Source organism: Bombina bombina, chromosome 8, assembly GCF_027579735.1.
Source record: "Bombina bombina isolate aBomBom1 chromosome 8, aBomBom1.pri, whole genome shotgun sequence".
NCBI lineage: Eukaryota > Metazoa > Chordata > Amphibia > Anura > Bombinatoridae > Bombina > Bombina bombina.
Window position 1 is genome coordinate 247,879,870 of NC_069506.1, and position 141,382 is coordinate 248,021,251.

At 37.9% G+C, this 141,382-nt stretch overlaps 2 protein-coding genes across 2 annotated transcripts in view; both read left to right on the plus strand.

Moving 5' to 3' along the window:
• The first annotated feature begins 1,448 nt into the window (after window positions 1-1,448).
• On the plus strand, window positions 1,449-110,531 carry LOC128638160 (myelin-associated glycoprotein). The gene is made up of 8 exons (XM_053690023.1): window positions 1,449-1,515; window positions 32,754-33,134; window positions 69,977-70,270; window positions 73,058-73,318; window positions 78,598-78,691; window positions 83,498-83,567; window positions 87,836-87,925; window positions 109,992-110,531. The coding sequence occupies exons 1-8, from the start codon at window positions 1,473-1,475 to the stop codon at window positions 110,040-110,042; spliced, it is 1,284 nt and encodes a 427-aa protein (XP_053545998.1). The 5' UTR covers window positions 1,449-1,472; the 3' UTR covers window positions 110,043-110,531.
• Window positions 110,532-120,857: 10,326 nt separating this feature from the next.
• Window positions 120,858-141,382, plus strand: part of LOC128638977 (uncharacterized) — a 44,655-nt gene continuing 24,130 nt past the window's right edge. Inside the window, exons 1-2 of the mRNA XM_053691119.1 lie at window positions 120,858-120,884; window positions 120,969-121,103. Of these exons, the coding sequence (XP_053547094.1) occupies window positions 120,858-120,884; window positions 120,969-121,103 (162 nt within the window). The remainder of the gene's footprint in view (window positions 120,885-120,968; window positions 121,104-141,382) is intronic.

The window sequence follows — 141,382 nt, forward strand, 5'->3', positions numbered from 1 at the left end:
ATTTTTATAGGTTGTCATTTTAATGGTTTTGCCACATATTTTCTGTATCCATGGCCAAAAAAGTATGTACAGTTGGCACTTGTTCATCCACCCTTTGTGTAACTAGTTTATGACTGCGGCATACATTGCAAATGCAGCTATCAGGTTCTGTGGGTCTAGTGTTACAGGCAGTGACAGATATGGGTAGAAGGGGACCTTCAATTAAGCACATTACAGCAAATTAAAATATCCTTTTCTAAATGGTATGGGAGGGCAGGTAAAATATTGGGGGTATTTGCCCCTTCTTGCCCACCTTTCGGGCTCCCATAGGATAAAAAAAAGTATAAATATTCTAAGGTATATTTGGCTTAGTAGCAATTTTTGAAACATAAGATTGACATCCATCTCACTGTTCATTTTTTACTTATTTAAATATCCTCTTCATTTTTTTTTAGCAGCATTAAGCCTTGAAAGTCATCAAAATCATCAGCAATACTGATTTTTGGTTTGTTTATTTATTTATTTATATGACATAGACAAATACCCTAAATTAGTTAAAATGCCTGAATGACACAAGTCTGTTAAAGGTATAGGAAAGTCAAAATTAAACTTGCATGATTATGATAGAGCATGTCATTTTAAAACACTTTTAAATTGATTTCTATTTTAAAATGTGCTTTGTTCTCGTGTTATCCATTGTTAAAAAAAGAATACGCAAATATCCTACACTAGTGTGAGCTGCTGCTAATTGGTTCCTGCACACATTTGTCTTTTGTGATTGGCTGACTAGATGTGTTCATCTTGCCGACAGTAGTGCTATGCTGTTTCTTCAGCAAAGGATAAGAAGAGCACAAAGCAAATTTGAAAATGGAAGTAAATTGGAAAGTTGTTTAAAACTGTATGTTCTATACAAATCATGAAAGAAAATGTTCGGGTTTCCTGTCCCCTTTAAGTTAGACACATGCAAAAATAAATTGTGGTGGGGGAAATCTGGAGCGCAAGTTGAAAGAGACAAATATAGTGTAAAATCACAACACACTATTAATTAGAAGGTACAGTACATAAAACTACTCACAAACATAGGTGAAATTCAGACACATCAAATATCAAGCTTGTGATATCTGCTCAGTTAGTAACCTATATGGGATGCTTAACGTTCTCCGACAAAAGCTGCAGTATCGTGCTCACCAACAAAAAAGCACCGCAGGAACTCAAACCTCACAGTATGTGACTGCTAAGGTAACCCACTCTAAGCGTGTTTCCTGTCCGCAACTGGTCACTTTCCCCAGAGTCATGCAAAAATACTATGTGGTCTGCAAGAGGAATTTAAATTGCATTATACATGAACAATGTTTTCTTTCAAAGGCTGTGGTTTTATTGCTACATAATATTTCCCTTTCTGTAGGTCTGATGTAAGCAGATTCCCCCGCATATATTCTATTTACAGTCTGTATCTAACAAACATTTTTATTTTGACTAGGAACAAACATAACATGGATATTCTTGGACATCTTCTACTTGTTGCACTTTTCCAAGGTAATTTCCTTAGGCCAGTAGTCAGAGTATTGTGTATAATATCTAATTAAGGAGAGGCATTGTGAATCCAGGTAACCAGGCAACCACAATCAACCAATCATAAAAACTTTAGGATTATTTTTAATGCATAGCTTCATCAGATAATATTATCTGGCTTCTAAAAATGCTCTGTTATACGCTACATTCATTTTTTTTTAATTAAAGACTAACAGACCATATTTTTAAGATTAACTTGGGTGGGCGTAGGTTAATAACTATAGTTACTGAATATTTCACCAGTGCTCCAGTTCAGATATTCTGAACATCTAGCAATAGCATGTTAGATGGCTCCTGAAATTGATATCAGTTTATCAACTAATGTTTTCAAAGTTTGTGGTAATTGTTTCAGTGATCTTTATTTCTCATTCAAATGATTAATTTAGGGCCAGATTATTAATGGAACTCAAAATATCACTTTCACTAAAGTGATATTTGCACTCCACTTTATAATATCAGTTCACCCAGTATATATATATATAGCGAATAGAAAACAGCACTCTCTGGACTTAACAGCAAATAAGATACTTTATTCGGTAACGTTTCGGGGAATGCTCCCCTTCATCAGACCATTCTGATGAAGGGGAGCATTCCCTGAAACGTTACCGAATAAAGTATCTTATTTGCTGTTAAGTCCAGAGAGTGCTGTTTTCTATTCGCTATACCTTAACCTACTCTAGCACCCTGGCATCTGGCGTATTGTTTGTGTGCGTGCACCTGTATCTTGCTGTATATATATATATATATATATATATATATATATATATATATATATAAGCTTATATACATATACAGTATATTTACGTATTAAACTGCTTTATGCAGTTGTTTTTTATTTTAAAAAATGCTACATTTTTTTTTATAAAAAACTAAAATTCACTTTATTTTGGGGCTAGTTGAGGGACTTTTAGAAAATGAACAAGAGATCTGAGCGTAATTGCTACTGCGATCTCGGTCGATAGCAATAACCAACCACTAAATGTGTCTGTTTACGGGCGCTTGATAAATTAGCACTCCACTTGTAATCTAGCCCTCAGGTAGTAGGAAATTGATGCATTATATGTTTTTATGTATCCATTTTTTTTACATGTAATCTACTGAAAAATTATATTTTATTTAATGATACTTTTGTTGCAATAGGGCTATTATTTCAAATACAAACTATTATTCTTAAAAGGGACATGAAACCAATTTTTTCTTTCTTTCATGATTTAGATAGAACGTGATTTTAAATAACTTTCCAATGTATTTCTATTATCTAATTTGTTTTGCTCTCCTTTTATATTTCAATGAAAAGAATACCTAGATAGGCACAGAAAATGCTGATTGGCGGCTGCACATATATGCCTTTTGAGCTTACTTCCAGTAGTACATTGCTGCTCCATCAACAAATAATGCCACGCGAATCTAGCAAATTAGATAACAGAAGTAATTTTAATGATATATTTGAATCATAAATTAATTTATTTGGGTTTCATATCCCTTTAACAAATATTGACCATTTTTTTAACCCTTTTGTGACCAGACCACTTTTCAATTTGTTGACCGTCTGGGACCAAGGCTATTTTTGCAATTCTGCAGTGTTTGTGTTTAGCTGTAATTTTCCTCTTACTCATTTACTGTACCCACACATATTATATACCGTTTTTTCTCGCCATTAAATGGACTTTCTAAAGATACCATTATTTTCCTCATATCTTATAATTTACTAAAACATTTTTTATAAAATAAGAGGAAAAAATGGAAAAAAAAACACTTTTTCTAACTTTGACCCCCAAAATCTGTTACACATCTACAACCACCAAACAAAAACCATGCTAAATAGTTTCTAAATTTTGTCCTGGGTTTAGAAATACCCAATGTTTACATGCTCTTTGCTTTTTTGCAAGTTATAGGGCACTTTGCTATTTCCAAACCACTTTTTTTCAAAATTAGCACTAGTTACATAGGAACACTGATATCTTTCAGGAATCCCTGAATATCCCTTCACATGTATATATTTTTTTTTAGAAAACATCCCAAAATATTGATCTAGGGCACCACACGTGTATTATGCTTAGCAGTGAAGGGGTTAATTAGGGAGCATGTAGGCAGCTTGTAGAGTTAATTTTAGCTTTAGTGTAGTGTAGTAGACAACCCAAAGTATTGATCTAGGCCCATTTTGGTATATTTCATGCCACCATTTCACCGCCAAATGCGATCAAATAAAAAAAAAAATCATTCACTTTTTCACAAACTTTAGGCTTCTCACTGAAATTATTTACAAACAGCTTGTACAATTATGGCACAAATGGTTGTAAATGCTTCTTTGGGATCCCCTTTGATCAGAAATAGCAGACATATATGGCTTTGGCGTTGCTTTTTGGTAATTAGAAGGCCGCTAAATGCCGCTGCGCATCACACGTGTATTATGCCCAGCAGTGAAGGGGCTAATTAGGTAGCTTGTAGGGAGCTTGCAGGGTTAATTTTAGCTTTAGTGTAGAGAGAAATTTTAAACAATTTTCCAATTTACTTTTTTCACCAATTTTGCTTTGTTCTCTTTGTATTCTTAGTTGAAAGCTAAATCTAGGAGGTTCATATGCTAATTTCTAAGCCCTTGAAGGCCGCCTCTTCTCTCAGGTCATTTTTACAGTTTTTCACCACTAGAGGGTGTTCGTTCATGTGTGTCATATAGATAATACTCTGGTCACGCACGTAGAGCTCCTAGGAGCCAGTACTGATTGGCTAAAATGCATGTCTCTCAAAAAAACAAAAATAAAGGGGCAGTTTGCAGAAGTTTAGATACAAGATAATCGCAGAGGTAAAATGTGTATAAATATAACAGTGTTGGTTATGCAAAACTAGGTAATGGGTAGTAGAGGGATTACCTATCTTTTAAAACAATAAACATTCTGCTGTAGACTGTCCCTTTAAATAAAGATAGCAAGAGAACAAAGAAAATTTGACAATATGAGTAAATTAGAATGTTGCTTATAATTGTATGCTCTATCTGAATCATTAAAGAAAAATGTAATGTCCCTTTATCCTTGAAAATAATTTACACTTTTTTTTCCCAAGCAGATTATACAGCATAAAATATTTGGGATTTTTGGAAACTTCCTCTGTCTAATTTTTTTGAATGATAAATACAAAAAATTAAGAAGAAAATACAAATAGTGTCAGTAGAACATTTATCTGCAGATGCATTAACTGAGAGGAACCCCTCCCCCCATATTTATTAATCATATTTATTAGTACAAAATGCTCACATGTAGCAGAAAAAAGTCACTCTTAAAGTGACATAATATTTGTATGTATGCATTGTATGTATCAGCACTACAATGTCCTGCTTTGGTAAAGATCTGCATACAAAATAAAAGTTTTATAAAGAATTTTATCAGCAACACTTTTAAGGATCAGTGAAATAGAATTTTGCAGCGCCATACAAGTAAATGACAATCATAATAAATACAAATGTGCAATTCCAGAGCAGTCCAGGGATACACAAGTTTAAAAGAATCTCTTGAGTGATGTACGAATTTAAAGGGGCAATACTTTTAAAAATTAAGCTTTGATAATTCAGATAATCATGCAATTTTAAACAACTTTACAATTTACTTATATTATAAAATTTGATAAGTTATCTTGGTATCATTTGTTGAAAAGTAAACCTAGGTAGGTTCAAAAACAGCAAGGCACTATTGGGAACTAGCTGAATACTTTGAGTGAGCCAATAGCAAGAAGCATATTTGCAGCCACCAATCATCAGTTAACTACCAGTAGCGAATTGCTGCTCCTGAGTAAGGACATTTAAAAAAATTAAACCAATTTTAACACATTTGTTCATTCATTTCAAAATTGTAATGTTTGTACATCATTTGTTTAACGTATTAGTATTTGAAATATTATCTTTAATTTTGCAATATTTGAATTATAAAAATTTGAATCAATATATATTTCTAATGCTATTTTTAAATTTAATATTCAAATTATGCAATATTCGAATTAGAACATTTTGTATCAATATATTTGTTCCTATTATGTATCAATTTACTAAATTCCCTCCCACGAACTAGTGACCTTCTGAATAGTATTTGCTCAATCAAATGTTACATTTTAAATTTTGAATGTGGATATTCAATCTAATTATGAACATTCAAAAATGAAAGTGACGTTCTAAAATCAGAAATAACATTTTTTTAACAAATTTTAAGGGATTTTCGCCCTTATCGACATTCATTTGTCCAAATGACTAATTATTCTACCAAAAGAATTGTACTTGCACCACATTTGCCCATGCCTTTTCCTGAGCCTCCCTGGGTAATGATGCTTTTCAATAAAAGATACAGAGAAAAGGAAGAACTTTTGATAATAGAAGTATATTGTACATTAATTTTGAGTGTGCTCTCCTTTTTAAGCAATCACTGTGTTATATGTTGAATGTCAGTTGATCTTCAAAACACTTAAGTATGTATTATGCCAGCAGCCACATTGGATCAAGAGGGGCTTCTTTTCTGTGAGTTTGAGTCATCCTATCCCACCTTGGTTAGCTTGCAACAGAAGATATGCACTTGTGCAGATTTCCTGTACAAATATGGTGACACCGTTGACAACCTCACCTCTAGTCATGATGCCCTTTTATTTTTAATTAATGTTGGGATATAGATCTACTGGTAGTGATCTGATATATATATGTTTAATAAAGTGTTTTGTTTTTAACCATACTTCTATATAACCATAGTGTCTAATTCAGCACTTGGCTTAAATGCCACAAATCCTCCAATCTCCCTAAACACCCACATATGATTTAGATAGAGCAGGTACTAGTAAACAATTTTCTAATTTACTCACATTATCATTTTTTCTTCCTTCTCTTGGTATCTTTATTTAAAAAAAAAAATGGAATGTAAGATAACGAGCCGGCCCATCTTTGGTTCGGCACCTGGGTAGCGCTTGCTGATTGGTGGATAAATGCAGACATCAATCAGCAAGCACTATCCAGGGTGCTGCACCAAAAATGGGCCTGGTTCTTAAGCTTATATTCCTGCATTTTCAAATAAAGATACCAATAGAACAAAGAAAAAATGATAATAGTAGTAAATGAGAAAGTTGCTGAAAATTGCATGCTCTATCTGAATCATGAAATAAAAAAATTGGGTTTGGTATCCCTTTAAAAGCATTATTGCATCATGAGTATTTTTTGTGGTTACGAGTGTGCATGGCCTATGTAAAGTATGTATGTTTATCAGGGTCACACAATTTGAAATAATGTTCCATGGAAACACTTTTGCAAAAGTTATTTCAATGTAACTGGTGCATTTTCTAATTTCTCTTTTGTGTATGCTTAAACCTATTATTGCAAAACACAGTACCCTCTTCTCAGGAAAGCCACACTTTTTATTTTGAAATAGCTCTATTGTAGTGCATTTTTCATATACTGTATATCCTAAAAACATGCTTCCTTTATTGTTAAATTGCAAGTAATGAGCGAGATTACATATACGATGTAGGTTTCAGCAGAAGTACTGAAACCCCCGTCGCCTATAAGTATACCTCGCACATCGGGTGAATCACATAAAACGCACCAGGAGATGACATAAAGTCGGATAAACTGATGAGGTTCAGAAATGTTTGTAAATACACATTTCTGGAGTCGCCAGTTACTTATGGCAGTATATGAACTCCCGGCACCTAAGTTTTAAACAAAATCCCACGTAAAAATCTAACCTGTCTACAGATTGGAATACGTAGAAGAGGGTCAGGAATCTCTGAACACTTTGTTTGATAATATAACAACCCAAACCAATGTTCATGATACTCAAATTTAAAGTTTACAAGATAAAATAGAAGATCTTGATAACAGGGGCCATCGTAATAACTTGAGGATCAGAGGCATCCCAGAAACCATGTCCTCAGCAGATCTTCATGACTACATCCAAGATTTATTCAAGTTCATCCAAAAAGACACACAAGTAGAAGCAATGGAGCTAGACAGAGCTCACAGGGCTCTTCGCCCACCACCTGCGCAGAATGCTCCTCCTAGAGACGTGATTCTGAGATTCCTCAGATTTACTGATAAAGAAATAATATGGAAAGCTGCAAGATCATCCTAATCCATCCATTTTCGGGACCATGACATCCAAATTTACTTAGATTTGAGCCCCACAACTATCCAAAAATGGAAGGACATCAGATTTATTACGAGAACTCTCCAAGGGAAGAGTTCCCCTTCTGTCTCCAGGTATCACATGAAGGCCGAACTTTTACATATAGATCTGAGCAGGATCTCAAGCTGCTCTCAGATGCGCTACAAGTGACCTTTAAGCTACCACATCCTGCGGATGTTTCAACTAATGATGACCACTCTCTGTCTACAAGACCCCTTCAAAGAGACCTTGATGCTGGCTGGTCTAAAGTATTCCCTAAAAAGAAAAAGAGTAATCCGTCTGCTTCAGCAGAAAAGAGAGACACTGCAAGTGGAACATGAACTATCTAGTGGCCTAATACTCAGGCTCCGGTGGTACTTTTGGTCTCTGGTGACCCTTGCCAAATGATGGTATGTCTAAATTTTTGCTATTGATTTTCTTTTCTAAGTCAAGTTACCCACAACAGGTTAGCTGATGGACATATTAGCAAAAGTTACTTTGGTTAAGTTTCATGCTCATTTCTAAAGTTTAAAAAACAATAGTTCCTAAAAACTGTTTACTTATTGTTGGTGTTGGTGTTCTCCACACATTCTCCCTTATGTTTGTATCTTTCCCCGGCACTGTTACTTTGCAAATGTTAATGTTTAGTGTTGCATACATGTGGCATACTTTGTCGTATTTCTATACAATATGTGTACACTTCCTAGAAATCTTTGCAGACGCTTTCTTCCACACTCCTTCATACTTAATAGCTAACAATACACGCCTAATACTCTTCATCTCCTTCAGACCTATTCCCATAAGCACGGATACACATTTAACCTCCCGTGAGAACCTTTATCACTCTTGACTACCCCTAATAAGGATTCTCTAAACCTTCTCACGGTAAACACCCAGGGCTTGATTAACCCTCACAAAAGAAACATTGTATTGCAGGATTAAAAAAAAAAAAAAAAGCAGACATTATTTTTATCCAAGAGACCCACTTCCTAAAAGGGTGTGAACCTTTGGATGTAAGTTTGGCCAGTCTTATTATGCCTCTAACACTAATAAAACTAATGGCGTGGGAATTTTACTTAAAAATAACACCCCATTTCAATTGGTTAAAAAACTCACAGACAAAGAAGGATGGTACATCATACTGACCGGCAGACTATATAACTCAATGGTAACTTTAGTGAATTTATACGCCCCCAACTCAAAGCAAGATTCTTTCTTTAAATCACTAACTAACTCACTACTAGAGAATATAAAAGGCTCTCTGATTATAGGCGGAAACTTTAATCTCACACTTAATCCCCTCCTTGATAATTCAAACAAATTGTCCTCAGTCTCACATATAATTATTTCCACGGTAAAACACTGCTTAAAAGAACTAACAGTACACAACATCTGGAGAGTACATAATCCAGAAGGCCTGGACTACACATTTTATTCCCACCCGCACCGCAAATTCTCTCGTCTTGACTATATCATGACAGACGTCAATAGCCTAGCCAAAGTAGAAAGCATAGACATTATCCCTAATTCATGGTCAGATCACTCTATGATACAATGCTCCTTTAAATGGCCACATAAACCCCTGCCTACCTACACATGGAGACTAGATGACTCTTTATTGGCAGACCCATTAAATCTCCAACGCCTAGAAAAAACACTAGGTGAATATTTCTCCTTTAACTCATCATCCGTAAATGACCCTAAAATTTTATGGGAAGCCCACAAATCGGTCATAAGAGGGGACTTGATCAGCATCAAAGCTCATAAGATTCGCCAGACGAACAGACTACTCAATGACTCACTGATAAATCTCCCCAAATTAGAGGACCTACTCAAAGAGCAACCAGACAACACTCAAATAGCACAACAAATCGCAGACTGCAAGGCACAAATAAACCACTTATTAGATAAAGAATGCAAAAAGTACGCCCTTAAACTGAAACAAAAATACTATGAGGGCAATAACAAGAGTGGCTCTATGTTAGCTAGAAAACTAAAAAGAAGGTTACACAAAGGATATATTATGACTCTGAAAAACAAACATGGTAAAGAACTACACACATCAGAAAAAATAGCTGAAGAATTTAGATCATATTATTCTCAATTATATAACCTCTCCAACACATCTCACAGCAAACAGCAAACCTCTTACGATAATAAAGCAGCCCTGATAAACAAATATTTATCAAATATATCCCTACCGTCAATCTCCAATGACCAACAAAAGTCCCTTAGTGACCCGATCTCACAAGAAGAACTCCTAGATGTAATCAAAAACCTTCCCAACAACAAAGCTCCAGGCCCCGATGGCTTTTCAGGCCATTATTATAAAGTGTTTAAGGAAATTCTCTCCCTTATATGTTACCCATGTTTAATTCGATAAACGAAGATAACCCTTTTTCAAGATCCTCACTAGAAGCACAAATTGTGGTCCTTCCAAAACCTGGCAAACACCCAGATATAGCACCAAATTACCGTCCAATATCTTTGCTCAATGTGGATTTGAAAATATACACAAAATTATTGGCCAACAGGCTTAATAAAATCTTACCACATATTATCGATAATGACCAAGTAGGGTTCATCCCGTCTAGAGAGGCCAAAGATAACACAGTCAGAGCAATACAAATTATCCATTACGCCAGTCTAACACAAACCCCCCTCGCGGTGGTGTTGGCGGACGCGGAAAAAGCTTTTGACCGTGTCTGCTGGCACTTCCTTCGAGAGATCTTACATAAATATAACTTGGGTGAAACATTCATTTAAAAAATAATGGCCCTATACACTTCCCTTTCTGCTAAAGTGAGAATAAATGGAATAACTTCAAACTCGTTCCCGATATCAAATGGGACCAGACAGGGATGCCCCCTATCCCCACTACTATTGGCTTGCGTAGTGGAGGCCCTTGTGTCAGCTGTGTGCTCAAATGCAAACATAAAGGGACTACAAATACAGGACACCAATCATAAAATCTTGTTATATGCAGACGATATTCTTTTCTGTCTAACAGACCCTGTTCACTCTATACCCCCCCTAATGGCAGAGCTAGAAGCTTTTTAAAAAGTCTCTAATTACTTAATAAACACGTTGAAATCAGAACTTCTGTTAGTGCACTGTAACAGCTCTATATCTACCCAGATTACCAACCTAAGCCCCCTCCGTATTCAACCTTCATCCCTGAAATATCTGGGGATACACCTTACCCCAAACACACAAGACCTGTTCCAAGCCAATTATATACCCCTCCAAAACTCATTAATAACAGATATGTCTTCATGGAGATCCAAAAACATTTCGTGGCTAGGAAGAATCAATTCAGTTAAGATGAATATTCTCCCCAGAGCTTTATACCTATTTCAGACTCTTCCAATTCCCATCCCTCCCAAATATCTGCCTAACCTGCAAAATAAGATCTTAGACTTTGTATGGGATAAACGCAAGGCCAGGATCAACAAACATCTCATGAGCAAACCCATCAAATCGGGGGGATTGGGAGTCCCAAACTTAGAAAACTATAGGAAGGCTACTTTTCTCCAGCGTATAATCGACTGGTTCACAAATTACGACCATAAAAAATTTGGTAAAAATGGAACATAACATTACACAATCTCAACACCTAGGATCCCTCTGTTGGCAAAGCAAAGCAGGCCTACTTTAACTGACTAACAATAACTTTATAATACAAGAAACCTTTAATGTCTGGGACAAAACTCTAGCCAAAAATCCTCTCCTCTCATCCAGATTTTCCCCTTTAACACCCCTCACAGACAATACTGACTTCCCCCCTGGACAAAACTGGAGGAAATCACAACACAGAACACAGCACAGGGCAATTTTGTCTTATCAAATAGGTAACAAGCATGCCTTCTTCACCCTAGATAACTTAATCGAAAATGGTCTTCATGTATTCACAAATTGGCTTTTCCTGCATCAATGCCACTCTTTCATCATTAAACACCCAGTCAGGAAAAACATCATACGTCCACCAACCCCATTCGAATCCCTATGCAGGTCCCCCAGCCCAATGAAATGCACCCTCTCATTATCATACACCCTTTTGCAGGCTCCCCCTCCAGGTTATGTTCCCCTCTACATTGACAGGTGGGCGGAGGAATTCAACGCAGAAATTTCTCATTTTGATATGATGCGCATGTTTAATAATGTAACTAAAGTATCTTCGTCAAGCAATCTCATAGAGACCAATTTAAAAATTATCCAGAGATGGTACTTAACACCTAGCAGAATAAATAAACTCTTCGCCTCCGCCAGCAATAAGTGCTGGAGATGCGAAACCTCAATAAGCTCTATGGGACACATATGGTGGTCCTGCCCCCCCTATTCGAGCGAGCTGGGACTCCATCATAGAAGCTGCATCTAGAATGCTGCAAATTAAATTGCCACCCGATCCTTTAGTATGGTTACTGAACAACATACCACACAAGTTTTCCGCTCTTCAAAAAAAAATTATCTTATAGCCCAAAGATGGAAAAATAAAGAGGTAGCAAGTTTATCTTTATGGTATGAGAAATTCAAACAGATACTAGACTTAGAGGAATATGCCTATATAATACACAGGCAAGAGCCCCTATACTTAGACCTAAAAGCCTCCTGGGAGTCCTTTATAAAAGGAGAGTTCCAAGATACACCTAACACATCTTAATATTCTACACACGGAGTGTTGAAAGTAGTGTTACACTATCCTTTAGTTCATTTGTTTTATTCGATGTATGCCACATTGACATTGTGCACTATTTGTTTTTCCCCTTCTCATGTTTTCTATATTTTATAAACATGTGCCTTCCCTCGTTATTTAAAAATTGTTTTTGCGTCAGCAATGTTTTGTATATACAGATTGTCAAATGTATTTAATTTTCTTTTTTCACTGTGAACCGAATTCACTCTGTATAATTTTGTATTTTCTTTATTTTGCCAATAAAGCTGATTTAAAAAAAAAATCTAACCCGACTAAAAAAAAATAAACTGACACATCAAAACCCCCCACATCACAATCTTACTAATAAAGGTATTACCACCTAAACCGCCACCCTCCACATCGCAACTACTAATAAAAGTTATTAACCCCTATTCCGCCATCCCCCTACAATGCAAAATATTATATAAACCTATTAACCTCTAAACTGCCATTCCCCAGCAACACAATCTACCTATTTACACTATTAACCCCTAATCCGACAACCCCCTCATTGCAAACTACCTAATTAACGGCCAGATTACGAGTTTTGCGTTATGAACGGCTTGGTAATAACTTGCAAATTATTTCCACTGCTCACCTTTAATAGCGCTGCTATTACAGGCTTGCAAAAAACTGGCGTTAGCAGGCAATATGGCAGCATTGAGCTCCATATTGCACGCAAATACCAGCGCTGCTTTGAGCTGCTTTTACGTGCTCGTGCACAATTTCCCCATAGACATCAATGGGGAGAGCCGGCTAAAAAAAAGCCTAACACCTGCAATAAAGGAGCGTAAAGCTCCGTAACGCAGCCCCATTGATTCCTATGGGGAAATAAAATTTATGTTTACACCTATTACCCTAAGTCTAAACACCCCTAATCTGCCGCCCCAACATCGCTGACACATATAATTCACTTATTAACCCCTAATCTGCCGCCCCTGACATCGGCGCCACCTAACTACACTTATTAACCCCTAAACCTCTGGCCTCCCACATCACAAAAACTAAATAAATACATTAACCCCTAAACCTAAGTCTAACCGTAACCCTAACACCCCTAACTTTAATATAATTAAAATAAATCTAAATAAAAATTACTATCATTAACTAAATAATTCCTATTTAAAACTAAATACTTATATTGTAGCTAGCTTAGGGTTTATTTTATAACTAATAGTTACATTGTAGCTAGCTTAGGTTTTATTTATGCTAAGTTTGTATTTATTTTAAATAGGTAGACTAGTTAGTAAATAGTTATTATTTATTTACTAACTATCTAGTTAAAATAAATACAAATTTACCTGTAAAATAAAACCTAACCTGTCTTACACTAACACCTAACATTACACTAAAATTAAATAAATTACATTAATTAAATACAATTAACTAAATTACAAAATAAATAAACATTATATTACACAAAATAAAAGAAAAATTATCAAATATTTAAACTAATTACACATAATCTAATAGCTCTATCAAAATAAAAAAACAAAAAAAACAAAAAAAAAACCTAGCCTAAACTAAACTGCCAATAGACCTTAAAAGGGCCTTTTGCGGGGCATTGCCCCAAAGAAATCTGCTCTTTTACCTGTAAAAAAAAATACAAACAACCCCCCAACAGTAAAACCCACCACCCACACAGCCAAACCCCCCAAATAAAATCCTATCTAAAAAAACCTAAGCTCCCCATTACCCTGAAAAGGGCATTTGGATGGGCATTGCCCTTAAAAGGGCATTTAGCTCTTTTTCGTTGCCCAAACCCCTAATCTAAAAATAAAACCCACCCAATAAACCCTTAATAAAACCTAACACTAACCCCCGAAGATCCACTTACAGTTTTTGAATACAGGACATCCATCCTCATCAAGCCGGGAGAAGTCTTCATCCAAGCGGGCAGAAGTCCTCAACGAAGCTGGGAGAAGTCTTCATCCAAGTGTCAAGAAGTGGTCCTCCAGGTGGGCAGAAGTCTTTATCCAGATGGCATCTTCTATCTTCATCCTTCCGAAGCGGAGTGGCTCCATCTTCAAGACATCCGGCGCAGAGCATCCTCTTCTTTTGAATCCTCTTGAAGAATGAAGGTTCCTTTAAATGACCCAGAGATAGTAATCAACTGCTGTGACACCGAAATGTCCAACCTTAGGGGGCGCTATATATGAGATAATGTATGAGTTGATTTAATTTAGACTAAACTATATATGTGATAAGTGTGAGATAAGAGTTAACAAAATAGCTCCTATAAGTGTAAATCACGTGGAAAACAGCCAAACAGCTATATACATATCAAAAACAGGTGTACAATTATAATCACCAGTAATGGGACACATCTTAGCTGTGTCTTTGTGAGAACTTTATAACCCAAGTTTGAGCTGAGCAAGATTGTCTTGATTTATTCATCCATGGTAGTGGAACGTCTGGACACAATGATCCAAAAATGCAACCAAAACGGATGAACTCCTGAGGATATGAGCAGCTCCTCTAATAGATAATAAACAAAGGATAAAGATCTGTGAATAAAATCACAAAAAAAGAGGGCACTTCCTAGTGCAACACTGACGTAATAATGAATAAAGCAAATCTAAATCTGAAATAATACTCACAAAGGGAGCAGCACCCAATGTGCTAAATGGCGCAGGCTGGGGATTCACAGTGACCCAGCTACACTGATCCTGCAATAGGATGAAGAGGTCCAAAATATACAGGTGGTGTGGTAGATAATTGACAAAGGACAGAGATCTGTGGATATAATCACAAAGAAGAAAGGGTGCCTCCTAGTGCAACACTGATATATTGATAAATGAAGCAAATCTTGAACTGCAATGATACTCACAAAAGGAGCAGCACCCAATGTGCTGAATGACACAGGCTGGGGATTCGCAGTGACCCAGCTACACTGATCCTGCAATAGGATGTAGATATCCAGTCTATCCAGGTAGTGTGATAGGAAAAAAGGCTCAGACTTCCATATGTTAAAACATATATTTATTTAAAAAAGGATGTTTAAAAACAAAGGGTGTTAGACATCACCTATAAAATGTAAAAAGCAATCTGTCACAACATTTGTTTTTCATTTTTGTGGGTGATGTCTAAGGATATTTCACCCTTTAATTCCGATTGGCTGATAGAATTCTATCAGCCAATCGAAATTCAAGGGACGCCATCTTGGATAACGTCATTTAAAGGAACCTTCATTCTTCAAGAGGATTCGAAAAAAGAAGATGCTCTGCACTGGATGTTTTGAAGATGGAGCCAATCCGCGTCAGAAGGATGAAGATAGAAGATGCCATCTGGATGAAGACTTCTGCCCGCCTGGAGGACGACTTCTTGCCACTTGAATGAAGACTTTCTCCCGGCTTTGTTGAGGACTTCTGCCCGCTTGGATGAAGACTTCTCCCGGCTTGATGAGGATGGATGTCCGGTCTTCAAAAACTGTAAGTGGATCTTCAGGGGTTAGTGTTAGGTTTCATTGAGAGTTTATTGGGTGGGTTTTATTTTTAGATTAGGGGTTTGGGCAATGAAAAAGAGCTAAATGCCCTTTTAAGGGCAATGCCCATCCAAATGCCTTTTTCAGGGCAATGGGGACCTTAAGTTTTTTAGATAGGATTTTATTTGGGGGGGTTTGGTTGTGTGGGTGGTGAGTTTTACTGTTGGGGGGTCGTTTGTATTTTTTTATTTCTTTGGGGCAATGCCCCGCAAAAGTCCCTTTTAAGGGCTATTGGCAGTTTAGTTTAGGCTAGGGTTTTTTTTTTAATTTTTTTTTATTTTGATAGGGCTTTTAGATTATGTGTAATTAGTTTAAATATTTGATCATTTGTTTTTTTTATTTTGTGTAATTTAGTGTTTATTTTTTTTGTAATTTAGCTAATTGTATTTAATTAATGTAATTTATTTAATTTTATTGTTATGTTAGGCGTTAGTGTAACTTAGGTTAGGTTTTATTTTACAGGTAAATTTGTATTTATTTTAGTATTTAGTCTTAAATAGGTATTATTTAGGTAAAAATAGTAGGTTTTATTTAGATTTATTTGAATTATATTAAAGTTAGGGGTGTTAGGGTTAGGGTTAGACTTAGGGTTAGGGGTTAATATATTTATTTAGTGTCGGTGATGTGGGAGGCCAGAGTTTTAGGGGTTAATAACTTTAGTATAGTGGCGGCGACATTGGGGGAAGTAGATTAGGGGTTAATAATATTTAACTAGTGTTTACGATGCGGGAGTGCGGCGGTTTAGGGGTTAATATGTTTATTATAGTAGCGGCGATGTCCAGAGCGGCAGATTAGGGGTTAATAATTGTATTTTAGTGTTTGCAATGCAGGAGGGCCTCGGTTTAGGGGTTAATAGGTAATTTATGGGTGTTAGTGTACTTTGTAACACTTTATTTATGAGTTTTATGTTACAGCTTTGTAGCGTAAAACCCATAACTACTGACTTTCAGTTTACGGTACGGATCTTGTAGTTATGAGCTGTACTGCTCACTTTTTGGCCGGACAGGCAAACTTGTAATACCGGCACTGTGGAAGTCCCATTGAAAAAGGACTTTTTAAAAAGTATGGTAGTTATGTTGCGTGACGGACAAAAAAGTGTGCGGTACAGCTATACCTACAAGACTCGTAATAGCAGCGGTAGTGAAAAAGAGCCATAATGCTGCTTTTTCACTCATAAAGCAAAACTCGTAATATAGCTGAAAGTTATTTTCCCCTAATCCGCCAACCCCCCACAACACAAAGTACATAATTACACTATTAACCCCTAAACCACCAAACACCCACAATGCAAACAATTAATTAAACTATTAACCCCTAAACCGACAACCCCCCAAAAGGCAGTTATACTCTAATAACTAAGGCCCCTAACTTAATACCCACTAAATTAACCACAATTAAAATACAATTACAATAAAAAGACTATCTACCATCAAAATTAATGAAAAATTATCAAAAATAAAAAATCCTATCTTTACATTAAAATAAAAAATCCTAACATTCCTTAAAAATAAAAAAAAACTAGGATTAAATTAAAATAATAAAAGCTAAGATTACAAAAAATAAAAAAGCTAAGATTAAAAAAAAACCTATCTACATTATCCAAAATAAAAAAAAGTTATTCCTAATCTAATAACCCCTTAAAAACAAAAAAGCAGCCCCAAAATAAAAACACCCCATAATCTAACAATAAACTACCAATAGTCCTTAAAAGGGCCTTTTGTAGGGCATTGTCCTAAAGAAAACAGCTCTTTTATGAAAAAAATACAAAGTCCCCCGTAACAGAGTCCCCCCACACACCAAACCCCCAAAATAAAAAAGACCTAACTAAAAAAAAACTAATCTACCCATTGCCCCTAAAGGGGCATTTGTATGGGCATTGCCCTTAAAAGGGAAATCATCTCTTTTACGCTTATGAAAATGAAGAAATCCCTAATTAAAAAAAAAATACCCCCCCGCCAAAAAAATAACGCTAACCCCAAAAACTGTACTCACCATTCCTGAAGTCTGGACATCCATCTTTTTACAGGCAGAGAAAAGTCTTCATCTAGGCGACGAAGGCTTTCTTCAAGTGCGGCACCATCTTTCATCTTCTTGGTGGCGCGGATTGGTGGCAGATCGGCGGGGTTAGTGTTATTTTTTTTTTTAATTAGGGATTTTTTTTATTTTCATGGGCACTAAAAGAGCTGATTGCCCTTTTAAGGGCAATGTCCATTCACAGTGGTGTTACTTTACTAGGGTTGGTGTCACCCGGTGCAGAAAATTATGGTGTCACCCCCCCCCCCACCCCCCAGTTATGTTTTTTTTTTTACTGCAAGAAGAGGATTTCATAAAAAAGGCAAATTTCTCCAATGGACAGAAAGCAGACACACAAAAACACAGGCACCCACACATACAAACACTCAGACACACACACACACACACACTCAGACACACATAAAAACACACTCAGATGCACACACAAACACTCAGAAACACACTCAGACACACACACAAAAACACACACACAAAAACACTCAGACACACACACAAAAACACTCAGACACACACAAACACTCAGGCGCACACACACAAAAACACTCAGACACACACATATACAAAATATGTAAACTGCACTGCATTAATTATAAAGCTCATGCCTAGAGCTGCTCCCTGGCTCAGCAGAGCATCAAATGAAAGTTAAACAGTGCACTCTAAAAATAAATCACTATGGAAATTCTGCTCTCTGACTCTGTTCCAAGTCTGTCAGTGCACAGCCCCGGGTCATGTTCCTACCGCTTCTTATGGCCAATCACCTCTGACCCCCGCCCGACCTCCCCTCCTACCTCTTCATTGTGCACTTAGTGTATCATAACCGTACCGGTCTGGTGGGCAGACATACATGGCTCCTTAACTTAAAGGGACAGTTTAGGCCAAAATAAACTTTCATGATTCAGATAGAGCATGTAATTTTAAATCATTTTCCAATTTACTTTTATCACCAATTTTGCTTTGTTCTCTTGGTATTCTTAGTTTAAAGCTTAACCTAGCAGGTTCATATGCTAATTTCTTAGACTTTGAAGCCCACCTCTTTCAGATTGCATTTTAACAGTTTTTCACCACTAGAGGGTGTTAGTTCACATATTTCATATAGATAACACTGTGCTCGTGCACAAGAAGTTATCTGGGAGCAGGCACTGATTGGCTAGACTGCAAGCCTGTCAAAAGAACTGAAAAAAGGGGCAGTTTGCAGAGGCTTAGATACAAGATAATCACAGAGGTTAAAAGTATATTATTATAAATGTGTTAGTTATGCAAAACTGGGAAATGGGTAATAAAGGGATTATCTATCTTTTAAAACAATAAAAATTCTGGTGTAGACTGTCCCTTTAAGAGACAGTGTCAGGTGCCAGGCACCCCCTCACAATTTCCTGGTTCCCGTTTAGAGAGACAGCACAGCAGTGAGTGATTCCACTGCTCCACATGTAACTGAGCAGTGAGCACAGATAGGCAGGCAGGTTTAGGCTAGAAGCGCAACTTTGCAAGCCCCACAGCATGCCCACAACATTCATAGTGAAATTGGGCAGGGGAGGAGCAAAGTACAAACAAGCAAAAGCAACCAGGAAAACTATTTGTGGAAATTGCAGCGTGGGCTCAAGGGGCAAAAAAATTAAGTGTGTCTACAACTTCCACAGTCCCACTAATGTTCACAACTGCTGGCCCCTGTTATAAAAAATCTATACATCTCTACATTGTATTTCTTTGAATTTCAAGAAATTCAAAGAATTGTTGTCATCCCCTGGAGGGTGTCACCCGGTGCGGCCCGCACCCCCTAGTGATGCCACTGTCCATACAAATTATTAGTTTTTTTTTTTTTGTTAGGTCTTTTTTATTTTTGGCGGTTGTACTGTTATGGGAGACTTTGGGCTCCATGTACTAAGAGGCGGGCGGACAGCTTCTTAACTCGCGAAGCTGTCCGCCCGCCTCCGCTACACACGGGCAGCGGATCTATTGATCCGCTTACCCGTATGTATCATTACACACTCAGCGGAGTGTGTAATGCCCGCCCCTTCAGTCGCGCGACCAATCACGCGACTGAAGGGGCTGTCAATCACCGAGAGCGAGCGAGCTCTCAGTGATTTTGCTTCGCCACCTAAGAGGTGGCGTAGAGTGTAGGAAGCAGCTGCTTCTTACATTGCGGGAAGCAGGCTCGCTTATGCGAACCTGCCCCGCAAAGGCTCCGGAGCAGCTTTCGTACATGGAGCCCTTTGTATTTTTTAATTAAAAGAGCTGTTTTCTTTAGGACAATGCCCTACAAAAGTCCCTTTAAAGGGCTATTGGTAGTTTATTGTTAGATTAGGGGGTGTTTTTATTTTTTTGGGGTGGCTTTGTTTTTAAGGGGGTATTATATTAGGAATAACTTTTTTAATTAGGGATTTTTTTATTTTCATGGGCACTAAAAGAGCTGATTGCCCTTTTAAGGGCAATGTCCATACACAGTGGCATTACAAAGGTAGTTTTTCTGTAATCTTAGCTTTTTTTAGTTTTTGTAATCTTAGGTTTTTTATTTTTATGTAATCTTAGTTTTTTATTTTCATGGAATGTTAGGATTTTTTTTTTAGGTAAAGATAGGATTTTTTAATTTTTTTAATTTGTAATTAATTTTTAAAGTAGTCTTTTTTTATGTGATCATATTTTAATTGGTGTTATCTTAGGGGGGGTATTAGGCTAGGGGACTTTGCGTTGTGAAAGGTTGGTGGTTTAGGGGCCAATAGTTTAATAAGATACTTTGCGTTGTGGGGGGTTGGCGGTTTAAATGTAATACTTTTATTAGGTACTTTGCATTATGGGGGGTTGACAGTTTAGGTGTTAATACTTTTATTAGATACTTTGCATTGTGGGGGTTGGGAGTTTAGGGTTTACTAACTTTGCGGCTAGATTACGAATTTTGAGTTATGAGCGGCTCGGTACTAACTTGCAAGTTATTTCATCCGCTCAGTGACGCTCACCTCCCTATAGCGCTGCTATTACAGGTTTGCAAAAACCCGGCATTAGCAGGCAATATAGCAACGTTGAACTCCATTGAGCTCCATACCGCACCCAAATACCAGCGCTGCTTTGAACTGGTTTAACATGCTTGTGCACGATTTCCCCATAGACATCAATGGGGAGAGACGGCTAAAAAAAAGCCTAACACCTGCAATAAAGGAGCGTAAAGCTCCGTAACGCAGCGCCATTGATTCCTATGGGGAAAGAAAATTTATGTTTACACCTAGCACCCTAACATAAACCCCAAGTCTAAACACTCCTAATCTGCTGCCCCCGACATCGCTGACACCTACATTATACTTATTAACCCCTAATCTGCCACCCCCAATGTCGTCACTACCTACCTACACTTATTAACCCCTAATCTGCAGCCCTTAACATTGCTGCCACCTACATTACACTTATTAACCCATAATCTGCCGCCTCCAATGTCGTCGCTACCTACCTACACTTATTACCTCCTAATCTGCCGCCCCCTAATCTGCCGCCACTATACTAAAGTTATTAACCCCTAAACCTAACCCTAACACCCACTAACTTTAATATAATTAAAATAAACCTAAATAAAAATTACTATCATTAACTAAATAATTCATATTTAAAACTAAATACGTATCTATAAAATAAACCCTAAGCTTGCTACAATATAACTAATAGTTATATTGTAGCTATCTTAGGTTTTATTTTTATTTCACAGTCAAGTTTTTATTTATTTTAACTAGGTAGACTAGTTACTAAATAGTTATTAACTATTTACTAACTACCTAGTTAAAATAAATACAAATTTACCTGTAAAATAAAACCTAACCTATCTTACACTAACACCTAACCTTACACTACAATTAAATACATTACATTAATTAAATACAATTAAAGGGATGCTCAATCAAAATTAAACTTTCATTATTCAGATAGAGCATGCCATTTTAGACAGCTTTCCAATTTACTTCCATTAACTAAATGTGCACAGTCTTTTTATATTTAAACTTTTTGAGTCACCAGCTCCTACTGAGCATGTGCAAGAATAAGTGTGTATGGCTGATAGCTGTCACATGGTATGTGTATGCATTTGTGATTGGCTGATGACTGTCACATGGTACAGGGGGAGTGGAAAAACACATAACTTTTAAAATTGTCAGAAAAAAAATGTACTACTCATTTGAAGTTCAGACTAAGTGCTATTGCATTGTCTTGTTATTTTGCATCCGTTGATTATGCAAATCTACTGTGTTGACTGGTCCTTTAACTAAACTACAAAAAAACAACACTAAATTACACAAAATAAAAAAGAAATGATCAATTATTTAAACTAATTACATCTAATCTAATAGCCCTATAAAAATAAAAAGCCACCCCCAAAATAAAAAAACCCTAGCCTAAACTTAACTGCCAATAGCCCTAAAAAGGGCCTTTTGCGGGGCATTGCCCAAAAAAATCAGCTTTTTTACCTGTAAAAAAAATACAAACAACCCCCAACAGTAAAACCCACCACCCACACAACCAAACCCCCCCAAATAAAATCCTATCTAAAAAAAACTAAGCTCCCCATTACCCTGAAAAGGGCATTTGGATGGGCATTGCCCTTAAAAGGGCATTTAGCTCTTCTTCAGCCCAAACCCTAAGCTAAAAATAAAACCCACTCAATAAAGCCTTAAAAAAACCTAACACTAACCCCTAAGATCCACTTACAGTTTTTGAAGACCGGACATCCATCCTCAACGAAGCCTGGAGAAGTCTTCATCCAAGTGGCAAGACGTCCTCAATGAACCCAGGAGAAGTCTTCATCCAAGCGTCAAGAAGTGGTCCTCCAGACGGGCAGAAGTCTTCATCCAGATGGCATCTTCTATCTTCATCCTTCCGACGCGGATCGGCTCCATCTTCAAGACATCTGACGCGGAGCATCCTCTTCTTTTGACGGCTACTGAAGAATGAAGGTTCCTTTAAGGGACGTCATCCAAGATGGCGTCCCTTGAATTCCGATTGACTGATAGAATTCTATCAGCCAATCGGAATTAAAGTTGAAGAAATCCTATTGGCTAATGCAAACAGCCAATATGATTGAGCTTCAATCCTATTGGCTGATCCAATCAGCCAATAGGATTGAGCTCACATTCTATTGGCTGTTACAATCAGCCAATAGAATGCGAGCTCAATCCTATTGGATCAGCCAATAGGACTTTTTCAACTTTAATTCCGATTGGCTGAAAGAATTCTATCAGCCAATCGGAATTCAAGGGACGCCATCTTGGATGACGTCCCTTAAAGGAACCTTCATTCTTCAGTAGCCGTCAAAAGAAGAGGATGCTTTGCACCGGATGCCTTGAAGATAGAGCCGCTCCGCGTCAGAAGGATGAAGATAGAAGATGCCGTCTGGATGAAGACTTCTGCCCGCCTGGAGGACCACTTCTTACCGCTTGGATGAAGACTTCTCCCGGCTTCATTGAGGACTTCTTGCCGCTTGAATGAAGACTTCTCCCGGCTTCGTTGAGGATGGATGTCCGGTCTTCAAAAACTGTAAGTGGATCTTCGGGGGTTAGGCTAGGGTTGTTTTCTATTTTGGGGGGCTTTTTTATTTTGATAGGGCTGTTAGATTAGGTGTAATTAGTTTAAATATTTGATCATTTCTTTTTTATTTTGTGTAATTTAATGTTTGTTTTTTTGTAATTTAGTTAATTGTATTTAATTAATGTAATTTATTTAATTGTAGTGTAAGGTTAGGTGTTAGTGTAAGGCAGGTTAGGTTTTATTTTACAGGTAATTTTGTATTTATTTTAACTAGGAAGTTAGTAAATAGTTAATAACTATTTAGTAACTAGTCTACCTAGTTAAAATAAATACAAACTTAATTGTGAAATAAAAATAAAACCTAAGCTAGCTACAATGTAACTATTAGTTATATTGTAGCTAGCTTCGGTTTTATTTTACAGGTAAGTATTTATTTAGTTTTAATAGGAATATTTTAGGTAGTAATTGCAATTTTTAACTGAAATAATTTAAATTATGTTAAAGTTAGTGGGTGTTAGGGTTAGACTTAGGGTTAGGTTTAGGGGTTAATAACTTTAGTATAGTGGCAGCGATTTTGTGGGCAGCAGATTAGGGGTTAATAACAGTAATGTAGGTTGCAGCGATGTTAGGGACATCAGATTAGGGGTTAATAATATTTAACTAGTATTTGCGATGTGGGAGTACGGCGGTTTAGGGGTTAATATGTTTATTATAGTAGCGGCGAAGTCGGGAGCAGCAGATTAGGGGTTAATAATTTTATTTTAGTGTTTGCTATGCGGGAGGGCCTCGGTTTAGGGGTTAATAGGTAGTTTATGGGTGTTAGTGTACTTTTTAGCACTTTAGTTATGAGTTTTATGTTACGGCTTTGTAACATAAAACCCATAACTTCTGACTTTCAGATGACCATGCGGATCGTGTAGTTATGGGCTGTACCGCTCAATTTTTAGGCCGGACAGGCAAACTCGTAATACCGGCACTATGGAAGTTCCATTGAAAAAGGACTTTTTGAAAACTGCGGTAGTTACGTTGCGTTACGGCCAAAAAAGTGGGCGGTACATATATACCTGCAAGACTCGTAATACCAGCAGTAGTGAAAAAGCGTCGTTATGAGGCTTTTTGACTCATAACGCAAAACTCGTAATCTAGCCATTTATTAGGTAGTTTGCGATGTGGGGGTTGTCTGATTAGGGGTTAATAGTTTTAAAAGGTAGATTGTGTTGTGGGGGGTTGGCGATTTAGAGGTTAATACATTTTAATTTATTGTGGTGGGGGAATGGCGGATTAGGGGTGGATATTGCTCATGCGTTAGATGTTTGTTAAGGATTCCAGGCAGTTACGGTACTTTCATATTCAGTGCAAGGTTTGCTGCACCTGCCTATGTGTGGCGGGGTGAAAATGGAGTAAAATGTCTCTACTCTCGCTGCGTAAGTCCTTGCGCTGAATGTGTAATACCAAATTGCGATGACGGTTCTATGTTAGTTTATGGGAGAAAAAACAGCGGGCAACTGGTGAAATATATGCGTTAAACTTGTATGCCGGTCCCTATATGTGATGGCTCAATCCGACTAAAAATAGGCGGCGCTGGGTTTTGTGCCCGACGCTGCATATGCAATTTCTTCCCATATGTTCATTCAACATACTGAATCAAGTATGCATAAAATAGTTATTTCAATTTTACCCCCAATAGATTGAAGTCAGTTTGCCCAGTCCATTCACTTTGAACTTATAATAAGTAGAAAAAAATGGCTGTCTTTGCTCAATAGCTGCAAGTTAACAACAATATAAATCATTTACAGTTCATAGGTCTAAGAATGCAAAACGTTTGTAAAGTAAAAAGTAGCTTAATAAAGTGAGGTGAAACTCAAAAATAATCTTTCATGATTCTAATAGAACATAGCATTTTAAACAACTTTCAAATTTACTCCTATTATCAAGCTTGATTTATTGTCTTGGTATCCTTTGTTTAAGGAGCAGAAGTGTGCTACTGGGAGCTATATGAACAAATTGGATGTTCCAATTACAAATGGCATATACAGTATGTGCAGCCACCAATCTGCAGCTAGCTCCCATTAGTGCATTACTGCTCTTGAGCCTATCTAGAATGCTTTTCACCAAAGGATACCAAGAAAACAATGCAAAATTAATAATTGAAGTAAAATTGAAAGTTGCTTAAAATTACATGACTATGTGGGTGGGGGGGTGTCTGGGAAGCGGCCATGCTAGGATGCTAAATCTGGAGCTCCTCACTCAATCCAATGTAATCCACTGATTATTCATTAATAGTGACATGGTAAGCCTATATCTCTCTTATGTTACTAAACAGAAAACGCTGCATCAATAGATATAACTATTGGGCTTATAACAACGCAGAGAGAACTAATCCAGACCAGTGAAGACTTGATGGCCTACATATCATTTTCAATGCTCACCCTGGATATCCAGGTAGAACAGCTTCCACTACGCTGTGATTACCAATCTAATATGGCACCTTATAATCAAGATCTTCAACATGGAATCAGCCATCTACCTACTGAGAGATTTGTGTAACCGTCTTGATACCCAGCGAGAGGACCTCGTGGAGATTTTGAAAAACGCTGCCGGCTCTCCTCCGGTTGAAATATATTGGGTCACCTTACCTGCTTATGACCCTGATATGTTGCCTGTGGGTGGTGCTGCTGAAGGGCCCAGGCACGGGTCCCCGACCGAATGACAAGCTCCTTGGACTTTACCTTTGCAGAGGGAGGAGACTACCCCGACGACATGGAGGGCCTTAAGTTAGGCCACAGCACTATCTTGCCAGTGCCATGGGACAACATGCTTGGATGCACGGGACTTGAGCTGGTTCTGGTAAATATCTTCAGAGGTTTGAACAACGAGATGGGAGTTGAAGTTTGCCATGTACCCAGTGAAGATGGCGTCCTTCTCACTATGACAGCACCCCCACTAAAGAACCGGCCCTGGACCCTAGAATTTCTTGCCATGGCTGCTCTTCTGCAAAACTATAGAACTTGACCAACAAGACATCTCTTGTTGCTAATTGGATTTGTAAGCATACTGTGAGAACAGGTGTGGGGTAATCTAATTAGGACTCCAGTTTGGTGATAGTTAACTGTCAGTTTGGTTGCCTATGAAGCCTCAATACCCCATGTACGCTTTGGAACATTTGACTTTAAATACACTGGACATATACCTAGACCCTATTTGGGTATTATAAGTACCCTAGATGAGGGCTAACAGCCTGAGAACTGGGATATAATAATTTTTTTCCGTAGCTATGTGTTGTTCAGCTTAAGTCCTGTTTCACATGTTAAAATGCATTAGGTAAACACACTTCACCCGCAATATCTGGCTGCATAGATCATCTTGTTTAGTTTGTGTCTCATATATATTTACACATAGTGTTTCAGTAGTCTACAAATTTTCTTCTATAGTCAAGTTTAACATTCTTCACTAGAACAATAAAAACTCACCCTTTAGAATTATGCAACAATCGGTTAAGAGACAACTCCCCATTGATAAAGATGTTTGATCCTGCACATTTAGATATTTGATCGCCCAGTATTGCTGAATATAATACCTATCCATATTTAGGCAATTTTGTGAATGTATATACAGTTTATAGGTTCTGGTACCATACATGAGCTAGTTGCATTCACTGTTTATGTGCACCCAGATACTCCCTAGCATCCTGTATTCAATGCCTTACAAAGTGTATAAGTACTAAGGTCTCTGAAACTAGTTCACTATATAACTTTTGTGTTCATTAAGTGCTCTTAACTTTAAAAGCATATATTACTCTTATTATAAGGGCTTACTGTTGTTTGAGCCTAACGTTTTCCTTTCAGTTACCAACAATATGCTGCTCTCAGAGCTCCTATACTCTTATTTCCAGAGGGGCCGGAGGTTAGCATGGGTCTTGTTGCACCTTAAACCTGACTCTACCCCCATATTATTTTACTCTCTTATAAGATAAGATATCATAGATCCCCAAAATCTGACTCCTTAAGTCTCACAGGTGTCCGAACCTAAGAAAGAGGACTACAACAAATTACAACATAAAATTCACTTCTCTTAGATTTAGGCACATTTGATTAGGCCAAACATTGCTTGGACCTACATACCTGACATGGCGCTTATTTCAGTTCATCGACTGATTAAAAGATGCCAATGAATACTATATATTTACGTAAGGCATAGCAGTGGTGCCCTATCTTCAATATATTTAGATGGCCTATTGGCTACAGGTTATATACTTCACTAGATTTGATAAGTGCCTCAGGTCAAGAGATTTACATAGCATGTGGTCCTGTGCTTGGATATCCAGCCCCTATTCCCATTTAAATACTCTTATTTATACTACATAACCTCAAGCAGTGCTTATCCGCTGTCACTAAATACTTTGACTCTCCAAATGGCCCAAAAGTGGCCTCCATGTAACTACCATATGACACAACATTAATGGTGCAGTTGATCCAAGAGAGACTAGTCCAGAAGTTACCATATAGCTCATACTGAAAGGAAAAAAAATAGGTTTAATTTAGGCTTACTCATTTGTCCTTTTTGTATTTTAGACAAGCATATAGTTTTCAAGGATGTGTTCCTCTATGTTCTCTTTTGGCGGGTCAATGCTCTAATTTTTTATTTATTTCTACTGTAAATATGTTTTCTTTGCCAATCTAATGAAAGTTGGTGTATGCGGTATGTGTGTATATTGGCGTATGCGGTATGTGCGTATATTGGCGTATGCGGTATGTGCGTATTCAATTAAGATTGTTTGATATGACCCAACTTTTGTTTACAGCCCTCATGTACTATTAACTTATATATTGCTTTATAAACATGGCCCATGTATCTATGAACCACACTGTTCTAGTTTGAGAACATTCTGTCTTCATATTCTTATTGTGAAAGAATGTAAACCTTTTTATTTTTGTTTTTTATGATTGTCATTTATAAAAACCTCAATAAAAAATTGAACACAAAAATATGACATGACTATCTAAATCATAAAATCATTTTTTTAGGTTTTATGCCCCTTTAAGTGCCCCAACACAGAAAATAAAATAAAACAACCGCATTACTAGAAAATTTGGTTTTAAAATGGGTTTTCTATATGTTCCTAATTGCATGTCTGCTCTATATGGATAAAGAAGTCTCGATGGATAGAACAATAGACATTTCCGAAAACTTGAAGAAACAAACAAGGACCTGACTGTGGTCATTTCAGGGCACTCTAGGGGTATGGTGGCAATTTTTTCAAACAGATCCTCATTCAAGCTTGTGAAATTCAAAAAGAAAAGATTGTTCTTGTGAAGTATCTAGTCTTGAGGTTGTGTCTTGTTATTGTAAAGCTGAAGTTTGACTATTTTATATATATTTTTTAATTCTAATTTGTTTGTTTTGGCTTTTGTAATGCTGATGTCCTTGAAAGTGGAACTCGCTTCATGCATTGAGAAGTTTAAGGACCATTATAGTCAAACAATGACATGTCCTAATTCCTTAGAGCATTTCATTTTAATACTAGCAACCCTGAACCTCTATGTGTTTAACCCCGCAAAAGGGTTAAATGCACATTAGAGGTACTGCTCGGGACTCTCAAAGTACTGCTGGTTCTGAGTGGAAAATACCTATGATCCAATCAGCAGCTCTAATGGAGTGACCCAGTTTACACTCGGGTACTGCGAGTCCTGAGCAGTACTTCTACTATGTGTTTACCCATTTGCAAGAGTTAAGCACATAGAGTCGCATGATCACAAATCTTAAAATTAAATACACTAACAAACTAGAGCATGTCATGTTTTAACAAATACAGAAAACAAAGAGGCGCCCATGTGTGTATTGATCTTCAACAATCAGCAATCAAAGGACACTGAGAATTAGGGTACTTACATTTAGTAAAGCACTCTCTTGTGCTAATATCTTAGCCTGTCAGCTGGCTGGCATCCAGACTCTCCAACCGTCCTTTAACTGCAGCTTTCTTCCTCAAGAATCAGCTCAAATGGTTAAAAGTATAAAAACATTTATTGATAAAAGCATGTAATAGAATTCCAACACAGGAATTTAAATGTACAGTGGGGAAAAAAGTATTTAGTCAGCCACCAATTGTGCAAGTTTTCCCACTTAAGAAGATGAGAGAGGCCTGTAATTTTCATCATAGGTATACCTCAACTATGAGAGACAAAATGTGGAAATAAATCCAGACAATCACATTGTCTGATTTGGAAAGAATTTATTTGCAAATTATGGTGGAAAATAAGTATTTGGTCAATATCAAAAGTTCATCTCAATACTTTGTTATATATCCTTTGTTGGCAATGACAGAGGTCAAACGTAGTCACACACTGTTGCTGGTATGTTGGTCCATTCCTGCATGCAGATCTCCTTTAGAGCAGTGATGTTTTGGGGCTGTCGCTGGGCAACACAGACTTTCAACACCCTCTAAAGGTTTTTTATGGGGTTGAGATCTGGAGACTGGCTAGGCCACTCCAGGACCTTGAAATGCTTCATACGAAGCCACTCCTTTGTTGCCTGGGCGGTGTGTTTGGGATCATTGTCATGCTGAAAGACCCAGCCATGTTTCATCTTCAATGCCCTTGCTGATGGAAGGAGGTTTGCACTCAAAATCTCACAATACATGGCCCTTTCATTCTTTCATGTACACGGATCAGTCGTCCTGTTCCCTTTGCAGAGAAACAGCCCCAAAGCATGATGTTGTCACCCCCATGCTTCACAGTAGGTATGGTGTTCTCTCTCCTCCAAACATGACAAGTTGTGTTTCTACCAAACAGTTCTACTTTGGTTTCATCTGACCATATGGCATTCTCCCAATCTGCTTCTGGATCATCCAAATGCTCTCTAGCATACTTCAGACGGGCCCGGACATGTTCTGGCTTAAGCAGGGGGACACGTCTGGCACTGCAGGATCTGAGTCCCTGGCGGCGTAGTGTGTTACTGATGGTAGCCTTTGTTACGTTGGTCCCAGCTCTCTGCAGGTCAGTCACTAGGTCCCCTTGTGTGGTTTTGGGATGTTTGCTCCCCGTTCTTGTGATCATTTTGACCCCACGGGGTGAGATCTTGCGTGGAGCCCCAGATCGAGGGAGATTATCAGTGGTCTTGTCTACCATTTTCTAATTATTGCTCCCACAGTTGATTTCTTCACACCAAGCTGCTTGCCTATTGCAGATTCAGTCTTCCCAGCCTGGTGCAGGTCTACAATTTTGTTTCTGGTGTCCTTCGACAGCTCTTTGGTCTTCACCATAGTGGAGTTTGGAGTGTGACTGTTTGAGGTTGTGGACAGGTGTCTTTTATACTGATAACAAGTTCAAACAGGTGCCATTAATACAGGTAATGAGTGGAGGACAGAGGAGCCTCTTAAAGAAGAAGATACAGGTCTGTGAGAGCCAGATATCTTGCTTGTTTGTAGGTGACCAAATACTTATTTTCCACCATAATTTGCAAATAAATTCTTTCCATATCAGACAATGTGATTGTCTGGATTTGTTTCCACATTTTGTCTCTCATATTTGAGGTATACCTATGATGAAAATTACAGGCCTCTCTCATCTTCTTAAGTGGGAGAACTTGCACAATTGGTGGCTGACTAAATACTTTTTTGCCCCACTGTATATAAAGCTTTCACGTAGTACATTCAGCATGAATGCCTTTAAGTATGCAACATGTTTCTCAGCGTAAGTTTCCGCCGTTTCATCAGGCATCTACTAAATGCGAGTACCCTTATTCCCAGGGTCCTTTGATTGCTGAATTTTGAAGATCGATACACACATGGTCACCTCTTTATTTTCTGTATTATTTTAGTACCTTTCTGTGAAGTTTGAGAAGATGGTTGCCTTTTAACAAGGTCCATGGAACTGTTTCCTTCCACACCTCTATTCCAGTGGAATTGTTGGTGTGTTTACCTGGACTTGCGTGTGGCTGGGATCACACAGTACACGTTCATTTGTTTTATTTATATATTTTGCTCTTGTACTTATATAAGAGTGAACATTTATATTTCCAGGATGTTTCCTATTATCCTGGTCATAGTTCAGATAAGCGCCCCCTACGTTTTGGTATGATTTTTAAACTATAATGGCTCTTTAAAGGTTGCAAGACAGATGCAGCTCCATTGGTTATAATAGAGCTAATCTTGCAACTGGTGGTTTTAAGGAGGAACTGGTCCAAATCTTTATAAATTCCACAATGTTTGAGTTGCAAGTTTCTTTCAGTGAGATATTAGTTTTGTAAATGAGCTTTATTGACTCTAGGCCAAAAAAGAAACTAGAACTTAACGTGCTTTAAAACTGTTGAAAAACAAATCTACTAGAGATGAGCATTCATTTCATTATGAATGCAGATTCATAAGGAAAAATGGATATTCATTCAGTTTTTTTTGTTGTTTTCACAAAATCAATAACCAAATGAATACACAAACAAAATTTAAAGAAAACAAAAAACTACTGACAACATTCATTATTCATTTGTTTTCTTTAAATTATTTTTAAGGGGTTTAAAACTTTTTTAATTTTTTTTTTTTTAAAGGAGATATAGGCCCCAATTTATCAAGGTCTGTCGGACCTTATCCGACAGTGTGGATCAGGTCCGACAGACCTCGCTGAATACGCTCGCCGTATTCAGCATTGCACCAGCAGCTCACAAGAGCTGCTGGTGCAACGCCGCCCCCTGCAGACTCGCGGCCAATCGTCCGCCAGCAGGGGGTGTCAATCAACCCGATCGTACTCGATCGGGTTGATTTCAGGCGATGTGTGTCCGCCTGCTCAGAGCAGACGGACAGGTTATGGAGCAGCGGTCTTTGTAACCGCTGCTTCATAACTGCTGTTTCTGGCGAGCCTGCAGGGACACGGGAAATCAAGCTCCATACGGAGCTTGATAAATATGCCCCATGGTGTGGCAGCTCCCAGGGCCTCCAATAAAGGAGAAGGTCCTGCATGCCCTGGGAGCCGCTGTTATAAGCCTCCTACTGTATTAGTGCGGCCAGGGCTTTTTGAAGAAGAGAACCGGATTAGTGTGACCCTCCAGCGTGTAAAAAGGTAAAAGTATAAGCTAAAGGTGCATTTTTTCAGATGTAGCTTAGCAACATTTACATTTGTATAATGGAAACAAATGTAAATCTACTATGAATAATCAGTATTGGTTTATTTAAAACTAAATGAATACCAAATAGTGCAGCCAACGAATATTCAGGAAAACAAATTTCCCAGAGTATTTGTTACAAAAGATTCGGAGTAACTGAAGTCTTCTGCTCTGCATAAGTCTATAATCTAAAATACAGTATAGCTTGTTTTTTATGGATTTGCCATAGTAATATTATAACCTTAACATGTATATGCTGACATATTTTTCCTTTTCTCAGGATTTTTTCTGGACTTAACCAAATGCTCAGAATGCAAGGCATATGTTCCGAAGAAAATAAGGGCTTTACATGGATCTTGTGTAGTTATTCCATGCCACTTCACTTGCACTGAGAAGCAGGCTCATCAAAATCTCACAGCCATATGGTTTCAGGATGGATCACATCGCAAGCAGCTGTTTAATAGCTATGATACCAATTTAGTAGATACATCGTTTAAAAACCGGACTAGTTTGGTAGGGGATATGGTTGATGACAACTGCACCATAATAATTAATAATGTTGTGTCTTCGGATGAAAATCAGTATTATGTCTGGATTGCTCCTACCCAATCACCTCTTCAAAATATGGTCTATAGTGATAAAATTTATCTTGAGGTATCATGTAAGTAAAAACAATTATATATTTTTATCTTTTTATCTATTTTTTTAATTGTTCTTTTTGTTGTTTTATTTTTTGTGTTTAAAAAATTGGCATTAAACATTGGGCGCGATCCGATAATTTCACCTCGCACATCGGGGTATTACATATAGGGTGTCGGCATTTCCTAAGTGCCGTAAGTCGGATAAACTAGCGATGTCCAGAAATAAGCGTAAGTACAAATTTCTGGAGTCGCCAGTGACTTTAGAAACTGCCGGCGCCTAAGAAAACTAACTAAAATTTTAAATGTCCCGTAACAGTCTAACCTGCCTCCCAAAAATAAGCCCCACACGTATACCCCTATATCCACAATCCCCTCTCTCACTCCTAATAATAAATGTATTAACCTATTCTATTATTAACCCCTAAACCGCCATAGCCCACACCGCAATACACCTATTCTATTATTAACCCCTAAACCGCCATAGCCCACACCGCAATACACCTATTCTACTATTAACCCCTAAACCGTCATAGCCCACATAGCCTATTAAATCTATTAACCCCTAATCTGCCACCGCCAACGTCGCCGCCACTATAATTAAGTTATTTACGGCTAGATTTAGAGTTTTGTCGGTAACGACCCGCATAGCTAACGCTGGCTTTTTTCTGGCCGCACCTTTAAAATAACTCTGGTATTGAGAGTCCACAGAATGGCTGCGTTAGGCTCCAAAAAAGGAGCGTAGAGCATATTTAACGCAACTTCAACTCTCGATACCAGAGTTGCTTACGGACGCGGCCAGCCTCAAAAACGTGCTCGTGCACGATTCCCCCATAGGAAACAATGGGGCTGTTTGAGCTGAAAAAAAACCTAACACCTGCAAAAAAGCCGCGTTCAGCTCCTAACGCAGCCCCATTGTTTGCTATGGGGAAACACTTCCTACGTCTGCACCTAACACCCTAACATGTACCCCGAGTCTAAACACCCCTAGCCTTACACTTATTAACCCCTATTATGCCGCCCCCACAATCGCTGAACCCTGCATATTATTTTTAACCCTTAATCTGCCGCTCCGTAAACCGCCGCTACTTACATTATCCCTATGTACCCCTAATATGCTGCCCCTAACACCGCCGACCCCTATATTATATTTATTAACCCCTAATCTGCCCCCCACAACGTCGCCTCCACCTGCCTACACTTATTAACCCCTAATCTGCCGACCGGACCGCACCGCTATTATAATAAAGTTATTAACCCCTAATCCGCCTCACTAACCCTATAAAAAATAGTATTAACCCCTAATCTGCCCTCCCTAACATCGCTGACACCTAACTTCAAACATTAACCCCTAATCTGCCGACTGGAGCTCACCGCTATTCTAATAAATGTATTAACCCCTAAAGCTAAGTCTAACCCTAACACTAACACACCCCTAACTTAAATATAATTTAAATCTAACGAAATTAATTAACTCTTATTAAATAAATTATTCCTATTTAAAGCTAAATACTTACCTGTAAAATAAATCCTAATATAGCTACAATATAAATTATAATTATATTATAGCTATTTTAGGATTAATATTTATTTTACAGGTAACTTTGTATTTATTTTAACCAGGTACAATAGCTATTAAATAGTTAAGAACTATTTAATAGCTAAAATAGTTAAAATAATTACAAAATTACCTGTAAAATAAATCCTAACCTAAGTTACAATTAAACCTAACACTACACTATCAATAAATTAATTAAATAAAATACCTACAATTACCTACAATTAAACCTAACACTACACTATCAATACATTAATTAAATACAATATCTACAAATAAATAGAATTAAATAATCTAACTAAAGTACAAAAAATAAAAAAGAACTAAGTTACAAAAAATAAAAAAAATATTTACAAACATAAGAAAAATATTACAACAATTTTAAACTAATTACACCTTCTCTAAGCCCCCTAATAAAATAACAAAGCCCCCCAAAATAAAAAATGCCCTACCCTATTCTAAATTACTAAAGTTCAAAGCTCTTTTACCTTACCAGCCCTGAACAAGGCCCTTTGCGGGGCATGCCCCAAAGAATTCAGCTCTTTTGCCTGTAAAAAAAAACATACAATACCCCCCCCAACATTACAACCCACCACCCACATACCCCTAATCTAACCCAAACCCCCCTTAAATAAACCTAACACTAAGCCCCTGAAGATCTTCCTACCTTGTCTTCAAAATGACAGGTATGACCGTCCGTTCCAGGCTCCGATATCTTCATCTAAGCCCAAGCGGGGGCTAGACATCCATCATCCGACGGCTGAAGAAGTCCAGAAGGGGCTCCAAAGTCTTCATCCTATCCGGGAAGAAGAGTAGATCCGGACCGGCAACCATCATCTTCCAAGCGGCATCTTCTATCTTCATCCGATGAGGACCGGCTCCATCTTGAAGACCTCCACCGCGGACCCATCTTCATCCTCCGACGTCCAACTGAAGAATGACGGTTCCTTTAAGGGACGTCATCAAAGATGGCGTCCCTCGAATTCCGATTGGCTGATAGGATTCTATCAGCCAATCGGAATTAAGGTAGGAAAATTCTGATTTGCTGATGGAATCAGCCAATCAGAATCAAGTTCAATCCGATTGGCTGATCCGATCAGCCAATCAGATTGAGCTGGCATTCTATTGGCTGATCGGAACAGCCAATAGAATGCGAGCTCAATCTGATTGGCTGATCGGATCAGCCAATCGGATTGAACTTGATTCTGATTGGCTGATTCCATCAGCCAATCAGAATTTTCCTACTTTAATTCCGATTGGCTGATAGAATCCTATCAGCCAATCGGAATTCGAGGGACGCCATCTTGGATGACGTCCCTTAAAGGAACCGTCATTCTTCAGTTGGACGTCGGAGGATGAAGATGGGTCCGCGGTGGAGGTCTTCAAGATGGAGCCGGTCCTCATCGGATGAAGATAGAAGATGCCGCTTGGAAGATGATGGTTGCCGGTCCGGATCTACTCTTCTTCCCGGATAGGATGAAGACTTTGGAGCCTCTTCTGGACTTCTTCAGACGTCAGATGATGGATGTCTAGCCCCCGCTTGGGCTTAGATGAAGATATCGGAGCCTGGAACGGACGGTCATACCTGGCATGGTGAAGACAAGGTAGGAAGATCTTCAGGGGCTTAGTGTTAGGTTTATTTAAGGGGGGTTTGGGTTAGATTAGGGGTATGTGGGTGGTGGGTTGTAATGTTGGGGGGGGTATTGTATGTTTTTTTTTACAGGCAAAAGAGCTGAATTCTTTGGGGCATGCCCCGCAAAGGGCCCTGTTCAGGGCTGGTAAGGTAAAAGAGCTTTGAACTTTAGTAATTTAGAATAGGGTAGGGCATTTTTATTTTGGGGGGCTTTGTTATTTTATTAGGGGGCTTAGAGTAGGTGTAATTAGTTTAAAATTGTTGTAATATTTTTCTTATATTTGTAAATATTTTTTTGTAACTTAGTTCTTTTTTATTTTTTGTACTTTAGTTAGTTTATTTAATTGTATTTATTTGTAGATATTGTATTTAATTAATGTATTGATAGTGTAGTATTAGGTTTAATTGTAGGTAATTGAAGGTATTTTATTTAATTAATTTATTGATAGTGTAGTGTTAGGTTTAATTGTAACTTAGGTTAAGATTTATTTTACAGGTAATTTTGTAATTATTTTAACTATTTTAGCTATTAAATAGTTCTTAACTATTTAATAGCTATTGTACCTGGTTAAAATAAATACAAAGTTACCTGTAAAATAAATATTAATCCTAAAATAGCTACAATATAATTATAATTTATATTGTAGCTATATTATGATTTATTTTACAGGTAAGTATTTAGCTTTAAATAGGAATAATTTATTTAATAAGAGTTAATTAATTTCGTTAGATTTAAATTATATTTAACTTATGGGGTGTTAGTGTTAGGGTTAGACTTAGCTTTAGGGGTTAATACATTTATTAGAATAGCGGCGAGATTCGGTCGGCAGATTAGGGGTTAATAATTGAAGTTAGGTGTCGGCGATGTTAGGGAGGGCAGATTAGGGGTTAATAAATATAATATAGGGGTCGGCGGTGTTAGGGGCAGCAGATTAGGGGTACATAGCTATAATGTAGGTGGCGGCTCTTTGCGGTCAGCAGATTTGGGGTTAATTATTGTAGGTAGGTGGCGGCGACGTTGTGGGGGGCAGGTTAGGGGTTAATAAATATAATATAGGGGTCGGCGATGTTAGGGCAGCAGATTAGGGGTACATAGCTATAATGTAGCTGGCGGCGGCGTGCGGACGGCAGATTAGGGGTTAATAAGTAGCTGGCGGCGACGTTGTGGGGGGCAGATTAGGGGTTAATAAATATAATATAGGGGTCGGCGGTGTTAGGGGCAGCAGATTAGGGGTACATAAGGATAACGTAGGTGGCGGTCGGCAGATTAGGGGTTAAAAAAATTTAATCGAGTGTCGGCGATGTGGGGGGACCTCGGTTTAGGGGTACATAGGTAGTTTATGGGTGTTAGTGTACTTTAGGGCACAGTAGTTAAGAGCTTTATGAACCGGCGTTAGCCCAGAAAGCTCTTAACTACTGACTTTTTTCTGCGGCTGGAGTTTTGTCGTTAGATTTCTAACGCTCACTTCAGCCACGACTCTAAATACCGGAGTTAGAAAGATCCCATTGAAAAGATAGGATACGCAATTGACGTAAGGGGATCTGCGGTATGGAAAAGTCGCGGCTGAAAAGTGAGAGTTAGACCCTTTTTTGACTGACTCCAAATACCGGCGGTAGCCTAAAACCAGCGTTAGGAGCCTCTAACGCTGGTTTTCACGGCTACCGCCAAACTCCAAATTTAGGCCTTAATTATTAACCCCTAAACCTAAGTCTAACCCTAACCCTAACACCCCCCTAACTTAATTATTATTTAAATAAATCAAAATAATATTACTATTATTAACTAAAGTATTCCTATTTAAAACTAAATACTTACCTGTAAAATAAACCCTAACGGCTAGATTTAGAGTTTTTTCGGTAACGACCCGCGTAGCTAACACTGGCTTTTTTCTGGCCGCACCTTTAAAATAACTCTGGTATTGAGAGTCCACAGAATGGCTGCGTTAGGCTCCAAAAAAGGAGCGTAGAGCATATTTAACGCAACTTCAACTCTCGATACCAGAGTTGCTTACGGACGCGGCCAGCCTCAAAAACGTGCTCGATCACGATTCCCCCATAGGAAACAATGGGGCTGTTTGAGCTGAAAAAAAACACCTGCAAAAAAGCCGCGTTCAGCTCCTAACGCAGCCCCATTGTTTGCTATGGGGAAACACTTCCTACGTCTGCACCTAACACTCTAACATGTACCCCGAGTCTAAACACCCCTTAACTTACACTTATTAACCCCTATTCTGCCGCCCCCGCTATCGCTGACCCCTGCATATTATTATTAACCCCTAATCTGCCGCTCCGTAAACCGCCGCTACTTACATTATCCCTATGTACCTCTAATCTGCTGCCCCTATTACCCCTATATTATATTTATTAACCCCTAATCTGCCGAGCGGACCGCACCGCTATTATAATAAAGTTATTAACCCCTAAAGCTAAGTCTAACCCTAACACTAACACCCCCCTAACTTAAATATAATTTAAATCTAACGAAATTAATTAACTCTTATTAAATAAATTATTCCTATTTAAAGCTAAATACTTACCTGTAAAATAAATCCTAATATAGCTACAATATAAATTATAATTATATTATAGCTATTTTAGGATTAATATTTATTTTACAGGTAACTTTGTATTTATTTTAACCAGGTACAATAGCTATTAAATAGTTAAGAACTATTTAATAGCTAAAATAGTTAAAATAATTACAAAATTACCTGTAAAATAAATCCTAAGCTATGTTACAATTAAACCTAACACTACACTATCAATAAATTAATTAAATAAAATACCTACAATTACCTACAATTTAACCTAACACTACACTATCAATACATTAATTAAATACAATATCTACAAATAAATAGAATTAAATAAACTAACTAAAGTACAAAAAATAAAAAAGAACTAAGTTACAAAAAATAAAAAAATATTTACAAACATAAGAAAAATATTACATCAATTTTAAACTAATTACACCTACTCTAAGCCCCCTAATAAAATAACAAAGCCCCCCAAAATAAAAAATGCCCTACCCTATTCTAAATTACTAAAGTTCAAAGCTCTTTTACCTTACCAGTCCTGAACAGGGCCCTTTGCGGGGCATGCCCCAAAGAATTCAGCTCTTTTGCCTGTAAAAAAAACATACAATACCCCTCCCAACATTACAACCCACCACCCACATACCCCTAATCTAACCCAAACCCCCCTTAAATAAACCTAACACTAAGCCCCTGAAGATCTTCCTACCTTGTCTTCACCATGCCAGGTATGACCGTCCGTTCCAGGCTCCGATATCTTCATCTAAGCCCAAGCGGGGGCTAGACATCCATCATCCGACGTCTGAAGAAGTCCAGAAGAGGCTCCAAAGTCTTCATCCTATCCGGGAAGAAGAGTAGATCCGGACCGGCAACCATCATCTTCCAAGTGGCATCTTCTATCTTCATCCGATGAGGACCGGCTCCATCTTGAAGACCTCCACCGCGGACCCATCTTCATCCTCCGACGTCCAACTGAAGAATGACGGTTCCTTTAAGGGACGTCATCCAAGATGGCGTCCCTCGAATTCCGATTGGCTGATAGGATTCTATCAGCCAATCAGAATTAAGGTAGGAAAATTCTGATTGGCTGATGGAATCAGCCAATCAGAATCAAGTTCAATCCGATTGGCTGATCCGATCAGCCAATCAGATTGAGCTCGCATTCTATTGGCTGTTCCGATCAGCCAATAGAATGCGAGCTCAATCTGATTGGCTGATCGGATCAGCCAATCGGATTGAACTTGATTCTGATTGGTTGATTCCATCAGCCAATCAGAATTTTCCTACCTTAATTCCGATTGGCTGATAGAATCCTATCAGCCAATCGGAATTCGAGGGACGCCATCTTTGATGACGTCTCTTAAAGGAACCGTCATTCTTCAGTTGGACGTCGGAGGATGAAGATGGGTCCGCGGTGGAGGTCTTCAAGATGGAGCCGGTCCTCATTGGATGAAGATAGAAAATGCCGCTTGGAAGATGATTGTTGATGGTCCGGATCTACTCTTCTTCCCGGATAGGATGAAGACTTTGGAGCCTCTTCTGGACTTCTTCAGCCGTCGGATGATGGATGTCTAGCCCCCGCTTGGGCTTAGATGAAGATTTTGGAGCCAGGACCGATCGGTGATACCCGGTGAGGTGAAGATAAGGTAGGAAGATCTTCAGGGGCTTAGTGTTAGGTTTATTTAAGGGGGGTTTGGGTTAGATTAGGGGTATGTGGGTGGTGGGTTGTAATGTTGGGGGGGGTATTGTATGTTTTTTTTTACAGGCAAAAGAGCTGAATTCTTTGGGGCATGCCCCGCAAAGGGCCCTGTTCAGGGCTGGTAAGGTAAAAGAGCTTTGAACTTTAGTAATTTAGAATAGGGTAGGGCATTTTTATTTTGGGGGGCTTTGTTATTTTATTAGGGGGCTTAGAGTAGGTGTAATTAGTTTAAAATTGTTGTAATATTTTTCTTATATTTGTAAATATTTTTTTATTTTTTGTAACTTAGTTCTTTTTTATTTTTTGTACTTTAGTTAGTTTATTTAATTGTATTTAATTGTAGATATTGTATTTAATTAATGTATTGATAGTGTAGTGTTAGGTTTAATTGTAGGTAATTGTAGGTATTTTATTTAATTAATTTATTGATAGTGTAGTGTTAGGTTTAATTGTAACTTAGGTTAGGATTTATTTTACAGGTAATTTTGTAATTATTTTAACTATTTTAGCTATTAAATAGTTCTTAACTATTTAATAGCTATTGTACCTGGTTAAAATAAATACAAAGTTACCTGTAAAATAAATATTAATCCTAAAATAGCTACAATATAATTATAATTTATATTGTAGCTATATTAGGATTTATTTTACAGGTAAGTATTTAGCTTTAAATAGGAATAATTTATTTAATAAGAGTTAATTAATTTCGTTAGATTTAAATTATATTTAACTTATGGGGTGTTAGTGTTAGGGTTAGACTTAGCTTTAGGGGTTAATACATTTATTAGAATAGCGGCGAGATTCGGTCGGCAGATTAGGGGTTAATAATTGAAGTTAGGTGTCGGCGATGTTAGGGAGGGCAGATTAGGGGTTAATAAATATAATATAGGGGTCGGCGGTGTTAGGGGCAGCAGATTAGGGGTACATAGCTATAATGTAGGTGGCGGCTCTTTGCGGTCAGCAGATTAGGGGTTAATTATTGTAGGTAGGTGGCGGCGACGTTGTGGGGGGCAGGTTAGGGGTTAATAAATATAATATAGGGTCGGCGATGTTAGGGCAGCAGATTAGGGGTACATAGCTATAATGTAGCTGGCGGCGGCGTGCGGACGGCAGATTAGGGGTTAATAAGTGTAGGTAGCTGGCGGCGACGTTGTGGGGGGCAGATTAGGGGTTAATAAATATAATATAGGGGTCGGCGGTGTTAGGGGCAGCAGATTAGGGGTACATAAGGATAACGTAGGTGGCGGTCGGCAGATTAGGGGTAAAAAAAATTTAATCGAGTGTCGGCGATGTGGGGGGACCTCGGTTTAGGGGTACATAGGTAGTTTATGGGTGTTAGTGTACTTTAGGGCACAGTAGTTAAGAGCTTTATGAACCGGCGTTAGCCCAGAAAGTTCTTAACTACTGACTTTTTTCTGCGGCTGGAGTTTTGTCGTTAGATTTCTAACGCTCACTTCAGCCACGACTCTAAATACCGGAGTTAGAAAGATCCCATTGAAAAGATAGGATACGCAATTGACGTATGGGGATCAGCGGTATGGAAAAGTCGCGGCTGAAAAGTGAGCGTTAGACCCTTTTTTGACTGACTCCAAATACCGGCGGTAGCCTAAAACCAGCGTTAGGAGCCTCTAACGCTGGTTTTCACGGCTACCGCCAAACTCCAAATCTAGGCCTAAGATAGCTACAATATAATTAATAATTACATTGTAGCTATTTTAGGATTTATTTTTATTTTACAGGCAACTTTGTATTTATTTTAACTAGGTACAATAGCTATTAAATAGTTAATAACTATTTAATAGCTACCTAGTTAAAATAATTACAAAATTACATGTAAAATAAATCCTAACCTAAGTTACCATTATACCTAACACTACACTATCATTAAATTAATTAAATAAATTAACTACAATTATCTAAAATTAAATACAATTAAATAAACTAAACTATAGTATAAAAACAAACAAACACTAAATTACAAAAATAACAAAAATTACAAGAAGTTTAAACTAATTACACCTAATCTAAGCCCCCTAATAAAATAAAAAAGCCCCCCAAAATAATAAAATGCCCTACCCTATACTAAATTACAAATAGCCCTTAAAATGGCCTTTTGCGGGGCATTGCCCCAAAGTAATCAGCTCTTTTACCTGTAAAAAAAAAGAACAATCCCCCCAACATTACAACCCACCACCCACACACCCCTACTCTAAAACCCACCCGATCCCCCCTTAAAAAACCTAACACTACCCCATTGAAGATCACCCTACCTTGAGCCGTCTTGACCCAGCCGGGCCGAAGTCTTGGATCAGCCAATAGAATTGACCTTGCATACTATTGGCTGATCCAATCAGCCAATTGGATTGAACCTCAATCCAATTGGCTGCTTAAATCAACCAATCGGATTTTTCCTACCTTTATTCCGATTGACTGATAGAATCCTATCAGCCAATCGGAATTCGAGGGACGCCATCTTGGATGATGTCATTAAAAGAACCAGCCATTCGTCGGGTAGTCGTCGTGCAGGAAGGATGCTTCACATCAGATGTCTTAAAGATGGAGCCGCTCCTCGCCGGAAAGATGAAGATAGAAGATGCCGCTTGGATGAAGACTTCTGCCGGATGGAGGACTTCTTCTGCCCCAATCGGATGAAGACTTCTGCCCGGCTGGAGGACCACTTGTGCCCGGATCGGATGAAGACTTCGGCTCGGCTGGGTGAAGACGGCTCAAGGTAGGGTGATCTTCAATGGGGTAGTGTTAGGTTTTTTTAAGGGGGGATCATGTGGGTTTTAGAGTAGGGGTGTGTGGGTGGTGGGTTGTAATGTTGGGGGGGATTGCGCTTTTTTTTACAGGTGAAAGGGCTGATTACTTTGGGGCAATGCCCCGCAAAAGGCCCTTTTAAGGGCTATTTGTAATTTAGTATATGGTAGGGCATTTTATTATTTTGGGGGGCTTAATTAGTTTAAACTTCTTGAATTTTTTTTTATTTTTTGTAATTTAGTGGGGGGGGGTTGTACTATAGTTTAGTTTATTTAATTGTATTTAATTTTAGATATTTGTAGTTAATTTATTTCAATAATTTAATGATAGTGTAGTGTTAGGTGTAATGGTAACTTAGGTTAGGATTTATTTTACAGGTAATTATGTAATTATTTTAACTAGGTAGCTATTAAATAGTTATTAACTATTTAATAGCTATTGTACCTAGTTAAAATAAATACAAAGTTGCCTGTAAAATAAAAATAAATCCTAAAATAGCTACAATGTAATTATTAATTATATTGTAGCTAGCTTAGGATTTATTTTACAGGTAAGTATTTAGTTTTAAATAGGAATACTTTAGTTAATAATAGTAATATTATTTTGATTTATTTAAATAATACTTAAGTTAGGGGGGTGTTAGGGTTAGGGTTAGACTTAGGTTTAGGGGTTAATAACTTTATTATAGTGGCGGCGACGTTACCTTTGGCAGATTAGGGGTTAATAGATTTAATAGGCTCTGTGGGCTATGGTGGTTTAGGGGTTAATACTAGAATAGGTGTATTGCGGTGTGGGCTATGGCAGTTTAGGGGTTAATAATAGAATAGGTTTATTGCGGTGTGGGCTATGGCGGTTTAGGGATTAATACACTTTATTAGTTATTGCGGTGGGGGATTGCGGTTGACAGGTAGATAGACATTGCGCATGCGTTAGGTGTTATTTTTTTTTTTTGGAAGGCATTTTAGGGAGTTACGGTGCTCCAATACTCAGCGCAAGGCTTGCTACGGCTGCATTTTATGGCGAGGTGAAAATGGAGTAAGATTTCTCCATTTTCGGCACGTAAGTTCTTGCGCTGGATATTGGATACCAAATTGTGCGTCTTTTATATGTTAGTCTATGGGTAAAAAACTACGTCCGACGGGTGAAATATACGTGCCGCATTTATATGTGGTGCTGTATATAGGATATCATAAATGCGCAAAAACCGGCGTCGCCGGCTTTTGCGGGTGACGCTGCATATCGGATGGGGCCCATTACATATTTGCTTGTGAGATCTGGTAATAAAATAGCAATTACTAATATTTTTTTTCTCCTGACTATATATTAATATTCAGGATCTATAAAGAGTCAACTGTGAATCATACATTTGTAAAATTTGTTATAATTGCAAATGTATCTGATTAATCAGACAGATATGAGAAATACTCATTTCAGCCATTGGTTTTTAACCCATCCATGCATTTTTTCCTCTATATCTTGCAAATGGACAATTTAATACTCTTGTTCCAACCAAAAGATAAGTGTTTTTTAGTTGTTTCACAAAGCTTTCTTTTTACTTTTCAAATTCTACATCTAGACATTTGTTAACTTCTATGGAGTGACATTTCTTGTTGGATGGCTATTTTAATTTTACATTTCTCATGCTCAATTTACTTGTTAATAAATACCTTTTTTTATTTAATAAAAAGATTAACATATAGATCAAATCATACTTTTAAAATATCAATCCTTTACACAACTAGATAGTTACCAGAATGTTGTTAATTGTAAATCTTTTAATTATAAAAATATAAATTGCAAACATGAATTAACATTGGTTAAGGGAAACAAGCTGCATTTAAATATATTAGACATGGACAGTCATCAATATTCAACTCAATATCTGCAATAATTTATTTTATTTTATTAAAGTTTTTCATTTGTTTACCTAACAATAGCACGGAAATATCATAATGCCCCCTGATGGGGTTCGGAGTCAAATGATCCTGCTAATGTGTTTCTGGTCCTCTAGTAGGCTATTTGGAGATCTGACAATTTCGCCTATGTTTGCTCATAAGTCAATTAAAGGGACAGTACACACTTTGAAATTTTAAGATACTTTGTTCAATTTGTTTAATAAAACTACTTTGCAATATGCTTATATTATTTATTTTGCCTCCCCCCCCCCTTCCTGCAATTTAAGTCTAAAAATTGTGGGTTTTCTAATTCCCAGAACTGAAACTGCACCCTTCTTAATTCTCAAGGTAAAACCTACTGCATATTTGTCCCAAAATCCAGGGGGGGGGGGTATGTGATGCACCCTCAAAATAGAGGTTGGGTTCAGTTAGGGGTTAATGCCGAAAAGTATAAGTTGCAGGTGTCTGCCATGAGGCATTGTCTATGATTACGACTTACGTCAAATTGCGCCAGTCGCCTACGGCAGACACATTCATATGGAATGAACTTTTAATGCTTCCATTTGTTGCATTGGATTTGCAACTTTTTAAGGATTTATAATAAAGTCTAAAGTTTTAACCTCTGTTATTTTATAGAAAGACCACAAAATGTCTTGTAATTACAAGGTGTTTATATTTGTTTACATATTTTGTAAGAAATTCTGGGAGTGTGTAGTCAGTTTTCATTCCATCACAAAACTATGTCAATATAATTTTCTTTTCTATGGCACTTTATTTTACAAGGCTTCATGCACTAGTTTGGGAAATACTTGTGTTCTTGATTAAAGGCACTGTAACATTAAAATAATTATTACTTAATTCAGACAGAGCAATACAATAATAATAATGATAATAATAATAATAATAATAATAATAATAATAATAAAAAATTTCCAGTTTCATTCTATTATTAAGTTTACTTAGTTATCTGGGTAACATTTGTTGGAAAGAACACATAGGTAGACTGAGGACTGTAAATGAGAAAAAGAAGTAAGTGGAGGAACAGCAATGCGTCAAATATAAACTTTGCTTTTATTCCGTGTTATTAAAAATAAATACAGCATTCAATATATGCCCATAGCGTATAGAGAACAGCTTACGCGTTTTGGCTACAATGCTGTACTCATAGCTGATTTAGTAATCCCTCCAACATGCAGGCATTTTAAAAGGGGTTAATAACATCCTATTGGTTAATAGGCTAACGAGATGGGCTGGTCATTAAAGGTATGCTGTTAAAGCTACATTACCTAATTGACATACAACTAGGGTACTTTGCTTAGGGTTATATAGCTACAAATATTTATCTACAATTGTGCTGCAATACATTATCTAACTTGTTGCATAACATCTTAACAGTTACAATAACTACACCAAAGGGTGCAATTAGTTGCATATTTTCAATACTAGGTTTATGCAATTTTTAAAAAAATGTTTTATCATTTGTTTAATTAATGTATATCCACCTTATTTTGTACATTGGTAAAACATAGCAACCTGGCTAACCAGAGATAAGAGGTCTCCTCTCCCATAGCATCGCTGTCTTAACTAAAATTAAGTTATAAGCTTAGTTGTAAATATATGTACAGTATGGTGTATGTTAACATATTTACTAACATAGGGATATATATATACACCGACTCTTCCTAAAGGAAAATCACTACCAACCTCAAAATATTTGCATAAGTGAAATAATATATAACAAGTATTTGATATATGTCAAACAAATATGGGACATAAGCAGTCACACAAATTCATAATCATGTGGATCATTTCCAGAAATGTCAGGGTGCCAGGAATCAGACTGAGACGAGAAGTGCAAAAATAATCACACCTTTATTAATAGCAAAAAATAATAAAAAGTCCACAAGTCAAATAACAAGCCAGGAGTCAAAACCAGAGCTGGTAGTCAGACGAGCCGAGTCAGGAGCCAAAGCGAATAGTCAGACGAGCCGGAATCAGGAACAAGGAAAACAGCAGAGTCAGGAACAAGCCAGGGATCAGGAACCAGGAAGGACGTCAGGCAGCCAGGTAATACACAGGAACTCTCACACAACAGGTCTGAGACAACGCAAAGGCAAAGCATACTGAACAGAGGCCCTTTAAATAATAAGTGATGACATCACAATTCTGAGACTGCATCCTGTCTCACATGGATGATGCACACCAGTCTGGCCATAAAAGGAAGTGCAGGAAATAAGCAGCATCCCCACAATGCACCATAGTCAGGAAGAGAGGTGAGTAAAATTGCTGCCAGCAGCACATGGCAAACACAACAGGGAGAAAACCCTGACAGTACCCTCCCCCAAGGGAGGCCAAAAGGCTTATTGGCGAAACGGACATGGAAGGCACGGAGGAGGGCGGGAGCATGAACATCAGAGAAGGGAACCCAAGAACGCTCCGTAGCCCCTCCAGTGAACCAAATACTGTACACGGCCCCTGGACATACGAGAGTCAATAATGCTGCTGACCTCATACTCCTCATGGTTGTCAACAAAGATAGGATGGGGACGAGGCAACATAGTGGTAAACCGATTACAAACCAATGGTTTCAAGAGGTAGACATGAAAAACATTGGAGATGCGCATAACAGGAGGAAGGTCAAGAGCGTAGGCCACAGGATTAACCCGTCGGAGTATTCAAAAAGGACCAACATAACGGGGAGCCAATTTATTGGAAGGCACACGAAGGTTCAAGTTGCAGGAGGACAGACAAACTCTCTCACCAACCTGGTAGGAAGGTGTGGGTAGATGCCTACGATCAGCCTGAAACTTTTGGCGCTGCATAGAACGATGAAGGCAATCCTGAATATGCACCCACGTGGAACGGAGTTGCCGGAGATGCTCCTCCAAAGCCGGAATACCCTGAGACATGAATGAATCGGGCAACAAGGATGGTTGAAACCCATAATTCGCCATGAACGGGGATAACTTGGAGGAAGCATTAATAGCACTATTACGAGCAAATTCTGCCCAAGGTAACAGTTCAGACCAATTATTGTGGTGATCTGAGACATAGCAATGGAGGAACTGTTCCAGAGCTTGATTAGACCGTTCTGCAGCCCCATTGGATTGAGGATGATATGCTGAGAAGGAAAGCTGGATCCCCATTTGAGCACAAAAGGAACGCCAAAATCTGGAGACAAACTGGCTACCCCGGTCTGACACTATCTCCTTGGGTAACCCATGTAAACAGAAGACCTCCGGGCAAAAAATGAAGCAAGCTCCTGAGCGGTAAGCAGTTTAAACAAGGGAATGCAATGAGACATTTTAGAAAAACGGTCAACCACCATAAGGATAACAGTATTGCCACTGGAAACAGTGAGCTTGACAATGAAGTCCATGGAAAGATGTGTCCAAGGACGCTCACCATTAGCAATAGGTTGAAGAAGACCCACAGGAAGATGTTGAGGAGTCTTATTCTGTGCACAAACTGAGCAGGAGGCAACATACGCAGCAACATCAGAACAAAGAACTGGCCACCAGAATTGTTGAGTGATAGACCAAATCATTTGGTTCTTGCCTGGGTGACCTGTGGCTTTAGGATAGTGGTAAGTGTGCAAAAGTTTAGTTCGAAGATTCTCAGGAACAAAACACTTACCACTAGGTTTCTCAGGAGGTGCATTGGTTTGTGCAGCCAGGATCTCCTCCCCCGAAGGAGAAGTCAAATGAGTATGTATGGTAGCCAAAATATGGTCAGGAGGTATAACAGGAGTAGGTACAGACTCCTCCATGGAAAGAGGCAAAAATTGTCGAGAGAGGGCATCAGCCCTAACATTCTTACTACCAGGCAGGTAGGAGACCACATAATTAAACCGAGATAAAAATAGCGCCCATCTGGCCTGTCAGGGCGACAAACATTTTGCTTCAGATAGATAGGTTAAATTCTTGTGGTCAGTAAGAATGAGCACTGGCACGCTAGTACCCTCGAGAAGATGCCTCCATTCCTTAAGTGCCAAAATTATGGCCAGTAATTCCCTGTCGCCAATTTCATAATTGCACTCCACTGGAGACAATTTCTTAGAGAAGAAACCACACGGATGCCAGGAAACATCAGGCGTAGGACGTTGAGAGAAGAGGAAACCTACTCCAGTCTCAGACGCATCGACCTCAAGAACGAAAGGCAGGACAGGGTTAGGATGGGCCAGAGTGGAGTGGCAGCAAAGGCATTCTTAAGACTATCAAAGGCCTTAATGGCAGTAGGTGACCCATGGAGTGGATCATTCTCTTTACGGGTAATGTCTGTGATAGGTTTGACCAAGGAAGAAAAGTTTTTAATAAACTTTCTATAATAATTGGCGAACCCCAAAAAATGTTGAATAGACCGAAGACCAACTGGGCAAGGCCACTGCAGAACTGCAGATAACTTGTCAGGATCCATGGAGAACCCTGGAACGGAGATAACATAACCTAGGAAGGTTACTTGAGTTTGATGGAACTCACATTTCTCGAGTTTACAAAACAGGCCGTTCTCGCATAGTCTCTGAAGAACCCGTGTAACATCAGAACGATGAGCCTCAAGTGTGGGTGAGTGTATGAGGATGTCGTCTAAGTACACCACAACACACTGTTGCAACATATTTCATAGGACATCATTAATATATTCCTGAAAAACAGCAGGAGCATTACATAGGCCAAAGGGCATTACAAGATACTCATAATGCCCGCTCCTGGTGTTAAATGCTGTTTTCCATTCGTGGCCCTCCTTAATCCTAACGGGATTTTACGTTCCTCTCAAATCAAGTTTAGTAAAGACCGTAGCTCCCTTGAGGTGGTTGAAGAGTTCCGTAATAAGCAGAATAGGGTAAGCATTCTTAATGGTAAGACGATTAAGACCCCTATAATCGATACATGGTCTTAACTCGCCACCCTTTTTCTTCACAAATAAGAAGCCAGCCTCTGCAGATGATCCCCCGAGACAGAGCATCAGCAACATAATCCTCCATAGCACAATTCTCTGCAACAGACAGAGGGAACACCCGGCCCCGAGGAGGAATGGCTCCGGGTTGCAGGTCTATGGCATAATCGTAAGACCGGTGAGGAGGCAACGTACCAGCATGCACCTTGTCAAACACGTCTAGGAACTCTCGGTACTCCTCTGGAAATTGAGATACCAAAGAAGTGCACAAGACTTTAACTGGTTTCCGAAGACAAGTGGAAATACATTGCGGGGACCACAACAAAATTTCCGACCTGCGCCAGTCAAGACTGGGATTGTGCTTTTGGATCCAGGGATAACCCAGAACAACCGGTAAATGTGGAGAGTTTATCACCTGGAACTGGAGGGTTTGAAAATGGAGAGCCCCAACAGCCATGGACAACGGAGCAGTTTCATGAGTAACGAGTGTGGGCTGAAAGGGCCTGCCATCAATGGCCTCAATAGCAAGCGGAACGGACCAAGGCAAAACAGGAATGGAGTGCTTTGATACAAAAGCACTGTCAATGAAATAGCCCGGAGCACCAGAGTTAACAAGAGCCTGAGTGACTATGGAGGAGTCCATCCAGGAAAGGACAACCATGACCAAAGGTTTCTCCTTAAAACGATTCCGGGGACGAGGATAAACCACCCAAGGTCTGTCCCCGACAGGACCTTAGGCGTGAGCGTTTCCCGGCCGTGTAGGAAAAGACTTCAAAAGGTGGCCCTGTAACCCACAATAGAGGCAGAGCCCCTCCCTCCTCCTAAAGGCCCTCTCCACCGCGGAGAGACACGTGAATCCCAGCTGCATCGGCTCAGCAGTACCTGGTGACTCGGGACCAGGAGGCATGGGAGGAGAGGGAGGCATTGGTGGGAATGAAAACGTAGGAGACAAGGGAACAGGAGGCTTCCGCAAGCGCTCCTTGAAAGAGGGCCTCTCTCTGAGTCTGATGTCAATTAGGATCAAAAAAGACACCAATGCCTCGAGATCCTCTGGTAAATCTCTGGCAGCAACTTCGTCTTTAATCGCATCAGAGAGCCCATGAAAGAAGGCGGCAACAAGGGCTTCATTGTTCCAACCTACCTCTGCGGCAAGCGTACGGAACTCAATAGCATACTGAGCAACAGATCTTGTACCTTGCTGAATGGACATGAGTCGTTTAGCAGCAGAGGAGGAGCGAGCCGGAACATCAAATACCCTTCGAAAGAAGGCCACAAATTCAGGGTAATTTGAAATCACAGGTTTATTAGTCTCCCACAAGGGATTAGCCCAGGCAGGAGCTGTGTCAGAGAGTAACTAGATGAGAAATCCCACCTTAGCTCTGTCAGAGGGAAACACCTGAGACATCTCAAAGTAAATGCCCACCTGGTTCAAAAACCCTCTGCACTGAATAGGATCGCCTCCATATCGCTGAGGTAGAGGTGCAGAACCGGACATACTCCTGGTAGGACTAGGTGCAGCAGCGAAAACAGGAGCAGCCATAACTTGCGGGACACTTTGGTCCAAATGTGCAGTGCGAGTCAGCAGGGTTTGCAGGGCTAGTGCGAATTGATCCAAGCGGTGATCCTGTTCATCCATCCTGGAAATGATGGCAGGTAAAGGTGGATTATTAGCACCATTAGGATTCATGGCCTTTGCATAATGTCAGGGTGCCAGGAATCAGACTGAGACGAGAAGTGCAAAAATAATCACACCTTTATTAATAGCAAAAAATAATAAAAAGTCCACAAGTCAAATAACAAGCCAGGAGTCAAAACCAGAGCTGGTAGTCAGACGAGCCGAGTCAGGAGCCAAAGCGAATAGTCAGACGAGCCAGAATCAGGAACAAGGAAAACAGCAGAGTCAGGAACAAGCCAGGGATCAGGAACCAGGAAGGACGTCAGGCAGCCAGGTAATACACAGGAACTCTCACAAACAGGTCTGAGACAACACAAAGGCAAAGCATACTGAACAGAGGCCCTTTAAATAATAAGTGATGACATCACAATTCTGAGACTGCATCCTGTCTCACATGGATGATGCACAGCAGTCTGGCCATAAAAGGAAGTGCAGGAAATGAGCAGCATCCCCCACAATGCACCATAGTCAGGAAGAGAGGTGAGTAAAATGGCTGCCAGCAGCACATGGCAAACACAACAGGGAGAAAACCCTGACAAGAAATTAATAAGGTCGTACTCTGAATTAAGACCTTTTGGATATCTAGTCTGCAGCTGGAATATCTAGAATACTTCCCTTTCGGTTAAAATGTGGTCTCTGTCACCCCCTCTTTTTCTAGCACCAATGGTTTAAATTATTGTCCATTTAAAACTAGAAGAATCCTTTTTATGGACCCTGTTGAAATGTAGTACCAGAGGGGTTGGATAGGTGCTCCCGAATACATGAACACACCTCCCTGGTTGTTAAACCTACATACTGTAGGTGACAAGTTGTACAACCTGCCAGATACACTGCATATATTGTTCTACAATTCATGCACATCTTGTGGTTAAAGGTTTTGTTGGTAACATAACTTTAAGAACCCTCCCCAATTTGTAGGTGGTCACGCCTTGCAGGTCGAGCTTCTGCACCTGTATACACCCTTAAATCTTAACCATGAACTCATATCGTCCCTTTATTTTTTGTTTTTTGTTTTTGTTTTAATTAATTTTTATTAAGGTTCACCAAGCAGTACAGAATAAACAGATTACAATGTGAGACACTGATGCACACATTTACAATTGTATACAGTAAGAAATGCTGAGCATCATATCCTACTACAGACAACAGCAAAGACCACATTGGTTAATATTCACATCTTATAGTACAGTATGGCATGCCTTCTACCTGATAATGAGGGCCACTTTTGGACCCTTCCCACCCCTAAACCTTATAGAAGGCAAATTATAAATAAGGGACCACTTTTGGATCCCATCTAAAAGGTAGAACCTTGTTTTTTTTTTCATATATAAAGAAAGCCTGATAGGCCACTCATGGACCTTATTTTAACATAATAACAGCTGCAGCTAATAATCCAACATGTGGGTGCCAAATATGACTTTTCAATAGTTAAAACACAGATGTGAGTCTGGAATACATAAATAGGCAGTCGGTATATGCAATACATTTGTGACAAAGTGCAGCTTTCAGATACAAATATGCTAAGAACACCTGCCTTAGGGTTGTAGACAAATACTCTTATTAAAGCTAGCATAATAAACTGCAAGATATTAGAGTTAAACTGTAACGCACATTACATATCTGGAAGAAGAAACTGTAGTAGACTTGTGGTTACATAATCCCTAAGCACTGTATAAATAAGGGGAACAAACAATACATGTATATCAGTAAATAACCCCCTCATAATGCAAAGCATGATATATGGCAGGGTCCATTAACTATTAGGTAAATATATTAAAGAACAATATGTATTATGAACGAAACATTAAGAAATATCTATGTAAACTAAAGAATATTTTATTGGAAAGTAGCACACTACTCATGCTTGTAAGGAGCAATTGAATACAAGCTATTATCCATATTTTAGTGATGAATAACACAATACTAAGGCTTGTAAGGTGCAATTAGATACAAGCTATTATCCATATTTTAATGATGAATAACACAATACTAAGGCTTGTAAGGGGCAATTAGATACAAGCTATTATGCATAATATAGTGAGTGATAAATAGCCCACTACTCAGGCTTGTAAGGGGCAATTAAATACAAGCCGTTATACATATTTTTGAGGCTTAAAAATGTATCAAATTGTATAATATTTGTTCATATATAACTATTACAAAATAAGAGACAATAAACTACTATCAGGGGGAAATCTTGTCTGGAACTAAGGTTAGAGATTTCACAGATCAGCATGGACATACAGTACATATAAAACTATTCAACATTAGTGATAATTAAATAGCATCCAGCAGCTTAACAAGGGAAATCAAACTGGCATGCCAGCCATAAAAAACAAATTATATCCGTTATATTATAATTCCATAGGTAAATATGCTTAACCAAATAGCTCATGAGTCCACCCAGGAGATTTGTACCACCAAAAAGAAGAATATATAAGGGGGCTATAAGAGGGTTGTATATACCATAAACAACTTTTCAGACTGGAGTCATCATGGACACATGAGGGGTGTAAAGATTGTTACCCAATGTTCACAGTCTGGAGTCTTTAACAGTTCACTTTGAAGTTGTGTCTTTTGGGCCCTCCCTCCCACCTACCTTCTCCCGATTCTGCAATAGGTCTGGATACCACTCAGGGGAGCCAGCCGCACTCCCCTCCGCATTGGAAAGATTCAAATTCACTGCAATCCATTGCACACTAAACTCCCAAGGCAGGTTAACTTCTTCTACAGCAGTATCCAGCTGCTGCATCGCAAGAGGCCCATCACTATGCTTCCCATGACTCTCCTTGTCTAAGTCCCCTGCCAAGATTGTTGAGGACGTCTCCAGCAACTCAGGGACAGGGGAAGTGTGAATTTCCCTCCTCTCTTCTGTGTGATCCGTAGGGGTCCGCTGGTGTCCCACTGCCAGCCACCTCTGCTCACATAGCTTCTCTGATGTTGATTTTTCATGCAGTACTATAGGCCTCACTCTATTAGGCCTCACAAGGTCTCTTTCTTCCTCCACCATTAGAATAAGGGTATCCAGCCGATGGTACATGTCACGCTCAAAATCTGCAAGAAGATCTTTCAAAGCATTGTAGATTTCCTCCATTATTGTCAAATATAGCAGTTCCAAAACATATGCTGCACCCGGCATACCGGGGGGTGTATCAGGATCTCAATACTAGGCCACCACCCAAGGTCCTAATGGTCTGGAACAGGTGTCTAGGGTCACTCATTTAGCAATATTATATCTGTCAGGATTAGTAGTCTATGGCATATGTAAACTCTTTTTTTCTCAAGAACAGATGGGTTTGTATATCTAGGATTTTTGGTGGATACCCTCATCGTCTCCTAGAGCTTCTGTTATTGCGGCCATACTCGGTCGCTGCCCTGACACGCCCCCCTTTGTATTGATTTTAACTATGTAGGTGCTAGAATGTTACCCAGAACTGTACATGTCTACAGCACTATAAAAACAGTGTTGTAGAAATGTTTGCAACAATGTTATATATTGCTGCAAACATTGCTTTTCTATAGTGTTCACAACTGTATAATAGGGTTACAGACATTGCTGCAATAATGCTGCCATATAGTGCACCAGACATGTGCACACTCCTGAGCCAACTATTAGCAGTACAGCTGCCTGAGCTAATTTAACCACCTTAACTACACATGTGATATAACCAGGACATGAGATTGTATTACACTCTGATTGGGTAATCATACACATAAATATAAGAAACAGACTGGTCAAGTTAGTTAGATTTGATAAATCCAAAACCCATGTTATAAGGTTTTTTTTTCTTATAGATTTAAATATTTAATTATTGCTACTTACTTTAAATCTATTTTGATACAAAGTGTGTGTGTGTGTGTGGGGGGGGGGGGGGACAGCATGTTTAACTTTAACGTTCATTGTTTTAAAAATGTCTTTAAAAATATTTGTTTAATTAGAAGTAGGTAAAAATCTTATAAAAAGTCTAAATAATGTGGCAACATTATGACAACCAACAAAAATAAACCTTAGCCAAGTTAGTACTCATCTATACTATAATCACGTTTGTAAGCCAAAAGAATCCACCTGGATGCAGCAAAGCTGCATCCCGGTGGATTCAGAAAATGGCAGGGTGGCAGCATGTTTAACTTTAACGTTCATTGTTTTAAAAAAAATTCTTAAAAAATATTTGTTCAATTAGAAGTAGGTAAAAATCTTATAAAAAGTCTAAATAATGTGGCAACATTGTGACAACCAACAGAAATAAACCAGTGCCCCCTATAACCCTCATGAGCACCCCTGTAACCCACATAAGCACCCCCTGTAACCTACATAAGCCTGTGCCTCCCTGTAACCCTCATAAGCACCACCTGGAAACCCACATAAGCACCCCCTCTGTAATCTACATAAGCCCCAGTGCCCCCCTATAAAACTCATCAGCACCACTGTAACCTACATAAGCCCCAGTGCCCCCTGTAACCCTCATCAGCAACCCTGTAACCTACATAAGCACCCCCTCTGTAACCTTCATAAGCCCCAGTGCCCCCCTATAATGCTCATCAGCACCCCTGTAACCCACATAAGCATCCCCTGTAACCCACATAAGCCCCAGTGCCCCTTATAACCCTCATCAGCACCCCTGTAACCTACAAAAGCACCCCCTGTAACCTACATAAGCCCCAGTGCCCCCTTATAACCCTCATCAGCACCTCTGTAACCCACATAAGCACCCCTGTAACCCACAGAGGCACCCCCTTTATCCCACATAAGCACCCCCTGTAACCCACATAAACATCCCCTGTAACCCACATAAAAAACCCACATAAGCCCCAGTGCCCCCCTGTAACCCTCATCAGCACGCCTATAACCCACATAAGCACCCCCTGTATCCCACATATAAGCACCCCTGTAACCAACATAAGCCCCAGTGCCCCTTCTGTCACCTACATAAGCATCCCGTTACAGGCACACATAAGCCCCAGTAACTCTCATCAGTCCTCCCATAACCCGCATCAGCCACAGCGCCTCCCGGTAAGTCAGTGCGATAGAACAAGTTGGATGTAGGTGGGCGAATTAAATGGACTACTGACCAATTAGATAATACACAAGAAATTGGCGTTACTGCATTATCTGATTGGTCCGTGTTTTCAGGAAGTTACTGGCTGGACAACCAATAGAGTTATGTTGCCAGTGTGTCGCAAGCGCCTTGTGATTTAAAGGGACAGTCAAGTCCAAAAAAAACTTTCATGATTCAAATAGGGTATGTAATTTTAAACAACTTTCCAATGTACTTTTATCACCAAGTTTGCTTTGTTCTCTTGGTATTCTTAGTTGAAAGCTAAACCTAGGAGGTTCATATGCTAATTTTTTAGACCTTGAAGGCCACATCTAATCTAAATACATTTTGACAGTTTTTCACCACTAGAGGGCATTAGTTCATTTGTTTCATACAGATAACATTGAGCTCATGCACGTAAATTTACAGAGGAGTGAGCACTAATTGGCTAAAATGCAAGTCTGTCAAAAGAACTGAAATAAGGGGGCAGTCTGCAGAGGTTTAGATACAAGGTAATTACAGATGTAAAAACGTGTATTATTATAACTGTGTTGGTTATACAAAACTGGGGAATGGGTAATTAATGGATTATCTATCTTTTAAAACAACAACAATTCTGATATTGACTGTCCCTTTAACTCTGCCTAATCTGAGGTGGCAGAAAGGTTAGGAAGTTGGCTCTGCAGTTTAATAAATTGAGCCCTATGATAAAATATGAGGCTGTTGTACTACTCTTTTGCTTTTTACTAAGATCATTTTTTATAACCATTGTCTCTAACTTCCATTTTAGCTTTCAGGTTAGCCTGCTTGATTCTACTATCTTTCAAAATGCTTAACCCACCCTATTGTGACCACACAGCCATATCCCCTACCATGTTAAGATCTCACCACCCAAGTTTTTTTCACTCTGCTCACTAATGACCCCATGCTCACCCTGTTTCGGGATTTCAAATAAGTTGAACATTTCAGGATGTTTAATATAACTTGCAGATCATTGATTTTGTTGATTCTGTTCTTAGTTAAAGACCTCATATTCTCAGTTTTTTGGCCAAACATTTCCATTGACTACAAATGTAGGGATTGCTCAACTCTAATGAATAATTTCAATAGCAATAACTTGTTAAGGTTGACAAATATTTGTGGAATACATTATAATTCAAAATGATTTATATCATGAATATAAAATACACTATTTAAACATGTCATTTGTGCTTTTATTTAGTTATGAAAAGGGGGTTACAAACTACATAAACTGAATATAAAGGGGCAGTAAAGACATTCATGATTTAGACAGAGCATACAATTTTAAACAATGTTCCAATTTGCTTATATTATTTCATTTGCTTCCTTCTCTTGTTATCGTTTGCTGAAAGGTCTATCTAGGTAAACTCAGGAGCAGTAAAGAACCTAAGTTCTAGCTGCTGATTGGTGGCTATATATATATATATATATATATATATATATATATATAATATACCGATTGTCATTGGCTTACCCATGTGTTCAGTTAGCAACCAGTGGTGCATTGCTGCTCCTTCAACAAATGATACCAAGAGAATGAGGCAAATCTGGAAAATTGTTTAAAATTGTATGTTATACCCAAATCATGAAATAAATATTTTGGGTTTCATGTCCCTTTAAAATGGACTCTTTGGATTGGTAGATTGCCCTCTAGATGATAAGGAAAAATCACAAAACTCTATTGATGGACCTTGACATGCCCAATAACCATAAACAAATTACATATTTAAGCACATGAATATTGTTTTAAAATGTTCTCTTCAAAGTGAACATTAAAGGGACAGTAAAGTCATAATTAGACATTCATGATTTAGAGATAGAACATACAATTTTTTTTTTATATATATATCATTTTTATTGTTATATTTCAACAGATTTATACATTTTCAAACCATTTGTAAGAAAAAAAGCAGAAAAAAAAAGAACCAAGATGAAAATACAGCTGAGTAATAAACAATCAGTAATACCCTTTTTTCACAAGATATTATACATCTTATAATAATAAACAGAAAAAAAGGAAACCCTTCTTGTATTTTACAAACTCTTTCAATCCAAAATAATCTTATTATATGATTTTAATCTAATGTTCCACTATCTTTCTATTTTGTTGTTGAGATATAAATTTTTCTATTTCCTCTTCCCTCTCCTCTCCTACCCTCATGGTCCTCTAAGCAGACAGAAAATCAAAATAGGACAGCCACCACATAGCCAAACTCGGCTAAACAAGACAAAACAAGACAAGACAAAAACAAGGGGGGGAGAGAAAAAAAAAAAAAAGGGAAAGAATAAAAAAAGAAAGGGGCAATATATTATTACCATATCCCAAGCAGGACTAGTTCAGTATTTCTGAATGGATAGATTAAATTATCAATTTCACTCGCAGAAAAAGATTTAATAAAAACTGACCACTTTCTAAAAAATAAAGTGACATCTCTTTCATCATTTAAATCAGTGTCCAGTTGTTCAAGAATACATTGTTTTTTGAGACAGTTTTTAACCTCTTGAATACTGGGGGTTGCCCTATTCTTCCATTTCTTAAGAATTAGGTATCTTGCTGCTAAAATAGCTGAGTTTACAATTTTAGTGTTTACCGAACAGTCTTCTAAGTCCTTCCAAAGAAAAACAATATGTACTGGTAATAGGGTCAAAGGGGAGATTCCTATTGTCACGAGCCAGTATTGAAGTTTCGACCAAAACTGTTGAATAATTGGACATTCGCAGAACATGTGTATAAGGTTTGCCGATGGTAGGGAACATTTAGGGCATATGTTAAAGTCTGAGTTCCTGCATCGAACAGCTTTCTCGGGGGTAAAAAAGGTCATGAGTAATAGTTTTATATGTGATTCTCTCCAAGAAGAGGAGAGAGTGGTCTTTGTAACCTCAGATATTGAGGATTGGATCAATTTGATTTCCCCTGGATTTTGTGATAGGGCCACTGCCCAGTTTGCTGCTATTTTTTCCAAGTTTAGATTGCCTTTTAGGGAACTTAAGTCTAAATAGCTAAAGGAAATTGACATAAATCCATTTTTAACTAAAGATAACCATTTTTCTATACTCCCCATGTCCAGGTCCATCCAAACTTATTTACTAAGCTTAGGGCATAATGCCTTACCTGTATATAGGCAAAAAACTCCTTATGGGAGAGATTGAAGTCCTCTCTCAAAGAACCAAAAGTTTTTATACACTTCCTGTCAAAATCTAACAGTTGAGAAATTTTATTCCAGCCCAAGACCTCCCATCTTTGAAAAGGGGACATATACAAACCTGCTTGAAATTGAGGATTGCCTGCTATCTGCATAAAATTAGATACTTCCTGTTCCAATTTAAGGAGTTTACGTACTTTCCACCAAGCCTGTAAAGGATTAAGCATTGTTTTCATTTTTTTCACTTCTTTTGGTAGAGAGCTCCTAGTGCAATGAATGACTGCTAATGGGGAATATGGATATAATATATTTTTTTCCAGCTCATTATTGGTGACATAGTCTCTCTCCGTCATCCAATCCATGATCAGACGAATCAAAAAAACATAATTATAGAGTTTAATATCTGGCAAAGCTAACCCCGCATATTTTCTGGGAAGAGACAATTTAGATAGCGAAATTCTGGGTTTTTTATTTTGCCAGATATATTTTCTCAAAACAGTATTGAATATTAGAACATCCTTAGTTTTAAGGATCAGAGGGGTATTTTGTAAGATATATAGTAATTTTGGAAGGCAAACCATTTTGTATAAAGCGATACGCCCAGATAAAGAAAGAGGGAGATTTTGCCAATTTTTTAGATTTTGTTTAATTTTATTCAAAACTGGGAGTATATTAAGGTTATACCACATATCTGGATTGGAGGAGATCATGATACCTAGATATCTGAAGGAGCCAGTCACCAATTTAAATGGAATATTGACAATAGAGTCCTTAGATTGTTTAATCCAGAGCAATTCAGATTTCGTCATATTCACCCTATAGCCAGAGAAAGCACCGAATTGTTCAATAATTGCTATTAATTTAGGAATATTAGTAGAGGTTTTAGAAATGTAGATTAGAATATCATCAGCATACAATGCTATTTTCATCTCTTTCCTACCAATCTTAATACCCTCAAGGTGTTGTCTAATATATATGGCAAATGGTTCAATTGAGATGTTAAAGAGTAGAGGAGAGAGAGGGCATCCCTGCTGAGCACCTCTTCTGAGAAATATATTTAGGGAAGTTAGGCCATTCACTAACAACTTAGTAGAGGCAGTTCTATATAAATTGTTAACAAATTTAAGAAAATTGCCCTGTATACCAAATTGTTGAAGAGAATGTAACAAATGATCAAGATGAACTGAGTCAAAAGCCTTCTCAGCGTCTATTGAAATGATTGCAGAGTCAGGGGTGTCCCCTCCCCCCCCTTCCATCTCTTCCTTATTTTTAAAATAATCTATGGTAAGGAAAAGTTCCCTGATCTTAGCTGATGAGTTTCTTTTGAGTATATATCCTGCCTGATCCTTATGTATTATATTAGTGAGAAGTATTTGGAGTCTTGAGGCTAAAATGGAGGACATTATTTTATAATCCGTATTAAGCAATGCTATGGGCCTATATGATTCCTTTCTATCAGCCTCCTTTCCCTGTTTGAGAATTAAAGTTGTGAATGATGCAGCAAAAGTAGGTGGGGGGGGGGTGTTGCCTTTAATATAAATATCATTGTATAATGAAGATAAGTGGGGTACTATTGTTGTAGAAAGTATTTTGTAAAATTCATTAGGAAGGCCATCAGGGCCCGAGGCTTTATTTAGAGCAAGATCTTGAATTGCTCTTAAAATCTCCAGCTCAGATATAGGAAGATTAAGAGTTTCAACTAAGTCCGCCGATACAGGATTATAAATAATTTTATCCCAGAAGGATTCTCACTTATGAACATTTGAAGTTTTTAATGAGTATAAATCTTGGTAGTATTCTGAAAAAGCTTGAATAAGGTCTTCTGGAGATGTTATTATTCTATCCTGTACTCGTAATGAGTCAATCACTGATGAAGTCTTATCTCTTTTTACTAGTCTTGCAAGGAGTTTTCCTGTTTTACACCCATGCCTATATAATTTAGCTTGAAATTTCAAATCTTTCTGAGAAGTCTTAAGTAAAAGAAAGGAATATCTATCCTTTAAAGCTTGGGTATATCGCGCCCATTTATCAGGCGTTTTCTCTAGTAAATAGGAATTATAAGAGTTAGAGATGGATTTCATGATTTCCCTTTCTCTGGTCTTAAATTTTTTTGTCCTACTAATTGTATAAGCTAAAATTTCTCCTTTCAATACAGCCTTAGCGGCTTCCCAAAAGATCATAGGGCGATTAATATATTCTTTATTAAAGGACGCATATTCTTGGAATTTATTATTTAGCCAATTTTTAAATTTAAGATCGGGAACTATGTAGTTTGGGAAAAAGAATCTAGAATATCTTGAAGTTGAGTTGCTCGGATAGAACTCTAGGGAAATTGGAGCATGGTCCGATATACAGATAGGAAAAATATTAACAGCTAGTCTTTGTTTGCATAGTCTATCATCTAGAAGAAACATGTAAATTCGTGATAGTGACTTATGCGCCTTAGAAAGGCAGGTAAATTCCCTAGCATCTGGGTTTTGCGTCCTCCAAATATCTCTAACTTCAAGATTCTGAGAGAGCTTAAGAAACATTTTAGATTCCAGGCTATCCCTTTTGGTTCTGAGAGATGAGCCCTTATGCCTTAACCTGTCTAGAGGATATTGCGGTGCCATGTTAAAGTCCCCTCCTAAAATCAAGAAACCTTCTGTATAGGATAGTAATTCAGCTTGAAGTCTTTCCCAATAGAGAGGACAGAAAACATTAGGAGCATATATATTACAAAGTGTATAAATTATCTTATCTATTTTGATTTTGACCAATAGGAACCTCCCCTCCGGATCAGTCTTAGTATGAAGGACTTGGTATTTTATTCTTTTACCTAGCAAGATTGCTACCCCTCCCTTTCTTTGAGTGCTGGGCGAAGCAAAGACTTCATTAACCCAGGAACTTTTGAGCTTAAGAACTTCTTCCATTTTTAAGTGAGTTTCCTGTAAAAAGGCTATGTCTGTGTGTATTTTTCTTAAATATGCAATTATTGTTTTGCGTTTAATTGGCGATGTAATTCCCCCAATATTCCAAGAGGCTAGCTTAAACCCGTTTAATATGTCTGTCATCTCAAACAACAAGACTCATGAATAGAAAGGAAAAAAAAAAAAAAGGGGGCGGGAGGGGAAGGGGGATCCACAGCAGGACAAAACAAAACAAAACTTAACAAACCACGACATAAAAGAACCAGGACAATAACAAAAAGTATGACCCCTGGCCTTTCTGTGTGTCAGAACCCTCATGGTAACTTATATTTCAATTATCGTGTAAGACATAACTGCTATTATTTATCTTCTAAATTTTTAAGTTCCCACCTATTCTGGGGGGAGCTGTTGCGATATAAACCTTTCTGCGTCCCTGGATGACTCAAACAAATGTATATTATTGTTAATTGTTATCTTCAACTTTGCTGGGTATATAATAGTAGCTTGGTGTCCTTGTTTTATTAGCTTAGTACATATCGGGGCCAGGTTCCTTCTTTTGGCCGAGGTTTCTGCAGAAAAATCCTGAAAAAGCATAATTTTAGCTCCCCCAAGGAAGATGGGCTGGTTCTTTTTAAAATATTGTAGTAATAGGAGTTTATCCTGATAATTAAGAACTTTGGCGATAACTGGTCTGGGTCTAGGATTTTCATTCTCTGTGGTGTGCCGCCCTAGTCTGTGTACTCTCTCTAGCACTATTCGTGGATGAGATTGAGGAATTTGTAATAATTGTGGTAGTGTTATCGTTAGTAATTTATCAAGATCTTCATATTGCTTTTCTTCGGGTATACCAATAATTCTAAAATTGTTTCGTCTAGCACGATTCTCAAGATCTTCCAGTTTTAGCTGGACTTTTGTAAGTTTAGAATTTAAAGAATCTAACTTAGTGTTGTGAGTTATAGTGTTGTCTTCCAAATCAGAGATTCTTTGTTCCGCCTCTGCTAGTCTATTTGAAAACTGACGGAATTCAGTTTTTAGGGCATGTATGTCTTGCTTAATTTCATCTTTGAGAGTATCAAATTTGGGTGTTAAAGCTTCAGAGATACTTGTAACTAAGGCTTGCAAGTCTATTAAATCATTTATCTGTGTCTTATTTGTGCTCGTGAGAGAGGTGTCAGTTGTGTTTCCTGGTGTGGTTTTATTATTTTTTTTTCTCTGTTCCTTCCAGCCATATTGGAGGGAGGTGTTTTAATGTGTGTAGTGCAATATTTGTCCATATATAAGTGAATGTGAAGGGGGGAAAAAAAAAAAAAGGGGAGGGGGAACGCACAAAAAGGGGGTGAATGTGAGGGAAGTGATTAAATTAGGTGTTTTTGTGAGATAAGTTCTGTGCTATTAACACATTTTTTATTTTTTTTCCTTTCTTTATTTAATTTAAGACTTGCAAAAACATTCTTTTTATGGCTTGTTTTAGTGTCTACTAATACTGAAATGCCCTGTCAGAATTTTTTTTTCCCTTTTTTTCCTTTTCCTTTCTTTTAAATATCTACAGAGTACTTAGAATATTTCTAGATAAGATGGAACTACTATCCCTGCCTTAAACAACACTACAACTCTTTTAATAGTAAGGGTCATCTACAAGTAAACAATAATCATTTTTATACACAATATTTCTTATATTTGTTGATTTGGGCAAATAATGAGAGTAATCTAATCATATGTTTTCCCAGATAAAATACAAAAGGTACCTATTCAAAGCAAGAGGTAAAAATCACAATTCTATTGCATGTATGTTATATTCATCTTTACACAGTTATGCAGTTGATTTTACCAGCAAGGTTATTTTACTACTTTATTTTCTGTAAGGCCCTTATATCCCATTTTTAAGGGGGGGGGGGACTGGATAACAGACACCTCTCCTATTACTCTTATCCACCCTTTTAAACCAGATTTAGTTAAAATGAAAAAGGGCAGAAATCAGAGAGCCAAGCAAAAGAAAAAAAAACACAGGAAAAAAAAAAAAAAAAAAGAACCCAATCTTGCACCATTGGTGCTATTTTACAGAATTATACCACTTTTAGTTTGACTATTTAACTCAATTATATCAAACCAAACAGTTGCCTGCATACCAATTTTTGTTAAATCTTTAGTTGCATATAGTAAATAATCAGAGTTTTTCTGAAGCAGTTCTAGCAAAAGTCAGATGTGTATTATAAAATAGGTAGAGACACCGTTCTGGTGCATAGAATGAATACCTGTCCCTGGTTCGTGAGGGATTGGAAGATGTCTTCACTGTTTCACACTTTATACAGATTCCTTAGGTAGACTTATTGACTCGGTAACTCTCCACGCAGCATCGGTGGGGAGAGAAGCGTCAAATGCTGTAATAAGCTGTGTGACCGGGCCCCCGACCCTTTTCCTCAAGAAAAAGGGAGCAAACAAGCGACCTCCAGCCAGGGCCCCCCCACGGAAGGCTCCCCAGCAGCAGCAAAGCGACTTCGCACTTCAAATATAGGAAATCCCAAGCGCCCAGAGAGGAGCAGACCGAAGTCTCCAGCAGAGTTTCTTCTCACTCCGCGCCAGCTATGCTGTAAGGCTTGTAACAGCTGGTTGCGTCTTCCAGTGAGCAGTCTCCGGAACTCAGGGAGGTATCCCTACGCCAGTCAGGGTGCCAGGCCGTCAAGGAGGGCAAGAGGAAGGTAAGTTAGGAGCCATCCAATCTGGTGATCCCCCAAATGTAGCTACAGCAGATCGTCTCAAGCCGCCCTCCTCCAGACCCCTCGGGCACGGAAATCCAAGACCACACCACCACGCCTCAGGTTGGCTGTGCCACTCCAATATGCCGGTATTTAAACTTCGAAGTAGCAGATCCACTGATCAGATAAATTTACCAATGCTGGCTTATATTTTTATGTTCGGATCTAGGTTTTAGAAAAAGAAAAGTTCCTTCCTGCCTGCTGCTCTACCAGGAGAGCTCAGGTCTTTCAGGTAGCGCTGCCACTTTTATTTTATTTCCCTTTTTCTCTCTTTGCCAGGATAAAGATAGGGGTAAAATCTGTAGCAAGTACTTGCATCTCTTGGTGTTTTGAATTCAGACCATGTAACCCATCTGCAAGTTTTAAGTGTGGTAGCTTTACACTTTGGGAGAACCGGTAGCTGATTACAAATTGCTTGAATAAGCCGCCCCAGGACTGAGGTGTTGAGCACGCTTTGCTACTGCCAATAGCTCATTAGGAGATGTAGAACAGGTGTCAACCTGCCTTTGCACCTGAACTCCTCCTACCGGATCTCCATGATTGAAGATCAGGGCATGCCACAGCATGTCATTTTAAACAACTTTCCAATTTACTTCTATTATTTAATTTGCTTCCTTCTCTTGTTATCCTTTGCTGAAAGGTTTGTCTAGGAAATCTCAGGAGCAGCAAAGAACCTAGGTTCTAGCTGTGGATTGACGTCTGCATATATAAAACACGGAAGGGGACTGCACTCTCATACCGGACCAGGTACACATCCCATTACCCTGCAACATGCTCAGCCCTGGGTGCTCACTGGCACTCACAGGAAGCTGTGCTGTCCTCAGAGTCACAGGCAGTTAACCCCAGACAGGTCTGGGTGCAAGAACCATAGGGAAAATTACAACTCAAATTAATACAACACACAGAGAAAGTCCAGCACTCACTTACAAGCTCACAGCTAAGATTTAAAAGCAAAAATGGAAAGGTTAGTTACCGCATCTGGCCAAATGGGACAAGCCCAGGTACCACTCCAAAGTCCTTTCCAATACATGGGACCCTAAAATAGCCAAACAATGCAAGCTCTAAAATCCAAACAAACTGGGAACAAGGGAAGGGTGCACAGGCTTATGTAATCACCCTAGACATATATAAAACATGGAAGGGGACTGCACTCTCATACCCGACCGGGTACACATCCAATGACCCTGCAACATGCTCAGCCCTGGGTACTCACTGGCACTCACAGGAAGCTGTGATGTCCCCAGAGTCACAGGCAGTTAACCCCAGACAGGTCTGGGTGCAAGAACCATAGGGAAAATTACAAAACAAATTAATACAACACACAGAAAAAGTCCAGCACTCACTTACAAGCTCACAGCTAAGATTTAAAAGCAAAAATGGAAAGGTTAGTTACTGCATCTGGCCAAATAGGACAAGCCCAGGTACCACTCCAAAGTCCTTTCCAATACATGGGACACTAAAACAGCCAAACAATGCAAGCTCTAAAATCCAAACAAACTGGGAACAAGGGAAGGGTGCACAGGCTTATGTAATCACCCTAGACATATATAAAACATGGAAGGGGACTGCACTCTCATACCGGACCGGTACACATCCCATGACCCTGCAACATGCTCAGCCCAGGGTGCTCACTGGCACTCACAGGAAGTTGTGCTGTCCCCAGAGTCATAGGGATTTAACCCTAGACAGGTCTGGGTGCATGAACCATAGGGACAATTACAAAACAAATTAATACAACACACAGAGAAAGTCCAGCACTCACTTACAAGCTAACAGCTAAGATTTAAAAGCAAAAATGGAAAGGTTAGTTACCGCATCTAGAAAAATGGGACAAGCCCAGGTACCACGTCAAGGTCCTTTCCAATACCTGGGACCCTAAAACAGCCACACAATGCAAGCTCTCAAATCCAAACAAACTGAGAACAAGGGAAGGGTGCACAGGCTTATGTAATTATATATATATATATATATATATATATATATATATATATATATATATATATATATTGTCATTGCCTCAGCCATGTGTTCAATTAGAAACCAGTAGTGCATTGCTGCTTCTTCAACAAATGATATAAAGAGAATGAAGCAAATTAGATAATAGAAGTAAAATGAAATGTAGTTTAAAATTGTATGTTCTACCTAAATCATGAAAGAAAATGTTTGGGTTTCATGTTCTTTAAGGGCTCCAATAAAGTACTGAGCAGTGACCACTAATTATTACTTCTCTACTTCCTCAAATGTGGCAGAGATAAATCCTGTTTGTTCTGGGTGATTGTTGTGCAAGAGAAGCGGGATGATGAAGCACAAGCAAACTCTTGTGCAAGATTACATGTGATACAAAAAATGAATATACAAATAACATACAGATTTATTTTTTATTTATTATATTGAAGAAATAAGTGTAGCATTTTAGTCACTATAAATTAATGTGTACTGTTAGGTTGTAACCTAGGTTTTCCTTGGTTTATAAGTCTTGTCTTTTATCTCATAACCTGCGGCTAGCTAGGAACATTTATAAATGAGATGATAAAATAACAATCATACATTACTTAAAGAGACATGAAAGTCAAAAAATGAAACTTTCACTATTTAGACAGAGTATGCAAATTTTAATAAACTTTATAACTTATTTTCAATACCAAATTAACTTTCTTCTCTTGAAATGTGTGCACATGTATTGACAAATGTATGGCAGCAGTGTTTGAAACAGTGTTTTTAACAAGGGGAATCCGTTGATGTGATATACTTAGATTTTGATACAGTGTCACATGAGAGATTAATGCACAAAATTAAGGGACTGGGAATAGCTAAAAATGTTAGCTCATGGATAAATAACTGGATTAAAGATAGCTGATCAACGAGTAGTAGTGAATGGATCATACTCAGATTGGACAAAGGTAATCAGTTGAGTCCCCCAGGGATCAGTACTTGGCCCTGTTCTTTTTAATATTTTTATTAATGGCTTGGAGCAAGGATTAAATAGCGACATCTCTATTTTTGCAGATGAAACAAGGGTTTCATTAGGTCAGAGCAGGACAAACTTACTTTACAAGGGGATCTGCAAAAATTTGAAGAATAGGCAGGTAAATGGAAAATGAGATTTAATACTGGAAAATGCAAGGTTCTACATTTTGGAAGTAAAAATAAGCAAACAATCTATTATTTAAATGGGACTAGACATAGCCAAACAGAGGAGGAAAGGGATTTGGGAGTAGTAATTGATAACAATTTAAAGATGGGCAGAAAATGCAGGGAAGGGCAAGGCTAATAAGGTACTAGCATGTATTAAAAGAGGCATTGATGCAAGGGAGGAAAGCATAATTCTGTCGCTATATAAATCCCTGGTAAGACCTCACCTTGAGTATGGAGTACAGTTCTAGGGACCGATCGTAAAAAAAGATATTGCAGAACTAGAAAAAGTTCAGAGAAGGGCCACAAAGCTAATAAGGGGAATGGAGAATTTAAGCTTTGAGGAAAGGCTAGCCAAACTGGGTCTGTTTTCTCTAGAAAAAAAGCGCTTGAGAGGTGACATGATTACTTTATATAAATATAATCAAGGCCCATATGCAGAGATGGCAGAAGCTCTGTTTATTCCAAGAAAATTGTTTGTGACAAGTGGTCACAATTTAAGGTTGGAGGAAAGGATATTTAATCTTTGGTAATGGAAAAGTTTTGTTCACTGTAAGAGCAATACAATTGTGGAACTCATTACCAAAGGAGGTAGTGAATGCCAATACCGTAGATACATTTAAAAATTGTTTGGATACATTTCTGGCTAGAAACAAAATGCATGGATATGATTGCTTGTATTAAATGGTTCACCTTTTAGTGGGATTAATTTAAGCTCAATTGGAGCTTTTTTTGTAAGTAAATTAGATTTGTATAGGTTGAACTCAATGGACTTCGGTCTTTTTTCCACCTCATCTACTATGTTATACACTTAAACACTAGATGGCAGCAGTTTTTGTAACAATGCATAACACGAGTGTTCCTTACTCCATATCTAAGTATGCTGTTCAACAAAGGATACCAAGAAAATAAATTAAATTTGATACTAAAATCACAAAAGCTTATTTTTGACTTGTATGTTCTTTTAATGTTCCTTTAAATTTAAAACCCTTTAATGATCTTTAAAAAATCCTCTGAAATACATATACATCTATGGAAATGTTTGTACAAAACAGTTGAAAGATCACGTAATATGTTTATTATCATAAATGTATTTTAATAAAATTAAATATGTCTAATTCATATTACTATTATTATTATTATTATTATTTAATACTTTAAATTGTTATTACAACTTGCCCTTACTTACTGTTTTTCTTATTTATATTTATTTATTTTATACAGCTTCACCACAGACTATATACATAACCAATATCGGTGAAATGACTGAAGGGATAAATGTTAAAATCCATTGTTCTATGAAGCACACATGCCCCGCCTCTCCTCCTTTTTTGAAGTGGAATTGCTCAAGAAATATAATTATATCCCGTCATGAACCACTGCAAGACGGAGAGTGGAAGATTTATTCATCGTTGCAATACAATCCAAGAGCAAATGATAATGGGCATAAAATTCAGTGCTTATTAACTGATCACAATGTTCTAGTGTCATCTAAGTCTCTTGACCTTAATGTAATATGTAAGTCCATTATAAAGTAGCACTTTGTTTCAGTTATTCATATTGGTCTAGATTACAAATGTAGCACAAATATATTAGTGATTATGATTCAGATAGAGTATGCTATTTTAAAACAATCCAACAACTTTGTTCTCTTGGTATCCTTTTGTTGTAAAGCATATATAGATATGCTCAAGGCCATAGGTGCACTACAGGAAGCTAGCTACTGATTGGTGGCTGCACAAATATGACCCTTGTCATTGCCTCACCAATGTGTTCAGCTAGCTCCCAGAACTGCATTGCTGCTCCATCAGCAAAGGATACCAAGAAAATGAAGCAAATTTTATAATAGAAATAAACTGGACACTTTTTTAAAATTGTAAATTGTATACTCTATTTGAATCAGGAAAGAAAAGTTTAGAGTTTTAGGTCTATTTAACGTTGCTTGAGCACAATCAATAGTATTTCTTATTTGTATGCTCATATTACAAGTCCAAACTAAAAAAAGGTTTGGCTGTATTAAAATATTTAATCACTGATTTGTAAATGGGCTCCATTCTGTTAGAGAGGCCATAACCCTGAACAATTGATTGTGCTCAACTTTAATCTAACTTATTATGTTTCATTAAAGGGACACTGAACCTAAATGTTTTCTTTCCTGATTCAGATAGAGCATGAAATTTTAAGCAAGTTTCTAATTTACTCCTATTATCAATTTGTCTATGTTCTATTGCTATCTTTATTTGATAAAGAAGGCATCTAAGCTTTTTTTTGGTTCAGAACTATGGACAACACTTTTTTATTGGTGGATGAATTTATCCACCAATCAGAAAGGACAACCCAGGTTGTTCACCAAAAATGGGCCAGCATCTAAACTTACATTCTTGTATGTCAAATAAAGATACCAAGAGAATGAAGAAAATTTGATAATAGGAGTAAATTAGAAAGTTGTTTAAAATGTCACGCTGTATCTGAATCACGAGAGAAAAAAATTGGTTTCAGTGTCCCTTTAAATGAACATTACAAATTTGTGGTGTGCATTGCATTTCGGTTTTGAGTAGAAGCATTTTTGCAATACACAAGCAGTAGGAAAATAATTCTAGTAAAATATATCACTATTACAGTGGCATATGTACATATGCTGTGCATGCTCTCTGCATTAGCGTGGCTGTTCTAGCACACAATAAGTGGGTGGTCAATGGGAAAAGTACAGAGTGGTTAGTGGGGGTGTGTGGGTGTTCGATAGGTTGAGTTGGGAAGTTCATGAGTATTAATGGGTTGTTTGACCATGACTTGAATGTTGAGAGCTGAAATTTTGTCTGTTGCCCAGCAAAATGCTGTTGCAATCTAAAAGATGTGGGGTGTTTTGCACCTTTATAAGACCACCAACGCTTAACATTCAAACAAAGGATTTTTTGACCATATAAAGTTGTCATGTAATCTTCATAGTATTAATAGCCACCTGCAGCAATCACTAGCACTCATTACTTTACAGAAAGTGGCATTTAGAACACCCCGCCTTTTCAGCGGAAAAAGAAACAAAATAAATAATGAATTATATTGCAAAGATTTTTTTAAATACACATAAATTAACATTTTATATTAGAATATGATACAAATATACACCACAGATGTATGTGTAGACACACACACTCATATCTGCTGCATAGGCTATTATCATAAAAATTAGATCATATCTACATATTATGAACATGCTCTTATGCTTATAATTGCGTTTTAGAAGTATAAAAAACAGATTTCATTTTTTTTATTTAGGGCACAATTCTCTAAAGCTTTTTGGTCTAGTGAGATCCTAAAAGATACTTCATCACTGTTAAGAGACCCTTCAGGGAATGTTTAAAAGGCCATTTTTACCTTGGGAACTGAGTATCACATTAAGTGGAGTTCACTAATATGTTTTTTTTGGTTTTTACTATTTTTAAAATATTTTTTTTTAACCCCCCCCCCCAGATCCCCAATACTCACATATATATATATATATATATATATATATGGAAAGGGTAGGCGATTACCTTTCCAACGGTGGGTCTTGGGGGGTCTGTATCTGCTTAGATGCCTGAGATACAGGCTTCTAAGCAGCATGCCCCCTTTCCCTATCTTGTCCATTGTAATTTTTAAATAAAGTTGCACAGTGACGTCATCACGTCATTGCACGTGATATCACCGCACTATACAGGCCCAATCGCCGGGGTGGGAGTTGATGGGAGTCCCCAGATTGCTTTTAAGGTAGGTGAGTGCTAGCGATGGCTCTGAGCCGTTGTTCGCACTAAGAGAGACACTTACTTTACAATATAGTGCTCAGTAAAATAAGCTGATGATTTATCTCCATGCCAGTGATTTTAAAGAAACTGTTCCTAACAGAAAAGGAATAACTCACATTGCAGATTTCTTTAGTGTTAAACTAGTCTATCTTATAAGTCATGTACGTTTGTGACTGGCTAATAAGAGTACAGTATGAATACAATCAGCTTGCACTTTCTCAAAGACAGGATCTATGCGTCTATAACACATTTTAATGTAAATTTATAATAAAAGTTTTACATTTTTATTATCCCATTGGGCTATTCCTGGGAACATATCCCAGCTTAACCTTCCTGCGAAGGGCGAGAGCATAGTTACAAAATGTGGTTAATGGAATATTTATGTGATTAGCCTAACGTGGTTTTATTACTGATTTATTATTAGAAAATGCCTAAAATCAGGGTATGGCTCTGAATAAAAAAAAAAAAAAAAAAAAAAAAAGAACCTTTATAAAGTGATTTGTTGAGTAACCTTTTCATTTTACAGACCCACCTAAACAAGTCAACATAACCAGCACTAATGAGGATAGTCAAGTAAAGGAAGGGGAATATGTATCACTTGAATGCCACACTTACAGTAATCCAGCCCCTACACATTATATCTGGTATAAAGACAATATGATGGTCCTTAACCATTCACAAGCAATTCTACAAATTGAGAGGATGACTGAAGATGAAGCTGGACATTATAAATGTACGGCCCATAATCATCTGGGAGAGGGGATATCTGCATCATTGGTTATAACTTGTAAGTAAAAGCAACCATTTATTAAAATCTCATTTCTCAAAGAGCTTCAAAATATACATTCTATCAAGCCAGATGTGCTCAATCCATAGCACTATCAATGCTTTACACACTGAAGTCCGTACAAATCAATGAAGAAATAGGTTAGGTCATACAACAAGATTACATATAAAATTAAAAAAAAAAACTAATTTGATTTAAAACAATAATCATTATAACACAAAGTCATCCTTACCAGCAATTAATGCACAATGTAACCAACTATTTAGTGGTGATACAGTACACAAATGTTGTGTTTTTTAGGCCTATAATAGAGGGGGGTTCACAGTCTATCAACTGATTTATTTTTGGCCTAAAAAGGGCACTTTTTGTTTAAAGTCAATGACAATTGTGGGTTCTAGGCTATTTCTCTGAGCTGTAAGTACATTTTTGGCTTGCCTATTTTTAGCCCTGTCTTTAACATTGAGCCACTGGTAATTCATTTATTTTTCTGATGCTTTTAACAGGTTTTTGAGATCATTTTACACTTATCAAATTTGACACCTAAAGGCACTTGATGAAGTCTTGAAATTGCCATTTTGACATTTGTGCAAGTATTCCAAGATAATTTGGAATTTCTACTATGTGGAAGACAGTCTGAAATTACCACATGCAACATTCCAGAGGTGTCTTTGGATACATAGGGCGCCATGTACTAAGGCGTCAATTTTTTCGCACAGACCGTATCGAAATAACCAGCCGGCATTCGCACCATGCGGATGGCACTTCGTTACATGAATGTACTAAAAACCAAGCCATAAAATTTTGCGTCTATTGTGTGTCGAAGACAATCGGATTATTGATAACTTTGAAGCTTTGTTCGGCGCGAAAGAGCATTGAGGGAATGGTACTGTTTTCTGTTCCGGAAAACTTCCTCACGTTCTCGGGATGGTTTGACTGCAACATGGGTGCAATCGATGGCTCCAAGTACATTGGGCATTCCGGCCATTCTATAAAAATTAGACTTCACAGATTGCCACTCTTCTGGATTCGCTGTAAGGCACACGTACCTTGGAAAGACGACCATCAAAGCATCAATAACTTTGGTTAGGTGCCTCGAAAAAGCAGACTGGCTGATGCCAATTATAACGCTAGACACAGCTTGGAATGAACCGGTGGCAAAAAAGTGTAAGGCTGCCAACAGTTTTAATAGTCCGGGTATGGCTTGTGAACGCGCTGTCATAGGTTCCAGGTATTCTGCTATTTCATAGTAAAGTTCCATAATAGCTTCTCTGTCCAAACGGAATCTCTGGATAATCTCTCAATCAGAAATGCTTTCCAAACCCATACGTGGAAGGAAAACTCTAGGGACTCTGATTCTTCTACCTCTCCTTCTTTGCAAGTTGTCAACCGGTGCCTGTATAGCCCTTCTTCCTCGTAATTGAATTAATCGGAAAAGAAACATGTGTAAAAGTGTCTCCATCTTCATTCAGTGATCCAAAAACCAATAATGCTACAATAGTAGTCTAGTCCTTTCACTTAAGTACTTCTACCTGGCGTCAGGTTGAGACGCCCTATAGTTTTCTATTGAATTCGCTACCTAAATGGTCGCGAAGCAAATCACGCGAAGTTACAGTGAAAGTTGGAGCGGACGGATTAGTTGTAACATTCATAATTTCCGATTACAGCGAATTTACGTGCAATCGAACATGTAGTAAGTGGAAAAAGGCTTCGGAACGATCAGTTGCGTAAAATTACAATCGCTGATGAAAATAGTGGTTTTTCGACCAGATCGCAGATTGGTACATACGAGAAGCAGATCGTGAGCGAATTTTGACGCGGAAATACAGACGGACGGTCACTTCGAAGCTTAGTACATGGCGCCCATAGTCTAGATTCACTTAACATCTTTTCATTGCTATTGTATAGTCTGTTTGTAGTGGGCAAGGCACACATTTACACACACAAACACACACACACACACACACATATATATATATATATATATTTATAGATGTATTGAATATATGATATCATGTACAGCTAAGGGGATCTTTAGAAAAAGTGAGATCAGAACCCCACTGTCTAGTAATGGAATGCAGCAATATATTTCTGTAATTCTTGTTTCTAATTCACTTTCATTGTCATTAATGTCACTTTCAGGACATACTAAGCTTTTAAATGGGATTGCATCTTCAGGACATCAAAACACATTTACGTTTTCCAGTTATTACAGCTAAAATATTGAACTCCCAGTTACAAAGAAGCAAAACAAAGAGTTTGGTAATCTAACTGCAAGAACTGTAAAAACGCACTCAGGATTTAGGCTTTACTGTGGGAGAACTGTTAAAATCCCCTTCTAGAAGAGTCTAATGTCAGCCAGATAGTATTGTTATATTTGTTATATTATATTTGTTATTAGACTGCTTTGTCCTTCTCTTGCTGCTGTTTTATGAGATGTCAGGGAACCCACATGACATGAAAAGTAGAGGTCATGACATTAAAAAGAGAGATCATATTTTTCTTTGTTTTCTGCTATCTGTCTTTTGTCCAGCCTCTGGTAGTGATGCAGTGTGGTATGAGTAATAATGGCCAATCACATATATTTATTTTATCTATGAATATTTCTAGTATTTAAAGGGACAGTATACACTCATTTTCATATAACTGCATGTAATAGACACTACTATAAAGAATACGATGCACAAATACTGATATAAAAATCCAGTATAAAAATGTTTAAAAACTTACTTAGAACCTCTTAGTTTATCTCTGTTGAAAAGGTAGTTGGAAAGCCCACTGCAAGTGGGAAATCAGACCCCCCCTCCCCCTTCTTTTGCATATGAAAAGACCCTTTACACAAACAGGAGCAAGCTGGAGAAGGTAGCTGACGGTATTCAAATAATACTTTGGGGCTTGGTTAGGAGTCTGAAAATCAGAGCAATGTTATTTAAAAATAAGCAAAACTATACATTTAAAAAAAAACAAAAAAACTTTATGGGCTATATAAATAGATCATATACAAAACATGTATGCAAAGAAAAAATGAGTGTATAATGTCCCTTTAAGCTGTCTTATGTAGTGAGAGCTCACATCACTTTTGTCTGTCTGTAAGGGAAGTCCTGCTAGCAATAAAAAAATATCAGCCTGTAAAAAGGTTACCATCTGCTGTCCAGCTGCTTCTTTGCTGCCCTGAAAATGTTCCCCTGAAGTAAGCAGGTGAATAGCTTTTATCAACAAAACAATTCTGAGCATTCCCATAAGGGAATATGGGATGTAACTAAATAAATTTAATTAACAATTAATCTGAAGCAAAAAATTACTGTCATAGAAACAAAAAAAGTATCCCAAATTTGGGGCTTACATCCTGCTGCTCTGTTTGCTATCTCTAATGTACTATATATATATATATATATATATATATATATATATATATATATATATATTTAAACAATGATTCTCTATTTTATGCTCATGCACCATTATATATTTGCAAACTTGATAGCTATCTTTGAAAGTGGGGAAGTATATGTGGTCCCTAACAAATATGACTTTAAAGTGCTCCCTTATCAAATGGCTTCAGAGTGGATGATGCATAAGTAGCCTAAAACAGCTGTATGTAGAAAATGTACAGCCCATCTATGTAATGTCCCAAATAATTTCTTCAGGTCACACCCACAATATGCTTTCCAAACTAGGAAAACATAATGCCATGAGGCATACATTCTCTTCAAATCTATTTCCTTTACATCTTCATCACCCATCTTCTATTTGTGACATATGTTATGGCTGATAATTTATTTAAATTCTTCTCAATTCTTCCTTCTGAAAACATTACATTTAAGAGTATGTACTCTTTTCACTTGTTTCCATGATTTTTTGAAAATGCAACTGCTACAACCAAATTAAAAAAATTTCAGAAGAAAAATAAAGAAGCAAACAGTATGTTTAAAGTACTGTAAATACTATATTCTCAGTGAGTGTTTTCCTTATAGAATCACAATAACTTTTTATTGGTGTATACCAATATACAAATTTATCAAACTTAAACTACCAGAAAAGGAATAGGATCTCAAATTCTAGAGATACCGTATAAAGACAGGGAAAACAGCACTCTTGTTTATCAAAAAATACCTATTTATTTATACAGTTCTAAGGTCCAGAACTGAAACCAAAAAAGAACATTACAGGTGCAGTAAAAATTATTACCCATTCTTACATCAAAAACAATCATATACAGCCCTGATGAATCCCTTTCGCAAAGGATTAGGGGTGAAACGCACGTCAGCTGATTTGTTTCAATCTGAAATAACATATGCAGCTTGTAAAAGTCTGAGTCACAGAAGCTTTGAATGGAAAGGAGACACCCTTGATTACAATAAGAAGCGTTGTGAGTAATGCCATGGAGGACCTAGAGGGCGCTTCAGGAAAGTGCATAGAATTAAGTGCTAAGAGGCAGTGGAGGGAGCGAAGGCTACAAGTAAGGTAGGATACGGTATATTCTGTCTCCACTAAAGCGGTGCAACTATGAGCCAAGTTGCGGAAGGTAACACATCCTATCACACAATATGATTTTTTGCAAGTACTTATCATCAGCCTAACACTAACAACTGATAATCTGTTACTGCCTAAACAAACGCTAACCTGCTTCTGCTTAAACATAGGCTATATGTGTGCTAGAGATCTGTGACTTAACTGAGATATGAACTGACTTTTGCATATACAAATGAAATGTGCTCCTGTTTTATGTTAACTGGACACATTGTGAATAGCATGCTTTTTCTAACAGTGTACCAGCACTGGCCACTACATGTTTGGAATAAGAACGTTTTTTTTTTCTTTTGTGCACACACTTTTGATCCTGACAAGAATAGTGGACTCTGCAGTCATAATAATCATATATATGCTATTATATGATCAGACTGTATATGATTGTTTTTGATATATGAATGGGTATTAATTTTTACTGCACCTGTAAAGCCATTTCTTGTTACTACTTGGACTTAGTCTACAGCTGCAGTAGAAAAAAGGCCTACAATTGAAAAGCTGTGTAAAACAGAGCTTTTTTTTAATTAAGGTCAAACTGTTAGATAAATCTAGTAATGTAAATACTCATGTAGATTTTTTGGGAACCATTTTTTATTTATTAATAACAGGTGATGTATCATGAATCCTTTTCTTTAACAGTATTTTATATTTATTTTAGGTCACTTTCTCAAAGTTAACATACTATTTTAGCTATATAAATCAGGATTCAGTTGAAATATTGTCCATTGACTTAATTAACTTTTTTTACATTCTAGGTGTTAGAAATACGTCTTTGCTTGGCTATATTCTGGGAACACTTGGTGGAATTATTGTGATCAACCTTCTTGTGCTAGCAGTAATCTTTCTGAGGTTGTAAATGTTTACATATATATTACTAAATGATTTTTTTTGAAAAGACAGTGTACACATTTGGAACTCCAATTGTAGTTTAAACAACTGAGGACGTGCAAATGGTTGTATGATATTACAGAAAAATCTCCCTGACAATATACAAAGTGAATATTTACATCCAAATAGGAAGAAGGGGGTGTAATTTCATTCTTGGACCCAGGCAGCATAGTGTTTTCAATTGACCTTGTATTTTATTACATTTGAATAACAATTACTTTTCAATCCCTAAAAAATGTGTTAGGTGAAAGCATTGTACGTAGCTCAGTTGGTCTGTGGCTTTATTTTCTAAATTATAGCAATGATTTTGAGTATATATACAAAATAATTTGCTGAAATTATATTTACAGGAACATCTACATTTTCTTTCATGATTTGGATAGAGCATTATCACATTTGCTTCATTCTCTTGGTATCCTTTGCTGAAGGAACAACAATGCACTACTGGCAGCTAGCTAAAGACATTTCGTTAGCCAATTACAAGAGACAAATGTGTGCAGGCACCAATCAGCAGCTAGCTCCCACTAGTTTAGGATATGTGCATATTCTTTTTCAACAAGGGATACCAAAAGAACAAAGCACATTTTAAAATAGAAGTGAAATTAAAAGTGACTTAAAATTACGTGCTCTATCTGAATCATGCAAGTTTAATGTTGACATTCCTATCCCTTTAATACACAAAAAAACTTTAAAAAACAGGTGTTTCACTGTCTTTTTTGTTTAATAAAAGCGAAGATAAAACATTATAGTGAATTGACTCAACATTGATAATAAATATCTAATATGTCCCATAGCAGGTTCTTAACACAACCCTTAAAGTAATTTATAACACCTGTGTTAAGTCATTTTATGATCAACTTCTATGAAAGTCAAAACACTTCACCACACTCATAAATAAATATTGTGATGATTATATTTTATTTGTATCATTTTAGCTGTGCTAACTTTATTGAACCAGGAAACAATTTTGTTTATTAATATGTAAATTATTGATAGAGATAATCCATGAGATTGTATTAATAAAAAAAGAGGAAAATGCTAATATAATACCATTAAGTAATGTATGCACATTCTAATACTCTTTTGTTTTTGTCCCAATACATTATTAATCAATTTGGCTTTGTTTGCGTTTTAGTCTTAAAGGGATAGTAAACACCAAAAATGTTATTGTTTAAAAAGATAGATAACCCCTTTATTTATTATTCCCCAGTTTTGCATAACCAACACTGTTATATTAATATACTTTTTACCTCTGTAATTACCTTGTATCTAAGTTTCGACTGACTGCCTCCTTATATCAGATCTTTTGACAGACTTGCATTTCAGGCAATTAGTGCTGACTCTTAAATAACTCCACGTGCATGAGCACAATGTTATTTAATATCAAACACATGAACTAACACCCTCTAGCTGTAAAAAAAACCTGTCAAATGCATTTAGATAAGAGCCGGCCTTCAAGGGCTTGGAAATTAGCATATGAGCCTACCTAGGTTTAGATTTCAACTAAGAATAACAAGAGAACAAAGCAAATTTGATGATACAAGTAAATTAGAAAGGTGTTTAAAATGACATGCCCTATCTGAATCATGAAAGAAAAACATGGGTTTAGTATCCCTTTAAAGACTAAACAAAAATCTATTCATGAAGGCTCAAATCAAAAATAGACCCAGCACTTATAGGAAGATCGCCCACATCACTTGGTTTACAGATTCACCAATATCAAAGCCAATACCCTGTAGCTACATATACACATTAGAACTGACTTCTATCACCATATTCCCACATCAAGCCACAGAGAAGACTCCATGACCCTACACCCCCTCTGTCATTCACTTACTACAGATGAAATCTCTGATCTCACAGTATTGTTCTGGAATACTCTTTGTTTGCTGCTTACCCTGCATGTAGTGTACTTTCTCTGACCAATACATGAGAAGACTATACATACAGATGAAGTTAAAGCATACAAACTACTTGGCCTCACTGTTACACTCCATAGCACAATAGAAAGATCCTTAATTGAACAGTAGTAGATCCTTGGAGTGCAGTGGTTTGCTATAAAACTCCATCTAGCAATTATTTGCACAATTTGTTTGATGGCCAATCTGCGATTGCACTCAAGTCTTCACGTGTTAGCTAATTCCCTAGTTTTACTTTAACCCCTTAGTGACCACAGCACTTTTCCATTTTCTGACTGTTTGGGACCAAGGCTATTTTTACATTTCTGCTGTGTTTGTGTTAAGCTGTAATTTTCCTCTTACTTATTTACTATACCCACACACATTATATACAGTTTTTCTCACCATTAAATGGACTTTCTAAAAATACCATTATTTTAATAATTTCTTATAATTTACTATAAAAAAATATATAAAATATGATGAAAAAATGAATGGAAAAAAACACACTTTTTCTAACTTTGACCCCCAAAATCTGTAACACATCTACAACCACCAAAAAACACCCATGCTAAATAGTTTCTAAATTTTTCCTGAGTTTAGAAATACCCAATGTTTACATGTTCTTTTGATTTTTTGCAAGTTATAGGGCAATAAATACAAGTAGCACATTGCTATTTCAAAACCACTTTTTTTTTCAAAATTAGCGATAGTTACATTGGAACACTGATATCTGTCAGGAATCCTTGAATATCCCTTGACATGTATATATTGTTTTTGTTAGAAGACAACCCAAAGTATTGATTTAGGCCCATTTTGGTATAATTCATGCCACCATTTCACCGCCAAATGCGATCAAATTAAAAAAAAATTCACTTTTTCACAAACATTTTCACAAACTTTAGGATTCTAACTGAAATTATTTACAAACAACTTGTGATGCAATTATGGCACAAATTGTTCTAAATGCTTCTCTGGGATCCCCTTTGTTCAGAAATAGCAGACATTTATGGCTGTGGCATTACGTTTTGGAAATTAGAAGGCCGCTAAATGCTGCTGCGCACCACACTTGTATTATGCCCAGCAGTAAAGGGGTTAATTAGGTAGCTTGTAGGGAGCATGTATTGTTAATTTTAGCTTTAGTGTAGTGTAGTAGACAACCCAAAGTATTGATCTAGGCCCATTTTAATATATTTCATGCCACCATTTCACGCCAAATTCGATCAAATAAAAAAAATCGTTAACTTTTTCACTAACTTTGGGTTTCTCACTGAAATTATTTACAAACAACTTGTGCAATTATGGCACAAATAGTTGTAAATGCTTCTCTGGGATCCCCTTTGTTCAGAAATAGCAGACATTTATGGCTGTGGCATTACTTTTTGGTAATTAGAAGGCCGCTAAATGCTGCTGCGCACCACACTTGTATTATGCCCAGCAGTAAAGGGGTTAATTAGGTAGCTTGTAGGCAGCATGTATTGTTGATTTTAGCTTTTGTGTAGTATAGTAGACAACCCAAAGTATTGATCTAGGCCCATTTTAATATATTTCATGCCACCATTTCACCGCCAAATTCGATCAAATTAAAAAAATCGTTAACGTTTTCACTAACTTTGGGTTTCTCACTAAAATTATTTACAAACAGCTTGTGCAATTATGGTACAAATGGTTGAAAATGCTTCTCTGTGATCCCCTTTGTTCAGAAATAGCAGACATATATGGCTTTGGCGTTGCTTTTTGGTAATTAGAAGGCCGCTAAATGCAGCTGCAGACCACACTTGTAATATGTCCAGCAGCGACGGGCTTTATTAGGTAGCTTGTAGGGAGCTTGAAGGGTTAATTTTAGCTTTAGTGTAGAGATCAGCCTCCCACCTGACACATCACACCCCCTGATCCCTCCCAAACATCTCTCTTCCCTCCCCCACCCCACAATTGTCCCCGCCATCTTAAGTACTGGCCAGTACTAAAATAAAAAAAATGTTTAATTTAAAATGAATAAATATATATATATATATTCTGCTGTGTATAATCTCTCCTTAGCCCCCAACCTCATTGATCCCCCAAAGAGCTCTGTAATCCTCCCCCACTAACTATTTCCCACCATTTGGGGTACTGGCAGCTGTCTGCCAGTACCCACTTTGCACTTAAATGTGGGCTAAGGGTAGCTGCCCCCCCTGCATACCCTACCCCTCCCCCTCCTAGATCTATTTTTAAAAATTATTTCCCCCTCCTCTCCCACCCACAACCACCACCCACCACCCTCTCACCACTTTGAAATTGATAAGCCCGGATAGTGAGCACACACCCGGCTATCTTTTCCGACTGCTGGCCAGAAGATTGCCAGTGATGGGTCACCCACCCGCCTCCCTGCAGCTGCTCCCACCCACCCTCTCTGCATCGGTGTGCCAAAAAAGGTATTGCAGTGATGCCTCAATATTGAGGCATCCCTGCAATACCTTAGAAAATATTAGTATGAGAAAAACATGTAGATCATTTTTTTAAAGATTAAATAGTTGTCAAAATTTTGACAAAATAAGTGTAAAGTTTTAGTGTCTATAAAACCATGTTGTAACTTCAAGTAACTGTCTCTGCTGGTCACTAGAGTGTGCAGTCAATGGCTGTGTGGAATATAATTTCAGAATACAATTACAGGAAAAGGAAACAAAATAAATAATGAAAGTATATTACAGAGTTTTTTATATATAAAATTTATCATTTTATATTACAATCTCAAAGTGTTTAGCCTTTGATTAATACAGTAACACGAATAGCAGTTATTTGATTGGAAATCATAGGTATATTAAGAGAGGACTACAGGATGACTTGAAATAATCTAAAATATTGTTTGTTTTTATTTTCTTTTTAACAGTAAACAATGGAAATCTAAATCAGTGGGTGAAGATAAAGCTGGCTTCGCTTGCAATACTTATATGAACATGGTTGGTATATAGGTGCATATTAAAGAGGCATTTTTAAAGTTATTCCTTTTTTTTTTTTAAATATACCTGTACTAAAAAACAACAAATAATTTTGTGTGAGACTGTCTACCAATAAAGCAGTGGCAGTTCTACTTATTAAACAATGGGCATCAACAAATATATGTACTTCCTGTTAGCTAATATTTACTTCCTGATAGCTTAAAGAGATATGAAACACAAAGTTTATTTTACATGATTAAGATAAAGCATGCAGTTTTAAACAACTTTCTAATCCACTTTTATCTAGGGATGGGCGAATGTGTTTATATTCTAATTTGAATGTTAGAACAAATGTTATTGTAGAAATTCGATTTACATAATAGAATGTTGATAAGAACGAATATTCTTAAAAATTCGATTTTCAAATGTTATTTACAGTTTTCGAATGTCACATTTGAATTCAAATGTCACATTTGATTTCGAATGTCACATTCAAATTCGAATGTGACATTCGAATTTGAATATTACATTTATAAAACACAATTGTAGATTAGAAACTTTATTTCGAATTTGAATGTCACATTCAAATCGAATATCACATTCAAATCTAATATCACATTCAAATTCGAATATTACATTTAAAACACAGTTTTAGACTAGAAATACTATTTCAAATTCGAATGTGACATTCAAATTCGAATGTAGCATTCAAATTCGAATATTACATTTATTAAACATAGTTGTAGACTAGAAATACTATTTCGAATTTGAATGTCACATTCAAATTCAAATATTACATTTGAAATTGAATGAATACATAGCTAAACATGCTATTATTCGAACAAATGTTTTCGAATTTTATTGAAAAATTCGAAAACGAAAATTCAAAAATAGAATGTTAGAATGTTATATAAACATTCGAAATAAGATTCGAATGAACGAATGTATCAAAATTCATTTTAAATTTCGAATTTTTAGAAACATTCGCCCATCCCTACTTCTATCATCAATTTTTCTTTGTACTTTTGGTATCTTTTGTTGAAAAGCAAGGACATATGCTTAGAAGCCGGTCCATTTCTGGAGCACTATATTGCAACAGTTTTTAAAGAATGTTTTCCAATGCAAGAGCACTAGAGGGCAGCACTATTTCCCGCCATGTAGTGCTTCAGATGCCTACCTTAATATCTCTTCAATACAAAATATCATGGGAATAAAGTTTTGGTTTTATATCCCTTTAAAATGAACATAAACAGTTTTAACATATACATTTTTCATTCAAATATTTGAAACTTTTTTTATATCTTTTTTATATGCATAATCTAAATTATTATAATTGATTTCCACTTTAAGAACTCTTTCCCTGCTGCATTCTACCAGGGATTGCTTGACCAGTGCAGTAGCACAGTTATATGTGTTCCTAACTGGTCATACCAATTCACTGAATGTTCAAAGAAAAAGGGCTGAACTCTCCAACACTGAGATCATTTCTGTATCTTAAGGAGGGACATGCCCAGTGTAATATAGCAGTGCATGATATGAGAGTTTTGTTACACTTACACTTTATGCTTTGTATTTCATATTTCATTACATATTAGATTGGGTCCTTTCAGTATTTTTTAATTTAAGCTTTGCACTTTCTATTTTATATTTTAATAAATTTAGATTTGTATAAAGCAGTATATATAAAGTACTGATTATATTTTTTAAAGTCTCTGTGTAACTTTAACAAATTAGGATAAAATATGATATATTTTAGTGTATATTTTACAAATTACATGGCACTTTGGATTTGCTCTATTGATAAATAAAACATAGCTTCAGAAAGTGGGAGGGACAGGGAAGTTTCAGGCTGAACATGAGAGTTCTCAGGTTATTTCTGAAGCTCTCACTATTCTTTTGAAAAGCTGTAAGACTTTTAAATAAGCCGATCTCACTGAATTATCTCACCAACTGCATGCAGGTGAAGTTTGCTCAAAATTCATAATACACCTATTTAACTGACAGAAAAGTAATATATGGTCAACTAAGGACATGTTAAATTGTAGTGAAAACATATCAGTTTAATTTGTAATTGGTGCAAACTGAGCCTTTATATCAGGCCATGTCTTCTACAGTTACGTTCTCTCATCTGTGTGAAATTCTAAATCCGAGAGAGCTTCATTACTTTCAATGGAAGGCATCTTTCATCTTTCTGGGACTTCCAGGTTGTGTACGTTTTTTTTTTTAAAATAGAGAATTCAATGAGTTTATCCCCGGTGATATTTGCACTATAATTTCTCTCCAAACATGATTATCTTTGCTGATCTGGGCCATAGAAAGTAATGAAGATCACTGGGAAACTACCTCCCTATTTCCCTTCTCCTCCTTACCTCAAAACCTCTGGAAAAGCTAGTATATACACGTTTATCACATTTCCTCACATTAAACTCCCTTCTTGACCCACTGCAATCAGGATTTTGCCAACACTCCACATAGACAGCATTCACTAAGGTTACGGATAATCTACATACAGCAAAAATATCGAAATGTCACTTATTTCTGTTAATCTTTCTTGATCTGTTTGATACTGTTGACCATCCTCTTTTGGTCCAACCCCTCCAATCTTTCGGCATCTGTGACTCTGCCTTCTTGTTGTTCTCAATCTAATTGTCTAACCATACCTTTAGTGTAGCCTTCTCTGGTGCATCATCTGCCCCTTTACTTTTTTTTGTTGGGGTACCACAAGGTTCTGTCTTTGGTCCCCTTCTCTTCTCAATCTATACATCATCATTAGGTTCCGTAACAAAATCTCATGGGGTTCAATATAATTTGTATGCTGATGAAACCCCAAAATACCTCTCTGTACCAGATCTATCTCCTTCTTAGATGTTTTTCTCATATTTCATCTTGGATGTCCCCTAACTACCTTAAGCTAAATCTCTCTGAGCTCCTTAATTTTCTCCTTCTTCAAAAATCTTGAACCCTCCATTTTTCTTTAACTGTTTATAATAACATTTACACCAACTCTCATTACCCATCATTACCACAACACTGCATGCCCAATGCCTTGGGGGCCACACTTGATCAGACCTTGCTTTAAATCCTCACATCAAGTCTTTGGCCAGCTCCTGCTCTTTCCACCTTAAAAACATCTCCATAATTTGACACTTCCTCACACAAGACACAACTAAGGTTCTAATCCACTCTTTCATTATTCCTGGCCTTGACTATTGCAACTTAATTGTCTCTGGTCTCCCTAGCTGCTGTCTATCTCCTTTACGATACATTTAATATACGCTAACCTTTTCTAACCTCAGTTCCTTTTCTCCTTTGTTATCCTTTTGAACCACCTTAGCATGTTAGCCTACAAGCTCATCTGTTTGTAGATCACCTTTATGAGAGCCTATTTTACAACAGTGATATTCTTGGAAGGAACCTCTACACATTTCCTCCCTATAAATGCCACCTTTACAAATAACTGATAATAATAATGATAATAATAATAATAATAATAATAATAATAATAATAATAATAATTGAAGTTGTCAGTTTTTCAGTTTTATTTTAAATAGAAGAAATGCAAAGTGCAATGTAAATTTTAAAAGATACAGATAAATATACAAAGTTTTATCCTAATTTGTTAAAGTTAAACAAACTTTCAAAGCAAAATCAGAATTTTTAAAATAATCATAAATATACTGCTGTATCCAAAATAAAATAAAAAATATAAAGTGCAAATTTTAAATGTAATAAAAAAATCTGAACTATAAAATACAAAGCACAAAGTATAAAGACATCAGAACTGTCATGTAATGTAGTGCTATATCGTACTGGGCTTGCTTCTTCTTCACGTACAGGAATGCAGGGAACGCCCTTTGGAGAAGTATAGGAAAATCGACCTTTTAAGAATTTCACTAGGGATTTTTCAGTGCTGAAAGATAATTTTATAAAATCTCACTTGCAATGAAAGCTTTAATTCAACAGGCCCAAAGGGAGATAACATAAATAAACTTAAAATAATTTTCAGTGGGTATCTGGAATTCAAAACAATGCCACACTTGCTAAATATGACATTTTGTGCAGATTGTTTGCAATGCTGATGTATATTGTAAATGTAAAAATAAGTTCAGTGTAGCTTTAAACATTGATTACTATTGCTGCAAGGCACATGTTGCTCCTACATAAACAGGAATAATTCCGGACAACTATTTAATTAATTGGATTTTGGATTTTCATGCTCATTTAAAAACTAATTATTTTCACTTCAATTATAATTATTTAACAGTACTGATTAAAGTCTTTGCTTTAAGATGTCTAGTGTGAATCCTGGTGTAAATGAAGAGAACCCATATACTGCTTTGGATGCAAATTCAATGTGTGCTCCCTATGAAGAACTGAAGGTAATTTCAAAGGTTACTGTTTTGTCACACAATATTGTGCAGGGCTTGATTCTAAATAGCAGTAAAAGGCAACTGGTGATCTACAGACCATAAGCTGAACTCAGAAGTATTTATTGCACCTCTCTTGTTTCTCTATAGCCCCGATATGCTTTACCTATTGTTATCCCCACTTCCCCCCAGTCTAATGCTGTATAAATAAGTGCCCTTGTTTAAAGGGACACTGAACCCAATTTTTTTCTTTTGTGATTCAGATAGAGCATGCAATTTTAAGCAACTTTCTAATTTACTCCTATTATCAAATTTTCTTTGTTCTCTTGCTATCTTCAAAAAAAAAGAAGGCATCTAACCTTTTTTTGGGTTCAGAACTCTGGATAGCACTTTCTTATTGGTGGATTAATTTATCCACCAATCAGCAAGGACAACCCAGGTTGTTCACCAAAAATGGGCTGGCATCTAAACTTACATTCTTGCATTTCAAATTAAGATACAAAGAGAATGAAGAAAATTTGATAATAGGAGTAAATTAGAAAGTTGCTTAAAATGTCATGCTCTATCTGAATCACAAAAGAAAAAAATTGGGTTCAGTGTCCCTTTAAGTCTATTCATTTACATAGCACTATGGTCTACAAATAGAAACAATTTGCAGATTATATCCTACTAATACTATACGCTTTGCACTTTATATACAGGAATAAATAAGTCCTTAACACTTTACCAAAATTATATGTAATATGCCCCCTTATCTGGTTATTTCTATTTAATATTTTGCACTTTATGTACATGGCAATTTGAATGTTTGTGTTCACTTTTTTCCCCACTCCTGTCTATGTACTCATGTACACGTGTTTCTCTGTATGGTAGTTCTCATTTTAGTTATGGTGGAGATAAAAGCATGGTGTTAAAATCCTCTATTTGATAAAAGTAAGAGTCATCAAATTATTGTTAGAAAAAAAAACAGCAAATCTAGGCAAGTATTCCCGCTTGCTTTTCCCCATAATTATTCTGTATACATTGTTACCAATACACCAGCAAACTCTGGGTAAGATATGCAATTTAGATATACAATATCTCATGTATTTTACTTCCAATTCCATTTATGGGGTTGGCACAGCAAAAAACAAACAACTTTTGGACAGCTGTTTTAAGTTTATTAACACACTCACACAGTATGGTACTATTATAATTCTTCCTTGAATGTACAAGTATATATGTTTGGGCAGAATGATAATTATAAGCCTATGCTTTGATTATACACCACCAGTATATTTTAATATACTAGGTATGGTCTGCTTCTCTGCACATATCACATTAGACTCCCTTTCATCCTCATAATTTAAAAAAAAAAAAACATTGCTCATATCTCTGTATCCCTTTGTGACCTCTTTAATAATCTCAAATTATGGTGAGAAAATAGATGAAGAAAAAAACTCCCTTCACTCTGAGTATAGTAATACACAATAGATCATTAAACAACACATTTGCATGCTCCTCCACAGAAAACCTCACTAACATTTTTTTTTCCACTGGAGCAAGGTATTCTGGATAATGATATGCAAATGAGCTTCACTAGGCCCCACCTATCCCTCACCTTTTTTGCTTCAAATGTCCATTTTAAACATGAGCTTCCACATTTCAGTGCAGTGCTAATCTAGTCAGCTGTAAAGCATTGCAGGAGAAATCACATGTATACTGCTATTTGAATCGAAGTAAACATCATCAGCATATAAAAAGGGTTCAACTTGCTGCATAGAATGGCTGTATAAGACATACAAATTAGTCTTAGAATAAATTATGGTGATTAATTCTACCTGCCTGGCCAAAACATGCAAAAATACAATATATATATATATATATATATATATATATATATATATATATATATATATATATATATATATAAAAGAGTGGAGTAGAGCAGAGGTTAATTGTTCTTAGGTGCAGTTCAAAATATTTCTTGATTGAATAATTATTATTATTAATTTCCTTTGTATCGATAAACGATGATATGTATTCAGTGCAAGCAAAGGTACCCAAAGTTGGTGGAGACACAAGAGAATGTTGTAGCCAATAAAACAAAAACTCCCGTCCTGATTCCTACTAACTTTTTTCACTTTAGATAGCCATGTATGTATGTATCTACAAGCCTAGATTACAAGTGGAGCAGTATTTAGTACTCCCGCTTGAGCATAAACACAGCTAGAAATAAGCTTTTTCCAAACGTCAGGGCTTCGTGTACAGTGACTGAATTAACTTCTTCTCTCCATAGACACCTATTGCTCATGCGCTAACCCGACCACGTTTAACCAAGTGAGCTATACCCAAAAGTAGTTATGAATATTTTACATTACAATGTACTTCACCTCTCAGATGCCTTTGAAACAGTTGACCACCCCCTCATCCTACAGGCTCTTAATCCATCCTAAACACCTCTGCCAGGCTAATCCACCTTTCCCGCCACTCTATATCTGCTGCAACTCTCTGTGAGTCTCTTCACTGGCCCCTCATTTACAGCAGAATTAAATTAAAAATTCTCAACCTAACCTACATAGCCCTTGCCAATGCTGCTTTCCACTACCTGTAATCACTAATCAACAAATATACTCCAGCTCACCCCCTAATATCCAACAATGACCTGCTCCTTGCATCGTCTATCATCAGGTAACATGTCCTGGATGTGTTACCTGTGGGTTATCATGTGCCTGAGCTTTTATACCCTCTTTGGACCTTATTTTCTATCATCACCGCTTCACATGCTAGACTGCAGGACTTCTCTTGTGTGGCACCAACCCACTGAAATGCACTTCATCATGCTGTCAGACTTTCCCCCAATCTGCCTTCTTTTAAACGCTCCCTAAAGACATTTTTGTTCATGGGGTCTACTACGCAATTTAGGGCCAGATTACAAGTGGAGTGCTAAATATTGCTTTCATGAAACGCGAGCTCACGTTTGCATTGCAGGGAAGCATTGTGCTCACTAGAGCGCATTTCCATAGGCTAACAGACGGCACAGAACCAAAACGCAGCGAAGGGGATAAGTAGTGCAACAATGGCAGCAATATTTAATATATATGTATGTGATTATATAGATAAAAATGTAGGTGTTAAAATGTGTATATACACATATTAACACATAAATATATATATGTGTGTATATATATATATATATATATATATATGTGTATGTATATAAGCATATACATATATATTTACTGGGAGCACACAGTTTCAATAGACCACAATGTAAAGACACTAGATTTGGAGTTTGGCGGTAGCCGTGAAAACCAGCGTTAGAGGCTCCTAACGCTGGTTTTAGGCTACCGCCGGTATTTGGAGTCATTCAAAAAAGGGTCTAATGCTCACTTTTCAGCCGCGACTTTTCCATACCGCAGATCCCCTTACATCAATTGCGTATCCTATCTTTTCAATGGGATCTTTCTAACTCTGGTATTTAGAGTCGTGTCTGAAGTGAGCGTTAGAAATCTAACGACAAAACTCCAGCCGCAGAAAAAAGTCAGTAGTTAAGAGCTTTCTGGGCTAACGCCGGTTTATAAAGCTCTTAACTACTGTGCTCTAAAGTACACTAACACCCATAAACTACCTATGTACCCCTAAACCGAGGCCCCCCCACATCGCCGACACTCGATTCATTTTTTTTAACCCCTAATCAGCCAATCAGAATCAAGTTCAATCCGTCGTTCAGTCGTCGGCCAGGATGGATGTTCCGCGTCGGAGGTCTTCAGGATGCTGCCGCTCCGCTCCGGATGGATGACGATAGAAGATTCCGCTTGGATGAAGACTTCAATCGGATGGAAGATCTCTTCTGCCCCGCTTGGATGAAGACTTCTACCGGATGGAGGACCTCTTCTTGCTCCGCTTGGATGAAGAATTTGGCTCGGCTGGGTGAAGACGACTCAAGGTAGGGAGATCTTCAGGGGCTTAGTGTTAGGTTTATTTAAGGGGGGTTTGGGTTAGATTAGGGGTATGTAGGTGGTGGGTTGTAATGTTGGGGGGGTATTGTATGTTTTTTTTACAGGCAAAAGAGCTGAACTTCTTGGGGCATGCCCCGCAAAGGGCCCTGTTCAGGGCTGGTAAGGTAAAAGAGCTTTGAACTTTAGTAATTTAGAATAGGGTAGGGCATTTTGTTATTTTGGGGGTCTTTGTTATTTTATTAAGGGGCTTAGAGTAGGTGTAATTAGTTTAAAATTGTTGTAATATATTTCTAATGTTTGTAAATATTTTTTTATTTTTTGTAACTTAGTTCTTTTTTATTTTTTGTACTTTAGTTAGTTTATTTCATTGTATTTATTTGTAGGAATTGTATTTAATTTATTTATTGATAGTGTAGTGTTAGGTTTAATTGTAGATAATTATAGGTATTTTATTTAATTTAGGTTTAATTGTAACTTAGGTTAGGATTTATTTTACAGGTAAATTTGTAATTATTTTAACTATTTTAGCTATTAAATAGTTCTTAACTATTTAATAGCTATTGTACCTGGTTAAAATAAATACAAAGTTACCTGTAAAATAAATATTAATCCTAAAATAGCTATAATATAATTATAATTTATATTGTAGCTATATTAGGATTTATTTTACAGGTAAGTATTTAGCTTTAAATAGGAATAATTTATTTAATAAGAGTTAATTAATTTCGTTAGATTAAAATTATATTTAATTTAGGGGGGTGTTAGTGTTAGGGTTAGACTTAGCTTTAGGGGTTAATACATTTATTAGAATAGCGGTGAGCTCCAGTCGGCAGATTAGGGGTTAATAATTGAAGTTAGGTGTCGGCGATGTTAGGGAGGGCAGATTAGGGGTTAATACTATTTATTATAGGGTTAGTGAGGCGGATTAGGGGTTAATAACCTTATAATAATAGCGGTGCGGTCCGCTCGGCAGATTAGGGGTTGATAAGTGTAGGCAGGTGGAGGCGACGTTGTGGGGGGCAGATTAGGGGTTAATAAATATAATATAGGGGTCAGCGGTGTTAGGGGCAGCAGATTAGGGGTACATAGGGATAATGTAAGTAGCGGCGGTTTACGGAGCAGCAGATTAGGGGTTAAAAATAATATACAGGGGTCAGCGATAGCGGGGGCGGAAGAATAGGGGTTAATAAGTGTAAGGTTAGGGGTGTTTAGACTCGGGGTACATGTTAGAGTGTTAGGTGCAGACGTAGGAAGTGTTTCCCCATAGGAAACAATGGGGTTGCGTTAGGAGCTGAACGCGGCTTTTTTGCGGTGTTAGGTTTTTTTTCAGCTCAAACAGCACCATTGTTTCCTATGGGGGAATCGTGCACGAGTATGTTTTTGAGGCTGGCCGCGTCCGTAAGCAACTCTGGTATAGAGAGCTGAAGTTGCGTTAAATATGCTCTACACTCCTTTTTTGGAGCCTAACGCAGCCATTCTGTGGACTCTCAATACCAGAGTTATTTTAAAGGTGTGGCCAGAAAAAAGCCAGCGTTAGCTACGCGGGTCGTTACCGACAAAACTCTAAATCTAGCCGTCAGTTTTTCTAATGCCTTACACCAACCAACTTTACCCCCAAAATACTGCCTGGTGCAGTAATTAAAACAAATGCTACAAGTTTTATTTATTTATTATACACTGCATTGTATTTTGGGGGCATTTGGAGCACATTTATACAAATTTACCAGAGATCTGATCTCTGGTTAATGTTATAAGCGATAATTGCTAATTAGCACTCCTTTTGTAATCTAGTCCTTAGAAAGAAACTAATTCCACCTACCTAATACTGGCGCTCATCCAACTCTGAATTAACATCATTCTAACCCTTGCAGTCTTCATGCTCCTACCCTTCTAGAATGTAAGTTCCCATGGGAATAGGGCCCTAAATTCCTCATGTATTGGTTTGCTAAATTTTGTCTTGTCTCTTACTAGTATTATATCATTGTTTTACTTAAATCAATTGTACCCATGGAAAGCATTGCAGAATATGTTGGCGCTTTATAAATATACACCTAGATTACGAGTTTTGCGTTAAAAGGGGTGCGGTGCTAACGAGCAGTTTATGCTCACCGCTCACCTACAGACAACGCTGGTATTACGGGTTTTTAGAAACCCGGCGTTAGCCGCAGAAAAGTGAGCGTAGAGCAAAATTTAGCTTCACATCTCACCTCAATATCAGCACTGCTTACGTTAGCGGTGAGCTGGTAAAACGTGCTCGTGCAAGATTTCCCCATAGAAATCAGTGGGGGAGAGCCGGCTGAAAAAAAACCTAACACCTGCAAAAAAGCAGCGTATAGCTCCTAACGCAGCCCCATTGATTCCTATGGGGAAATAAAATTTATGTCTACACCTAACACCCTAACATGAACCCCGAGTCTAAACACCCCTAATCTTATACTTATAAACCCCTAATCTGCCGCCCCTGAAATCACTGACACCTACATTATATTATTAACCCCTAATCTGCCGCTCCGGACACCGCCGCCACCTACATTATACTTATGAACCCCTAATCTGCTGCCCCCAACATCGCCGCAACCTACATTTTATTTATTAACCCCTAATCCGCCCCCCCTAATGTTGCCGCCGCCACCTACCTACACTTATTAACCCCTAATCTGCTGCCCCCAAAGTCACCGCCACAATAATAAAGTTATTAACCCCTAAACCTAAGTCTAACCCTAACACCCCCTAACTTAAATATAATTTAAATAAATCGAAATAAAATTACTACAATTAACTAAATAATTCCTATTTAAAACTAAATACTTACCTATAAAATAAACCCTAAGTTAGCTACAATATAACTAATAATTGTATCTAGCTTAGGATTTATTTTTATTTTACATTCAAGTTTGTATTTATTTTAACTAGGTACAATAGTTATTAAATAGTTATTAACTATTTAATAGCTACCTAGTTAAAATAAATTCAAATTTACCTGTAAAATAAATCCTAACCTAAGTTACAATTACACCTAACACTATACTTTAATTAAATTAATTACCTAAACTAAATACAATTAAATACAATTTAAAACAATTATCTAAAGTACGGAGAAAACCCCCCACTAAATTACAGAAAATAATAAAATATTTACAAATTTTTTTAAACTAATTACACCTATTCTAATCCCCCTAATAAAATAAAAAAGCCCCCAAAAATAATAAATAGCCCTACCCTGTCTTAAATTACAAATAGCCCTTAAAAGGGCCTTTTCCAGGGCATTGCCCGAAAGTAATCGGCTATTTTACCTGTAAAAAAAGTACAATACCCCCCCAACATTAAAACCCACTACCCACACACCCAACCCTACTCTAAAACCCACCCAATACCCCCTTAATAAAACCTAACACTAACCCCTTGAAGATCACCCTACCTTGAGAAGTCTTCACCCAGCCGGGCCAAAGTCATCAACGAAGCCGGGTGAAGTGGTCCTCCATATGGGCAGAAGTCTTCATCGAAGCTGGGCAGAAGAGGTCCTCCAGACAGGCATAAGTCTTCATCCAGGCGGCATCTTCTATCTTCATCCATCCGGCGCAGAGTGGCTCCATCTTCAAGACATCCAACGCGGAGCATCCTCTTCCAACGAAATCCAACTGAAGAATGAAGGTTCCTTTAAATGACGTCATCCAAGATGGCGTCCCTTGAATTCTGATTGGCTGATAGAATTCTATCAGCCAATCGGAATTAAGGTAGAAAAAATCCTATTGGCTGATGCAATAGAATGCCAGCTCAATCGTATTGGCTGATTGGATCAGCCAATAGGATTGAACTGCAATCCTGTTGGCTAATTGCATCAGCCAATAGGATTTTTTCTACCTTAATTCCGATTGGCTGATAGAGTTCTATCAGCCAATCGGAATTCAAGGGACGCCTTCTTGGATGATGTCATTTAAAGAAACTTTCATTCTTCAGTTGGACTTCGTTGGAAGAGGATGCTCCGCGTCGGATGTCTTGAAGACGGAGCCGCTCCACGCTGGATAGATGAAGATAGAAGATGCCGCCTGGATGAAGACTACTGCCCGTCTGAAGGACCTCTTCTGCCCGGCTTCAATGAAGACTTCTGCCCGTCTGGAGGACCACTTCGCCCGGCTTTGTTGATGACTTTGGCCCAGCTGGGTGGGTTTTAGAGTAGGGTTGGGTGTGTGGGTGGTGGGTTTTAATGTTGGGGGGGGGGGTATTGTACTTTTTACAGGTAAAAGAGCTGATTACTTTGGGGCAATGACCCGCAAAAGACCCTTTTAAGGGCTATTTGTAATTTAGTAAAGGGTAGGGCTTTTTATTATTTTTGGGGCCTTTTTATTTTATTAGGGGGATTAGATTAGGTGTAATTAGTTTAAAAAAAAATATTTTCTGTAATTTAGTGGGTTTTTTTCGTACTTTAGATAATTTTTTAAAATTGTATTTAATCGTATTTAGTTTAGGTAATTAATTTAATTATAGTGTAGTGTTAGGTGTAATTGGAACTTAGGTTAGGATTTATTTTATAGGTAAATTTGACCTCGCATTCTATTGGCTGATCCAATCAGCCAATCGGATTGAACTTCAATCCGATTGGCTGATTAAATCAACCAATCGGATTTTTCCTACCTTAATTCCGATTGGCTGATAGAATCCTATCAGCCAATCGGAATTCGAGGGACGCCATCTTGGATGACGTCATTTAAAGGAATATTCATTCATCGTTAGTAGTTGGCCTAGAAGGATGTTCCGCGCCGGAGGTCTTCAAGATGGAGCCATTCCTCGTCGGATGGATGAAGATAGAAGATGCTGCTTGGATGAAGACGTCTGCCAGACCAGATGTCCTCTGCTGCCTGGATAGGATGAAGACTTCTGCCAGTCTGGATGTCCTTTTCTGCCCCATCGGATGAAGGCTTTGGCCCAGCTGGGTGAAGACGGCTCAAGGCAGGGTGATCTTCAATGGGGTAGTGTTAGGTTTTTTTAAGGGGGGATCGGGTGGGTTTTAGAGTAGGGGTGTGTGGGTGGTGGGTTGTAATGTTGGGGGGATTGTTCTTTTTTTTACAGGTAAAAGAGCTGATTACTTTGGGGCAATGCCCTGCAAAAGGCCCTTTTAAGGGCTATTTGTAACTTACTTTAGGATAGGGAATTTTATTATTTTTAGGGGCTTTTTTATTTTATTAGAGGGCTTAGATTAGGTGTAATTAGTTTAAACTTCTTGTATTATTTTTTAATTTTTTGTAATTTAGTGTTTGGTTTTTTTTGTACTATAGTTTAGTTTATTTAATTGTATTTTATTTTAGATAATTGTAGTTAATTAATTTAATTAATTTATTGATAGTGTAGTGTTAGGTGTATTTGTAACTTAGGTTAGGATTTATTTTAAAGGTAATTTTGTAATTATTTTAAGTAGGTAGCTATTAAATAGTTATTAACTATTTAATAGCTATTGTACCTAGTTAAAATAAATACAAAGCTGCCTGTAAAATAAAAATAAATCCTAAAATAGCTACAATGTAATTATTAATTATATTGTAGCTATCTTACCCCTAGATTACGAGTTTTGTCAGTAAAAACATGCGGGGCTAATGCTCCTTTTCTTTCCAGCACTCCCTTTAAACAACGCTGGTATTACGAGTTTTCTGAATGGCTGCGTTAGCCTCAGATAAGTGAGCGTTGAGCAAAATTTAGCTCCACTTCTCACCTCAATACCAGCGTTGCTTACGGTAGCGGTAAAATGTAAAAACGTGCTTGTGCACGAATTCCCCATAGGATTCAATGGAGCTGAGCTGGCTGAAAAAAACCTAACACCTGCAAAAAAGCAGCGTTCAGCTCCTAATGCAGCCCCATTGTTTCCTATAGGGAAATGAATTTTATGCACCTAACACCCTAACATGAACACGAGTCTAAACACCCCTAACCTTACACTTATTAACCCCTAATCTGCCTCCCCCGACATCGCCGACACCTGCATAATATTATTAACCCCTAATCTGCCGCTCCAGACACCGCCGCCCCCTACATTATCCCTATTAACCCCTAATCTGCTGCCCCTAAAATCGCCGACACCTATATTATATTTATTAACCCCTAATCTGCCCCCCCCCAATGTCGCCGCAACCTACCTACAATTATTAACCCCTAATCTGCTGACCGGACATCACCGCCACTATAATAAATGTATTAACCCATGAACCGCTGCACTCCCGCCTCGCAAACACTATAATAAATTGTTTTAAGCCCTAATCTGCCCCCCTAAAGTCGCCGCCACCTACCTACAATTATTAACCCCTAATTTCCCGCCCCCAACATCGCTGCTACTATAATAAAGTAATAAACCCCTAAACCTAAGTCTAACCCTAACTCTAACACCCCCTAACTTAAATATAATTTAAATAAAACTAAATAAAATTACCATAATTAAATAAATTAATCCTATTTCAAACTAAATACTTACCTATAAAATAAACCCTAAGGCCTAGATTTGGAGTTTGGCGGTAGCCATGAAAACCAGCGTTAGAGGCTCCTAACGCTGGTTTTAGGCTACCGCCGGTATTTGGAGTCATTCAAAAAAGGGTCTAACGCTCACTTTTCAGCCGCGACTTTTCCATACCGCAGATCCCCTTACGTTAATTGCGTATCCTATCTTTTCAATGGGATCTTTCTAACTCCGGTATTTAGAGTCGTGTCTGAAGTGAGCGTTAGAATTCTAACGACAAAACTCCAGCCGCAGAAAAAACTCAGTAGTTAAGAGCTTTCTGGGCTAACGCCGGTTCATAAAGCTCTTAACTACTGTGCTCTAAAGTACACTAACACCCCTAAACTACCTATATACCCCTAAACCGAGGTCCCCCCCACATCGCCGCCACTCGATTAAATTTTTTTAACCCCTAATCTGCCGACCGCCACCTACGTTATACTTATGTACCCCTAATCTGCTGCCCCTAACACCGCCAACCCCTATATTATATTTATTAACCCCTAATCTGCCCCCCACAAGGTCGCCGCCAGCTACCTACACTTATTAACCCCTAATCTGCCGTCCGCACGCCTCTGCCAGCTATATTATAGCTATGTACCCCTAATCTGCTGCCCCTAACACCGCCGACCCCTATATTATATTTATTAACCCCTAACCTGCCTCCCACAACGTCGCCTCCACCTGCCTACACTTATTAACCCCTAATCTGCCGAGCGGACCGCACTGCTACTATAATAAAGTTATTAACCCCTAATCCGCCTCAGTAACCCTATAATAAATAGTATTAACTCCTAATCTGCCCTCCCTAACATCGCCGACACCTAACTTCAATTATTAACCCCTAATCTGCCGACTGGAGCTCACAGCTATTCTAATAAATGTATTAACCCCTAAAGCTAAGTCTAACACTAACACCCCCCTAAATTAAATATAATTTTAATCTAACGAAATAAATTAACTCTTCTTAAATAAATTATTCCTATTTAAAGCTAAATACTTACCTGTAAAATAAATCCTAATATAGCTACAATATAAATTATATTTATATTATAGCTATTTTAGAATTAATATTTATTTTACAGGTAACTTTGTATTTATTTTAACCAGGTACAATAGCTATTAAATAGTTAAGAACTATTTAATAGCTAAAATAGTTAAAATAATTACAAAATTACCTGTAAAATAAATCCTAACCTAAGTTACAATTAAACCTAACACTACACTATCAATAAATAAATTAAATACAATTCCTACAAATAAATACAATGAAATAAACTAACTAAAGTACAAAAAATAAAAAAGAACTAAGTTACAAAAAATAATTTTTTTTTTACAAATATTAGAAAAATATTACAACAATTTTATACTAATTACACCTACTCTAAGCCCCCTAATAAAATAACAAAGACCCCCAAAATAAAAAAAATGCCCTACCCTATTCTAAATTACTAAAGTTCAAAGCTCTTTTACCTTACCAGCCCTGAACAGGGCCCTTTGCGGGGCATGCCCTAAAGAGTTCAGCTCTTTTGCCTGTAAAAAAAAACATACAATACCCCCCCAACATTACAACCCACCACCCACATACCCCTAATCTAACCCAAACCCCCTTAAATAAACCTAACACTAAGCCCCTGAAGATCTTCCTACCTTGTCTTCACCATGCCAGGTATCACCGATCGCTCCCGGCTACCTTGAGTCGTCTTCACCCAGCCGAGCCAAATTCTTCATCCAAGCGGAGCAAGAAGAGGTCCTCCATCCGGTAGAAGTCTTCATCCAAGCGGGGCAAGAAGAGGTCCTCCATCCTTTAGAAACAATCAGCCAATCGGATTGAACTTGATTCTGATTGGCTTATTCCATCAGCCAATCAGAATATTCCTACCTTAATTCCGATTGGCTGATAGAATCCTATAAGCCAATCGGAATTCGAGGGACGCCATCTTGGATGATGTCATTTAAAGGAACCGTCATTCGGCAAGTAGGCGTCGGGAGAAGAGGATGTTCCGCGTCGGATGGAAGATGATGGCTCCCGAAGAAAGAAGATTGAAGATGCCGTTGATAGAAGACTTCATCCGGATCATGGACCTCTTCAGCTCCCGCTTGGATGAAGACTTCAGCCGGATCATGGACCTCTTCAGCTCCCGCTTGGATGATGACTTCATCCGGATCATGGACCTCTTCAGCCTCCCGCTTGGGCTTGGATCAGGACATCGGAGGAGCTCTTCTGGATCGATCGGTGAACCTGGTATGGTGAAGATAAGGTAGGAAGATCTTCAGGGGCTTAGTGTTAGGTTTAGTTAAGGGGGGTTTGGGTTAGATTAGGGGTATGTGGGTGGTGGGTTGTAATGTTGGGGGGGGTATTGTATGTTTTTTTTTACAGGCAAAAGAGCTGAACTTCTTGGGGCATGCCCCGCAAAGGGCCCTGTTCAGGGCTGGTAAGGTAAAAGAGCTTTGAACTTTAGTAATTTAGAATAGGGTAGGGCATTTTTTTATTTTGGGGGGCTTTGTTATTTTATTAGGGGGCTTAGAGTAGGTGTAATTAGTTTAAAATTGTTGTAATATATTTCTAATGTTTGTAAATATTTTTTTATTTTTTGTAACTTAGTTCTTTTTTATTTTTAGTACTTTAGTTAGTTTATTTCATTGTATTTATTTATAGGAATTGTATTTAATTTATTTATTGATAGTGTAGTGTTAGGTTTAATTGTAACTTAGGTTAGGATTTATTTTACAGGTAATTTTGTAATTATTTTAACTATTTTAGCTATTAAATAGTTCCTAACTATTTAATAGCTATTGTACCTGGTTAAAATAAATACAAAGTTACCTGTAAAATAAATATTAATCCTAAAATAGCTATAATATAAATATAATTTATATTGTAGCTATATTAGGATTTATTTTACAGGTAAGTATTTAGCTTTAAATAGGAATAATTTATTTAATAAGAGTTAATTAATTTCGTTAGATTAAAATTATATTTAATTTACGGGGGTGTTAGTGTTAGGGTTAGACTTAGCTTTAGGGGTTAATACATTTATTAGAATAGCGGTGAGCTCCAGTCGGCAGATTAGGGGTTAATAATTGAAGTTAGGTGTCGGCGATGTTAGGGAGGGCAGATTAGGGGTTAATACTATTTATTATAGGGTTAGTGAGGCGGATTAGGGGTTAATAACTTTATAATAATAGCGGTGCGGTCCGCTCGGCAGATTAGGGGTTGATAAGTGTAGGCAGGTGGAGGCGACGTTGCGGGGGGCAGATTAGGGGTTAATAAATATAATATAGGGGTCGGCGGTGTTAGGGGCAGCAGATTAGGTGTACATAGGGATAATGTAAGTAGCGGCGGTTTACGGAGCGGCAGATTAGGGGTTAAAAATAATATACAGGGGTCAACGATAGCGGGGGCGGCAGAATAGGGGTTAATAAGTGTAAGGTTAGGGGTGTTTAGACTCGGGGTACATATTATAGTGTTAGGTGCAGACGTAGGAAGTGTTTCCCCAAAGGAAACAATGGGGCTGCGTTAGGAGCTGAACGCGGCTTTTTTGCAGGTTTTTTTTTCAGCTCAAACAGCCCCATTGTTTCCTATGGGGGAATCGTGCACGAGCACGTTTTTGAGGCTGGCCGCGTCCGTAAGCAACTCTGGTATCGAGAGTTGAAGTTGCGTTAAATATGCTCTACGCTCCTTTTTTGGAGCCTAACTCTGCCTTTCTGTGGACTCTCAATACCAGAGTTATTTTAAAGGTGCGGCCAGAAAAAAGCCAGCGTTAGCTACGCGGGTCGTTACCGACAAAACTCTAAATCTAGCCGTTATATAGCTACAATATAACTAATAGCTACATTGTAGCCATATTAGGATTTATATTTATTTTACAGGCAACTTTGTATTTATTTTAACTAGGTACAATAGCTATTAAATAGTTAATAACTATTTAATAGCTAAAATAGTTAAAATAATTACAAAATGAACTGTAAAATAAATCCTAACCTAAAATACAAATACACCGAACACTACACTATCAATAAATTAATTAAATAAATTAACTACAATTATTAACCCCTAATCTCCTGCCCCCAACGTTAATAAGTGTAGGTAGGTGGCGGCGACGTTGGCGGGGGCAGATTAGGGGTTAATAAATATAATGTAAGTGTCAGCGATGTTAGGGGCAGCAGATTAGGGGTTCATAGGTATAATGTAGGTGGCGACGATGTCCGGTCGGCAGATTAGGGGTTAAATAATTTTATTATATTGTTTGCAATGTGGGGGGGGGCTCGGTTTAGGGGTTCATAGGTAGTTTATGGGTGTTAATGTACTTTGTAGCAATGTAGTTAACCGGAAATAACATTGTTTCCGGTTTAACAAAGTAATATTATTCCTTGTGTATACCAAGCTATGCTGTGTCAAAGTTACAAGCTGATTTTGATTTTCAGGTCATCTAAACTCAAAATTACCTCCATGCAGGTTAATGCTAGAGAGTGTATCTCATACTGTGTCCCTGTATGGTCTTGGTCAGCGTAATACCGGAAGTGACGTCACCAATCTCGATTGATGCCCATATTCGTCAATCATACAGGCCCACAATGAGTTACATGCAATTGATTGTGTACGATGTGTACATTCAAATCTACAGAGTGACACATGTTATATAGACATGATATGTTACATAGACATGTTATGTTATACTGATGTATTCCTAACAATCACACAAGTGGAATCACTAACTTATATACCTCTCCATAACAAGTGTTGCATTTGACCAGTAAAATAGATGACCCAGATTGGGACATAATTATCACTCAATTAAGCCACCTCATATTTTGTATTTTATTTCTATTCCTTTTGCATATACTCTAAGGTACATCAAAGGTAGAGCAAAACTCCAAACTGATACCTTAATTATGGCCAATTGTTGTTTCACTGATACGTGTAGTGTGACTAGATTGGCTATGCAGGCTAGCAAGTGTATAAGTACAGATTTATGTTGAATTGGGGTATAATATGATCAAGTGCTGAGGCACGAAACATGTTTGCAAACTGGTGTCTCTGTACACACTGAGTAAACTTTTAACTCTTTTCTTTTTGGTGCTATGATGTAAACTTTTACTTGGATTTATTAAACTTTTGTATTTTATCAGAGCAGGTGTCTTTTGGACTGTTTGCGCTTTACCTTTCCATTTGGTTCTCTTATATATATATAGTAACAAAAATAAAGATTTGCACTCGCTGGCATTTCAAAGATCAAATTTACTGTGAAAAGTGTAATGTTTCTGGAACATTACACTTTTCACAGTAAATTTGATCTTTGAAATGCCAGCGAGTGCAATTCTTTATTTTTGTTACTATTTATTTATATTACTAGCACCCTGGCAGGTGATGGAAGGTGAGAGTTCACATCTTGGCTATATTATATATATATATTAGTGATGTCGCGAATAGTTCGTCGGCGAATAGTTCCCGGCAAACATAGCATGTTCGCGTTCGCTGCGGCGGGCGAACATATGCGATGTTCGATCCGCCCCCTATGCGTCATCATTGAGTAATACTTTGACCCTGTACCTCACAGTCAGCAGGCACATTCCAGCCAATCAGCAGCAGACCGTCCCTCCCAGACCCTCCTACCTCCTGGACAGCATCCATTTTAGATTCATTCGGAAGCTGCATTCTTAGGTAGAGGAGGTACAGTGTAGCTGCTGCTGATTAATAGGGAAATCTATAGCTAGGCTAGTGTATTCAGTGTCCACTACAGTCCTGAAGGACTCATCTGATCTCTGCTGTAAGGACAGCACCCCAAAAAGCCCTTTTTAGGGCTAGAACATCAGTCTGTTTTTTTTGTTTTTTTTTCCTTTGTAATCTAATTGCAGTTGCCTGCCTGCCAGCGTATGTGCCAGGCTCATAGCATATACTGTGCCCACTTGCCCAGTGCCACCACTCATATCTGGTGTAACAGTAGTGTAAATTTAAAAAAAAAAAAACTTTTTTGACTGTGAAACATCAGTCTGCTTGTGTAATCTAATTGCAGTTGCCTGCCTGCCAGCGTGTGTTTCAGGCTCACAGCGTATACTGTGCCCACTTGCCCAGTGCCACCACTCATATCTGGTGTAACAGTAGTGTAAATTTAAAAAAAAAAAACTTTTTTGACTGTGAAACATCAGTCTGCTTGTGTAATCTAATTGCAGTTGCCTGCCTGCCAGCGTGTGTTTCAGGCTCACAGCGTATACTGTGCCCACTTGCCCAGTGCCACCACTCATATCTTGTTTAATATTAGTGTACATTTAAAAAAAAAAAAAAAAAAAATTTTGACTGTGAAACATCAGTCTGCTTTTTTGTGTCAGGCTCACAGCATATACTGTGCCCACTTGCACAGTGCCACCACTCATATCTTGTTTAATAGTAGTGTAAGTGTACATTTAAAAAAAAAAAAAACTTTTTGGACTGTTAAACATCAGTCTGCTTTTTTGTGTCAGGCTCACAGCGTATACTGTGCCCACTTGCCCAGTGCCACCACTCATATATTGTTTAATAGTAGTATAAGTGTACATTTAAAAAAAAAAAAAAACTTTTTTGACTGTGAAACATCAGTCTTCTTTTTTGTGTCAGGCTCACAGCGTATACTGTGCCCACTTTCCCAGTGGCACCACTCATATCTTGTTTAATAGTAGTGTAAGTGTACATTAAAAAAAAAAAAAAAATATTTTTTGACTGTGAAACATCAGTCTGCTTTTTTGTTTCAGGCTCACAGCGTATACTGTGCCCACTTGCCCAGTGCCACCACTCATATCTTGTTTAATAGTAGTGTAAGTGTACATTTAAAAAAAAATGACAGGCAGAGGCAGGCCATCCCGCAGGTGCCGTCCTGGTTGTGGTGCTGTGATTCCCTTTGGCCCTAAAATAATGCCCAGTGTTCAGAGGCCACGTACCATGAACTCGAAAAGTTCTGAGGACATAGTTGACTGGCTAACACAGGACACCCAATCTTTTACAGCTTCTGCTCGGAACCTTGACGCACCATCCTCCTCCAGCTTAGCTTCGGGCACCTCTCAAGTTACCATTCGCCTGCCTGCCACCATCACCAACACTAGCACCACAGCCATTTCACTTGATCTGTCAGAGGAGTTATTTACACATCAGTTTGAAGAAATGAGCGATGCGCAACCATCATTGACAGAGGATGTAGATAACAGTGATATGTCTCAGTCAGGCAGCATTAAACACATGGACGTATGGTGTGATGATGATGATGTTGTACCCGCTGCTGCTTCCTTTGTTGAGTTGTCAGATACAAGTGAAGAGGTTGATGATGACGATGCGTCTGTGGATGTCACGTGGGTGCCCGCTAGAAGAAAAGAAGAACAGGGGGAAAGTTCAGATGGGGAGACAGAGAGGAGGACGAGAAGACGAGTTGGAAGCAGGGGGAGGTCGTCGCAAGGAGCTAGTGGCACAGTCAGACAGCATGCATCAGCACCCGGGGTCAGCCTGACAGCACGCCAATCAACGCATGCTGTTGCCACCACCAGAATGCCGTAATCGCAGAGCTCAGCAGTGTGGCATTTTTTTTGTGTGTCTGCCTCTGACAACAGCGATGCCATTTGCAACCTGTGCCAAAAGAAAATGAGTCGTGGGAAGTGCAACACCCACCTAGGCACAACTGCTTTGCAAAGGCACATGATCGCACATCACAAACGCCTATGGGATCAACACATGAGTACAAGCAGCACACAAACTCAAAGCCGCCATCCTCCTCCTGGTCCAGCATCTTCAGCCACGTCAACCACTGCTGTCCTCCTTGCCCCCTCTCAACCATCAGCCACTCCGTCTCTCGCCTTGAGCAGTTCCTGCTCATCAGCCCACAGTCAGGTGTCTGTCAAGGACATGTTTGAGCATAAGAAGCCAATGTCACAAAGTCACCCCCTTGCCCGGCGTCTGACAGCTGGTTTGTCTGAACTCTTAGCCCGCCAGCTTTTACCATACAAGCTTGTGATGTCTGAGGCGTTCAAAAAATTTGTAGCTATTGGGACACCGCAGTGGAAGGTACCCAGCCGAAATTTCTTTGTACAAAAGGCAATCCCCAACCTGTACTCAATTGTGCAAAAGGAAGTAATGGCATGTCTGGCACACAGTGTTGGGGCAAGGGTCCATCTGACCACTGATACCTGGTCTGCAAAGCATGGTCAGGGCAGGTATATCACCTACACTGCGCATTGGATAAACCTGCTGACAGCTGCCAAGCATGGAATGCATGGCTCTGCAGAGGAGGAGTTGGTGACACCTCCACGACTTGCAGGCAGGCCTGCTGCCACCTCATCTACTCCTCCTACTCCATCCTCTTCCATAACCTCCTCGGATGAGTCCTCTTCTGCTGCTGCATCTTGCTCCAATCAACGGCACCCCCCCCAGCTCCCCAGGTACTATTCCACATACCGGATACGGCAGTGTCACGCTGTCTTGGGGTTGACTTGCCTGAAAGCAGAGAGTCACACCGGACCAGCACTCCTGTCCGCCCTGAATGCACAGGTGGATCAGTGGCTGACTCTGCACCAACTGGAGATCAGCAAAGTGGTTTCTGACGACGGAGGAAATTTGGTGGCGGCATTGAATTTGGGCAAGTTGACACATGTGACGTGCATGGCACATGTGTGTAATCTGATCGTACAACGCTTTGTGCATAAGTACACAGGCCAGGAAGGTGTGTGACCATTTCAGGCATTCCTACACGGCCATGACGAATTTTGCAGATATCCAGCGGCGAAACAACATGCCAGTGAGGCGCTTGATTTGCGACAGCCCGACACGTTGGAATTCAACACTCCTAATGTTCGACCGCCTGCTCCAACAAGAAAAAGCCATTAACGACTATTTGTATGACCAGGGTGCTAGGACAGCCTCTGCGTGCTGGGATTTGTTTTGCCACGTTACTGGACGCTCATGCGCAATGCCTGTAGGCTCATGCGTCCTTTTGAGGAGGTGACAAACCTAGTCAGTCGCACCAAAGGCACCATCAGCGACATCATACCATTTGTTTTCTTCCTGGAGCGTGCCCTGCGAAGAGTGCTGGATCAGGCCGTAGATGAGCGTGAAGAGGAAGAGTTGTGGTCACCATCACCACCAGAAACAGCCTTATCAGCATCGCTTGCTGGACCAGCGGCAGTGCTGGAAGAGGATTGTGAGGAAGAGGAGTCAGAGGAGGAATGTGGCTTTGAGGAGGAGGAGGAATACCAAGCACAACAGGCATCCCAGGGTGCTCGTTGTCACCTATCTGGTACCCGTGGTGTTGTACGTGGCTGGGGGGAAGAAGATACCTTCAGTGAGATCACTGAGGATGAGGAACGGGACATGAGTAGCTCGGCATCCAACCTTGTGCAAATGGGCTCTTTCATGCTGTCGTGCCTGTTGAGGGATCCTCGTATAAAAAAGCTGAAGGAGATTGACCTGTACTGGGTGTCCACCCTACTAGACCCCCGGTATAAGCATAAAGGGCCTGAAATGTTACTGAATTACCGCAAGTCAGAAAGGATGCAGCATTTCCAAAAGAAATTAAAAAATATGCTTTACACAGCATATAAGGGTGATGTCACAGCACAACGGGAATCTAACAGGGGAAGAGGTGAAAGTAATCCTCCTCCTCCCACGACCACGCTGGCAAGGACAGGACGCTTTTGTTTTTGATGGAGGACATGCAGAGCTTTTTAAGTCCTATGCATCGCCACAGCCCTTCGGGGTCCACCCTCAGAGAACGACTCGACCGACACTCTGAGGAGCGATGAACCCCTTGACTACTGGGTGTGCAGGCTTGACCTGTGGCCTGAGCTATCCCAATTTGCGATAGAACTTCTGGCCTGCCCCGCTTCAAGTGTCCTGTCAGAAAGGACCTTCAGTGCAGCAGGAGGTATTGTCTCTGAGAAGAGAAGTCGCCTAGGTCAAAAAAGTCTACATTTCCTCACCTTTATTAAGATGAATGAGGGATGGATCCCGAAGGGACTGACATTGGGCGATACATTCGACTAAAAAAGGCCTGATGAGATGAGCTGCCTTGGGCTAAAAATGGTCCACACGCTGCTGTATTTTATCTCTGAATGCCGGATGACTTGCGTGACTTATCCGACACCAACTAGGGTTCAAGTCGCAATGTTTTAGGAAACTTTCTACATGGGAAACAAACATCAATTTTTCTGGCCGCTGCTACAGCAGCGGCTGCAACAATACCTAATTTTTCAGGCATTTGTACATGCCTAATTTTTCTAGCCTCTGGTGCAGCACTGTGGCTTCAAAAACCAAACCAATAAAAAAGGCACATAACAGGGATTAAACTGATAGGAATAGTACTACTTAACACACCACTCCTATCTAGTGGCACATTAGATTGCATGCGCAGTGCCCCAAATTTGAAGAAGGAGGACCGACCAAGCATCTTTTTCCATCTCCCAGTTCCTAAAATCCATGCCCTTGCCATATAACATCCCCTGATAGGGGACGTAACAGGGATTAAATTGATAAGAATAGTACTACTTAACACAACACTCCTATCTGGTGGCACATTAGATTGCATGCGCAGTGCCCCAAATTTGAAGTAGGAGGACCGACCAAGCATCTTTTTCCATCTCCCAGTTCCTAAAATCCATGCCATATACACGTCCCCTGTTAGGGGACATAACTGGGATTAAACTGATAAGAATAGTACTACTTAACACACCACTCATATCTGGTGGCACAGTAGATTGCACGCGCAGTGCCCCAAATTTGAAGTAGGAGGACCAACCAAGCATCTTTTTCCATCTCCCGGTTCCTAAAATCCATGCCATATACACGTCCCCTGATAGGGGACGTAACAGGGATTAAACTGATAGGAATAGTACTACTTAACACACCTTATAATAACGCAGAGAGAGGCAATGCAGAGAGAGGAGTCTGAAGAAGAGGAGTCAGAGGAGGAAGGTGGCTTTGAGGAGGTGGAAGACCAATGATTTTTTCTGGGGTGTAGAGCTGCACTCTGTTTGTGTGTTGTTTTGTATTTTTGACGTTGACAAAGGCACAATGCAGTGCCGAAACGTTTGTCCATTTTAACCTGATGCAATAGAAATTTTCTATATTTTATTACAAAGTCCAGTGAGTGCCTGCTGTTTGGATACATTTGGATGAATATTTGCAGTGCACCGTGGTAATGATTGATAGTATGATTGTGCAATCCTTACATTGACTTTATATATATATATATATATATATATATATATATATATATATATATATATATATATTATTGTTTGATTGTAAGTTCCCATGGTAATAGGGCTCTAAATTTCTCCTGTATGTGTTTGTAAATTTTGTCCTGTCTCTTACAAGTTTTCAATTATTGTTTTATTTAAATGAATTGTATCCATGGACAGCGCTGCGGAATATGTTGGCTCTTCAAAAATAAAGTATAATAATAAAAAATATACAAATACATACACATACATAAACACACACATTCACATTGGAACTTTAAAAAACAAAAGCCATTGTATTGTATCAATGTAAATAAATGTACAATTTTAGGCAGGAGCTTTGTAATGTATTTTGCTTAAATTATATTGCGTCATCTAGATGTGGCTGTGTCTAGTATTTTCCAATATTCTCTAATTTATGAAAAAATGCAAATTAGCATTTAATTTTCTTTTTTTCTTTTAGGTTGGCTCCGCTGAATATGTTGAAGTTTTTGGCTCAAGTTTACCTTCATAAAGATAAGGGTCATAACCTCACTAACCTACTATGAAAAAAAAATCCCACAAAGCAGATCAATTAATTAAATAACTTAGACCACATATAACCACTTGATGTGATTTTTTTTAACTTCAGTAACAAACACTCAGTAAAAGCAACAACACATTATTAGTATCATTGATGACTGTATAGAACTAACCTTGTGGAACTTAAGTCATCTGGTCCATTTCAGTAGTAATCAGCACAATATTAGTAAACGTACAAAACACATTTTTCTGAAGGAAACCTACTTCAATTTTAGATGGTAAATTTGACTTTCTTCATGGCTAGTGGCTTTTTGTCATGACAAATGTAGTATAATTAAGTTGTGAGATAATAACTCCTATGTATTAATTACTTCTAATCAAATAAATAAATGTTTCATGTGTTTGTTTTACATTAATGTTATACTTCTGATGTAAAATGCTAAAATACAATAAAGAAAGTGTTTTCAATAATATTGTTAAAGAGGCTTTGTAATCAACTTTTTTCTACTGACCTGAATAAATCAGTGTTTTTGTACATTTGCAGAGGCATGTCCCTCTCTATCAGTAAAGTGAAGAAAGCTAAGTTGCCCTCATTTGCTAGAGAATTACTAAAACCAATACTACACTAAAGTCAAAATTAAATGTTCATGATTCAGAGAGCGTATACAATTTGAAATACCTTTCCAATGTACTTGTATTATCAAATTCTCTTTGTTTTCTTAGTTAAAGGGACAGTCTAGTCAAAATTAAACTTTCATTATTCAGATAGGGCATGCCATTTTAAACAACTTTCCAATTTACTTTTATCATCAAATGTGCTTTGTTCTCTTTAAATTCTTTGTTGAAAGCTAAACCTGAGTAGGCTCATATGCTAATTTCTAATCCATTGAACCGCCTCTTATCTCAGTGCATTTTTACATTTTCAGTTAGTAAGTTAGTTAGTAAGACACTGCTAGTTCATGGGTGATATATAGATAAAATTGTGCTTGATCCCTTGCAGTTATTTATGAGTCAGCACTGGTTGGCTATTATGCAAGTCTGTCAAAAGCACTGAGATAAGGGGGCAGTCTCCAGAGCTTTAGGTACAAAGTAATCACAGAGGTAAAAAGTGAATTAATATAACAGTGTTGGTTATGCAAAACTGGGGAATGGGTAATAAAGGGACTATCTAACTTTTTAAACAATAACAATTCTGGAGTAGACTATCCCTTTAAAGAGTAAACCAAGGTGGGTTAATAGAAGCGTGCACATGTCTTTAGCAGTCAATGGGAGCAATATTTACAACATTGTATAACATTGCAATAACCAATTTTGAAAACATGGCTGCCAGATGGCTAAAGACACACTCCTGATCCACAGTGGTTGCCCAGGAGCTGTTGTCATGCCTTCTTCACCAGAATCCAAATTGATGAGAGAGTGTTTCCTGTCACAGGCATTATCCTGAACCTTCAATGTTCACAGCTCTCTCCACACCTGGTTGAGAAGATGGCCTTTCTAAAATTAAATGTGCCCAAGTCAGGATACCCTTCTCTAAGTTTTAATGAGGATTGAACAATTATGGAGAAAAAATTAAAGGGACAATCTAATCAAAATGGATGATCTTTCATGATTCAGTTAGGGCATGCAATTTTAAACAACTTTCCAATTTATTTTTATCATCAAATTTGTTTAGCTCTCTTGGTATTCTATGTAAAAAGCTAAACCTAGGTAAGCTCATATGCTAATTTCCAAGCCATTGAACTGCCTCTTATCTCAGTACAATTTGACAGCTGTTGACATTTAGAGGCCTACTTATCAAGCCATCGATCTCGATGCTATTCGGCTTTTTCCCAGCTTTATTTATACCCTGTCACTAAACAATGCCACTATACTAAACTGTTTAATCCCACCGCTCTCAGACCCTGCCACAACTAAATAAAGTTATTAACCCCTATCCCGCCACTCCCGGAGCCCACCACAACTCTAATAAACTTATTAACCCCTATTCCACCACTCCCCAACACCGCCGCAACTAACTAAATGTATTAACCCCTATCCCTCCGCTCCCGGAGCCCACTGCAACTAAATAAATGTATTAACCCCTAAACCGCCAGCCCCCCACATCGCCATAAACTAAATTAACCTATTAACCCCTAAACCTAACAACCCGCTAACTTTATATTAAATATTAACTCATCCCTATCTTATAATAAATTAAAACTTACCTTTAGATTTTAAGGGACACTGAACCCAAATTTTTTCTTTCGTGATTCAGATAGAGCATGACATTTTAAGCAACTTTCTAATTTAAGCCTATTATCAATTTTTCTTCGTTCTCTTGCTATCTTTATTTGAAAAAGAAGACATGCTGATCCACCAGAAAGTTGTTTAAAATTGCACGCTCTATCTGAATCACGAAAGAAAAAAATTGGGTTGAGTGTCCCTTTAAATTAAACTATATTAAACTATTAATTAATCTACCCTAACTATTATATTACAATTACAATAAACTATATTAAACTAATAATTAATCTACCCTAACTATTATACTAAAATTACATTAAACTACAAATTAAATAAAATATATTATATAGTTAAAAACCTAACCCTACTCAAATAATTTAAATCTACTATTAAAAATTACAAAGTTACAAAAAACTAACAACTAAGTTACACAAAATAACAAAGACTAAGTTACAAAAAAACACTAAGCTAAACAAATTAAAAAATAAATGTTCAAATATTTAAACTAATTACACCTAATCTAGATAGATGACCTAGGTCACCAGAGGGCGCTCTTTGTGCATAACGTATAAAATAATAATAATGATAATAAATAAATTAACGGAAGGTAACCTCAATAGAAAATGTCAAAATCACAATTCGATAACCAAATACAATGTATAATTACAATTATTTATAATTACAATTATTTATAATGAAAAGTGGAACCTCATTAAATGGCGTTGGGTTAAATGTCCATGATAGGTGAATGTTGGGTGTATGCTCCTTGGAATCCTGGCAGTCCCAATATGTCTCAAAATTAGGCACACTTTCTCACGGCTGCACTCTCCGAAACGATCCTGGATTGGAAAACGTGTTTGCTGAAAGGTAGTGAGACAAAAGAAGAGAGGCGCACCAATGTGTGTATCAATCGTTACAATTCTGCATGAGCTCCAAGTATTGTATGCACAGGGTACTCACACTTTGACATAGCACACCAGTGTGCTTGTGGAAGCGGGCTGGTACTTAGAGCTGACCAGCTGGCTCTCTCCGGCTCCTTGCTGGATACGGCGGCTTTCCTGTGTGTTGGGCTGTCTGGTAGTGGTGTGCTTGTATTGAAACTCCAGGTTCAAATGTTTTAAAACCTTTTATTATACAAAGTTCACAAGCACAAATTTAAAAAGATACAGATTAAAATATTGCTACGCGTTTCTCGGCCCTCCTGGCCGTTTCATCAGGCATATTAACAACATAAAAAACTCGGCTTTTTATTGCCGCCACTACCAAACAGTTTCTGGGGCCCTCCCCTTTCTCATTAAGTGTATACAAACGAGCCTATCATTGTGATACTTTTAGAAACAAGTGCTAACTCGATGGAGTATAAAAATATTGGAATACATATTGGGGTGTGTTAACTTTCACCGAGTATAGAACCTTGTGATTGGTCCCTTGTTCCACCTATCAAAGGGACGAGTTTTTGTTTCTAAATTGCCGATTTTCGATACAAAGGAATGTATCAACATCAAATTACTACTGTTATAGAATGCACACTGTTGCAATTCGCTATTAAAGATCACTGTGTCTGTTAGAAAGCAATATGTATTCCAATATTTTTATACTCCATCGAGTTAGCACTTGTTTCTAAAAGTATCACAATGATAGGCTCGTTTGTATACACTTAATGAGAAAGGGGAGGGCCCCAGAAACTGTTTGGTAGTGGCGGCAATAAAAAGCCGAGTTTTTTATGTTGTTAATATGCCTGATGAAACGGCCAGGAGGGCCGAGAAACGCGTAGCAATATTTTAATCTGTATCTTTTTAAATTTGTGCTTGTGAACTTTGTATAATAAAAGGTTTTAAAACATTTGAACCTGGAGTTTCAATACAAGCACACCACTACCAGACAGCCCAACACACAGGAAAGCCGCCGTATCCAGCAAGGAGCCGGAGAGAGCCAGCTGGTCAGCTCTAAGTACCAGCCCGCTTCCACAAGCACACTGGTGTGCTATGTCAAAGTGTGAGTACCCTGTGCATACAATACTTGGAGCTCATGCAGAATTGTAACGATTGATACACACATTGGTGCGCCTCTCTTCTTTTGTCTCATTACACCTAATCTAAGAGTCCTATGAAAATAAAAAAGTCCCTCCAAAATAAAAAAAATCCTAGCCTACAATAAACTACTAATGGCCCTTAAAATGGCCTTTTGCGGGGCATTGCCCCAAAGAAATCAGCTCTTTTACCTGTAAAAAAATACAAATACCCCCCAACAGTAAAACCCACCACCCACAAAACCAACCCCCACAAATAAAAACCTAATCTAAAAAACCTAAGCTCACCATTGCCCTGAAAAGAGCATTTGGATGGGCATTGCCCTTAAAAGGGCATTAAGCTCTTTTTCCTTGCCCAAACCTTAATCTAAAATTAAAACCCACCCAATAGACCCTTAAAAAAACCTAACACTAACCCTCAAAGATCCACTTACAGTGAATGGAATAGCCAATAGAATGCAAGCTCAATTCTATTGGCTGATTGGATCAGCCAATAGGATGAAAGCTCAATCCTATTGGCTGATTGCAACAGCCAATAGGATTTTTTCAACCTTAATTCCGATTGGCTTATAGAACTCTATTAGCCAATCGGAATCTAAGGGATGCCATCTTGGATGATGTCATTTAAAGGAACCTTCATTCGGAAGAAGAAGTCGAAAGAAGAGGATGCTCCGCGCCGGATGTCTTGAAGATGGAGCTGCTCCACGCCGGATGGATGAAGATAGAAGATGCCGTCTGGATGAAGACTTCTGCTGGCTTGGATGAAGACTTTGGCCCCCTTGGATGAAGATTTCTGCCAGCTTCGATGAGGAGTTCTGCTGCTTCGTTAAGGATGGATGTCGGGTCTTCAGAAACTGTAAGTGGATCTTCGGGGGTTAGTGTTTTTTTAAGGGTTTATTGGGTGGGTTTTAATTTTAGATTAGGGTTTGGGCAAGGAAAAAGAGCTAAATGACCTTTTCAGGGCAATGCCCATCTAAATGCTCTTTTCAGGGCAATGGGGAGCTTATGTTTTTTAGATTAAGATTTTTTTGGGGGGTTGGTTGTGTGAGTGGTGGGTTGAACTGTTTGGGGGAGTATTTGTATTTTTTTTACAGGTAAAAGAGCTGATTTCTTTGGAATAATGCCCCGCAAAAGGCCCTTTTAAGGACCATTGGTAGATTATTGTAGGCTAGGGTTTTTTTATTTTGGGAGGGCTTTTTTATTTTCATAGGGCTCTTAGATTAGGTATAATTTGTTTAAATATTTGATAATTTATTTTTTTATTTTATGTAATTTTTTTTGTAACTTAGTGTTTGTTATTTTGTGTAACTTAGTTGTTAGTTTTTTGTAACTTTATATTTTTTAATAGTAGATTAAAATTTTTTGAGTAGGGTTAGGTTTTTAAATATGTAATATAGTTAATTTAATTTGTAGTTTAATGTAATTTTAGTTTAACAGTTAGGGTAGATTAATTATTAGTTTAATATAGTTTATTGTAATTTTAGTCTAATAGTTAGGGTAGATTAATTAATAGTTTAATGTAATTTTAGAATAACAGTTAGGGTAGGTTAATTATTAGTTTAATATAGTTTAATTTAAATCTAAAGGTAAGTTTAAATTTATTATAAGATAGGGATTAGTTAATATTTAATGTAAAGTTAAGGGGTTGTTAGGTTTAGGGGTTAACAGGTTAATTTAGTTTATGGCGATGTGGGGGGCTGGCAGTTTAGGGTTTAATAGGTTTAGTAAGTGGAACTGATGTGGGAGGCCAGGGGTTTAGGGGTTAATAACTTTATTTAGTTGCGGTGGGATCTGGTAGTGGTGGGATAGGGGTTAATACTTTTATGTAGGCGGTGTCGGGGCGGCAGATTAGGGGTTAATAAGTATAATGTAGGTGGCAGTGGTGTTGGGGCAGCAGATTAGGGGTTAATAAAATTATGTAGGTGGCGGCAATCTAGGGGCTGTAGATTAGGGGTGTTTAGACTCAGGGTACATTTTAGGGTGTTAGGTGTAAACTTAATTTTTATTAACTATTGATAAATAGACCTCTTAGACACTACTAGTTCATGTGTGTCATATAGATAACATTGTGTGCACTCCCATGGAGTTATTTAAGAGTCAACACTGATTGGCTAAAATGCATGTCTGTCAAAAGTACGAAGATAAGGGGGGCAATCTGTAGAGGCTTAGAATAGAAACAGGTAATCATAGAGGTAAAAAGTGTATTAATATAACAGTGTTGTTTAAGCAAAACTGCGGAATGAGTAATAAGGGATTATCTATCGTTTTAAACAATAAAAATTCTGGTGTAGACTGTGCCATTAACATAATAGTACACTCGCTACTGTGATTGGAAGATTTAAAATTCACCTTTTGCCAAAGCTTCACTCCTACTGCTGCTGTTCCATGTGAGGGTGTCAGTTCCTTTAAAGAACAGTGTATTTCTCTGTGCATTTCATGAGGGTTGCACACCAGGCCTCTGACCTGAACCAAGTGCATTCTTCTTGCTACAGTGATTTTAATATTTCATTCAATGTCACCTATTGTCAAGCCTTACTCCTAATGCTGCTGCTATTGCTCCAATTGAGGGTGTCAGTTCCTTAGAGAACATCATGATGCTGTGTGTATTTCAAGGGGTTGCATGCCAAGCCTCTAAACCTAGGGTTGCCACCTTTTGTCCAGCTGATTCCTGGACACTTTTTTTGTGGTGTGGGTGTGACGTGGGCGTGGTTTGGGTGGGGCTTTGCACGACCTGAATAAAATATAATATTTTAAAATGTATGGTCTGCCATTAAAGAATTGAGTGTTATAACACTGACACACACATTACACACACAAACACTGTCACACACACCCAAACACTCACACACACACAAACACTGTAACACACAAACACATTACACACACACACACACAAACACGGTCACAGTGGAGTACCTTAGAAGCTGCAAAACAGTATTAGGAAGGCTGGGGTGCAGCCATTTATTATTCCCAGCAATAATCTAACCCAGGGACCAAAAAAATAAAAATAAATGCCCAGTCCACATATTTTTCTGTCTCAGCAGAAAGTTTGATGTTAATGACTGGTCTCACATCTGCCTCTTTTGTCCCCCTGAAAGGATGCAAGAAACTGCTTCAACAGCATTATAAAGTCTTCAAAAATTTTGCAAATTCCTACCTTAGTAACAGATGGATTGCTTGGCTGACTTGCTGTCCCTATGCACCTACTGTGCGAACTAGACACGTGCACTCTCTTGGCTGCGTGCGCACACCTAAGAGAACACCCACCGCCACCTCCTCTTAGTTCAGACGGACTAGACAAGACTGCTTGACTGCTGACAAACGGCACGATTCCCCCCCCACACTCTGCTTGACTGCTGACAAATGGCACGATTCCCCACCCCACTCCTCCATGGACTCCATGCTAACATTAAGCAGTTTACCCGGCCATCAGTTAACGTTTTCAGGGTACTCTGCTGTGCTGTGCAGCGGTCCTTGGGTTCAGGAGAGCTGCCGGGACATGAGCAGTTAGTTCTGGGACCCGGGACGTACCACTTCATTCTGGGGCTGTCCCTGTGATACCGGGGCGGGTGACAACCCTATCTAAACCAGAACCTAGTGCATTTAGAAAATTCTCTCTTCTTTCTACAGTGAATTTAATATTTCAATCAATGTAACCTTTTGTCAAAGCCTCACTCCAAATGATGCTGCTGGTGGTCCTCCATCTGAGGGTGCCAGTTCCTTATAGAAATATTAAAATATTAAAACAGGAGGGTGATAAAAGCTGGGCTAATGCAAGAAAATATAAGTTAAAGGGATGGTCTAGTCAAAATGAAACTTTCATGATTCAGATAGAGCATGCAATTTTAAGAAACTTTCTATTTTACTCCTATTATCTGTTTTTCTTAGTTCTCTATGTATCATTATTTGGCAATAATCTAAGCTAAGGAGCCGGACCATTTTTGGTTCAGAATCTGGCTAGCTCTTGCTGATTGGTGGCTACATTTAGACACCAATCAGCAAGCGCTACCCAGGTGCTGAACACAAATTGGGCTTAATCTTACATTCTTCCTTTTTAAAATAGATACCTAGAGAATGAAGAAAAATTGATAAATGGAGTAAATTAGTTGATTAAAATTGCATGCTCTAAATGAATCATGAATGTTTAATTTTGAATAGTCTATCCCTTTAATAAAAATAGAGTATTTATTATTGTCTTCAAAGGATTTATACATATATATCAATTGGACATCTCCCACTCAAACTCAGTTATTCACAAACAATTAAAACAATAGATGAGATAAGCACAAAAGTGTACAATATGTCCTTATTCACTGAAAGCATAACCTATCATGATCACCAAATAAAATTGTTAGCTCCAAATATGCCTGATGTTGTTAGCACACTGTTTACAAAATCCTGCCCTCTGTGAGGGTAATTGCATTCCTTAAGTCTATCACGTGAGTTCAACCAGGGCTGATAGCCCAGAAAACTATAAGTGTATCGCTATATTAAAAACAGAGGCCTCCGATCTCAAGAAATGAGCATTTATACGTACATAAAGTCATACCTAAGATCAGCAAATACCCCTATTAACCCCTCGCTCCATCTGTTCCTCTGGCTCTGACACAATCATGTACTCCTACTGCATCAGCCCCCAGCTGATGGCAGCGCCTCAGGCTGCAGGAACTCTGTATGTTCTTGTAATTCTTTTTTATTAAGGAAACATAGGTACATAGCAAAGTATGAGATACATCAGCATGAGACATAAAATTAACAAATGATCAGAACAAGTAATACAGACAATTGTAAAGTTGATAAAGCAATGATCAGGCATGATATAGAGGCATAGAGATCATATAATCCATAACCAATATCAGCTAAATGATATATTCCTTACAATGTATACCTATGCTTCCCATATTATTTTTTAATATAAACAAACAACAACAAAAGAAACAAAATAAAACATTAGTGCACTGTAACTACTCGTGTTATAAGTAGTACATGTGAGCTCACGTCAAGTCTAGAATTATTTAGCAGGAGAGTAATATCACATAAAATAAAACATTAGTGGGGGGCAGAGCTGGCCGCAGCTAAGATGGCTGCCTGAGTCCAGAGCTCCATACCGGGGGCAGCAGTTAAACATATATCAGGTCAGCCAAAGGGATTACCTATCTCCCAGAAAACTCGGCATGTGCACCGGAGACTAAGCAGCACGCATCAATATAATCCAGGAGGCTCTAGTTACAGACTGCTGGGTCCTCAATCAGACTACGGTGGTGTGGATCAGCGGACGGGCTGCAGCGTGTATGACGCAGCTCAAAATCTAATACTCCATGGCTTCTCAGCTCAGCATAGAGACCTGCATCAGTAATCTCCTTACAAGACTGCTTGTGGTGTGATTCCAGTGGGTCTCTCTCCCTCCTCATACAGGGCTAATCTATATGCCCCTAAACAGGTCTAATTTGTAAAGTGCCACAGTTGCAGAGGAGACTGAATAAAAACGGCTCTACCATTACCACATTCCGGTTTGGGAAACACATGGGCTAATGCTGGGAACTATTATTACTACCTCCATCAGCTACAATAGGTACATATAAGCCCTATATGATTCACTTCTCAAGTGGATATATATTTCCTTCAATATATTAAGGGACTCCATAGTCTTACTTTGCAGCAAGTTCCCATCAGCACTATGGTAATTATAAGCTGCTGCGCTTTGTGTGCCTTCTCACAGTAAATAACAGAAGGTGAAAGTCAACGACCCCAGTGCAACACTGCTCCTTAACACAGCCGTCTTCTCAGCCATCTCTTATGGCCTATAAGAAGAACATTAAAACTGTTAAGGGCCCTCCTGCCCCCTCAGCCAAAGGACAAATAGTCAGCTTCTATTTTAACTCTGTGGAGCAAAAAATGACAGAGCACACTAGCCCCAGCAAAACACCTCCAACACGCGCCACCCCTGCCCAGACTCCTAACTCTCCCAACAAGGAAGATTATACTCAAATACCCACGCACATTTTATCCTCACTAGCCTCTACACAAGACATTGCCAACTGTTAGGTGTTATTTTCAGGGGGGAGTGTCAGTCAGCACTTGGCCTGTATCCTACACCTTCACCTGGAAACTAATGGGTTACTTGATGACGGGATATTCCGAGAACAGGAATCAGACCACACAGCAAGTCAGTCTAAAAGCTGTTCTGTTTATTATAAGATGCACAATACTTTTTAGGCAGTGGTTACAGCATATAGGGTTAAACAATGAAGTGTTCATAACTACATCATCTTACATAGTATTTCTTCAGGAACAAAAGAAGCTCATTAAAATATAATTGGTAAAAAGGAGTGTTAGGGAGTATTTCTACAGAAATATCTAGTTTTAGATAAGAGTAAATCTGAGCCTCATAGCCCAGCACAAATCAAGGCCGTTTGACATCTTATAGAGATAACAGTGCATCCAAGCACATCGTCAGGGTCATTCCCAGGGCCGTTCTAGCTATACAATTCTTACTAACACCAGCATATTTCTCACTACATAATAAGCTGTTATAATAAACAATTCTTAGACAAAATGGATGCCCAAGACAAAATGGCATCAGTAAGGCTAATATATCCTAACACCAACATTGTTAGATCATGCTTAGAGAAGCTTATGGACCTTAAACAAGATGTTCATGCATAGGGCTTCAGGGTTGAGGCCTTAGAGGATAATGGGGATATCACGCGAGTGGAGCCCACGTCAATGCAAGACATGATTTACCAACAATCAGAATTAATCACCTCCCTGCAGGACAAGCTGGAGGATCTGGAGAACAGGGTGAGGAGGAAAAATGTTAGAATCAGAGGTGTGCCAGAATCTGTGCTCCCTAAAGAGTTTCCAGTATACCTTTCCTCCCTGTTAATGCATTTACTGGATAACCCCAACGCCGCAAACATAAAATGGGTCAGAGCACAAAGGGCCTTGCGGCCAAAACCTTCCGATAACGCTCCCCCTAGGGACATTGTAATTAAATTTAAGGACTTTTTAGAGAAAGAAAGCCTCATGGAGGCTTCAAGAAAAAAGCAGCAGGTGAGGTTCAGGGTAGAAATCTTGCAGTTTTATGCTGATCTGGCTACAAGGACACTCCAGAGAAGGAAGGAGCTTTTACCTGTAACCACGCTGCTGAGACATAAGAGGACACCTTATAGTTGGGGCTTCCCATTGCACCTACTTGTCATCCACAACAATAAAAGAATAATCTGCACTAAACCGGCAGAAATACCTTAATTTTGCAAGCTGTTAGACCTAGACCCTCCAGAGGACACAGAAGAGCCCCCTGCATAATCTGGGCTTTCAAAGAGTAAGAGACAAAATACATGGGAACTAGTGCCGCCTAAGAAGCAACACCAACCCTCATCAGACACCTCCGCAAGCATGAATAGATCTCGGGGCTCAAAATCCCCAAGCTCAGCACCTCCCAGAGTCCAACTTAATTGCTGTTCTCTGGATTGTAGAGACTATGGTATACCCATGGAGATCACTGGACTCACGTGACTATACCAGTTGTGCTATGTTTGTTATATTTTGGTTTACTTGAATGCTACTCACATGTCTAGCATTTCACCTTTGAGAGGTCCCAACCGTGAAGTCACTACTGTGACTTTTTATCTGCCTGACCTACAATGAATATGCCCAGGTAAAGCTTATTTCTGCTGCCGCATATGTTCCCCCTATTTCAGATGATTGTCAAATATTTTTTCTCTAATTTTGTTTTTTACTGTTCTTCTGAGAATGTTCCTTGTTTATCTGTTTATCCAGTTTGTTTTACTATGCTTAACTTCAGCAGAAACATCAAATGTTTGGATAGAGACTGGACGTACATGCCCGGGAGACATTTAACATTCCAATTCCCACCCCTCTACCTAAGTGACGTTTTTTCTGTGAATGCTCCTTGTTTATCTGACTACCTAGTTTGTTTTGTTATGCTTAACTTCAGCAGAAACTTTTGGTGTTTTTGATAGAGAACCAGCGTACATGCCCGAGAGACACTTGTCAATCCATTTCCCAACCCTTTCTTCCTGTCCCTCTATAACCCCAAGTATGACTCAGAACCTGCAAATTATTTCACAAAATGTTAAAGGTTTCAATGCCCCCCAGAAATGCTCATTAGCCATGTTAGATTTGCATAAATACCAGGCAGACATCCTATTTTTGCAAGAAACACACTTCAGGAAAAACAGAGAAACTAGATACTTTGGCCCCCAATACATACACCATTTTCCCAGCTCATTCACATAAAAGAAAAGAGGGGTTAGTATCTTGATTAGCAAGCATACTGCATTTCAACACATTCAAACCACTAAAGATAAAGGGGAGGTTCTTGGGACTTTTTGGTTTTTTATATGGCACCCCAGTGACATGTTCCCTTTTTTCATAAACTGTTCCGAAATTTGGTCGATTTTGCCAAAGGTGTAGTTATAATAGGAGGAGATTTTAATTTTCCACTTCAGCCCCAGAAAGACTGCTCTAATCCTAGGTCTTGGGTGTCTCAGAGGAAAGCCAATTTTTTATGGAAACAACTAAGGGACCATAATTTAAACAACACATGTTACTATATTAAGGAGGACAAAAGGGATTACACATTCTTTTCACCACCCACTAAGTCCTATAGTCATCTTTATTACTTCCTTATAAACCAAGCAGGGCTCACATATCTACTAGACTCAGCTATTAAACCTACTGCATGGTCGGACCACTCGGCAATGTTGTTAAAACTTAAATGGCCCAAATCTAGAACTAATAATTATATATGGAAACTACGGCGCCTCCCTACTAAACACCCCCAGATTTAGTGGAAACACTTTCTAAGTCACTTTGCAAATTTTATAACTATAACTCAACCCCAGACGTTAATGACTTTATCATCTGGGAAACACACAAGTGTTACATGAGAGGGGAATTCATAAAACATAAGTTACCAACGGACTGCACGCCAATAATATCTCAAGCTCACTACCCAAATTTCCGACTTAGATCTCTGTCATAAATCGGACCCCTCTAACCTGGTTGTAATGTGCGACTTGCATGCCCTTAGATTTAAATTAAATAAACTGCTAGCCCAAGAGCAGCAAACCATAGCTCAAAAATTCCAACAAAATTAGTTGCAATCTCACTACTCGTGTTATAAGTTGTACATGTGAGCTCATATCAAGTCTAGAATTATTTAGTAGGAGTGTAATATCCCATAAAATAAAACATTAATGCATTCTCACTACTGGTGTTATAAGTTGTACATGTGAGCTCATGTCAAGTCTAGAATTATTTAGTAGGAGTGTAATATCCAATAAAATAAAACATTAGTGCAATCTGACTACTGGTGTTATAAGTTGTACATGTGAGCTCATGTCAAGTCTAGAATTATTTAGTAGGAGTGTAATATCCAATAAAATAAAACATTAGTGCAATCTGACTACTGGTGTTATAAGTTGTACATGTGAGCTCATGTCAAGTCTAGAATTATTTAGTAGGGTGTAATATCAAAAACATTAGTACAGTCTCACTACTGGTGTTATAAGTTGTACATCTGAGCTGATGTCAAGTCTAGAATTATTTAGTAGGAGAGTAATATCCCATAGAATGTATAGGATGGCACTTACTTTATTAAACTGAAAGCTCATCCTGCTTCTTAAATGATAAAGTTCTATTTATTTTTCCATCATTGTAGAGCAATAACTACATTATGTATAATAAAAAATACTTTTTAAATATTAAGAACCGACTAAGACATGTAAAGTGTTTGAAGATAACAACACAGACAATAGCGCAGTCCCACTATAAGATAGCACTAGTAATATATGTAGGCTCACCTAAAACATAGCTCAGACATTTAGAATGCATAAGTTCATGTAGATTTGGTATCTAAAGGTGTACACAACAGGTAGCATCTATTTGCTTATATAGCATGTAGAATAAGTGTGAGAAAGCTGCCCACACAATCATAGGGGTAATGTGTAAATAACACTTGTCTCCCAACATTGCAGCAAGTAAAATAATTGGCTAATGCACTATGCCTCAAATACACATACATTAGAGAAAGATAGCAAGCAGCAATGCTGGGGAATTAGCAGATGGTACCAGTTACTATAAATAATGCCATTCTAGCATATACATATACACTATAGGCAGAATCACCAGAACTTATACAAGGTTCTAAGCTAGCACAAACATGTAATTGATTTTGGAAGAAAACAGGAGTTCAGACTCCAAATAGTTTCAGAGATCAACCATTCAGAATGGAAAGATAGCTCTCATTCAGATTTAAACTCAGAAATAACTTAGATGTGAGTAATACCGAAAGCTGTTACAGACTTGTCAACAAATTTGTGTCAGAGAACTACTCACTACTATTGATGCCCAGGAAATTTATATAACTGGTATAGTTCAATACGAAATGCGTAGCAGTTATATAATGCAGACACCCAGAAATCGAGGCAGTATGAAAGGAGGTCATATTAATTGCACAACATACCATAACTACCTTACGGCTAGATTACGAGTTTTGCGTTATGAAGGGTGCGGTGCTAACTTGCACGTTATTGCCACCGCTCACTTCCCTACAGTGCTGGTATTACAGGTTCATAAAAGCCTGGCGTTAACAGGCAAGAACTGAGCATAGAGCAAAATTGAGCTCCATAGCGCACTCCAATACTAGCGCTGCTGAAAGCTGCGGTGAGCTTTTTTTACGTGCTTGTGCACGATTTACCCATAGACATCAATGGGGAGAGCCAGCTGAAAAAAAGTCTAACACCTGCAAAAAAGCAGTGTTAAGCTCCGTAACGCAGCCCCATTGATTCCTATGGGGAAACAAAATTTATGTTTTCACCTAACACCCTAACATGAACCCCGAGTCTAAACACCCCTAATCTTAAACTGATTCACCCCTAATCTGCCACCCCCAACATCACCGACACCTACATTATACTTATTAACCCCTAATCTGCCACTCCGGACATCACTGCCACTATAATAAATATATTAACCCCTAAACCGCCGCACTCTTGCATCACAAACGCTGGTTACATATTATTAACCCCTAATCTGCCGTCCCTAACATTTATTTTTATTTCACAGGCAAGTTTGTATTTATTTTAACTAGGTAGACTAGTTAGTAAATAGTTATTAACTATTTACTAGCTACCTAGCTAAAATAAATACAAATTTACCTGTGAAATAAAACCTAACCTGTCTTACACTAACACCTAACCTTACACTACAATTAAATTAATTACATACACAATACAATTAACTAAATTACAAAAAAACCCCACTAAATTACACAAAATAAAAAAGAAATGATAGCTACAATGTAACTATTAGTTATATTGCAGCTATCTTAGGGTTTATTTTACAGGTAAGCATTTAGTTTTAAATAGGAATTATTTAGTTATTAATAGTAGGTTTTATTTAGCTTTATTTTAATTACATTAAAGTTAGTGGGTGTTAGGGTTAGGGTTAGACTTAGGTTTAGATGTTAATAAATGTAGTATAGTGGCGACTACGTTGGGGGCGCCAGATTAGGGGTTAATAAATGTAGGTAGGTGGCGGTGATGTTAGGGGTGGCAGATTAGGGGTTAATAATATTTAGCTAGTGTTTGCGATGCAGGAGTATGGCGGTTTAGGGGTTAATATGTTTATTATAGTGGCGGCAATGTCCGGAGCAGCAAATTAGGGTTAATAATTTTATTTTAGTGTTTGTGATGTGGGAGGGCCTCGGTTTAGGGGTTAATAGGTAGTTTATGGGTGTTAATGTACTTTTTAACACTTTAGTTATGAGTTTTATGGTACAGCTTTGTAGCGTAAAACTCATAACTACTGACTTTAGATTGCGTTACAAATCTTGTCAGTATGGGCTGTACTGCTAACTTTTTGGCCTCCCAGGCAGACTCGTAATACGGGCGCTATGGAAGTCCCATTGAAAAAGGACTTTTTCAAATGTGCGTTAGTTAATTTGCATTACGGCCAAAAAAGTGTGCAGTACAGCTTTTTTGACACGACTCGAAATAGCAGCGGTAGTGAAAAGCAGCGTTATGACTCATAACGCTGCTTTTTCACTCATAACACAAAACTTGAAATCTAGCCATTAATTAGTACCCTACAACAGCTTAGAGCAAGTATTAACTCAGTGATGCCAATGCAATACTTGCAGTAGAGAATGTAGAAGCACTAATCAGATACACATGTGAGACTAAGGAAAATGTAAGTTATGATCAGTCAATTCCACTGCATTCTGAGACTGCCAGAAAATGCTCTTGCTCTCCTGTAACTTGAGATATTTAGGCAGGGGGAATGCCAGTTTCCACAAGTGGGTCATTGAGAAGATGCCTTTGAGCAATGAGGGTAAGTGTAGATCAGAAGTCTTCTTCATATATCAGTGCTATGTGTCTAACAAAAATCTTGGTTGCATGATAGTCCAGCATGCTGCATGTGCTGTGGAACTCTTAAGATAAGTATTCTACTGGACTGTTAGAAAGTTGTCCTCTAGTGCTAGCTTCACTTCACAGCAAAACTCTACTATCTAGTAAAAAGGATATAGAAGACCTGCAGCTAAAAGTTGGAGCTGCGCCAGAGCATGAGTCAGATTGTGCACCATCCAGATGCATGGCTTCTTAGGAGAATTCAAGCAATGGTGATTGTTGAGATTCGAGTATATCATTGCCTGGGTCAGGAGTAGATGCCAGCAGAAAGGCTGACCACTGAATAGACTGGATCTCTCTATGAAGCATCAGGCAGGAACACTGCCCTCAGCTCCTTCATAATAGAAGACATCTTGTAAAGTAAAAAGTAAACTATTCACTGTGTCACTGGAAAATCTTTAAATGCACTTTCTGGGGGAGACAAGATGGTGTCCTCTCTATCAACTTTAGTTCTCGGATACAACAAATTGTCAAGGGAGGTATGGATGACAATGGATCTTGGCTACGGGTAGGCTTCCAGACATAAGATGTATCGGAGTTTAAGCACTTTGCAGCCATCTTGGTGCGCTATCCACTGGATATTTCTCAGGAACTCTGCATGTTATTGACCGCAGACACTCACTGACTAGGATGAAATACAGATTTTGGAGCAATTCAAGCTCCAATATCAGGCACTTTATGTGGACCAGCATGTAGGATATTATGGAAGTCTTATATCCAAATTGGGGCCCGGGAGGAACACACCTTCTTAGGATGGTGTTGTCTCTCCCACAGTACTTTCCTTTCAATGAGTATCACCTTCCCTCTGGGGCTTTATCAAATCCTTATTGAGCATTGATACTGTGTGTATTTCATGGGGGTTGTGCACCAGGCCACTGACCCGAACCTAGTGCAATTAGAAAAATTAGTCTTTTCACTACAAGGATTTAAAGATTTCAATCAATGTCCCACTCATGCTGCTGCTTCTCTATGACTGCTCTATGTCCTCTGTGGGACAAGACGTTAACATATAATTGCATGAAAATAATATAAATCCATCCAATCTATAGTACAGTCACTGTCCCTTTAACAAAAATATTGCATTGCACTAGTGTAGCACAGAAGATTCTAATTATCTTGATAACAGCAATTTTAGCAATATATATAACAGGAGGCAACCCCTGCTGCATATGACTTTACAGTGTTTTTTTTTAATTACTTACAATTCAACCCCAATTCCAAAAAAGTTGGGACAGTATGGAAAATGCTAAAAAAACAACAAAAAGAGTCATTGGAAAATTTAATTCACCCTGTACTATATTGAAACAATATTATTTATTATTATTTTGTGAATTTAGTGTATTTTTAAAAAATATATACTCATTTCAAATCTGATGACTGCAACTTGTTCCAAAAAAGTTGGGGCAGTCAAATTTTTACCACTGTGTAAAATGATCTTTTCTTTTAATAACACTTTTTAAGTGTTTGGGCATTGAAGACACCAGTTGGTTAAGTTTAGCAAGCAAAATTTACCTCCATTCATCCATTATGCATGTCTTCAGCTGCGCAAATGTACAGGGCCTTTGATGCCTTATTTTGCATTTCATAATGTGCCACACACAATCGAAGGCAGATCAGGACTGCAGGGAGGCCATGCTAGCACCAGCACTCAATGCTTATGCAACCATGTGCTTGTAATCTGGGCAAAATGTTGTTTGGATTTGTCTTGCTGGAAAATGCAGGGATGCCCCTGGAAAAGACTTCATCTGGATGACAGCATATGTTGCTCCAAAATTTATACATATCTTTATGCATTAATGGTGCCCTCACAGATGTGCAAGTTACCCATGCCATGGGCACTGACACACCCCAATACCATGACAGACGCTGGCTTTTGGACCTGACGCTTGCATGGTCCTTTTCCTCTTTGGCCAGGAGAAAATGATGGCTGTTTCATTTAAAAACTATTTGAAATGTTGACTCGTCAGACTACAAAACATGATTCCACTGTGCTACTGCCCATCTCAGATGACACCAAGCCCAGAGAAGTTGGCGGCGATTCTGGACAGTGTTGATGTATGGCTTCTGCTTTGCATAGTAAAGCCTTAACTTGCATCTGACGAAGGTTTACCAAAGTATTTCCGAACCCATGACAGGATATCCATTACACACTCATGACAATTTTTGAGACAGTAACATCTGAGGGATCGGAGATCACATGCATTCAGAAGTGGTTTTCGGCCTTGCCCTATAGGCACCGAGATTTGACTGGATTCGTTGAATCTTTTAATTATATTGTGCACTGTAGAAAAATAAATGCCCAAAATCTTTGGGGAATATTTTTATCAAAGTGCTGGATTATTCACTAATGCATCTGTTGGCAGATTGGCGAGCCTCTTTATATACTTTGATTAAACAATTGCCTCACCTGTTTCACATCACCTTCTTATTTCAACTTGTTACATCGCTATTAGTCCTAAATTGCCCGTGTACCAACTTTTTTCGAACGTGTTGCAGTCATCAGATTTGAAATTAGTGTATATTTAAAAAAATACATTAAATTCAGTAAAACATCAATTAATGTGTTAATCACCTAGATTACAAGTTTTGCGTTAACAGGGGTGCGGTGCTAACAAGCAGTTTATGCTCACCGCTCACTTACAGATAGTGCTGGTATTACAGGTTTTTAGAAATCCGGTGTTAACCGCAAAAAAGTGAGCGAAGAGTAAAATTTTGCTCCACATCTCACCTCAATACCAGCGCTGCTTACGTTAGCGGTGAGCTGGTAAAATGTGCTCGTGCAAGATTTCCCCATAGAAATCAATTGGGGAGAGCCGGCTGAAAAAAAACCTAACACCTAAGCAGCGTTCAACTTCTAACACAGCCCCATTGATTCCTATAGGGAAATAAAAGTTATGTCTACACCTAACACCCTAACATGAACCCCGAGTCTAAACACCCCTAATATTACACTTATTAACCCCTAATCTGCCGTCCCCGACATCGCCGACACCTACATTATATTATTAACCCCTAATCTGCCGCTCCGAACACCGCTGCCACCTACAGCCAATAGAATGCCAGCTCAATCCTATTGGCTGATTGGATCAGCCAATAGGATTGAACTTCAATCCTATTGGCTGATTGCATCAGCCAATAGGATATTTTCTACTGTAATTCCGATTGGCTGATAGCCTTCTATCAGCCAATTGGAATTGAAGGGACGCCATCTTGGATGATATCATTTAAATGAACCTTCATTCAGTCGTTGGACAAAGAAAGAGGATGCTCCGCTTCGGATGTCTTGAAGATGGACCTGCTCCGCGCCGGATGGATGAAGATAGAAGATGCCGTCTGGATGAAGACTTCTGCCCGTCTGGAGGACCACTTCTGCCCGGTTGGGTGAAGATGTCTCCCAGTAAGGTGATCTTCAAGGGGTTAGTGTTAGTTTTTTTAAGGGGGGATTGGGTGGGTTTTTGAGTAAGGTTGGTTGTGTGGGTGGTGGGTTTTAATGTTGGGGGTGTATTTGTACTTTTTTTTAGGTAAAAGCTGATTACTTTGGGGCAATGCCCAGCAAAAGGCCCTTTTAAGGGCTATTTGTAATTTAGTGTAGAGTAGGGCTTTTTTATTTTGGGGGCCTTTTTTATTTTGTTAGGGGGATTAGAGTAGGTGTAATTAGTTTAAAAATCTTGTAATTTCTTTATTATTTTCTGTAATTTACTGGGGTTTTTCCGTACTTTAGATAATTGTATTTAATTGTAATTAATTGTATTTAATTTAGTTAATTTATTTAATTATAGTGTAGTGTTAGGTGTTAGTGTAACTTAGGTTAGGTTTTATTTTACAGGTAAGTTTGTCTTTATTTTAACTAGGTAGTTATTAAATAGTTAATAACTATTTAATAACTATTCTACCTAGTTAAAATAAATACAAAGTTGCCTGTAAAATAAAAATAAACCCTATGCTAGATACAATGTAACTAATAGTTATATTGTAGCTAGCTTAGGGTTTATTTTATAGGTAAGTATTTAGTTTTAAATAGGAATAATGTAGTTAATGATAGTAATTTTATTTAGATTTATTTAAATTATATTTAAGTTAGGGGGGTTAGGGTTAGACTTAGGTTTAGGGGTTAACACATTTAATATAGTGGCAGCGACGTGGTTAATAAATGTAGGTAGGTGTCGGCGATATTAGAGACGGCAGATTAGGGGTTAATAAAATTTAACTAGTGTTTGCGATGCAGGAGTGCTGCGGTTTAGGGGTTAATATATTTATTATATCCGGTTTGGCAGATTAGGGGTTAAAATATATATTTTAGTATTTGCGATGTGGGGGGCCTTGATTTAGGGGTTAATAGGTAGTTTATGGGTGTTAGTGTACTTTTTAGCACTTTAGTTAAGAATTTTATGCTATAGCCTTGTAGTGTAAAACTCTTAACTACTGATTTTTAAATGTGGTACCAGGCTTGACAGTAGATGGTCTACCACTCACTTTTGGTCAGACTTGTAATACCGGTGCTATGCATTTCCCATTGAAAATATAGGATACGCAATTGACGTAAGTGGATTTGCGGTATTTCCGAGTCTGGCCAAAAAAGTGAGCGGTACACCTGTACCTGCAAGACTCATAATACCAGCGGGCATTAAAAAGCAGAGCTGGGACCGGCCAATGCTGCTTTTTAAGCCTAACGCAAGACTCGTAATCTAGCCGAATGTGTTTTCTAGATAGTACAGGGTGAATTGAATTTTCAAATGATTCTTTTTGTTTGCTTTTTTTGCATTTTCCATACTATCCCAATTTTTTCGGAATTGAGGTTGTACTTTTTTAAGATATTTAATTTCATGTTGTCTATATTCACTTCATACATAGCAGAATTTGGTGGTTGTCACTGGCAATACATTGATTTGTTGTAAATGACATTCACATTACCTGCAAAAGTACAAAAAAAATATTATTTGTATGTGACTCATACGGTGTTCTTTGTTTTTTGTTAAATACAATTCAAAATTCTACATGGAATTATATTATATGTTCTACTATTGATAGCATTAATTGAAAGTCATTCTTTTATTTTTTCAAGTTATATAGTCATAGGACTAAAATGTGTTACCTATTTTGTTGCCCATAGAAATTAATGGTGAACAAATATTTGTTAACAAATTAATATATTAACCATTATTCACTCAAAATGAATGAGCAAACAAACAGATCTGAAATGAAATGAATAAGGGATTTGCAGTCTAACATACACATTTTAAACAACAACCATGGTGTTGGATACAATAATAATATACAAAATAATACAGACCGTACTGGCTATATTTTATAAAATGTTCACCAATCCTTTTTAAATTAGACTAAGAATTGTTCATTGGTGTCTTAGAAAAAAGGGGGGCAATGCAGACAGAGGGTGGGAGAGATCATTGAGAGAATTTGTAGCATATTGTAAATAACTGACCAGTCTGATGCTGAAAAATGCAGGAGGGGCTTTGAGAAAACACACTGGTAGGGTAAGTGCTGGATAATCTTAAAATAGAGAATTGTATGCTGAGATAAAGGGCTCCATGAACAAAGTAGTGGAAGCTGCTCTGGAGCCCTTGCAGGGACAATTTGCACATGTGAGCCTGCTTCCCATAATGTAAAAAGCAGTGGTCATTAAACCTCTGTTTCTTACACTCTTCGCCACCTCTTAGGTGATGAAGAGAAATCACCAAGAGCTGGCTCGCTCTCAGTGATTGACAGTCCCTTCTCTGCTGAGGGGTGGCATTACACACTCAGCAGAGTGTGCAATGCTGCATACGGGGCCAGTGGACAAACAGATTATCTGCCTGTATACGGCAAAGGTATGTGGACAGCTTCTCAAGTTTAGAAGTTGCCGCACATCTTTTGATACATACGTGAGACAGTCATATGTCTATCTATCTATCTATCTATCTATCTATCTATCTATCTATCTATCTATAGTTAAAAACAAAAAGAACAATTGTATTGCATATTTCAATGTATTTGACTGGGAAGGGCTTAAAAGAGAATATACAGTGCATATTTATATTTGCCTATATATTTGTATATAAGTATTTATGTATGCCCATACATATTTACACATATAAACACATATACACACATTTACTTCTATAGACATTTATACATACACATATAAAAATATATATATAAAATATAATATATATATATACTATAACCTATCACAGAAGAAGTAGGGGGTTCAGCAAATTAGTTTCAATGTTGCCTATCCCATAGGCTAAACAGAGCCTGCACGTTTGGTTGTGCATTCCGCTTATGGATTATTATTTTCCCACTACCAATATTACAAAATAGGATAAGTTACTTCATACTATAAATATGTTTCAATAGCAACAGGACATTGTCATTTTTGTGACTAATATTACTCCCAGGATAATGTCCAAATAAAATTTACATCAATATTGCAAATATTAATGCTGCACAAGACAAACTTCCTCAAAACTATTTTAATTTTCTATATACAATAATTTCTATTATGCAGAGAGAGCATTTGGTTATGTTTTTTAAATGTTTTTTCTGTTATTTTTGTTGAACATGTTGTAATATTTTCTTGTTTACTCAGAAAAAAAAACCTAAGAAAAAAAAAAGAAAGAAATATCTCACTGATGTGTGTGTTTGTATTTGCACAAATTTTATTATTATATTTTTTAAAGAAAATATGAATTTTCTATCTTTAAAAATAAATAGCTACTGAATTAATTTAGTAGGTAGGGACTGTCATTTACAAATTCATTGTTTCTATCTTGAGTTATCTGAAAGTGGAGTGTAATGAAACTCAAAGGGCCATTATAGAGCATGTCATTATTTTACTAGTGACACTGAAAAGGTTTGCATTTCAGACCCTACCTACAGAAAATTAAGGGGTAGATTTATCAAGCAGCAGATGCTGCAATCTACCCCCGAAGTTCATGTCCACCTGAAACATAAGTTAAGAAGCAGCGGTCGAAAGACCACTGCTCTTTAACTCACCTGCTGAGGTGGCGGACAGCAATCATCCCAATCGGATACGATCAGGATAATTGACACCCCCTGCTAGCGGCTGATTGGCTGTGAAAGTGCAGGGGGCAGCATTGCACAATCATTTCTAGTGAAATGCTTGTGCAATGATAAATGCCGACAGCCTATGCTGTCAGCATTTATCAATGTCGGGCAGACATGATCTGCTACAGGGGATCATGTCCGCCCGAAAGTCCCCCTAAGTGTGGATGGGAGAGGGAGAGAAGGAGAGGGGAATCAGGGTGGGGGGGGGGGGGTCCATAAGTATAGAGGGGGGGAGAGCTACACTACAGAGCTTTTTTTAAAACATTAAAAAAAAAATAGCAGATAGCTGCCAGTACCAAATATGGCATATTGATTATATGCATAGCAGTTAAAATTATTTATTCATTTATTGGTATTATGTGATAAATAGGCATTTTTTTAGAATTCTATAATTTTACCACCGGTTGTTGAGATTGTATTTATTTTTATGGATTCATTGTTTTAAAATGATAACAAATACATTTTGATATATTCCTACCCTGGCTGATGTGTTGCTGTATTTAGCGCATCTTTTGTGGTTTACTAGTATTCATTATTTGGGAAGGTTGTAGAGACCATTTCCTTTTTAAGCTGCTTCTCACATCTGAGAGTGGTTAAGTTTTATTTTGTGTTTTTATTCATAGTACTTTTTGTCTCTACTTTAAATGTAACCCTCTCTCCACTATGGATATATTCTCTATGAGAGACAGCCTTATCTCTAATATTGAGAATACAGATATTACTTCTTTAGAAATAGGAAACTCAGAACAAGACATAAATGAAATATTAGATGATTTAGAGAAAACCCTCATAAAAGAGTTAAAATATAGAATTGAAGTATCATTTATGCATATATATAGTGATAAAAATATCGTACCGAGAGGCCTACGTCTATAACAAGAATGTACATTTGGGAATTACAAAACAAATTCTCAATAGAATGGTATGAAACACTGAAAAAGCATCACTAACGCTAATGGAAATTATAGTGAAATCACATAATAAAACACTAGGGGATTACACACAGAAAGTGAATGAATATAAAAATAAATTGCATACTTACACAGATAATAGCACTTATATTAAAAGACAAAAAGAAGTAATGGACATTTTAAAAGAATTAAAAGATTATATTATAAGTGGTAAACTAAAAAAAGTCAACAGAGATGAATGTGACTACTCAGAAATAGAAGGAAATACTTCTGCACCTACTAAAACACAAGAAATTAACACTAATATATAATTTATAGATAAAAAAAAACACAATAGTTTTTCAAAAGAAAAAGAAATCAGAAAATGCACAAAATAAGGAGAACACCAATAAAGAGTATAACAGTGGTTTCATACCAAATAGAGAACACTACAAACAGAGAGAAGAGAGAGATTCTAAAAAGTATGAAAATAGATCATATGAGGACAATATGAGAAGGGATAATTTGAATAGGTCACATAATGACTATAGACATATGTGTGAGTGTGTCCAGCAAGTATGCTTCTATGTACTATTAATTGTGTTAACACATACTGATATTGTATAGAAAAGAGAAAATAAAAAATAACTTTTATTAATTTAAATTAAAAGATAGAAACTGTTACTGGTGTTATTTCTGCCTACTTTTTACATTAAAAACACATCTCCTTCATGTAATATTATAATTTAGAACCTGTTACTTTGACCAACGGATATCTGCAGGATCTATTATAATTAGGTTCAATATATTTTTGATATCTTTTGACTCTGAATCACTTTCTATATTTATTTAGGGTAATACCCTCTTATCTTGAGAGAGGTAATACCCCTTTAAATTACAAAAAGCAGTTTTGTGCCTTATAGATTCCTTGCTATAGGAGAAACCAATTCTGGAGATGAAATGAGACAAATAATAGACAAATAATAGATATAACTTTCAAAGAAGAGAGAATAGAGAATACCATCACAATGAAAGAGATAATAGGGAATATTATTATAATGATAGAGAGACTATGGCAATCACAATAAATATACATACAGAAGAGATGACAGATATTATGAAGGAAGCAATCGGCTAGATTACGAGTTTTTTTCGGTAATGGTGTGCGGGGCTAATGAGCAGTTTATTCTCACTGCTCACCTACAGACAACACTGGTATTATGGGTTTTTACAAACCCGGCGTTAGCCACAGAAAAGTGAGCAGAGAGCAAAATTTAGCTCCACATCTCACTTCAATGCCAGGGCTGCTTACGGTAGCGGTGAGCTGGCTAAACGTGCTCGTGCACTATTTCCCAATAGGAATCGATGGGGCAGAGCTGGCTGAAAAAAAAACTAACACTCCGGATGAAGAGGATGCTCCGCGTCGGATGGCTTGAAGATGGACCCGCTCCACTCCGGATGGATGAAGATAGAAGATGCCGTCTGGATGAAGACTTCTGCCCGTCTGGAGGACCTCTTCTTCCCAGCTTGAAGACTTCTGCCCATCTGGAGGACCACTTCTGCCCGGCTTCGTTGAGGACTTCGGCCCGGTTGGGTGAAGACTTCTCAAGGTAGGGTGATCTTCAAGGGGTTAGTGTTTTATTAAGGGGGGATTGTGTGGCTTTTAGAGTAGGGTTGGGTGTGTGGGTTGTGGGTTTTAATGTTGGAGGTTTATTGTACTTTTTTTTACAGGTTAAAGAGCTGATGACTTTGGGGCAATGCCCCGCAAAAAGCCCTTTTAAGGGCTATTTGTAATTTAGTATAGGGTAGCGCTTTTTATTATTTTGGGGGGGGGGGCTTTTTATTTTATTAGGGGGATTAGATTAGGTGTAATTAGTTTAACAAACTTGTAATTATTTTATTATTTTCTGTAATTTAGTGGGGGGTTTTTTCATACTTTAGATAATTTTATTTAATTGTATTTAATTGTAGTTAATTTAGGGAATTAATTTAATTATAGTGTAGTGTTAGGTGTAATTGTAACTCAGGTTAGGTTTTATTTTACAGGTAAATTTGTATTTATTTTAACTAGGTAGCTATTAAATAGTTAATAACTATTTAATAACTATTGTACCTAGTTAAAATAAATACAAAGTTGCCTGTAAAATAAAAATAAACTCTGAGATAGCTACAATATAACTATTATATTGTAGCTATCTTATGGTTTATTTTATAAGTATTTACGGCTAGATTTAGAGTTGGGCGGTAGCCGTCAAAACCAGTGTTAGAGGCTCCTAACGCTGGTTTTTACCGCCCTCTGGTATTTGGAGTCAGGCAGGAAAGGGTCTAACGCTCACTTTGCAGCCGCGACTTTTCCATACCGCAGATCCCCCTACGCCATTTGTGTATCCTATCTTTTCAATGGGGTCTTTCTAACGCTGGTATTTAGAGTCGTGGCTGAAGTGAGCGTTAGAAATCTAATGACACAACTCCAGCCGCAGAAAAAAGTCAGTAGTTAAGAGCTTTCTGGGCTAATGCCGGTTTATAAAGCTCTTAACTACTGTGCTCTAAAGTACACTAACACCCATAAACTACCTATGTACCCCTAAACCGAGGTCTCCCCCCATCCTCAGGCTGAAGTCTGGATCCAAGCGGCGGCTGAAGATGATGGCTCCGGAAGAAAGAAGATTGAAGATGCTGCTTCATAGAAGACTTCATCCCGATTATGGACTTCTTCAGCTCCCGCTTGGATCAAGACTTCAGCCCAATGATGGATTTCTTAAGCCGCCGTTTGGATCCAGACTTCAGCCCGAGGATGGACGTCACTCCTCAGCCTCCCGCTTGGGCTTGGATCAAGACATCGGAGGCTCTTCTGGACAGATCGGGACCCGGTGTGGTGAAGACAAGGTAGGGAGATCTTCAGGGGCTTAGTGTTAGGTTTATTTAAGGGGGGTTTGGGTTAGATTAGGGGTATGTGGGTGGTGGGTTGTAATGTTGGGGGGGGGTATTGTATGTTTTTTTTACAGGCAAAAAAGCTGAATTCTTTGGGGCATGCCCCGCAAAGGGCCCTTTTCAGGGCTGGTAAGGTAAAAGAGCTTTTCTATTTTAATTTTAGAATAGGGTAGGGCATTTTATTAGGGGGCTTAGAGTAGGTGTAATTAGTTTAAAATTGTTGTAATATTTTTCTAATGTTTGTAAATATTTTTTTATTTTTTGTAACTTAGTTCTTTTTTATTTTTTGTACTTTAGTTAGTTTATTTAATTGTATTTATTTGTAGGTATTGTATTTAATTAATTTATTGATAGTGTAGTGTTAGGTTTAATTGTAACTTAGGTTAGGATTTATTTTACAGGTAATTTTGTAATTATTTTAACTAGGTAACTATTAAATAGTTATTAACTATTTAATAGCTATTGTACCTGGTTAAAATAAATACAAAGTTGCCTGTAAAATAAATATTAATCCTAAAATAGCTACAATATAATTATTATTTATATTGTAGCTATATTAGGGTTTATTTTACAGGTAAGTATTTAGATTTAAATAGGAATAATTTATTTAAAAAGAGTTCATTTATTTTGTTAGAATAAAATTATATTTAACTTAGGGGGGTGTTAGGGTTAGAATTAGCTTTAGGGGTTAAAAAATGTATTAGAGTAGCGGTGAGCTCCGATCGGCAGATTAGGGGTTAATACTTGAAGTTAGGTGTCGGCGATGTTAGGGAGGGCAGATTAGGGGTTAATACTATTTATTATAGGGTTATTGAGGCGGGAGTGAGGCGGATTAGGGGTTAATAACTTTATTATAATAGCGGCGCAGTCCGGTCGGCAGATTAGGGGTTAATAAGTGTAGGTAGGTAGCGGCGACGTTGGGGGCGGCATATTAGGGGTTAATAAATATAATATAGGGGTCGGCGGTGTTAGGGGCAGCAGATTAGGGGTACATAGCTATAATGTAGCTTGCGGTGGTGTATGGAGCGGCAGATTAGGGGCTAATAATAATATGCAGGGGTCAGCGATAGCGGGGGCGGCAGATTAGGGGTTAATAAGTGTAAGGTTAGGGGTGTTTAGACTCGGGGTTCATGTTAGGGTGTTAGGTGCAGACTTAGGAAGTGTTTCCGCATAGCAAACAATGGGGCTGTGTTAGGAGCTGAACGCTGCTTTTTTGCAGGTGTTAGGTTTTTTTTCAGCTTAAACAGCCCCATTGTTTTCTATGGGGGAATCGTGCACGAGCACTTTTTTGAAGCTGGCCGCGTCCGTAAGCACCGCTGGTATCGAGAGTTGCAGTGGCGTTAAATTATGCTCTACGCTCCTTTTTTGGAGCCTAACGCAGCCATTCTGTGAACTCTAAATACCAGCGGTATTTAAAAGGTGCGGGGGAAAAAAAGCACGCGTAGCTAAAGCACCCCTTTGGCCGCAGAACTCTAAATCTAGCCGTTAGTTTTAAATAGGAATAATTTAGTTAATTGTAGTCATTTTATTTCGATTTATTTAAATTATATTTAAGTTAGGGGGGTGTTAGGGTTAGGGTTAGACTTAGGTTTAGGGGTTAATACATTTAATATAGTGGCAGCGACATTGGGGGCGGCATATTAGGGGTTAATAAATGTAGGTAGGTGGCGGCGATGTTAGGGATGGCAGATTAGGGGTTAATAATATTTAACTAGTGTTTGCGAGGCAGGAGTATGGCGGTTTAGGGGATTAGGGGTTAATATGTTTATTATAGGTGGCGGCAAATTAGGTTTAATAATTTTATTTTAGTGTTTGTGATGTGGGAGGGCCTCGGTTTAGGGGTTAATAGGTAGTTTATGGGTGTTAATGTACTTTTTAACACTTTAGTTATGAGTTTTATGGTACAGCTTTGTAGCGTAAAACTCATAACTACTGACTTTAGATTGCGTTACAAATCTTGTCAGTATGGGCTGTACCGCTCACTTTTTGGCCTCCCAGGCAGACTCGTAATACCGGCGCTATGGAAGTCCCATTGAAAAAGGACTTTTTCAAATGTGCGTTAGTTAATTTGCATTACAGCCAAAAAAGTGTGCAGTACAGCTTTTTTGACACGACTCGAAATAGCAGCGGTAGTGAAAAGCAGCGTTATGACTCATAACGCTGCTTTTTCACTCATAACGCAAAACTCGAAATCTAGCCGTTAATTAGTACCCTACAACAGCTTAGAGCAAGTATTAACTCAGTGATGCCAATGCAATACTTGCAGTAGAGAATGTAGAAGCACTAATCAGTTACACATGTGAGACTAAGGAAAATGTAAGTTAAGGGGTTAATATATTTATTAAAGTGGCGGCGATGTCCGGTTCGGCAGATTAGGGGTTAAAATTATTATTGAAGTGTTTGCAATGTGGGGGGGGGGGGGCCTCGGTTTAGGGGTTAATAGGTAGTTTATGGGTGTTAGTGTACTTTTTAGCACTACTGACTTTCAAATGCGTTAGGGATCTTGGAGGTAGAGGGTGTACCGCTCACTTTGAGGAAGACTCATAATACCGGCATTAGGAAAATCCCATTAAAAATATAGGATACGCAATTGACGTAAGTGGATTTGAAGTATTTTCAAGTCGCAAAAAAAAGTGAGCGGTACACCTGTACCTGCAAGACTCGTAATATCAGCGGGCGTTAAAAAGCAGCGTTGGGACCTCTCAACGCTGCTTTTTAACCCTAACGCAAGACTCGTAATCTATGCGAATAGAAATTATGAAAGAAATAAAAACTGGTATCCCAGACATCAGAGAAATGAAAATAAAAACTTTGAAATTAGTTTAAGTAATAGATTTGAGCCAATTAGAAATGAAGAAGAAAGGGAGAATATAAAAAAACAAGAAGAACCTAAAGGTTAGAAGAACCTAAAGGTAAAGAAGGGACTTCCAAACATTTTTTAGAACAGGAAGGGAGACCAAATATAAAACAAAAAGGGAAAAGAGACAGAGAGGCAAGATCAAGATAGAAAAAAGTGGAATTTTCAATCTGAGCAATATTGAACTAAGCCAAAAACAGGAACAAGTCTTGAACAAAGGACTTTGTTTTGCCCCATCAAAGAAAATAAATAAATTCAAAACCCTTATATATATCAATAAATATATAAGGAAACTCACACTTAAAAGATATTCAATCTTGGAGGTGGAAGGTAGCCGTAAGGAGCAATTTCTACTGTGGGGTAAGATTACCTTTAGCCCCTAAAGGACTGTACAAAGTGAAGAAAGGCAAGTAACATATACCAAAGACATATACTTTTGAAAAGCATTAGGGGCCCCACTAATATAAAGAACGGATATGAGTGGCATGCAACTTGGATGAACTGATAATGCTTGTTTCTATCAAGAATATTAATTGTCTTGGCCTTTTATAAATATTCATTTATTGGTATTATGTGTTAAATAGGCATTTTCTTTAGAATTCTATAATTTTACCACCGGTGGTTGAGATTGTAGGTATATTCCTACCCTGGCCGATGAGTGGTATTTAGCGCATATTTTGTGGTTTACTAGTACCAAAGATGGCAGAAACCTTTGGGAAGAGGAGGGTTAGGGTGCTGCTTGGGAGGGATCAGGGACTGGAGAAAATAATTAAATAAATGCAATGGATTAAATTATTTAAAGAAAAAAAAAACTAAAAAATAAAGGGACAGTCTACTCCAGATTTTTTATTGTTTAAAAAAAATAGATAATCCCCTTATTACCCAAAATATTTGTGTGAC

Coding starts and splice junctions, on each gene's coding strand:
- LOC128638160 (XM_053690023.1), top strand. CDS start 1,473: ATGGATATTCTTGGACATCTTCTACTTGTTGCACTTTTCCAAG. Junction 70,271..73,057: donor TCTTGACCTTAATGTAATAT/GTAAGTCCATTA, acceptor TTCATTTTACAG/ACCCACCTAAACAAGTCAAC. Junction 78,692..83,497: donor CTAGCAGTAATCTTTCTGAG/GTTGTAAATGTT, acceptor TCTTTTTAACAG/TAAACAATGGAAATCTAAAT.